Source organism: Macaca mulatta, chromosome 6 (assembly GCF_049350105.2).
Source record: "Macaca mulatta isolate MMU2019108-1 chromosome 6, T2T-MMU8v2.0, whole genome shotgun sequence".
Taxonomy (NCBI): Eukaryota; Metazoa; Chordata; class Mammalia; order Primates; family Cercopithecidae; genus Macaca; species Macaca mulatta.
In genome coordinates this window covers 106,111,977-106,256,155 of record NC_133411.1, presented here as the reverse complement: position 1 = coordinate 106,256,155, position 144,179 = coordinate 106,111,977, and the positions used below count along the sequence as shown (strand labels likewise).

General features: G+C 36.6%; 1 pseudogene; it reads right to left on the bottom strand.

Annotated features, from left to right (window-relative positions):
• Nucleotides 1-60,013: 60,013 nt before the first annotated feature.
• On the bottom strand, nt 60,014-137,456 carry LOC100428341 (YTH domain-containing family protein 1 pseudogene; annotated as a pseudogene).
• Between the last annotated feature and the right edge of the window lie 6,723 nt (nt 137,457-144,179).

Sequence of the window (144,179 nt, the reverse complement as noted above, 5' to 3'; positions counted from 1 at the left end):
GAACATGCGGTGTTTGGTTTTCTGTTCTTGCGATAGTTTGCTGAGAATGATGGTTTCCAGCTGCATCCATGTCCCTGCAAAGGACACAAACTCATCCTTTTTTATGGCTGCATAGTATTCCATGGTGTCATGTGCCACATTTTCTTAATCCAGTCTGTCACAGATGGACATTTGGGTTGATTCCAAGTCTTTGCTATGGTGAATAGTGCCGCAATTAACATATGTGTGCATGTGTCTTTATAACAGCATGATTTATAATCCTATGGGTATATACCCAGTAATGGGATGGCTGGGTCATATGGTACTTCTAGTTCTAGATCCTTGAGGAATTGCCATACTGTTTTCCATAATGGTTGAACTAGTTTACAATCCCACCAACAGTGTAAAAGTGCTCCTATTTATCCACATCCTCTTCAGCATCTGTTGTTTCCTGACTTTTTAATGATCGCCATTCTAACTGGTGTGAGATGGTATCTCATTGTGGTTTTGATTTGCATTTCTCTGATGGCCAGTGATGATGAGTATTTTTTCATGTGTCTGTTGGCTGTATGCATGTCTTCTTTTGAGAAATGTCTGTTCATATCCTTTGCCCAATTTTTGATGGGGTTGTTTGTTTTTTTCTTGTAAATTTGTTTGAGTTATTTGTAGGTTCTGGATATTAGCCCTTTGTCAGATGAGTAGATTGCAAAACTTTTCTACCATTCTGTAGGTTGCCTGTTCACTCTGATGGTAGTTTATTTTGCTGTGCAGAAGCTCTTTAGTTTAATGAGATCCCATTTGTCAATTTTGGCTTTTGTTGCTGTTGCTTTTGGTGTTTTAGACATGAAGTCCTTGCCCATGCCTATGTCCTGAATGGTATTACCTAGGTTTTCTTCTAGGGTTTTTATGATATTAGGTCTAACATTTAAGTCTCTAATCAATGTTGAATTAATTTTCATATAAGCAGTAAGGAAAGGATCCAGTTTCAGCTTTCTACTTATGGCTAGCCAATTTTCCCAGCACCATTTATTAAATAGGGAATCATTTCCCCATTTCTTGTTTTTCTCAGGTTTGTCAAAGATCAGATGGCTGTAGATGTGTGGTATTATTTCTGAGGACTCTGTTCTGTTCCATTGGTCTATATGTCTGTTTTGGTACCAGTACCATGCTGTTTTGGTTACTGTAGCCTTGTAGTAGAGTTTGAAGTCAGGTAGCGTGATGCCTCCAGCTTTGTTCTTTTGACTTAGGATTGTCTTGGAGATGCGGGCTCTTTTTTGGTTCCATATGAACTTTAAAGCAGTTTTTTCCAATTCTGTGAAGAAACTCATTGGTAGCTTGATGCGGATGGCACTGAATCTATAAATTACTTTGGGCAGTATGGCCATTCTCACGATATTGATTCTTCCTATCCATGAGCATGGTATGTTCTTCCATTTGTTTATGTCCTCTTTTATTTCACTGAGCAGTGGTTTATAGTTCTCCTTGAAGAGGTCCTTTACATCCCTTGTCAGTTGGATTCCTAGGTATTTTATTCTCTTTGAAGCAATTGTGAATGGAAGTTCATTCCTGATTTGGCTCATTGTTTGTCTGTTACTGGTGTATAAGAATGCTTGTGATTTTTGCACATTAATTTTGTATCCTGAGGCTTTGCTGAAGTTGCTTATCAGCTTAAGGAGATTTTGGGCTGAGATGATGGGGTTTTCTAAATATACAGTCATGTCATCTGCAAACAGGGACAATTGGACTTCTTCTTTTCCTAACTGAATACCCTTGATTTCTTTCTCTTGCCTGATTGCCCTAGCCAGAACGTCCAACACTATGTTGAATAGGAGTGGTGAGAGAAGGCATCCCTGTCTTGTGCCAGTTTTCAAAGGGAATGCTTCCAGTTTTTGTCCATTCAGTATGATACTGGCTGTGGGTTTGTCATACATAGCTCTTATTATTTTGAGATACGTTCCATTAAAACCGAATTTATTGAGAGTTTTTAGCATGAAGGGCTGTCGAATTTTTGTCAAAGGCCTTTTCTGCATCTATTGAGATAATCATGTGGTTTTTGTCTTTGGTTCTGTTTATATACTGGATTACGTTTATTGATTTCTGTATGTTGAACCAGTCTTGCATCCCAGGGATGAAGCCCACTTGATCATGGTGGATAAGCTTTTTGATGTGCTGCTGGATTTGGTTTGCTAGTATTTTATTGAGGATTTTTGCATTGATGTTCATCAGGGATATTGGTCTAAAATTCTCTTTTTTTGCTGTGTCTCTGGCAGGCTTTGGTATCAGGATGATGTTGGCCTCATAAAATGAGTTAGGGAGGATTCTCTCTTTTTCTATTGATTGGAAGAGTTTCAGAAGGAATGGTACCAACTCCTCCTTGTGCCTCTGGTAGAATTCAGCTGTGAATCCATGTGGTCCTGGACTTTTTTTGGTTGGTAGGCTATTAATTATTGTCTCAATTTCAGAGCCTGCTATTGGTCTATTCAGGGATTCAACTTCTTCCTGGTTTAGTCTTGGGAGAATGTAAGTTTCCAGGAAATTATCCATTTCTTCTAGATTTTCTAGTTTATTTGCGTAGAGGTGTTTATAGTATTCTCTGATGGTAGTTTGTATTTGTGTGGGGTCGGTGGTGATATTCCCTTTATCATTTTTTATTACATCTATTTGAATTCTTCTCTCTTTTCTTCTTTACTAGTCTTGCTAGCGGTCTATCAATTTTGTTGATCTTTTCAAAAAACTAACTCCTGGATTCATTGATTTTTTAGAGTGTTTTTTGTGTCTCTGTCTCCTTCAGTTCTGCTCTGATCTTAGTTATTTCTTGCCTTCTGCTAGTTTTTGAATGTGTTTGCTCTTGCTTCTCTAGTTCTTTTAATTGTGATGTTAGAGTGTCAATTTTAGATCTTTCCAGCTTGACTCTTTATCCAGTTTGCCAGACTGTGTCTTTTAATTGGACCATTTAGTCCATTTACATTTAAGGTTAATATTGTTATGTGTGAACTTGATCCTGTCATTATGACATTAGCTGGTTATTTTGCTCGTTAGTTGATGCAGTTTCTTCCTAGCATCGATGGTCTTTACATTTTGGCATGTTTTTGCAATGGCTGGTACCGGTTGTTCCTTTACATGTTTAGTGCTTCCTGCAGGATCTCTTGTAGGGCAGGCCTGGTGGTGACAAAATCTCTAAGCGTTTGCTTATCTGTAAAGGATTTTATTTCTCCTTCACTTATGAAACTTAGTTTGGCTGGATATGAAATTCTGGGTTGAAATTCTTTTCTTTAAGAATGTTGAATATTGGCCCCCACTCTCTTCTGGCTTGTAGAGTTTCTGCAGACAGATCTGCTGTTAGTCTGTTGAGCTTCCCTTTGTGGGTAACTCGACCTTTCTCTCTGGCTGCCCTTAAGATTTTTTCCTTCATTTCAACTTTGGTGAGTCTGACAATTATGTGTCTTGGAGTTGCTCTTCTCGAGGAGTATCTTTGTGGCGTTCTCTGTATTTCCTGAATTTGAATATTGGCCTGCCTTACTATGTTGGGGAAGTTCTCCTGGATGATATCCTGAAGAGTGTTTTCCAACTTGTTTCCATTTTCCCCCTCACTTTCAGGCACCCCAATCAGATGTAGATTTGGTCTTTTCACATAATCCCATACTTCTTGAAGGCTTTGTTCATTTCTTTTTCCTCTTTTTTCTTTAGACTTCTCTTCTCACTTCATTTCATTCATTTGATCCTCAATCACTGATACTCTTTCTTCCAGTTGATCGAGTCGGTTACTGAAGCTTGTGCATTTGTCATGCATTTCTCGTGTCATAGTTTTTATCTCTATCAATTCGTTTATGGCCTTCTCTGCATTGATTATTCTAGTTATCCATTCTTCCATTCTTTTTTTTTTAGATTTTTAGTTTCTTTGCGCTGGGTACATAATTCCTCCTGTAGCTCTGAGAAGTTTGATGTACTGAAGTCTTCTTCTCTCAACTCGTCAAAGTCATTCTCCGTCCAGCTTTGATCCATTGCTGGTGATGAGCTGCGTTCCTTTGGAGGGGGTGATGTGCTCTTATTTTTTGAATTTCCAGCTTTTCTGCCCTGCTTTTTCCCCATCTTTATGGTTTTATCTGCCTTTGGTCTTTGACGATGGTGACGTACTGATGTGGTTTTGGTGTGGGTGGCCTTCTTGTTTGTTAGTTTCCCTTCTAACAGTCAGAACCCTCAGCTGTAGGTCTGCTGGAGATTGCTTGAGGTCTGCTCCAGACCCTGTTTGCCTGAGTATCAGCAGCAGAGGCTGCAGATGATAGAATATTGCTGAACAGCAAGTGTACCTGTCTGATTCTTGCTTTGGAAGCTTCATCTCAGGGGTCTACCCTGACATGTGAGGCATGGAGTGTCGGTCTGCCCCTAGTGGGCATGTCTCCCAGTTAGGCTACTCAGGGGTCAGAGACCCACTTGAGCAGGCAGGCTGTCCATTCTCAGATCTCAGCCTCCATGTTGGGAGATCCACTGCTCTCTTCAAAGCTGTCAGACAGGGTTGTTTGCATCTGCAGAGGTTTCTGTTGCTTTTTTCTTTGTTTGTTTAGCTGTGCCCTCTCCCCAGAGGTGGAGTCCACAGAGACAGGCAGGACTTTTTGAGCTGCTGTGGGCTCCACCCAGTTCGAGCTTCCCAGGGGCTTTGTTTACCTACTTAAGCCTCAGCAATGGTGGGCGCCCCTCCCCCAGCCTCGCTGTCGCCCTGCAGCTAGATTGCAAACTGTTGTGCTAGCAATGAGGGAGGCTCTGTGGGCATGGGACCCTCCCAGCCAGGTGTGGGATATAATCTCCTAGAGTGCTGTTTGCTAAGACCCTTGGTAAAGCATAGTATTGGGGTGGGAGTTATCCGATTTTCCAGGTGTTGTGTGTCTCAGTTCCCCTGGCTAGGAAAAGGGATTCCCTTCCCCCTTGCGCTTCCCAGGTGAGGCAATGCCTCGCCCTGCTTCAGCTCTCGCTGGTCGGGCAGCAGCAGCTGACCAGCACCGATTGTCCTGCACTCCCTAGTGAAATGAACCCGATACCTCAGTTGAAAATGCAGAAATCACCCGTCTTCTGTGTCACTCGTGCTGGGAGCTGGAGACTGGAGCTGTTCCTATTCGACCATCTTGCTCCGTCCCTAAAGTTTGAGTTTCTTAAACATTTAGATATATACTGACCATATAACTCAGCAGTTATATTCTAGTATTTGGTCCAGAGAAATGAAAACATATGTCCATGAAAAGTGAAAATGAATGTTCACAGCAGCGTTATTCAAAATATACAAAAGCTGGGAAAAACCCAAATGTCCATCAACTAGTGAATGGATATACAAGCTGTAGTAGATCTGTGCAATGTAACACTACTCAATAATAAAAAGGAAACAACTGTTGAAAAAAGACAACATTATGCTAAGTAAAAGAAACCTTTTACTTAGCAAATAATAATAATCATACTGTATGATTTCACTTAAATAAAATTCTAGAACAGGCAAAACTAACCTATCATGATGAAAGTTAGATCAATAGTTTGCCTGGAGGTAGGGAGTTAGGGAGATTAACTATAAGTGAACACAAGAAAAATTATATATAAATTTCAAAAGTCCTTGACCCATATACTTAAAGTGTATGAGTTTTATTGTTTTTAAATTATAATTTAATATGTTGATTTTTAATGGATTGCATTGAATTTACTGATATGAGTACACTTTCTGGAAATTCTGAACTTATTTTTTTTAGTTCAAGCAACTGAGAAGTGGCTCTAATCATTTTCTGGTTTAGTTGACTAAAAAATTATCATGACTTACAGTTAATTAAGTCAAGAAGACAGAACTCTCTAGCATCATTGGAAGAATCCAAAAAACTAAGAAATGGATTTATCACATTCAGACTACACACCCATCCCCGTACCTTAAAGCTTAGAAGGCTTTCCCTCACTGTGATGTCAAGAAATAAATCAGAAAAGGGAGCAGCAGCATCCTTAAAGAGTTCTGTGGTGGAGGTTGCCCTCTGCAGGCTGGGGATGATAGTGGGAGACATCACTGTTGAGACTGGCTCCTGACAAAAGCTGTGATGATGAGACCCCAAGGTGAAAGGGCTACTTAGCAGCACTGACCCACTGGAGAAAAAATGAGTAAAATCACTACAATGAACAGCAGGAAAAAGTAGTAATTAGAGTGACCTAGTCTGCAAAGATCTTTGCTATGGTTAACCGGCCATGATGCCCTCGCAAATAAAATAGGTTTCCTGCTAAAATATTATTTATATAATATTTCAGCATACATAACACAAAATAGCTTAAGAATGGATGGGTGAAAAGCTAAATAAAGGTGAGAAAACTGACTTACCCAGTTCTCAGACCTAAGCCACACACAGAGCTCCTTGGTCAAAGAGAAGACATGGTCCTCTTGAGAATGGACCTTGCAACATAAACAAAAAAAAATGTGCTGAATTTTTTTTCAAACCTTCTTCCAAAAGAAGTGTACACTAGGGGATAAGCAACACTTAGACATTTCAAAGTTGACTGATTCTAATTCCCAAAGACCCAATGTAATAATCTGACTTCAATTGTTAATGTTTGCTGACAGTTTAAGCCTCATCTCTCTATTTTCCTCTTCTTCCTTGCATCTATGCAAACTGATACAAGGTGTTCATGCTCTTCTTTGGTACCAGCAGAAAGTTCAAACTACATGCAGGAGCCCTCACTCTTACCCCACCCTCTGATGACCATAAAAACTCCAAGCTAGTACGGCCATTATGGAAAAGAGTATGGAGGTTCCTCAAAAAAATAAAAATAGAACTATCGTATGATTCAGCAATCCCACTGCTAAGAATATAGCTGTAGGAAATGAAATTAGTATGTTGAAGATAGATCTGCACTCCCAGGTTCATAGCAGCAATATTAACAATAGCCAAGATATGGAAGCAATCTAAGACTCCATCAAGAGAATGGGTAAAGAAAATGTGAGATATATTAACCATTGTGGAGGACAGTGTGGCAACTCCTCAAGGACCTAGAACTAGAAATACCATTTGACCTAGCCATCCCATTACTGGGTATATACCCAAAGGATTATAAATCATGCTGCTATAAAGACACATGGACACGTATGTTTATTGCAGCACTATTCACAATAGCAAAGACTTGGAACCAACTCAAATATCCATCAATGATAGACTGGATTAAGAAAATGTGGCACATATACACCATGGAATACTATGCAGCCATAAAAAGGATGAGTTCATGTCCTTTGTAGCAACATGGATGAAGCTGGAAGCCATCATTCTAAGCAAACTATCACAAGAATAGAAAACCAAATACCACATGCTCTCACTCATAGGTGGGAGGTGAATAACGAGAACACATGGACACAGGGCAGGAAACATCACACACCGGGGCCTGTCGGGGGGTGGGAGGCTGGGAGAGGGATAGCATTAAGAGAAATACCTAATGTAAATCATGAGTTGATGGGTGCAGCAAACCAACATGGCACATGTATACCTATGTAACAAACCTGCACGTTGTGCACATGAACCCTAGAACTTAAAGTATAATTTTTAAAAATAAATTAAAACAAAAAGAAAAAAAGAAAATGTGAAATATATATATCACAATGGAATACTATTCGGCTTTAAATAATAAGGAAATTCTGCCATTTGTGACAACATGGAGGCCATTATGCTAAGTGAAATAAGCCAAGTACAGAAAGAAAAATACTACACAATCTCACTTACATGTGGAACCTAAACATGTTTAACTCATAGAAGCAGAGAGTAAAAAGGTGGTTGCCAGGGGCTGCTTGTGTTGGGGGATAGGGAGATGTTGGTCAAAAGACATAAATTTCAGTTAGATAGGAGGAGCAAGTTCAAGAGATCCATTGTACAATATGGTGGCTATAGTTAATAAAGATATGTTATATACTAGAAAATTGCTAAGAGAGTAGATTTTAAGTTTTCTCACCACAAATAAAAGCTAACTGTGTTGGTGGAGGGAGCCAGTCTCTTTATCTTGTTCTCTTGAGCCATTTTCAGCCCAGGTTGGGAGGCCTACATTGTTTTCCCCAGAAAACTTCATTATGTGAGTAATAAACCTTTCCATACTCTCTTGATATGTGTGCGGTGCCATCAGTCTCAATATAAAACAACAAATTTTTAGTGGGAGCTCTATTCTGTTTCTGAGGGATAACCTGAAATACCCCAAATGTCATTGTATTCACCAGCGCAGGAACTCACGGTAATTGTAATAGATGGAGCTTTGCTTATATATCTTCTCAGATAGATTCATTAGTAATTTCCTCAGTTTCTGGATATATAATTGAAATAAACGTGCTCATCAATTGGCTTAAATCACTACATTCACAGATACTAGAATGAGATATGTTGTGGTAGAAAGAGCCAAGCGGAAGCTCCTGGAACATCTTCTCCCCATTTGGGTAGAAAACCAAATACAATGCTCTATCTGCAAGGAAGCTAAACACATTAATGCCACTATCAAAGTCTTGAAAATGCAATTTAGTGGGTTTTATTACATCCTCATTTAACTTACCTATTTGGCCTATGCAGATGCTAGATGACCTTGGAGAGCAAAACTTAACCAGGTAATGACTGCAGTTGCCACTGTTTCTCCTCTTGGAGTATCTTATTGGAGCAAACCAAGGCAACTCCTGGCACCTTAAACAGAGCTATTGATTTGACGAATGCTTTCTTGCTTTATACCAATTTGAAAGTTTAATTAGATAGTTCATTCTCACCTAGAATGGGCAAAACTATACCTGCACTGTCACCTCAGTGAGTTATGTCAACTCTTCTGCTCTCTAACCCAATTTAGTCTGCAGAGATCATAATCATCTTGGCATCCCACAGAATATCTGGTCTATTTCATTGATGACATCATGCTGGTCGAACCAGACAAACAAAAAGTGACTGGTATTGTTGTAAGACACGTGAATGCCATAAGATAGCACATAATCCCATGAAAATTCAATCTTGTTACTATGAAGTTTCTGAGGGTCCCATGGTCTAGGGTATACCTGAAAAATATTTGAAAAGTAACAGACCAATTGTTGCACCTTGAACTAATTGTTGCTACAAAAGAGTCATTGGGATCTAAAGTTTTTATTTGATTTTAGAAATAACATATAATATATTAGAATGTCCTACTCCAATCCATATACCAAGTAACACATAAGACGGCTCTATTTCAGTGAGGGCTTAGGGAAAAGGAAGGCTCTGCAGAAAGGCTGGGCTGCCTCTGTAAGCTGCTCTGCCACTTGGGCCATAGGAACCTACAGATTTAATGGTAATTGTGGTAAATAAAGATGCTGTATAGAGAGTCTGACAAGTGTGAACAAAAGAATTGTAGTACAGACACTGAGATATTTACAGCAAAGACATATCTTCTTCTATGCATGATTCCTTCTCTTTTGAGACTGTTATCCAGAGATGGAAAATGTGACCATTAGGAATCTGTAGCTCCCCTTTTTGAAGAGAAGATAAAAGAGTCTTGCCCTCTCTTACTCTGCTCTAAGATACTTTGGGTATGACATTGCAATCAACATCCTCAACTCCTTTGCCAGCAAACTTCCCATTAGGTTATCTCAATAGAGGATATAGAAGGAAATTGTTAGTCAGAAATTCATACATTTACATGATCTCATTCAGCATACAAAAACACACCTTTAATTTGAAGTGTGGGTTCACAAACTTCACTCTTGTCATTGGCCCCAAGAATATACACTGGAAGATAATTTATAATATTTTATAGTGAGAAGATATTGAATTAAAATTAAACTGAAAATTAAATATGTCAAATCTAGATATATTGTGCTGTTGTACTGAGCATGCATGTGCTCAAGAAATAACCAATATTGTTGGATCTGCATACTTTATATGTAAATATTATTTGTCTTCCCAATATAAAACTTCAAAAAATTTATAATATTAATAATTCAGTTCAGCCCACTTTCCACTGAGGAGTTACAATCTCCCATAGACTACTAAAATAAGACACACAGAAATACGTACAAAGGCTGGGTGCAGTGGCTCACACCTATAACCTCAATGCTTTAGGAGGCTGAGCAGGAAGATCGCTTGAGGCCAAGAGTTTCAGAACAGCCTGGGCAACATACTGAAACCTCATCTCTACAAAATAGGAAAAAAGAAAAACTAGCCAGCTATGGTGGTGCACATGTAACCCCAGCTACTTGAGAGGCTGAGGCAGGAGGATCATTTGAGCCCAAGAGTTTAAGGCTGCACTAAGCTATGATCACACCACTGCACTCCAGCCCGAGCAACAGAGCAACATGCTGTTTCCAAAATTGAAATAAAATTAAATTAAAATTTAAAAAGAAACATATGTACATCGTGTTTCATAACCAAATTTAAAATATATTCTTGCATTTTTAAGTCACCCAAGGTACTAATGTTTCTGTGAGTGTCAAAATTAGCAAATCACTGCAGCATTCCTCAGGAGACCAATTACATATCCTCATATGATTTATCGCCCTAGCATGAAGGGTGTTTGGGGAATCTGCAGCGTAGGCTTATAGGGTCTTTATCCTGGGGCTTGAATGAAGTTTGGTGTTTGCCTTGTGGCATGCAGGTGCCTGTACATCTTACTCAATTTGGTCCCAAGGGCACTCCTGTGAGAAACAAAGGTTAGGAAAAGATATGGTAAACAGTGGAAAAGCAAAGGAAGTTAATTATGCCAGGTGAAAGGCCACAGAATTCTCTTTTAGCACCTGCAAAAGTATGCCAATATTTATACAACAATCTCCTGGGATTCGTGGGAGATGTCAATTTTTAAGACACTTTACCTTTCCTTTATTTTTTTTACTTTCAGCCATCTGTGAGTAATATGTGTAGAGAAAGGATGATCTGACAAAGTATGAAACACAACAAGCTGTAAGACTTTGAGCCTTGTATAACAAAATATGAAAACAAAGATCAAAACCACAAGGCATACTGGGTGATTGTTTGGTTTTTTAAAAGAACAGCCCAAAGCAAGGAAAAAAATTTCCCAACTTCTAAACAACCAGAGTATCAGCAAAACATAAACAAGAGCATGTTTATCTTATACCTACCACTGAATCTCCTTGAGTCCCTTTCCTGTTTAAGCCGTTAGCCAGCTGGACACAAAGTCAGCGGGGCAGCCTGCTTTAATTTACTCAGAATGAGAGATTATTTTGAAGTTCCAGTTTTACTTTTTATGAAGTCAAATCCAAGAAAATTAACTCACATGTATAAATATGTAAATCTATAAAAACTAGATATACAATATGATGAAAATGAATTCCATAAAACATACACAAAAAATTCTAAGCAATTTAGATCCTAATGCTGATAAAAGACTTTCAGTCTTTGAAGAGAGAAATTTCATTCTTTGTAAAGACACTTTTATAACGTTGCTGGGCTTATTCTTCTATAAATTAAATGTGCACCAGAGGTGACATACATAACTTTTTCTGAGTAGGAAAGTAGTATCTTCGCTTCGCCAGACATGAAAATGTCTCATTTTCCAGTTTTTCTATATTATCCTCTAATGATAAAAAGGTAACATTTTTAAACTATATTGTTAGCTAAAATTTATACATCTGGCTCAATAAAACATTTTTCCATCAGTTCTATAATAGAGGCTTTTAAAGTATATCCACAGAAATAAGTCCAAAGTGAGTAACAGAGTATCTGTATCACATTAACCATAATGCTCAATACAGTTTCATATTGATTAATTCAAAGAAAACTGAAATAGAAAACATCCAACATGTGACTTAAAGACAGAAATGTCAATCAAATTTAATATATCGTTTTTAAACTCTATAATTGTTTTTTGTTGCTAGCCATGAACAAAAGATACTTTTGAAGCTCAATTTCATCTTTAACTCCAAGTGCACTTTTAGCAATATCTTTCAGTTTCTCTTCCTTTTCATCTCAACTGCTATCTCACCTAGGTTTATATATCATCACACAAATCTGCTTATTTCACTAGATCTGTTCCTAATATTTGTGGGATCTGAACCAAGAGTACAAAGACATCCATTTACTATTTGTCTAAATATTCAAAAGTCATTAAATCAAGCTAACAAACTACTAAATAAAACTTATGCTGTCTTTCTACTTTGAAATAGATGATTCATAATAATCAGACACGCCAAGTTTGAATTCAGAGTTTTTTGATTCCTCAAAGTTCTGTAGATACTACAGGAACTAGAGGAACTCTATACTACAGGAAGAGCTTGTTCCTAAGCATCATCCTATGGCCTACCCTCTTTCTCCTCCCAACATCAACTCCAACACACACCAAAGTGTCCTGCATGGGCGCTTCAGCCTGCATGTCCAAGTTCAGCCCTTTCATTCCCACAGCAGATGGCTATCCACTGGCTCCTCTTAGGGCACAGGTATGTGTAACAGGCTAACATGGTCCACCCTTGGGAGGAAAGACCTTAGTTAAAGGCCTATACATACCCTGAAAATGTGCTTGGAGTCATCTCAGCAGAGAATTCTGGGGTCCTAAATACCCAAGGGCCAGAGTGTAGGCCCTAGATGGACACAACCTCTTGCCCCTTAGAGGACTCACAGCTGGAGGACAACCCAAAGGCAGCCCTCATAAGCACAGGTCCTAGGACAAGCGCCTTCTTTATTCTGATCCATTGTTGATATTGAATTTTCCTGCCTGCTCTACCATCTTAAATTCATTCTACATGTAAATGTTATGTCCAAAATTACATTAATTATCAGTTTGTAATTACATATTCACCTTCTCCTGAATTTCCTAACATGGTAATAAAAGCATTACAATTCAAATATTTGTTTAACCTAGAAATGCTAGAGTCTTAGAACTTTAGAGTCCTAGACTCTTCCCCCACTATTTATCTCCAATTTCTTGATTTTTTTAGCTGAAGCATCAGTAAACTCTTTTCCATTCAAATTGCCATTATACTAACTAAAGCCTTCATTATTTTTCTAGGCTATAGCAATAGGCTTTTAAATGGTTTTCTGACACATGTCATGTTCTAGCTAAATTCATTCCCTGCTCTTTTAAAAGGACGTTTGTAATCAAGTCACTATTATCTTTAAAAAGCTTTCATGCTTGCCCACCACCAAAGAACGAAACTAGCATGCGTTCAGCATAGACAGCCTTTTTCAATGTGGCCTCAGCCAATGAGCAGCCATTTCTCCCTGAACCCATCCTGCCTTTTCCTTTGGCCACACTAGTCTACTCATCATTCTCAGAATATTTTATGCCTTTTCACTTCCTATTCTTTGCTCATGCAGTTTCAACTGAATTGAATGCCTTTCTCCACTTCTGATGCATGTGAACTCTTTCTCATCCTCCAAAGTCAGCTCAAATATCCCCACCTCCCAACAGGCCGATTTGAGCCCTAGACAAATTTAATAATTACTTCTTCCCTCATCTGTGTCCTGATTGAATTTTATGCCTAACTTTCTTACACTATGTATAAAATTCATTGTCCCTAACTTTCTTACAGCATGTATCAATAGCATAATTCATATTAATCTTAGCTGAATGACAGAAGTGACTGTTGAATTTACATTAATTTTCTCTTAGTTTGGAATTCCCCAGAAGGATACCCAGACGCAAGGATTTGTGTGCAAATAATTCATACACCAAGACGGCACAAGTGTACATATGTAACAAACCTGCACATTGTGCACATGTACCCTAGAACTTAAAGTATAATAATAAAAATAAATAAATAAATAAATAAATTGAAGGGCTTGAAAAAAAAAAAAAAAGAAGTAGTGCAGGAATCACTGCTATACAGCAGGGAAGTGAGACAAGGAAAGGAAGCCAGCCAGTAAGGTTTACATCATCAATCCAAATAATACTGAGAGCAACTAGAGCTTAGGACACACACCCTCCCAAAGGACAAGGTGGCTGAGGTTCGCTAACTCCAGCAGTACTCCTGTACTTCTCCCTAGCTTTACACAGAGAGTGGCCTTCCCCCTTTTAAAGAAAAACTCTTGAGCATAGAAATGCAAATAGTTGAAAGTTACAGGGAGCACTGTATTGAGGTCCTTATCAGGTGCTCAGAAGCCCAAATCTAGAATCCTAATGATTCTATGGCATGGTAAGCAAAAAGCAGGGACCGACAATTTATGGTTCCTCTATTAACTACCAATTTGTTCCTTAATCTCTAGCTGCATTAACTGATGAAAGAGCAAGGATTCATCAACCACTGTGAAAGTTCTACTTTATTTAATCCTCATAGCACTCAGAAGTAGCTATTATTACCATCACTTTATGGAAGAAAATGATGTTCAGAGAATTTAATTCATGGAATTTAAGTCAAAGAATTTAGACCACAGAGTTAAGAAGACTCAGGAAAAGCATTTGAACCCAGGTACTCTAAAAAAATTCAAATACTTAACAAAAAGATTTTAGAAGAACTAATCTGGCTATTTTAGAGTCAAAATGTTAATTAAACTGGACATGTCTTGTCATTTCTGTGCCTAATTTTTAAAAAGCTTCATATTTAATCCATTTTAAAATGTTTAGTTACTTGAAATTATAAGCTATAATAAGAATCTGTAAAAAAAAAAAACAATGCTTTGCTTATTGTTTTCAAAAATCAAAGATTAAAAAATCATAGTGCCAAACTAGTAGGGACATACACTAAATTTTATTATAAAATACTATACTAGAAACATGTTATAAACGTGTAATATATGTTATTATTAAGATTAGAAATATTAATAGATCTTTAACTGTAAAAGTAGTACCTCAATTTGTGCTTAGTGTTGCTAAAGAAAACATTATAAACATAAATAAATAGCTATTAATATATGTGGAGTCTGTGAAAGCTGTTTGAAATTTGAAATAGATTGTTTTTTACTTGTCATAAAAATCCTAGTCACTATATATTTAAGTGATATTTTTTATTTCTCCAAATTTTATAATTTACTTTCAACCTTTTTGGAAGCATGTGTAGTATAAAACATTAAAACAAGGATTTTAAGATCTACAATACAAGTACAGCTAGTACCTCCATATCATACCACCATAAGTAATCACTGGGCCAGCCTAGCTGTTCAATCCCCCAAAATACGGAATAAATTCTTCAAAGTATTTGGATATGATTTGTCCCAACAAACAAATTATTCTATAAATATTATCAAGACCCTAATATGTGTTAAGTGGGAAACCATCCAATGATATTTTAAAAATTAACTATTTTGCTAAAAAGCTCAGTAGAAAATAGTGTTGATTCCATTTGGATTTAAAATAAAGTAAAGAAGTGAATATTTTGGTTATTGATGATTCCTGGGCAAAAGGTTAACTTAAATAAGTCTTGTTCAGCCTGACCAACATGGTGAAACCCCATCTCTACTAAAAATACAAAAAAAAATTAGCCAGGTGTGGTGGCGGGCACCTGTAATCCCAGCTATTCTGGAGGCTGAGGCACTTGAACCCAGGAGGTGGAGGTTGCAGTGAGCTGAGGTGGTGCCACTGCACTCCAGCCTGGGCAACAGAGACTCTGTCTCAAAAACAAAAAAAACAAAAAAAAAAGTTTTTTTAATTTTTTAAAGAAAAACTTAAGATGTAATCAGCAATTATCTTAGTTCAACATTTACTCATAAGGGTGTGTGTGTGTGTGTGTGTGTGTGTGTGTGTGTGTGTATAAAATTCATATTGAGTCATTCTTTCCTCAACAAATTTAATAAAAAATCTTAAGGTTTTTTTTTTTTTCCCTTAAAAAAAGGAAGAAACAAACCAAACCAAACCAAACCTGACCTGCTGACCAAGGAAAGATCACCGACACAGAATATTAAAGTAAAAGTTCTAGGTGTTTAGAAATACCTAGAAAAGGTCAATTTGTGCTATCTTTCAATAAAAGAAAAAAAATAATTATTTATGATGTATTCCAAGCATGGGATTTATCAACCAGAGTTCTGACATAGTTAATAATTTATCTTGATAAGAATAAGAAGAGAGAGAGAGAGAAACAAGGAAGGAAGGGAGGAAGTGCGGGGGGAGGGAAGGAGAAAGAAGGAGGGGGAGGGAGAGAGGGAGGAAAAAGAAAAGAGTTAATGATAAATGTGTCACTAAATTGTATTTTAAAGACATTCCCATTTTTACAGCCATATACGCTGTGGCAAATTCTAAAACATCCATAAAATTCTTTCTATCTCATTTGTATTCTACATTTGTAAATTCTGTCTCAAGTAAAATAAGCAATTCGGTGCAACATTTGCAAACTTTTATAAATACTGTTATAATTACTCTACACTCCTAAATCCTTCTGTTTGGATTCAAGACAGTGATGTTAAACATTTATGAGAGTGTTTATTGCTTTGGAGTGGGATGCGACACTTATATGGCACATTTGTGTATTTTAGAAGACTGCTTTATATAACTCAATCACGTATACACAGGATTACAGGTAATTTTACTTTTATATCAGATTAACACAAAATGATTATCAGCTTCAGTGAGTCTAATATTTTACAAAATCTCAGCTTAAATGAAAAATAGTACTTTACAATTCCAAATGACTTCTGAATTCGCTATATTCCCAACTGTGATAACAAATTCAAAAGAAACGTTTCACAATATAATTCAATCTTTTAAGAAGGAGAATTCTTAAAAGTTCATGAATTAACATTAATTGGTTTTAGTCCCAGCTTTGATTTTGTTAATTTATTGTTCATTAACTTATTAACTTGTTCATTTAGTCAATAAATGTTTACTAGTTTTCTTCTATTGGCAGCCTTTAGGCTGAGCACTGATAATACAAGATACAATCCTAAGTAGCACCTGTGTTTAAGAAACTGCCAGCTGGGGAATTTATCCTTTTTTCCTTTAAAGGAGGTGCCCAATCTAATCTGAAAAGACTTAATGTATGGCACAAAGTATTAGATATAAATCCTCTTTTAACTTTAGAATTTTGTCATATTAGACTAAAACTCATGCCAGTTTATAGAACTTTGACCTTATTCCATTTCAGCCATCCACACCCATATTGCCACAACCCAGAACACTTCCACCCTGGAATCATATTTAATTATCTTTTTCTGCCCCAAACATTCCATTATTTCACTACCTTACTTTCATTATAAGTGTCATTCTACATCATTAAAATCTTCCAGTCCCTTAATCTCTTTTTTTTTTTTTTTTTTTTTGACACTATCAATCTGCTTTTTCTCATTTCCTTCACTGAGCAACCGGTAGTTCGTGATCCATCATTTCTCATTGCTAGCTTTCATTTCACATTAACCCTGAATAAATTCAGAGCTTTGTGCTCCTGTTCCTTTAGCCAGTAGGTCTCCTGGATTCTGCAGGACAAACTACACAACCTGTTGATTTGTTTCATTACTAAGACAAGGTCTCCAGAGTCATGTGGGTCATCAACCAGGAATAACAAACTTTTAAATGTCCCTGGGTCAGATACCTCTCTCACTTCCCTGAGATTATTTTAGATATTTATGAATGCATCTAATTTCTGTAATGCAAAGTCCTTACCACTTACCACTTTAATCACTTTAAAAAACTACCCAAAACTGAAGAAACTTAAACCCTAGGAGCCCTTTCTTACTTATCCAAGAGGGTTGCAGGCTTTCTGTGTTTCCATGTCTCCCTACTTAATACTATTCTGTAATTGTTTTTACTTCTTTTTATCTCTCTTGCTAATTAGTTACTTAAGACCCAGATCCTATCTTTTTGTCTGTGAAGACACAACAACTGGCACAACACTTCACAGATAATAGGCATTTAATTTTAGTTCAGTAAATTTATTTCAAAATATTTAATATTTCTTCTCATTTATTTCACCCACTTCTATAAAAGATTTTCTTATTGTAATATGAAATACCACCAAAATAGCTTTTTCTTTGTCCTCCTTTAAACAACCCCTTAGAAAATGAAAGTCTATTTGTTTTTGATCATAGATTAAAATCTAGCTTTTAGTTTAACTAATTTAAATTTTTTGATAAGCTGAATTTCAAAAGAATATTTCCAAAAATACTATATTTTAGTAAAAAAATTATGAGTATGTAAACACATATATCACATATAAAGATAAAAAAGGAAGCATAGTTACTCACCTAATTGGTAATAGTGATGATTTCTAGGGAGTAGTATTGGAAGAAGTTTATTTCTTACATTACAAATATTTACACTATTTGTATTTTCTACAAGGAACATGAATTACTTTTATTTTAAATCTTGTGAGTACTTCTTATAATTTTTTAAAAGAAATCTTAATAAAAAGCAGAACTTCTGTTTGTAAAGAACAAAAGTATTGCAAAGTGGAATTTCACCATAACATTATGAATCTAACGAGATTCTCCTCCTAAATAAGCAATTAAACTTTCTTGAAGAGGGTCCAAGATGAACCTACTATATGTAAAATTCTAAGAAAATGCCATAGGTTTCAAATGTATTTATTAAATTTCTGAAGGAGTTGCTTCTTTTCACCTGCTGCTCACACACACCAACACTCAAACAATAACTTCGAACTAATTTATTATAATTCATTTTATCCGGAGTCATTTAAAAATTGTCAGTGAAAGACTTCTTGAAAGAGTTTTCTTCATAGCAATTTCCAAAGCACTTATTTTTAAAATCCAAACAGTGGTTTAGGATTCCAAATCAGCAACAATATGTGTTTAGACTGAAAAATTAAAATACATTTCAAACCAAGTATTTCAAAATCAATTTCTTTCATGTTTACTCATCAATTCTTTGGTTCTGGGCTTTATGTTTTCCCTGAAACAGTTGACAGTTTTGCTTTTGGTATGAAATAACATAGGATTAGTTTGCCTGAGGGACCATCTGTTGTTCTATGCCCTATCATGACAATTCTGAGGGCTTCAGAACTGCACTCTGTGGTTTCTCATTAAGGGGAGAATAAGAGTACTCTCTATCATGAACCTAAGCCTCAGAAATGCTGTCCATTACATATGCATCAGAATATATTTGTGACATGTGTCAAGCAAGACAGAATGTTCTTGTTTCATTTTATGTGAATATTACCTGATGCTCTAGCAGATGGGAAGGTAAGTTTTGTTCGCTTGTTTAAATTTTTTATTTCATTAAGTTGTGCCTTACAATATGGATGTGTTATTTTAACACTTAAACTGTTTTCTCAATGTATGAATTGCTGCTGATATTCCTGATCAAACCATAAGTAAAAACAAAGTATAAGTAAAAACAAAAATATATATGTATTATGTTTTAACAAGTTTAGGCAATCAGTACTCCCGTTCTTTCAAAGTTCAAAGAGAAGATGTCTGTCTTCTACCACAACTTCACATATCCTTTGAGTCTTAGAAAGTTCAAAATAATATGAATCAAGTACACATACAATGACGGTGTTACAAATAAGGGTAAACAAATTTGTGTTGATTCAGTAAGGAAAGATTAAGGATACTTTTCCAACAGTCGTGTGTTTTGTACTAAATTACAAAAGGACTCAGCGGCACATATTGGCAGAAAGGAATGTGCTAAAAGTTATTCCTGGGTCTACCCTAGAATTATTTTGCCTTTAAGAAAAATCACATTACATTGACTTAAATACCAGTGCATATTTTGTTTTTATATTTATTATTTATATATATAATTATTTCATTGTTTCATAGTATAAACTAAATAGTAGATTTTATTTATCAGACTCTCAGGTATCTATGGTGCATAATGCAAAACTCATGGGCCATGGGCCATGGGGGTGTGAAAAGATAAGAGTGGTCTAAAAGCCTCCCATAGGGTATACCCAAGAGTTAAGGGTTACCCTCAAAAATTAAAAAAAACAAAAACAAAAACCTAATATGAAATAGATGAACACAGTCATCTCCAGAAGTAGCAACCTTTAAAGATTCCATGTAAACATGTTTACAGATAAGACCACAAAAACCCCAGATTTCCAGTGAAAAGCCCACAGTGTCTCTGGCGTTTAGCCATGATAACAAATATAAATATGCCTTTCAACTCCAATTTAAGTCAATTGACAAATTAAAAGGGAGAATTCAGCAGCTAACAATTTTACTATAATATGTCTGAGACAATTATTGTCTTGTTAAAACAGATGAGCTCCAAATCTAGAGAGAGACACAGGCAAAAGGAAGAGTTGTATGTTCTGTATTTCCAAATGATACAGACTTTGCTTCCAGCAGAAAAACTGTTCAAATGCCAGATATTTGATATGATGATAAATCACTTCTTCAAGCTTTTCCCTAGACTGAGTGAAATATTTCCCAAAACCACTGCAAACTCTTTGCTCCTATTTCATAGAGGATCCTTCAGGTTAAATTTTGTTTTCCAATTTCCTCCACATCTTGAAGGTAATACCCTATACATAGGACATAAGGATATCCCCATAAAAGATAAGTTAGCCCTGCAACTTATAAAACCTTCTCTGATAGGTTCAGGTAATATGCATTGAATGATCCAACAATGACCATGGGGAAACAAACTACAGTTTCCTGAACTTAAAATCTTATCTTATGAAAGGTAGCTCTAAAAGTGCCGCCTCCACCCCAGGAGCTGTGTATACATATCATCTCTTAACACCGCCATGAAATCTAAAGCCATCAAGACAGAGGTCAGCTCCAGGGAGCTCGAAGCCTAGAAGAAGAGTTAAATGTGTATCATTAACTGTGTTATAAGATAGAATGATTGGGCTATCATGATATTCAAGCAACTTGCAAACACTGACAAGAAGGGGGTTACATTTTACTAAAGTAAGAGAAGCTTAATAAAGAAACCAGTTAGTCATCCAAAAAATATTTTTCAAGCACTGTGGCACTGAACTGGGATTTGAGTTGTAACAGAGTGGAAGATAAGAAAATACCAAGCTAAAATAAAAAGAATGCCATCAGTCAAGTGCCACAAATACTTAAATAATTCAGGGATTCTTATTTGACTGATTTTACAATATATAACAGAGAAGAGTCTTTCAAGGTGAGTTGGTTTGAATCCCAGTCCAGACCTGGTTTTCTTAATATACCAACCTAAGGAGCATGGACTTGATTTTATAAGCACCAGGAGAAGGATTACTTTTGCACAGGGGTACTACATGCTGGGTCTTGTCTGTGTTCCCAGATCACTCTGGCAGTTGGTAATGACAGATTTTGAATGGAAGAGGTGGTGAAGTCAGTGGAGAAGCTATTGTGGTGGTTGAGGTGAGAGTCAATAAGGACATGGACAAGCAAGGTACCAGTAGGAATAAAAAGAAGTCAAGACACAGGCCATTATTAAATTTCTACAGCAACACAATTGTTTTATTGATATGCCTCATTTAAATGTTTAGTGTGTATTCAAATCTTGATATTAAATTACAACTTCCAGTTACAATGAACTGGAAGATAAGAGCAATCAAAAAAAGTAATTTGATAATATATGTTTATGATCCATTTATTGTGAGCCTCAGAAATAAAATAAAAACCTGCCATTGTGGATACAATTATGTAATAGATCAGTAATCTTACCTGTTTTTAAAACATATGACTTTAATAAAATTGACTTCTCTCTCTTAACTGAGAAAGTTACTGACAATTAAAATACCTAGTCATTCAGAACAGAGGACTAGGAAGAGCTAAATGTGATTAATATAGAGACAGTAGAAAGGAAAATAAAGCTACTAAGATAGGAAGGAGTTGTAAATGTGAGGGCTTTTACATATGGCATAGTATAGGATTAGAACCTCATTAAAGGAGGAGTTAATAAAGGGCTTTAAATGAGGGGTGATAAAATATTAGCAGCTCTGCATTAAAAAAAAGAATCAAAATTTACACTCCCCAAATTCAGCTCAACTTCAGTAATATATGTATCATACCAAAATTTCCAAAGGGAATCTCCACATTCCAAAAATTTTCAAGTTTTATTAAAGAACAATAAAATATCCTCATATTTAAATAGTAGGACTTTATGCTTCTTATGCTAATACTGTAAGTTGATTTCTCTAAGAATTTAAAATAGGTATGTAGCTAAGAAATATTACCTTTTTAATGTAATAGTAAGAAATTTATCTAGTTATATGACATATCTAAATTTATTGCTTAATTAAAATTTGACAAAAGTCATCATTATTAAAACATTGCATACTTAAGGAATAAAGATGAAAACATCATCCTTTTCTACAGTGTATTGGTAGTTTGGTTACTTGCTTTAACCCAGTAAAAGAAAAAGCCACCATACAGAGTGCCAACTACTCCTTTGCTCTTTCCCCTTGATCCCAAAAATTTATCATCAGTCATTTTCTGCATGGTTATTTGGGAGAAAAGATACTCGTTTTTGTTTTTAGAACTCTCTAGACTTTCTTTTCTTAGTAGTAAATTGCTTCAAACATATTGGTTGATATTTAACGCTACATTAAATAAAGTCCAAATGTGTGTGTTTAAGTGATTCATCATATTCAGTGGAAAAGGTTTAATTTCTGTCTCCAGAGAATATTGCTGAAGAGTTTGTCTTCCTTACTATTGTATCTAAATGGTTTTTCTTTTTTTAATTGTATTTTTAATTGACAAGTAATAATTGTACATATTCTTGGGGTGCATAGTGATGTTTTGATACAATAATATATAGGAATCAGATTAGGCTAATTATCATATCTATCATTTCAAACATTTATCATTTATTTGTATTGGGAGTATTCAATATCTTCTGTCTAGCTATTTGAAGCTATATATTAATAGTATTGTCTCCTATAGTCATCTTACAATAGTATAGAACACTAGAACTTATTCCTTCAATCTAGCTGTAATTTTGCATCATTTAACAAATGCAAAGAAGTATTTGAGAATGCTAATATGGAAATTTTTGTAATCAAAATTGCAGTGTTGAAATATTTCTAGAGATCATGTAGCATAACATCCCATTTTTTTGCAGCTGAAGGTAAATTGAGGCTCAGAGTATTTAAATGGCCTACAAGTTTATGCATTCAGTTTTTTCATGAACTAGGAATCAAACTCAGGTCTCAAAGTATAGTGGTTTCTTTTTTTAGTTTTGCAATTTGCTAATGGGTTCTACTTTACAGTATCACACAACTGTTTGACCAAAATTTGGCATGGCTCAGCAATTGTCTATTCCTCCTTCTGTAGCTCTCATCTTGAATGAAACTATTGTCTACATTGCCAGCACTTTTTTATTTCACAAAACTAACTGGCTACTATGCTCTGTTAATTCTGTTTTCAAATAAAATTTTGAAGCTGCTACTTCCTCATTACCCTAAATGATGCTGATATAATTTAGGCAGCTACCATATCCTACTTTGATTACTATTATTGATGATGGCCGCAGCCCCTCTGGAGAGGCCGCTGTGAGAACACCAGCTGCAGCGGGGGAGGCACAGCTGGGGCTGCATGCTCCGTGGAGCCAGTGGGGGCAGGAACAGGTGACCCCAGCAGGAGCCCCGTGCCTTACCAAGTTAGTGGGGTGGCAGCCGAAGCTCCCGGGTGCAACTGCAGCCACCCACCCGTGGCTCTGGACCTGGGCATCTTTGTGCTCTTGGGGGTCCGAGAAGCCCCCTACTCCCCACGCTTAGAAGTGCCTGGTCCACTCCCTGGCCTCTCCCTGTTCCCAGCGCCCACTTCAGTGTGGAGCAAAGTTGTGGCTGAACCTGGGTACTATCGCGACCCGGCCAGACGTGTGTGCGCTTGGGGTGGTGCTGACACACCAACACCCTGCCACTTCAGCCCCCTGGGGACTCTGAACACCGACAAGTGCAGGAGGGAGGCCAGCGTGGCTGAGGGTGGCTTGGTGCGGGTCTGCGGGCGCCCCTCAGAAGGGACAGTGTAGGTGCTGTGAATGACACGTTAATGGCAGGCGAATGCAGACAAGTTCCCAGGTGGAAAGGGGAGGGTCCTTGGTGAAACGCCACTTTCGAGCCAGGGATTACCTGACGCCTGGGTGCCAGGCTGCCCGTTAGGGTGGAGTCCACAACCGGGAGTGAGAACTTCCTTGATGCCTTTTGGCCAATCAAGTGGTTTTTCTAGGCCCACCCATGGGTGCCCATGGACCAATCAGCACACACTTTCTCCTGCACAGAGACTAATAAGCATGTACTTCTCCCACTCTGAGCCCATAGAAACCCAGGACTCAGCCAGACTCAGATACTCTTAGGATGACCTGCTTGTGAATAGGAGCTAGCCATTTCAGGTCTCCTCTCCACTGAGAGCTATTCTGTTGCTCAATAAAGCTCGTCTCTGCCTTGTTTACCCTCCAGTTGTCCACATAACTTCATTTTTCCTGGATGCAGGAAAACAAGAACTCAGGACCTGCCGATTGGTGGGAGCTAAAGGGGCTGTAACATGTTCGTGGCTGGCTCACCAAGCTGTGGGCAGTGACACGCTCCTGGACTGTGAGAGTGGAGTGGTGATCCTTCTAGGGTCCCAGACCTTAGGATTCCCCAAGCAGAGCTGCTGTAACCCTATAGCCTTCCTACCCTCTGCCGGAGCCCAGCAGCAGTCCCACACAACAGGAAACAATTCTGGGGCTGGGCCAACCCAGGAGCCATGGGCTGAAGCAGGGCAGCGGGACCGAAAGAGCTGTAAAACAAATGGGCTAGACCACGCACGCACGAAACACATCCCCCCAGGCCGCCCCGCTGCAGGCAACAAGAAGGAGAGAAGAGTTGCGGCCCTTCTGGGAGCCCAGACCTAGGGCCAGGGCTGTGACATGCTGTAACACCTGTTTGGGGGCTCTGCAGTTCCTGGCATCTCTGAGCTTTCAAGCACCACCACTTTCCCCTTGTCCAGACGCTGTTGCCCACAGCAGAAGCCGTTTTTGGTACGTCTGTTCCAGCTGCAGCCTCCCACAGAGCTGGCGCCTATGGGAGCACCCGGAGCTGCTTGTCCCACTGCAGCAAATGGTGTGCCTGATTGCGCACAGTGGCCAGACCCTGGGCTTTCTTGCTCACACACCCCTCACTGCTCCGCACCTGGCTCCTCTTTGGCAGGTGTGTTATCTGGGTCAAACGCAAGCCAAGTACAGCCTGCCAGTCTAAGTGGGCGAAATGAGCCCAGTGGGTGTGAGCAAAGCCCAAGCAGAGGTGCTGCTGGCCACAGAGGTTTCTGGCTGGCCAAGCGACACCCAAATGATCTTGTGACATTTCAATATCCTTATACACAGTTTTCCTCCTCCTTCAACCTAATCCCACACTTGTTCTAGAATGAGCTTTTAAGACTATAATTCTGATCACTATCTGCCATTTTAAAGTCATACAATGGCTGACCGTTGCCTTAAGGATAAGTCCAAGAGTACCAGATATGACACAATCTGGCCCTGATCATATCCCCCATCATCACCTCCTTGTCCCATGAGTACAATTTCCTGAACGTGATATGCTATCTCTTACCTCCTTTGTTAGCTCTCCTTAGAATACATTCCTCCTTATCACATAGCTAACTCATTCTCAAACTTCAAGATACCCTCAAGTGAAACTTTCTCTGGAGAGTCTGTACTGGCATTCCTCCAACATTTGAAGGTGTTAGATGCTTCACTTCTAAGTTCCCAAAGCACCTTGGGCACTAATCAATCATGGCACTTACTCAACTGTAATATAACTGTAAATTTACATGTCTATCTCTTCCATTGATCTTGAGCTTCTAAAAAGTAGGGACCTACTTTCATCTCCACATTACTGGAACCTAGCACAATAATTAAAATTTATTTGCTAAATAGATGAAGAAATAATTTAAGATGACTAAATGAAGAAAGAATAAAAGAATCTATAAAGCAAATAAAACAGAAACCTATATATACAAATACAATTGTTAAGTAGACTGCCATCAGATAAGTTAATTTGTTACACAGTCTCCATAGGTAAAAGAAATATGTAAAGTTTGAGTTTATGTTATACCCACTAAAAATAGAAATATATTATAAACAAAAATTATTTTTGTGGGAATATGTTTTGTAGTAAACTTCACCTGCATTTAAAGTGTTTTGATCTTTAAACTAAAAAGCCTTTTAAGAGTGCTGAAGTCCTCAACATTAAATGCTCACTTTTTAAACTCCTGACCATGAGATTCTACTTCTACCCTTTTGATCAACTAATAAGATATCCATTAGAACCAGATATCTCATGAATAGAAAATGTTGTATCCTACCTTCTGGGACTGTTGCTGTAGGCTATCATCAGTGCAAGTGCTATAAAACTTTGGTGTAGAAGGTATGAATTAATCCTAAGTAATACTAAGAGAACACAAATGCAATAGAGAAGAGCATCAATCAGAAGAAAAGGATGTGTCTCGCTTTCTATCTCTGGCTAAATGCCACAGCAAGTCTTCTCTGATCTTTTCTATGACCTTTTCAAGTACTAATTATTTTTTAAATGTTCTATGAATACAAATACATGTTTGTCATTGCCCTTCCTATGATGCATTATAAGACATTAACAAAGCAAAATAAATTTGATATTGAAGGTTTAACTGCACAGCTTTTGCATACACTTTAATAGGCAATGTAAAACCTTCTCAGCAGGTGCACTATGAGATGAAGTGATTTTTCATGAATAATTCATTTTTATTTTTTTTAAAAAAGGTACTTCTGCTAAGATACAAAGTGCAATAATGTTTTTCAAGAGAAATCGGTGACAATTCGAAGCTGTCATTGCCAATTTGTTTTAGTTCAGATTCAAAAGGTCACCCACTTGACACAATGAAAATGAAAAATGCCCGTTTCTTTTTTTGAAATCAACATGCTATGCTCCATATTTTCCATCTAAAATATTTTTGAAGCCTAAAGAGAAAAGAATTTTATGAGATCTAATAAAAATGTATACTACCACAGAAAAAAATTTATAGAACTTCCTTCAAAAATCAGTTTCAATAGAATAATAAAAAAATGTGGAAATCATCTCAGGGTCTTTTGCTGTAAAACGTCTAGAATTTACATTAAAATGCCATCTTACACTATCATGGACCAGGAAGTTCCATGATTCAAATCATAGCCTGTATAGACTATCATTAAGGATGTTTCCCTTTTTTTTTTTTTGGAAAGATTATAACTTCCCATAAAAGCTTTTACATATATTATACCTTTTCATATCCAAGATTACTGTATAAGGCAGAGCAGGTAATAATGTCATTTTTTAAGATGAGGAAATTGACAACATCAAAAATCCTGAGACAACACACTCAGAGTCACAAAACTAAGTGGTAAGGTCAAGAACCATGAATACAAAACTCTTATCAAGTGCTATGATTGCCCAGGACACCAGAATTACTATTCCTATGAGATTTTCATTTAATACAGAGCACTTTTGAATTGTAGGTAATAGAGTCCATGCTATAGGCCAAATGCAATAAGGATATATTATTTCCAAATTTTAGTTTTAAGAGAGAAAATAAATGAAAATGTAAGACATTCTGAATACATGTATTCTGAATTGTTTACTCCTAAAATATAAAATTTGGATAGATTATATTCTTTATTTAATAATATTAGACTATATTCCTCATGTAAGAGAAATTTTCTCCAAAAACACTTTTGTATCAATACTTTTTATCTCAGCTATTACTTAATAATAACACAAAAAGTAATCTGTGCCCTAATGGTTTTCTGCGAAGCATATCTGCATAGGTCAGAGACCAAAAAAGTTAAGGAATCCTTTCCAAGATATCAAAAAGAGGAAAAACTGACCTTTGTTTTCATCAGAAGAAAAAAAAATGGAATATCAAGTAATATGGCAAAACAGGTTCATATCATAATGTTCATTATAACCTTACTTAATTGGCTTTATGAAAACAAGGGTATATGAAATCCTGATGACTTGGAAATGTTTTTAGAAGCTCTGTTCTTCTAGGGATTGGGAGGCTGTGGTGGCTACTGATGCTGACACAAGTGGAAGCAGCAGGAATTGAACTCAGTTCCATTAATTCTCCGTTCCAAATTAGTTTTCCGTTATCAGCAACTTCAAATGATAGTAGCCATCTTTCTGCTCCAGAAAGCATTTTCTCCTTTCCTTCAACTGCAGGTCCTCCATTGAATTACTTTTCTTCATCATTCACATTTCCTACAGCCTCAGAAAGAGAGGATACTTTTCTAACAGTAACCCCCAGTTTCCCTCTTCCACTTGTAGGTCACCATCAGAAGTACCATAAACAAGCTTGAAACACACATGCATCACAACATGGCAGAGATCAAAGAGGAAGCAGTCACATGTGAAGAGGAGCAAATTTGAGAGGTACCCTGGCTTAATAACGATGCGCTTTTGGGAACTTATCCATTCCCGTGAAAACTAATACAGTCAAGAAAGCGAAAACTCATTCATTACTGTGAGAGTAGCACCAAGCCATTCATGAGAGATTTGACCCCGTAACCCAAATACCTTTCACTAGGGCTTACATCTCAATATTCAACATGAGCCTCAATGGGAACAGATATACCACATGCAAGCCATAACACTGCCTAACCATATGCCACCATTATCAGCTGACTCTGGTAGTACTTTCTTGTCAATATTTCTGAAACTTAGTGTCAATAGTCTGAAAAGCTATTCTAAGGGCACAATCTGAGTTCTAGACTAGAGTGCTAAGAAGGCACTAAGGCCATAATTTTGAACTCCTTAAAGGAGATCCACAAAGTACCAAAATCTCAATTAGTATTATAAATAAATGTACCAAGAACAAGAAAGACTAAGCAAGAGGGTACAGATATGAAGTATTGTTAACCTTCACTGGACAAACACTATATGCCAGAAACTGTGCCAAGCAATGGTGACAGAATGATGAATAGGACAGAAAATGGGAATAACCCCTTCCTTACATAAAGCTTAGAGTCTAGCTGAAAATATAGACTATTAATAAAATGATTAAAACAATGTGTAATGAGTGCCTTGACAAAGAAATTAAGGGTGGAACATTTACCAAGATAGGCTATATTGTAGATCATAAAACACACCTTAACAAATCTCAAAGAATACAAATTATACAACTATATTCTCAGACCACAGTGGAATTAAACTGGAAATATAACCAAAAGATAGCCAGAAAGTTCCTGAATATTACAAATTAAATGAAACACTTCTAGACAACACATGTGTCAAAGATGAAGTCTTAGCGAAATTTTTAAATATTTGGAACAAAATGAAAATTAAAATACAATTTATAAAAATGTGTGGGAAGAAGTAAAAGCAGTGCTTATAGGGAAATTTATATTGTTGAATGCAGCATATATTAGAAAAGAAGAAATATCTATGACCAGTAACCTAAGCCTCCACCTCAGAAAACTAAAGAAGAGCAATTTATGTCTGAAGCAAGCAGAAGAAAAGAAATAATAAAAATTAGAACAGAAATCTATTAAATGAAAAAGAAGAAAATGAGAAAAAATTAACAAAAACAAAAGCTGATTTTTGAAAAGATTAATAAAATTGATATAAACCTTTAGCCAGAGTAACTTGGGGGAAAAAAGGCACAAAATACAAATACCAGTAAGGAAAGACAGTTCATTCCTACTCATGTCATGGACATTAAAATAATAAAGAAATAATACATACAATTTTATGTCTACAAATTTGGTAATGCGGGGAAGTTTAAATTTTCTTTCTGAAGTTTTGATAACTGAGTCTGCTAAGATATGCTAACAAAAGGCAAATTAACAGAGGAAATGGCAAATAAATTTATTAATGTGCAAGTACATGGGAGTCACACAAAAGATGAAACTCAAGGAAGATCTAGATAGTTGAAGCTTAAAAATCCTTTTCTTAGTGGGGAAGAAAGTGTGGAATGCAGGCAATTTTAAAGGAAGAGTAAATGATTTTTAGGAGAGAGGAACGGTCCTGCAGCACAGACAACAGCCTGGGACAAAGTTCCTCCAGACTGTGTGGGAGGTGGTGACAGTTATGAGAAAGTGAGGGGTAGAACTGCACTACAAACAAAGATTGCCAAATTATGCAGATAAAGTCTCTCAGGTAACAGCCTTCAGAAGAAAAGATAAAACATCTGCTTAGGTGGACATGACAATAACCTTTAGTTTCACCTTTTGTGATTCATCTTCCCTGGTTAATGAGATTTCACACAGGGGATTGATTGCCATTGTGTTTGTTTTGAAAGAACTTTCCTTAGTCAAATAAAGGGAATTTCAGACAGAGGCCCTGTCTGCACTTGGGGAAAGAAACAAGGGAAGGTCAGAGAGACATTGATTGTGAGGCAGCTTCAACTGTCTTCCAATTTCTTTTCATTCAAGCTGCTCAGCATGTCAAAGCACCAAACTATGGTACTCCTAATAATAACACAAATAAAACGAACAAACTCCTTGAAAGACACAAAATACCAAAACTTATACCAGGAGAAGAGAAAATCTTAGTAGGCCTATATTTATTTTAAAACTTGATTCCATCAGCCCCAAATGATTTCATAAATGACTTCTACCAAACATTGAAGGAAGGCAATTTCACAATCCCTTCCACAAATAGAAACAAAGAGAACGAACGCATTCTAATTTATTTTTAAGACCAGTGTTACCGCCTACCAAAATTAGATAACATAAGAAACAAGAACTATACACCAATATCTCTCATAAACATAGATGCAAAAATCCTCAACAAAATATTAGGATATTGAATCCAACAATATAAAAAAAGAATGTACACATTTCAGGTAGAGCTGGTTTAACATAACAAAGATTAATCAGTGTAATCCACCACATCAATACACTAAAGAAGAAAACTTGTGTTATCATATTAATTAATGCAAAAAAAGCATTTGATAAAATTCAACACCCGTTCACAATAAACTTAAAAATAAAACTCTCAGCAAATTAGGAATATAAAAAAACTTCCTAAACTTAATAAAGAACGTCAACAAAAAGCCTATTGTAATTGTCCAACAGGTTCTTCCTGGCTGCTGCACAAACAAAATCAATTTACTGAGACTACGGCATTGGAATAAAGGATTTCATAGACATGAGGCTGGCCCACCTAGGAAAACTAGAGTTATCACTCAAATCAGTCTCCCTAAAGGCTCAGAAGTTAGGGGGTTTTAGGGACAATTTGGTGGGTAGGAAATGGATGTTGCAGATTGATTTGGGATGAAATCATAGGGGTGTGGAAAATGGTCCTCATGCACTAAGTCTCCTCTGTATGGGGCCACAGGATCAGCTGAGTCATGAGCCACAAGTCTGGGTGGAGTCAGTCTGAAAACATCTCAATAAACCCAATCAGGTTCTATAATAGTGATGTTATCTATAGGAGCATTTGAGGAAAGTCACAGATCTTGTGTCCTCTGGCCACACGACTCCTGAGTAGTAATGAGTTAGAGAAACTATGCAGAGTTCAAGACCTTCTCATAATCCTAACCTTGTGATTTTTCATTAGTTTTACAAAGGTGTTTAATTTTGGGAAGAGTTAGTATCATCTTTGTTTTAAAGTCAAACTATAAATTCTTCCCAAAGCTAGCTTTGTCTACACCTAGGAATGACCAAGGGCAGCTTGGAGGTCAGAAGCAAGATGGAGTCTACTATGTCAGATTCACTTATTGTCAGAATTTTGTAAAGGCAGTTTCACTATAACTAACATTATACTTAATAATGATAAAATAGACCCTTTACCCATATTGTCAAAAATAAAGCAAGGATTTCTGCCTTCATCATTCTGATCTAACATTATACTATAAGTACTAGTTAGTACAATAAGAAAGGGAAGTAAAACAACAAGAAAGGGAAGTAAAAGAAAAACAGGTTGGAAATGAAGAAATAAAATTGTCTTAATTCCTATATGAAATGATTGATTATGAAGAAAATTCCAAAGAATCAACCAAAAAATTCCTGGATCTATTAAATGAGTATAACAAAGTATCAGAATAGAAGGTTAATGTACAAAAGTCTATTGCTATTCTATATACCAGCAATGAACAATGGGAATTTTAATTTAAAAAAAATACCATTTATAATGGCACCCAATAACAGGTAAAATAATCAGGTATATCTAATGGAAATGTACAGAATATATGTGCTGGAAAGAAAATCTGATGAAAGAAATCAAAGGAAGCTCTAATGGACAACTATTCCATGTTCATGGATTGAAAGACTCAATATTGTTAAAATGTTAGTTCTTCCCAATTTGATCTATAGATTAAATGCAATCCCAAGTATAATCTCAATAAGCTATTTTGTAGTTGTAGATACACTTACTCTAAACTTTAAATGAAGAGGGAAAAGACCCAGAATACAATGCAATGCTGAAGAAAAACCAAGTTGGAAGACTCACACTACCCATTTCAAGACCTACTCTAAAGCCACAGTAAGAAAGACAGCATGGCGCTGGAGGGAGAGTACACTGAATGGAATAGAATAGAAAGCCCAAGAATAGACCTATGCAGGTACAATCAACTGATCTTTGACAAAAGAACAAGGGTAATTCAAGGAAGAAAGGAGAGTCTATTCAACAAATGGTGCTGACAACAATGAGACATTTATATGCAAACAAAAAGGAGAAAGAATCCAGACACAGACTTTAGACCTTTCACAAAAATAAACTCCAAGTGAATAATGGATCTAAATGTAAAATGCAAACTACAAAATGTCAAGAAGAAAACATAGGATATATAGAAATCTAGGTGACGCTGGGCTTGATGAAGAGACTTTATATACTACACCAAAAGCATGATCCATTAAAAAAATTAACAAGTTGGTCTTTGTCAAAATTTAAAACATCTACTCTATGATAAAAACTATTATAAGAATGAAAAGAAGAAACACAGACTGGTAGGAAATATTTTCAAAACATATATCTGTTAAAGGATTTCTATCTAAAATATACAAACAACTCTAAAACTGAATGAGAAAACAAAGAAAAAACAGAGGAAGAATCTGACTAGACACTGTATCAAAGAGGATGTTGTTGGAGTTCATAAAAGATACTCCAAAGTATGGCATTTTTAAATGCTGAGCACTTTGAATTAAAGAGAATTAAAAGGCCTTAAAAGCATCCTCAGAGCCAAGGACTTTTTGACCTTCTCCTGATATTCACCCCCAAGCAAGCAGTAGAACTGTCTCCAAAGTCCACTTATCTGAGGCTCCTCCAGAAGGAAGAGAATTGTCTTTGATCCCCTCCCTAAACTCTTACTAACCAGGGAAGATTAAACTCATGTTGCAGGAAGGATGACTGAGGAACGTCACTATACCTAAGCAGACTTTGTCACAAGCTATTGTCTGTTCTCCAGTACCATTCAATTTCTAAAGAGAATCATTTATAAACTATTGTCTGCTCTTTGAGTCTATTAAACTCTCCTAAAAATCATTTAATACCCCTCAAAATTGCCTACATTCCCCCATGTCACTCTCCTCTATGAAGAAGGTTCTATTTAAGCCTCAGCCATTTGGTCCTTCTTGGTGTCTCATATTTTGGTGGCCTTGTGCATATTAATAAATTTGTGTGCCCTTCCTCATGTTAATCTATCCTTGTCCATTTATTTCATCAAATTCTAATCTTCAGAGAGAGAGGAAAACTCTCTTTGCCCCTACAATATATAGATGGCAAACAAGCATATGAGAAGATTCTCAACACTATTTGTCATTAGGGAATTGCAAATTAAAACAACATGTGATAGAGTTCAGAACATATTACTCCAAAATATGACTGTAGGTAACCAGAATATGTCCCTTTGGCATACTGATTATTTTGGACTGGTTATGTTGAGAAACTGCAGACATGGGAGTAGTTATGAAAAATTGCTCTTTTGTAAGAGAAACTTATCTCTAGAAAGAAAATCTCCATTTATAAAGGTGTCTTCCTCTCTGCAGCAGGAAGAGAATAATAAGTAAATCACTAGAGACTTAACCAGTAGAGACGGCATACGCTTACATCTGTACAATAAATCTTACCTTTGTTTTATGGTGCTTTTCCTGGCAATCTCCTCTTAACTGAGCCTTTCCTCACAAACTTTTTTGTTTCACAGGAAGTGATATTAAAGCCTAAAGTTTAAATGTACTTTTGAGTTTACTCTGGAAATTTACTCATCTCTCTGGGTTTTCTCCCCTGTGTATACAGGCAGTATATATGTTAATAAAATGCTGTTTTTATCCTGTTAATCTCTGTTTTGCTACAATGAGTTCCAGTTAAGAACTATCAAGTGTGGAGAGCAAATTATTTTTCACACAAATGAAATACCGCTACATAATTTTTAGAAGTTAAATCCAAAAATTGACAATACCAATTACTGTCAAGGATGCAGAGCAACAGGAGCTTTCATTCATTGCTGGTGGGAATGCAAAATGATATACTTTGGAAGATAGTTTTGATTCAGGGCAGGAGATGCCCAAAATTGGGGTTAAGCCCAGGAAGGTTTCTGACTTCACTCAGGAAAGAATTCAAGGGTGCTTAGGTAGTAAAAGAAAACAGCTTTTTATTGAGGTAGCAGTGTTACTGCTCTGTGACTGCTCTTGCAGAGAAGGGCTACCCCATAAACAGTATGTTGAGATTAGCAGTTCAGGTGCATTTATACCCACTTATAATTACATGTAAATTAAGGGCCAGATCATTCAGAAATTTCTAGAAAAGGGGCAGTAACTTCCAGGTGTTGCCATGAAAAAGGGTGTTAAGGTCTGGGTGTTGCCATGGCAATGGTAAACTGTCATGGTGCTGGTAGGTGTGTCTTATAGATTCCCGTTGGCCAAGGTACTTAGAACCTAAAGATTTATAGCCAATTAAACATTCTAGGTCAATGGAGGTGAGGAGGCACTCATTATCTCTTAAAATATTTTTGAGAGTCAAAAACTAAAAGACAAAAATAAGATTATATATCAGTAAAAAACAAGATTACAGAATCAAGCTATATTGGGGAAAAACATTGCTCCCAAAGACCTCTGAGACAAAACACTTTAGCATCAAGCCACAATTTTAGTCAGAATCAGAAGAGAAAAACTCACTGGAGATGATGAAAAAGGAGACAGCCATTATTCCAGGCCTTCTTAAAGGGAGATAAACTTGGAAGTAAAACAATAGTTGAATATGTTAGATATTAATCTGAGAAGTTTTAAAAGAAATTGGTTATAGTACCAAGAACAAAAGTTCCTCTAATTTAGGAAATCAATACCTTAAGAAAGCCTGGTTCTAATATGGAGACCATTTTCTAAAAAGTCTACCACAAATAGTATTTCTTTAATCATAGCAAGCTTAATCCTAAACAAAATTACTTTTATAAATTCCCCTTCACAAGCCTTATCCTCACTTATGCAGACTAGCTACATTATGCTTGGACTTTCTGACTTGTCCTACCTTTTCTACCTTTTTCTTAAATAACCAACCATTTTACCTAGGAAAAGGATTTATTATTCAAAATCCTTTCTCATATAAAATTACCCTTTCTTTACATTCTTCCTAGCCAAAAAAAAAAAAAAATGCACTTTCTATCCATAACATTCTTCACCTCTCTTTTCTACTAATTGGTTTTCTCATATTTTGAAACTCTCTTTTAATAATTTGCAAGCTGACATATATATAATATATACATAAAATACATATTTTATATATATATATTTCTTTTCCCAATAAAGAGTACAATTTTTGGTATATTTTCTATGTTTTCTATGAACCTAGAAAGCAAGAAATCCTGACTTGCCCACCAGACATTGACATTTTATAGATGAGAATCATTTTACAATTTAAGATTTTAACTACACAAAGCTCACTATTTAAAGTCATTTTAACCATTCTAAAGCCTATGGACGTCAGTTTATTGTAAAGTTACAGTTTAGAAGCCACAACATTATTTTCAAACTAAAACATTTAAACTGGCCTTATTTGTTTAATTTATGAGTGAGTTTATAAACCAATTTGTCAAATTTGGTTTATAAACCAATTTGATAGCATCCTAGACATAACACCCATCACAATACCTGTATGTACACATATACAAGCATATCAAACAAAGCGACCTATACAATACAACTAGATCCAAGTTATTTCAAAATTGGGACCTGTCTACCTGGCCAAATTTAGTTTGCCTCAATAGGTATAGAAAACAGGAAGAGTCAGGGAAGGGGATCCCATAGCATTAAGTAAGGAAGGGAGGGGGGAAAGTGTATTACTCAAAGGGAGATCCTGGAGTCCCTCAACCACTGGAGGGCTTGCCAGGCAGTGGAAACACTGAAGAAAAACGTTTGAGTGGCCACCTGTCTGCCACTGCACAAAGCCATTCATAGAGTCAAGTGTCTAAGACCCCTAGTAAACTTACTTGAGCAAGGTAGCTTGCTGGGGCTAGTGGAAGAAGGTTGGCTCTAGTATTGATGGGGAGTTTTTTTCTCTCTCACAGGGTGTGGTTAAGACATTCTCATTGTCAATGGCCCTTTGGCTTATAGTATACACCCTGATTCTAGCCCAGGGGCCGGCGAGTCAGGAACTCTTCTTTGGGCATTTCAGATGCCAATCTTGTGACACTTTCTTGGGACAGGTAACCCTGAGTGGGTAGGGAGCTTAATGAAACTGTTAATAATAGCATTTTTTGGCTATTTTCTTTCTTTTTTTTAACCTCTTTTGCCCTATCCCTATTGTAAACTTTAGAGGTGATGATTAAGAGTTGACTAATAGAGGTTTGGGGTTCCATTGCTGCTTTCTAAAGCTTCCTTCTAATACTGGGGTAGAGTGAATAATAAACTACATACTAAGGAGAGTTTTCCCTTAGGGGTAGTCTGGGTCTGTATTAGTATATTTCCTGAGTGCCTCAACCAAATGACCCTAAAACAGAGCAGGATTTTTGTTTTATCCCTGACTGATTTCTCCAACCTTGGCATAATTAACTGGCTTAACTTTTTTTCCCACAACACAGTAAGCACATGACAATACTTGCAAGTCTTGACAAATTAAAGAACATGGTCACCTTAACAAATATCTCTATGAACTTTTTTCGATCCTCTGAAAATTGCTCATATTTTGACTGGAAAAAGCCAAATCACACTTAGAAAATTGGACATATACTCCAAGTGTTACTTTATTTCCACCAGCTACATCCTGCAATTGACACAGGTTCGACTTTAGAGACTGATGTGGGACCCCACTCCTGGTGGTACTGTTTGAGCTTAATTTCTCAGGCAGTAAGAGCTATAAGCTAGGGCTAGTGGATAAGGGGAAGGGGTACCTGATGGCCTTGGGGTGGAATCCTTCATTAGAGAATGAGTAGGATTCCCCCTGACCAGAATTGAGGGACTGAGGAAGATCCAGGGAGCATTAGGGCTTCTAGGGAGAGAAGCTTGGAGATCCCTTAAGGATAGCTTAGGGGTAGCTTCCTGGTGGTGGAAGTAACATAAACCAGTAAAGGACCATAAAAGCCTGTACATAAGGTATCTCCTCACATTGTCCTTATTTACAGCATGAATCTATTTGTAAAATAACATTACAACATAAAGAACCATGCCTAGGCCAGATGTGTTGGTTTTCTACTGTGTAATGGACCCAAAAAGTGTTGGAATCGAAAATGAGTTTCTTTTCCTTTAAGTCAAATTTGAATTTGCTCTAGTAGCCTAAAAGACACCCTAGTGGAGAGTCCTCTGGGATGCTCATCATTGTCCCCACGTCTAACAAGGATTTCTACACGACACAGAAGACTTTCTAAATCTAGTAAGAGAGAAAGCAACTAGGCCCTTGCTATTTTTCCCCTTTTAGTTTTTCACTTCCTGCAAAGAAGGTATAAGTATAGTTAGCAAGTTATGAGAGTGGATTATAAGTGTTTTCCAGTGAACAAAATACGACAAAGGAAGTATTTTTTTAACTAAGTGTAGAAGGAAAAGTGTAAATAAAGTGACAAGAAAAAAAAAAATGTCGTTTTGAAAAATGATAACTTTAGAGCCCAAAACAAGAGAAGGCAAGACCAAGATTCCCCCAGGGTGGGCCTCTAACCTACAATCCTAAAAGAAATGTCAGTGCCAAAAACCCTCGAGAATCCAGGAAGCTACTAAAAACACCAAATGTCTAAAACCCGCAGTACTTGAATATTGGCCAGTGAGGGTCTCTACAACTAATGCCAGAAGACCCAGAGTATCTGGGAGACAACCAATGCTGAAAACCCCAGAGCATCCTGGGAGCAGCCAACAGAACCCCAAAGGCCTGGTTGGGGTCACAGAACAATGTGACTCTGGCATTTCAGAGTCCTGCAAACAAAACATTAATTTTAGGACTGAAAATAAAATGACTGGTGGGGCAATAAAACGGAGCCAAAAGAAAAAGGACCGGGGAAGGGGTAACGAGGGTGTGTTTCAGGGCATTCAAAGGACAGGGGACTTTAAACTGACCATTTAGCCAGAGGCTTTTATTCCCTAGCTCACCCAATACTATGGGAAGTGGGGAAGTGAGGACACTCATCAATCCACAGGAGCCAAAATGGCGCTGATGAATCTCCCACGTGGGACCCAGTGAGCTTTCTTCAGGTTCCCCAGGTTGGGTGGGCTCAGCTGTTACAGTGGGAGTGGCCAGTACAGGGACCAGTAACCCGCTAGCCTGCTGGTTACTGGTCAGAGTGGCAGGTATTGTACAAGACAGCAGTACTATGATCGCTTGCCTGTCCACTCACCTCCACCGCCTGTCTGGAAAAATGAGGGCTCTGAAAAGAGCCTTTGCTTCGTGCTGTAACTCTTGCAGGGTCAGCAGCTCTTCAGTGTTACAGCCTCAGTGTTACAACTCTTGCAACCTCAGTCACTGACCCCTTTATCATCTCTCTTCTTCTCTTTGCTCATCATCTCACTGGTGGCTGTCTCTTGCCACAACCTTGCCAACTACTAACCACTGCTTCTCTCATCGTCATCTTCTCTCTTCAGCCCCACTTCGGGTACCACTTGATGTAGGGTGAGCAAGCCCTAAAATTGGGGCTTAGCCTTGGAAGTTTCTTGGCTTTGCTCAGTGAAGAATTCAAGACCAAGCTGGTAGTAGAAGAAAACAGCTATATTGAGGCAGCAGAGTTACAGCTCTGTGACTTCTCCTGCAAAGCAGCACTACTCCATAGGCAGTGTGTTGAGAGCAGCAACTCAGGGGCAGTTCTACAGTCATATTTATACCCACTTTTAATTACATGCAAATTAAGGGAAGAGTTATTCAGAAATTTCTAGAAAAGGGGTAGTAACTTCCTTGGAAAGGAAGGAAGGGGCAGTAAGTTTTGGGTATTGCCATAGCAATGGTAAACTGTCATGGTGCCAGTAGGTGTGTCTTATGGAAAAGTGCTTTCAGTGCCTCTTCCTGTTTCAACCAGTCTTCAATCTGGTCCAGAGTTGAGTCCCACCTCCTACCTCAGTTTGGCAGTTTCTTACAAAGCTAAACATTATGTAACATTACTAGAAAATCCAGCAACTGCACTCCTAGATATTTACGAAGCTAATTTGAAAACAAGTCCCAAGAAAATATGCATATAAATGTTTATAACAGTTTAATTCATAGCTATCAAAAACTAGAAACAACCAAGATGTTTTCTATATCTGAATTCATAAATACACTCTAGTATATGTTAATACACACAGTGCAATGTCACTGAGTGATAAAAAGAAATGAGTTATTAAGCCACAAAATGGCATAAATAAATCTTAAGTGTATATTCTATGTGAAAGAAGCCAATTCGAAAAGGCCATGTAATATGTGGCTTCATTTACATGACATCATGGAAAAGACAACATGATAGGGATAATAAACATATCAGTGGTTGCTAGCAGGTCAGGTGGGTGAGGAGAGTTGAATAGGTGAAATTATGCTATATGACATTGTCATGTTGAATATAAGACATTAAGCAGTTGTGCGGTAGCTCACGCCTGTAATCCCAGCACTTTGGGAGGCCAAGGCAGGCGGATCATGGGGTCAGGGTTTCGAGACCAGCCCAGCCAACATGGTGAAACCCCATCTCTACTAAGAATACAAAAAATTAGCGGGGCATGGTGGCAGGCACCTGTAATCCCAGCTACTCAGGAGGCTAAGGAAGGAGAATCGCTTGAACTGGGAGGCAAAGGTTGCAGTGAGCAGAGATCACATCATTGCACTCCATGTGAGTGCAATGGGTGACAGGGCGAGACTCCATCTCAAAAAAAAAAAAAAAAAGTGGGGAAAAATGGACAAATTGCCCATGCAGAAGAATTCCAAATAATTTATGTTGCTATTCTGTCCCCAAGGAGGTAAAGCATAGCTCCCCACTCTCTTAAGTGTAGGCTGTACATAGTGACCTTCCAAAGAGTATAGTATGTAAGGGAAGCATGGAAAGAGTAACTATACAGTGGAGAAACCTGACAAGCTGATGATATTTAGGTAAAGATGAAGAAACCCAGCCAGCAGATGAAAGTCCACATCAACAGTGATAAGTCACATTGAAAGCATGCACCCTGAATATGATAGAATGAAAATGGAGCATTGCCTCTATGGTTCTCCTCCCAAAAACATTTAACCCAAGTCTAATCATAAGAAATACATCCTACAAATTCCAATTTAGGGACATTCCAGAAAATGCCTGAGCAGTGCCTTTCAAAACTGCCAAGGTTATCCAAAACAAGGAAAGTATTAGAAACTGTCACGGCCAAGAGGAACCTAAACAAACATGACACTAAATGTAGTATGGTATCCATTAAATGTAATGATACCATGAATAGAAAAAAAAGGACATAAGAAAATATGAATGAAGTGTGAATTTTATTTACTAATAATGTATCAATATTGATTCATTAATTATAAAAATCATACTATATTAATGTAAAATAATAATGAGGGAAATGGTGTGCAGTATATGGGGAATCTATGTAATATCTCCATAGGCCTTTTCTGAATCTAAACCCATTCTAACATTAAAAGTTAATTTTAAGAAAACAATTTGCCAACTTCTGGGGATGATAAAGAAACAATTCGTCTTCTTGAAAACTAGTAAATTAAGGAAAATAATCATGCATTTATCCTGTCATTCCTAAATAAATTGGACCCTGAGTAATTTTGGTAGCTTTGTAATATGGCAATGTGGCTGAGATGAATTATGTACTTGAGAATTCCCTTTCCTGTGTGTTTTCAGTTAGGCTGGGTGAAAAAGATAATCGAAGGCGCATGCAGTATGAGACCTGTAGTGGCTGCCAGCACAGTGGACAGGAGAGACCAGTCTTCCTAGAGTCAAGCTGCTTGAGAATGTAGCCCAAAGCGAGTGGTAAACTTCATCTTTGGCTAAATATCAGCAAGATACTGATATTCAATAAACTAGTACAATAAGGGAAAGTTGAAAATAATTTTGAAAGGAGAGAGTGAGCAAGACAGAAAACAGTCTTTTATAACCTAGTTTAGAAAGTGACATCCCATCACTTTTGCCATATTCTATTCCTTATAAGAGAGTCATTGGTCCTAGTTTACACTCAAGAGGAGGGGATTACGTCTAGCATGAATACCAGGAGGCAGGGATCACTGAGAGCCATTTAGAATCTGCCTACCACAGTTTGCCTTGTGACTCCGCACTGACTCACATCCTTCCACATACAAATCACACTTATCCCCTCCCAGAGTCCCCACAATTCTCATCCCATCACACCATCAGCTCAAAGGCTAGAATATGACACCCTCCAAATCAGATTGTATACAGACGGGGCTCCTCGGGTATAGTAACTATTTATTTTCCTTCTTAAAAATTAAAGATGCTTAATTTCCAAATCTAAAATTTAAAAATATTATTAACTTCAAGGTAAATGCATCCTTCTTGTCATTAGCAAATTGTACACGATCCATCATAGATATTCCAAAGCAAATATTTAAGTGCTAAAGAGGAGATATTTTAGGAGAGCTTAATTAACAATTGCCAGGTATATTGATTAATCTTGACAAACGACTTTATTAAATGTTAATGAGAATCTAGAAGACTGACAACAATTTCTGAAGTTAGGTGGCAGATCAAGACTCAGATACTTGATTAATCCTAATTCTTCCCTGTCCTATTTTAGTGTGTCAAAATGACATTTGTGACATTTGTCAACTGATATCAAAGAAGTAAAAAAGAGAAAATGTATTATGCTCCCTAAAATAGTTGAAACTTTCATTCACAAATGACAGAAGCACACTTTAAACTAGTATAAGCAAAAATGGAATAAGGAATTTACTTGTTCATGAAACTGAGAAATGTAAGGCAGAGCTGGAGTCAGACGCAAATGAGACCTCAAACGATATTGTCAAGCGTTTCTGCTTCCCTTTCTCTCCAGCTCTCAGAACCACTTTTATGAGAGTGTCAGAAAATTCTCCTCTTTAGGCACATATCAAATGACCACAGAACACACAGGAAGATCTCCTTTTTTGAGTTAGTATATAAAAATTTCAGAGAAGGCCTCTGATTGGTCCAGCCTGGATCACATGTTCGTTGGGCTGATTTTTTAATTAAGAAGAAGGGTACTGTCATCACAAACACACCAGAACTGGAGTAGAAGAGGGCCAGTCCCCTAAGGAAAGGCAAGGAATAGGGTAGAGCAGGTGGGGAGGGGATCTTACCAGAGGAGGAAAGAAAAAGCTGGACAGGTTAAAACAGTTTTGTTATGCTGTCTTAATAGTAAATCGAAATCAATTATTATGTGAGTTATCCAGCTACATCTAAAATGTACGAAGATACCAACATTTCAGTTCAAGCAAGTTTACCTCGGCCAAGATTTCTCTGCTTTCAAAAACTAATAATCTTCAAAGTCATTCGTATCTATTATGTATTTAAACTTTCAATTTGTTGGTATTTAATGCTACACACCATCACTAGAAGAAGAATTATATGCATTTGCTTTTTAATCTGAGTAAAGATTTACCTTATCTTAGTCTGAGTTCACTGCTGTTGTAGTAGATGTTTAAATAGTTTTTAGATATGACTCAACTGTAAAAGTTCTCTAATATAACTCTTCCAATAAAAAGCATGGTATATGCAAACACAACACATTTATAAAAGTAATCTAGCTCCTGTAAGAAGGTAATACTACTGAAGTGTTGTTGATACATTGTTTTAAATTGTTTTCAACTATTTTCTTTGAAAATAAAATGATAAAAAAACTGAAAAATGAATAACTTGATGAGTTACTTTAAGATGAACTCTAACTACCACGCAGATCATAAAGTAGAATTTTGCAAGCTACCCAGAAACTCCTCCATGTAACTCATCACAGTAATAAGTCCCTTATTCTCCTAAATTTAATCACTGTTCTGACATTTGTAACATTCACTTCCTTCTGTTTCATTATCATATTATCACCTAAGTATGCATCCTTAGACACTATAATTTAATCTTGCACCCTCTTTAAGAATCTGATGTGTCTTTTAAGTCTCTTTTAATTTATAGGTTCCTCCCTCACCCCTTTCTTCTTATAATATATCTTTTAAATAACTCAGTGCATTTGAACTATAGAATATCCCAGCAGGTTCCTGTAGCAGTTTAATTATTTCAAGTCTGTTCCTTCAGTTCTCTTAATTATTGTGTAAATTGCTAATAATCTTGAATAAATCCTTTTCTGTTTAAACTAGTCAGAGTGGTTACAAATGCCCATAGCTAAAAAATACATGTATAGTAGAATATAAGATGAGGATGAAAGTTATCTGTAAGAAAATTTTTATTGAAATTTTATTTAGAAATAAATATGGCTGGGTGCGGTGGCTCATGCCTATAATCCCAGCACTTTGGGAGGCCAAGGTGGGTGGATCATGAGGTCACGAGTTTGAGACCATCCTGGCTAACACAGTGAAACCCCATCTGTACTAAAAATACAAAAAATTAGCCAGGCGTGGTGGTGGGCGCCTGTAATCCTGGCTACTCGGGAGGCTGAGGCAGGAGAATAGTGTGAACCCAGGAGGCGGAGGTTGCAGTGAGCCAAGATTGCGCCACTGCCCTCCAGCCTGGGCAACAGAGTGAGACTCCATCTCAAAAAATAAATAAATAAAAATAAATAAATCCACATTATTAGAAGTAATGTTGCAGCTTAGTTTATTCATGTCATGTAGACACTAAGACAACTTTTTCTAAAAGTGTTTATCTTGAATTAGAGATCCATATGCAGATCTCTATCAATGAGATTATAGTAGGTAAGAATATGTGATGATATAGGTGAAAATCTCTATGCAGAGATGAAAAAAAATGTGGCAAAATTTAGGTTTGTAATATTTCCAGTAAAACCCAAATTAGCTTTAGAATTTGAAAAGCAAATATGATTTCACCTTTAATGAGCATAAACAATGTACATGATACCACCAAGAAATAATGGTAATCACCTGTCCTTTTACTTCACTGAAATGATCATATAACTTAAGGAAAAAGACGAAAGATTCAAACATAGACAATACCCTTAGCAAAAGGCAAAGTCTGCAAGTGTGAAGTGACTTTAAGTGTAATTACTACTAGATTTAATGTAGTAAAGATTAATGAAGATGCATAAGTATTCCTTAAAGCTAGCTAGAAAATAGCAAGTAAGGCATTGACAAATGGAATGTCATCATTCTAATGCAATACTTTTATTGACTACCCTTATTCAGTAGGTACAAAAGGAAATACAGAGGAAATGGCTAGATAATAATATAATAAACTTACCACATATTGTATGTTTTCCATTTAACCAGGCAATGGTCCAAAAATAAAATTAATGTTATAGCCAATGTATTCTTGGCATTACCCAGAGTTGTTGAAAGTTCTTCAATAACAGAAACAATAAGAAAAGAGTGTTGAGATACATAACATAGGATAGGAATGTGTAAATCATGTCATAACAGAGATACTAATTGAAATAATGCTAAAATATCTGCACATTCACACATTATAAAGTAATATAAAGAAGGATCTATTCCAAAATCTCCAGGTTGGAATGATTCACTCTTTGTAGTCTAGGCATTTGGTTGGTCAGTTATGTCTTAATACCAAAATTCACTTATACATTAACATATGTCTACACAATACTGAAAGACAGCAGCCTACAGTAGAAATGACAGATGTGTGGCAGACACTGTGTTATTTGCACCAAATATGTCAGATTCTCTTAACTAATGATAGAACTCTTTCCTGAGGACATGGGCAAAGATTCAGAATCTCAACTCAGGGATCCAGGCAGCTACTACTAATGGAACAAACACGGATGATCCTTGAGACTGTGTCTATTTGCCCTCCCTGGCCTGCAGTAAATAGGTAGAAGGATAACCTTGAATTATTTGAAAATAGATAAGCTAAAAATACCTGGTAATAAGCAGTTGAAACAAGTATCATTAAAATTTCCAACGAATGATGCTTCATAATGGAAAAATTATTAACTTGAGTTTGAAAAATCATGTTTCCTTGACTGGTATGATAAGTAGTCAATGATTTAAATCCCTTGTTTTTCAAATCATAGTCAACCTAATCTTTTATACTCCATAGAGTGCTTATGTTAATTCTCATAAAAATAATATTTTATAAAAAGTAAGGTACTGCTATGAGCATGTTTTTGAAGGAAGCAATGCATGTTTGTGAAGGAAACACAAATGTAACATAGACTAACCATAATGCACCAAAATTTAATATATAAAAGCATGTTTCTTTGAAAATGCAAATTCAATTTTCACCTATTTTGAACTTCTACTATAGGTGATGCACCTTTGGAGATTACACTCCTATGCAGTAGTCCAAAATATGAGCTCTGGAATCCTAGTGCCAGGGGTCAAATCATGGCCCTCTCACTCCCTAACTGACCTTGGTGACTTCTCTAAGCCTGAGTTTTCCCATCTATAATATGAAGTAAAAATATTAGCTGTGTCATTGTGAAGTTGTATAAACTCATGATATATTATAATGCAACAGTACTACACCGTCTTCAACTAGTGAACACTCAACAAGATTTAGAAGCTATTGTTTTTATTATTGTTATTGTTGTCATTGTAATACAAAGATCAATATGACTAATTTAATATTCTCAAATCCTCTTTCAAGAGTCTGGGAGCATAGGGTGGGAGGGGAGGTGGAGAATGGGGAAGTGGGAGAAAAAACAGAATACATCTAACAGAATAATATGAGAGATAGAATAATATTGGTATATTGATAAAAAAACTGTTGTATCAATTCAACTGGTATCAGAATTCAAGTTCAGGTGAAAGGGCTAAGAAGGTCTTCATCGAGAAGATGAAATTTTGAGAAAGGCATGAGATGGTGCCTATGATTTCAACAGACAGAAGGGTCAACATGAGCAAGCTGGGAAAGAAAGCAGAGGACATGTTTGGAGACTAATGAGTCAGAAATTAAGAATAAGTAAGGAAAAATGTGAAAATATAATTTGAAAGTTAGGCTGAACCATATGCTAATGGGTCAAGATGCTGTGCTGAAAGTTTGAAATTGAATAAAATGAAGTTAGAAACTCAGCATGTAATACAGAGCTGGAAGTCTGTTTATAGTAATAAATCATAACAGGATATTTTTATGGGACAATGACGACTCCCCACACCCAAAGTCAAAGGCCAGTCAAGTGGGCTTTTTTATTCTTTTACTTTGAATTATAGTAAATATTATTTTTGTTAATATTTCTAAATTAAAGTTTTGCAAAATTTAGTTAATCTCAGAATTTGCACAATGTTTACTCTAAACTGTTCGTTACCCTCTCAAATGATAATCAATGAAAATATACCATATAAAAGAAGTACACATAACTGCTGTTTTAAAACATATATATAATACCCAGATAATAATCCACATTAAAAGTGACATGTTCAAAATCGAAAGATAATCTTCAGATATTCTTTTCTTATTACAAGGAATTATGAACCTCTGAAATTTGTATTTATCTAAGTAGCACTGGACTTGGCTTTATAAAGACTTGAAAACAGGCATATAAGCTTCTCTTCAATCAAGGTTATCTACATAAAGAATCCAGATACATCATTTTTTAAAATAATAAAATAAAATAACATGTTAAATGGCAACAATAAAGTAAAAAATAAAGGGAGCTAACCTTTTTTGAAAGTTATGTAGTTTACATCCCACGTCTCACTGAATCTGCCCAGCAGCTCCATTTTTACAGATCAGAGAGGTTATCAAGACGTCATCTTCCCAACAGGTGAGGCTAAGCCCGGACTCGGGAGCTAGAAGTTCAAATGCTAGTGCTGCCTCTAAAGGCTTTGTGATCTTAGGCAAATGCTTAAGCCTCTTTAAGTCTCAATTGCTTCATCTGTTAAACTGGGAATATAACAGTATTTGATAAACCCAGATGTTGTGAAGGCAAACTAAAGAGTATGTATGAAATAATTACACCCTATGCTAGCATTTACTCGAAGTATGTTCTGAGGAATTCAAGTCCTAGAAGATTGTTGTGACCACAAATGAATCTATAGTTTTACAGATTGGCTCTTGGGAATGACTATATATAATTTTTACCCTTTGGAGATTTATAGTGTTAAGACTCTGATAAATCTTGTAGTCAAATATTTTAAAATGTAGCTTTAACTTCATTTAACCCATAATTTTTCAAATTTATTTTTACATAGAATATTATTTTACTCTTTTCCCTTTCATTGCTTTTACTGTCTTTTATTCCTTTTTCTTCCTTTCTTTCTTTGTTCATTTTTATGCAGTATTTAAGCCCCTATAGCCAAAGAAAATTATTCCACATAATATTTTTTCTAGGAAGCACTTTATAACACAGTTAGCTGGCATTCATAGCAGGCATGAGAGAGTTAAACAATCAGTAATATAAAAGTTCAAATGTGGAAGAGATACATGAGAAACGGCATGACCTAAGAGGCCTTACAAAAGAAACTTGACGCAGAGATAAAAACTTAGACAAACAGAAAGAAAGGCAGACTTACATGGGCAGAGTAAACACAGTTTAAATGGAGAGTTCGTAAAGATAATAATATTGACGGTGATGCCAGATATGATGGCTATTACATACCAAACACATAGTATTCATCAGGCATTATCTCCTTTAGCAGGTGAGAAGTCTGGTGAAGTAGACTAGCACCAAAGTTGAGAAACTCTGAGTACTATCTTAGATAGCTATCTTGTTGATAAAATCCCTGGAAAATTTAAGTGTTCAATCAATTCAAAAAGCATTCATTGAAAACTGATCTTCTAAGCAATATGCTAGATACTTTGTGTAAGAGAAGTAAAGAATTGGTATCCTGAAAGCAAATTAAAAGGCAGTAAGTTGGAGGAAAGAGAATATAGGTAGGGAGACCAGATAGCAAGATACCATGTGAATCGAGGTATAAAATGATGAGGGCCTGGAGACAGTCAGGATTAAGGTAGAAAACAAAGAAAAGATTAGATGAGAAATCAGTTCTGGGTGTCACATGATTAAAAGAGTGATAATTGAGACTAAGAATGGGTTAGCCCTCTAAAGAAGGATCTTTAAACTGCAGATTTTGGTACATTAGGGTTTGTCAAATGGGTTTAATGGATCACAACCAATATCTTACTGCATTCGAAGAAAAAGAAAATAAAACACCTGAGTGTACCTACTCCCTAAGTATTGTTTCATGAAACTTTTATTTCAGAAATACATACTATAGATGTGTGCATTGGGTCACATGTAGTTAAAAACTTCTATGCAAATAAAGAATGAAATAAAGCAGTGAAATCAGAAAAATGAGAGAATTTTAAGGAGAAGATATCACATACCAATTACAAAAGAACTAAACACAACGATTACTTAGAGAAAATTCTGGGACTTACATGAAGTAGGGTCAATCAGAAAAGAGCAGACACTAGACTAAGAAATATCATATGTTTATTATTTTTTATTCATAGGCTATTAACTTAATAAACTAATATAGCTCAATCATGTGTAAAGATGACCAAATATTTTGAATTACTTTCCTGTCTTTGATAGGCTTTTCTTTTCTTAATTAGTTTCAGTTAATAATAATTCAAATATTTAAGACCTGTAAACTATTGAGAAAATCTATAATTTATGAAAATATGACCCCTAACAAACAAAAAATAAATCACTAGTCATATAGACATGCAGAAAGTGTCCTTAAAAGGATTAAGATCCAGTTCCATTCATACCAAAAGCCTTTGACAAGGCAAAAGTTATGCTATTCTTCCAAAAACTGTACCTTGATTTATTGATGTTTATTATCCTTTCCGTTCAAATACTGCATCAAGCACAAGCTATTTTAAAACATTGAAAATACTGCTCTAGGTTAAGAAGAGATAAGGGACTTAGCTGTTACTGTCAGTTGTTTGTGCATTACTTTGACATTTTACAAGACAAGGCATTCGGCCATCTCTGGTTGTCTAGATCTGCAGTGGATGTATTTCAATGAATACTAAATTTGAAGAAAATTTACTGAATTTCTAGTATGCAGACATTTCAACAATATTGTAGTTTCTCACATGTAAGAAATTAACAATCCTGTAGGAGTTCTAATTATATAATGAACCACAATTAAGGCAGAATATGCTATGTGCCATTCTAGAGATAAAATCCAGGGTCAAAAGGGTTTCAGAGAATAAAGATACCTTTTATTTTTTACTATGATGATTGGTGAAGACTTCATAAGAAGCGTGACTCTTTAACTGGTTCTTGAAAAACAATAAAACTCTGACAGGTCAAAATTAGAAGTAGAGATTCATGACCTAAGAAGATAAATAAGATGAGGAAAGGAGAGATGAAGATTCACAGTCAACCAGTTTGAATACATCATAAGGTATATGTGCAGAAGGGCGGATGATGCTGTAATGAGCTACCCGGATCGCCCTCAGGAATGAAGGACCTACATTCCAGCCTCTGGAAATTCTACCAACTTACAGTCCTTAGATGTCAGCCCTCTCCAGAAATATACTATGCCTAAAAAAAGCCATTACTAAGTATATACCCAAAGGATTATAAATCATGCTGCTATAAAGACACATGCACACGTATGTTCATTGTGGCACTATTCACCATAGCAAAGACTTGGAATCAACCCAAAAGTCCATCTGTGACAGACTGGATTAAGAAAATGTGGCACATGACACCATGGAATACTATGCAGCCATAAAAAAGAATGAGTTTGTGTCCTTTGTAGGGACATGGATGCAGCTGGAAACCATCATTCTCAGCAAACTATCGCAAGAACAGAAAACCAAACACCACATGTTCTCACTCATAGGTGGGAACTGAATAAGAACAATGAGATCACTTGGACTCGGGAAGGGGAACATCACACACTGGGTCCTATTATGGGGAGGGGGGAAGGGGGAGGGATTGCATTGGGAGTTATACCTGATGTAAATGATGAGTTGATGGGTGCTGACGAGTTGATGGGTGCAGCACACCAACATGGCACAAGTATACATATGTAACAAACGTTGTGCACATGTACCCTAGAACTTAAAGTATAATAAAAAAAAAATAAAAAAAATTAAAAAGCCAGCTGAATCAAGGTCACTCTCCCATCATGGGCCGGCCCACATTTAACTATTGACTGATGCAGAAGTACAAAGGCACTCACTGCAATGCAGAGCAACTCTGACAGCCATCCCAGCTTCAGAGCTCCCAGTTCAGCTGAAGCCTTCGTTGAGACTACGTCACATCCCAACTTCTACTGCCAAACTCTCTTTCATTTACTTCCTTGACCTCCACAGGAGTTGATCCCAACACTGCTTCCTAATAAGCTTTCTGCACACTAATATCCATCTCAGAGTCCTTTTTTGGGAAGCCAACCTATGACAAGAAGCATTGATAGAGATTTCTGATTTTTAAGATGAAGAACAGAAAGCATTCTACTCTTTTGATTGATTTTGTCCTCTAAGATACTTCCCAGAACTCACAAGTAGATAAAGAAATAGAAATTCCATATTCATTAAAACCAAGAGATATATTCGAACTCAAAGTATAATATAGAAAGAAGGAAAATAAAAACCAATGCATTTAGCAAAATATTGGCTGATTAGACTTCAAAGCACTCGGGAGAGAATAACAAAATCCATTTGCCCCACATATCCATGAAGATTGTTTGAGGACTGAACTTTGTCCCCATAAATCCACATGTTGAAGTCTTAAATGCCCACCCCTCAACCCAGTGCCACAGAATGTAACTGTATTTGGAGATAGATCTTTATAGAGATAGGTAATTAAGCTCAAATGAAGTCCTAGGTGGGCCTTATATGACTGGTGTGCTTAAAAGAGGAAATAAGGACACAAACATACAAAGACACAGAAAAAGATAGTGATTTCCAAGCCAAGAGGCAAAGCCTTCAGAAGAAACCAACTCTGCCCACAATTTGATCTTGAACTTGACTCAAGAACTATCAGAAAATAAATTCTGCTGTTCAAGTCACACTGCCTACTGTGTTTTGTCATGAAGGCCCAAGAAGACTATGGCTCTTATCTCATATCTCATACCTAAAGATCTTAAGCTATTTGAGAAAACTCAAAAGAACAATTAAAGCAAGAGATTCAAAGGAAACACAACCAGCATAGAATATAACAGCAAGCTTCAAAGTAATCATCTTCAATTTTCTAAGAGAGATAAGAGAACAAGTTATATCAGGAAACAAGATATAGACCGCTATGAAGATAACAAAAAAACCCAAACAAGTTCTTTTAAATTAAAAATGTAACAGATAGAATTAGAAAAAGTTAATAGCATATTCAAAAAATAAATTTAGAAATTAGAAAATTTCCCAAAAAAATGAATAAAAAGAAAAGAGTTAAGAGAGTAGGAGAGAAAAGAAAATTAAAAGACCAGTTGAGGAAGGCCAATATTCAGCTAAAAGGGAGACCATGTGACATTGCTCTAGCTAATAAGATGTAAATGTAAGTCATTATTGGGTAGAGCTTCTAGGAAAATATTTTAAAAGAGAAAAGACTCAGAGGGCTCAAGTTTTCTGCCTGTTTTCTTTCTTTCTTCCTGTCTGAAATATAGATGAATGCTGAAAATAAAGCATTAATCTTGCAACCTAGAAGTGACGTGCATGATATAAATAGTCACATGAGAAGAACTGGAAAGTCAGAATCGAACTTGGCATAGTGAAGCCTATTCATCATCACTGAGCTGCCTATCTCTGGACTTCTAACTATGTGGGCAGCATTGAACTCCTTTATTTATAAGGCACAGTGTAGCCAAGTCTTCTATAATTAGCCAATGCAGTACTATTTCATTATTATAGTATACTATTTGACTCAGAAGATATTTAAAACATCATAAATAAAAACTCTAAATATTAACCAAAAACTATATTACCAAAAATAGTATGTATTGGAAATGTGGGGATGTATTTGAGTTCTCCAGAGAAACAAAACCAATAGGAGATAGATATAATAGATGATAGATAGATAGATAGATACATAGATAGATAGATAGATACACACATACATACATACATGCATAGTAGATTGATGCGGAGAGAGAGATTGTGAGAAATTGGTTCACATGATTTTGGAGGATAAGAAGTCCCATGATCTACCATCTACACGTAAGTAAGTATATTCCAGGCCAAGGCAGGAGAAGATGCAATGAGAAGTTCCAACTCATACAGTGAGGCAGGGAAAAAAAAAAGAAAAAAAAGGGCAAATTCCTCCTTCCTTTACCTTTTGTTCTATTCAGGCCATCAACCCTGAACAGATTAAATGATGCCCACTCACATGCAAAAGAGCATCTACTTTACTCAGTCCACTGATTCAAATACTAATCTCATCCAGAAACCCCCAGAGATACACTCAAAATGTTTAACCTGGAAACCCCTTGGTCCAGTCAATGTGACACATAACATTAATCATCACAGGGGAGGTGCAAGACAGCATAAATCCTGATCTATGATATTCAAGCTTAAATAAATGCCTTAAACTAATGAATTGAGAGAGAGCAGTGTAAGTACATAACTTAAAAATATAAAGTAACTATTACAAAAGAGTGAAAGTGGCTGCCAAAGGAAGCTGTGGTTTGAAAATAAAAAGACATGAAGCAGGAGAATGAATTTTTAATTGTAATCCTTTTAACACTATTAGACTTTATTAAATGTTCCGCATGTATTTTTTTAATTTAGAAAGTATTTGAAGATAAGGAATGGATTCCAGTAGTCCTTTACTATGCCCTTATCCATTAGCTTTCAGACTTAAAAAATTTAATAAAGGGCACTCTCATTTTGTTAAGTGGCCAATGAACATTTTAAGTCAGCACTCCAAGTGACTTCACATATAAAATCAGAAAAGTACAAACTATTTTAAATTTCACAGTACTCTTTTAGGATGGTTGGTATTCAAACATCTACATGTTCCACATTTTAACTACCCAGTGTCCCAGCGATGGATTTCCAGTTTTACTTTCCCATTGTCCCAGTGATGGATTTCCAGGCTTACTTTCCCACTGTCCCAGTGATGGGAATCTAGGATTACCTACGTATAGGCCCAGCTTATCCATCTCTGTCCAGGTGGCAGACATCCAGGCTGCCTTCAACTCTTGCCTTGATAAACATTTCTGCAAAGAAAATCCTAAATCCTCACGTGTCTCCTCAAGCTCCCTGAGCTATGTACTCAGAAGTAGAAAGGTAGGGTTGTAGGATACACTTATACTTAATCTGAATAAATCATGTCAGATCCACTACCACTACCACTACCACTAGAAGTGCAATAGAGTTCTTAGGCCTTCATATCTCAGTTGCTATTACCTAAATTTCAAATGCTTGCCAGTCTATAATCATTTACAGTTACAGCTGAATGATACTTGAACTTGAATTTCTTAAATTACTCACCATTCTGACCATCTTATCACACGCCTCTTAGTTTTCTAAATTTACTCTTCTGTAATTTCATGTTCATCTATTTTTGTCTGTTCCCTGAGGTGCCTGTTTCTAGTTGATTTTTAGGAGGTACTTGTGTAGTTTATCTATTAAACACTAGTTGCTGTTAGATTTTGAAAATGTTTTCCCACTTATTATCAGTTAATTTTATTCAATGAGTTCTTTATTAAACAGAATGTTTATTTTTATGTAATGTTATCAATTTGCAATTTTATTTTTTTAAAATTTTTCAACTTTTAAATTCAGGGAGTATATGTGCAGGTTTGTTACCTGGGTATATTGCATGATGCTGAGGCTTGGGTATAAATGATCCCATCACCCGGGTACTGGGCATAGTGCCAACAGTTTTTCCACATCTGCTCCCCTCCCTCCCTGTCCACTCTAATAGTCCCGAGTGTCTATTGTTGCCATCTATATGTTCATAAGTACCCAATGGTTAACTTTCACTTATAAATGAGAACACGCAGAATTTGGTTTTCTGTTTCTACATTAATTTGCTTAGGATAATGGCCTCCAGCTGTATCTATATTGCTGCAAACACATGATTTCATTCTTTTGTATGGCTTCCTAGTATTCCACGGTGTAGATGAGCCACATTTTCTTTATGCAGTCCACTGTTGATGGGCGCCTAGTTGATTCTGTGTCTTTGTTATTGTGAATAGTGCTGCACTAAACATGAGAATGCATGTGCTTTCAGTAGAACAATTTGTTCTCTTTTGGGCATATACCCAGTAATGGAATGCTGGGTCAAATGGTAGTTCTGTTTTTTAAGTTCTTTGAGAAACCTCCAATCTGCTTTCTACAGTGGCTGAAATAATTTATATTTCTACTAAAAGTGTAGAAGTGTTCCCATTTCTCTGCAGCCTCACCAATATCTGTTGTTTCTTGACTTTTCAGTAATAGCTATTGTGACTGGTGTGAGATGCCATCTCATCTCATTGTGGTGTTTTGCTTGTTGTTGCTGTTGTTTTTTGAGATGGAGTCTCACTCTGTGGCCCAGGCTGATCTCAGCTCAATGCAACCTCCACCACCCTTCCCCGAGCTCAAGCTATTCACTTGCCTCAAGCTCTCGAGTAGCTGAAATCGCAGGCACATGCCACTAGGCCCTGCTAATTTTTGTAATTTTAGTAGAGATGGGGTTTCACCATGTTGGCCAGACTGGTCTCAAAGTCGTGACCTCTAGTGTTCCGCCTGCCTAGGCCTCCCGAAATGCTGGAGTTACATTATTGTGTTTTTGATTTGCATTTATCTAATAATTAGTGATATGCAGAAATTTTTTAATTTTTAAGTTCTGGGGTACATGTGCAGGATGTACAGGTTGGTTACATAGGTAAATATGTGCCATGATGGTTTGCTGCACCTATCAAACCACCACCTAGGTATTAAGCCCAGCATGCATTAGCTATTTTTGGTAATACTCTCCTTCCCTCTACCCCACTCCCTGTATTCTTGATTTAGCTCTCAGCTTGAACAGTATTGGTATATAGAAATACAGCTGGTTTTTGTACACTGATTTTGTATCCTAAAGATTTGCTGAAGTTGTTTATTGATTCCTGGAGCCTTTTGATGGAGTCTTCAGGGTATTCAAGGAATAGAATTATATCATCAGCAAGAAGAGATAGTTTGACTTATTTTCCTATTTGGATGCCTTTCTCTGGCCTGATTGCTCTGACTAGTATTTCCAATGCTATGTTGAATAGGAGGGGGAAGAGTAGGCATTTTTGTCTTATTCCAGTTATCTAGGAGAATGCTTCCAGTTTTTGCCTGTTCAGTATGTTGTTGGCTGTGGGTTTGTCATAAGTGGCTTTCATCATTTTGAGGTAGGTTGCCTAGTTTCTTGAGGGTTTTTACCATGAAAGAATGTTGGATTTTATCTAAAGCTCTTTTTGCATCTATTGAGATGATCATATAGTTTTTGTAACATAATTCTGTTTATATGATGAATCACATTTACTGATTTGCATATGTTGAACCAACCTTGCATCCTGGGAATGAAGCCTACTTGATTATGGTCAATTAACTTATTGATGTGCTGCTGAATTCAGTTTGTTAGTATTTCGTTGAGGTTTTTTGTATCTATGTTCATCAGGAATATTGGCCAGTAGTTTTCTTTAGTGGTTGTGTCTTTGTCAGGGTGTTGCTAGCTTCAAAAATGAGTTAAGAGGGAGATCCTCCTCCTCAAATTTTTGAAATAGTTTCAGTAGAACAAGTACCAGGTCTTCTTTGTACATCTGATAGGATTTCGCTGTGAATCCTTCTGGTCCAGGACTTTTTTGATTGATAGGTTTTTTTATTACTGATTCAATTTCAGAACTCAATATTGGTCTGTTCGGGGTTTCAATTTCTTCATGAAAGAATGTATCCATTTCCTCTAGATTTCCCAGTTTGTTTGCATAGAGATGTTCATAATAGTCCCGGAGCATTTTTTTTTATTTCTGTGGGATCAGTTGTAATGTCACTTTTGTCATTTCTGACAGTGCTTATTTCGATCTTTTCTCTTTGTAAATCTGGCTAATGGTCTATCAGTCTTGTATATTCTTTCAAACATCAACTGTTGGTTTCATAAATTCCTTATATGAATTTTTGGGTGTCAATTTCATTCAGTTCCACTCTAATTTTAGTTATTTCTTTTATTTTGCTAGCTTTAGGGTTAGTTCATCCTTGTTTTTCTAGTTCCTTGAGGTGCAACATTAGATCATTAATTTGAGATCTTCCTAACTTTTTGAAGTAGGCATTTAGCACTATAAACTTTCCTCTTAACACTGCTTTTGCTAAATCTCATAGATTAGGGTAGTCTGTGTCTTTTTTTATTTAGTTGAAATTTTTTTTTATTTCTGGCTTGATTTCATCATATACCCCAAAGTCATTCAGGAGGACATTGTTTAATTTCCATGAAATTGTATGGTTTGGGGAGATTTTCTTGCTATTTATTTTTATTTCACTGTGGTCTGAGAGTACAGTTGGTAGGATTTTGATTTTTTTTAATGTATTGAGACTTGCTTTATGGGGGATTATGTGGTCACTCTTGGACTATGTTACATGTGCAGACAAAAAATGTATATTCTGTGGTTGATAGGTGGGGTATTCTGTAGATGTCTACTAGGTCCAATTTGTCAAGTGTCAAGTTTAAGCCCAGAATTTTTTTGTTAGTTTTCTGACTTGATGATCTGTCTGAAGCAGTCATTGTTGTGTTGAAGTTCCCCACTATTGTGTGAATGTCTAAATCTTATAACAAGTCTAGAAGTACTTGTCTTATGAATCTGGATACTCCAGTATTGGGAGCTTAAATATTTAGGATAGTTAAGTCTTCTTGAATTGAACACTTTATCATTATGTATTGCCCTTCTTTGTTCTTTTTTCCTGTTGTTGGTTTAAAGTCTGTTTTGTTCTGATATAAGAATAGTAATTCCTTCTCTTTTTTCTTTTCCATTTGCATGGCAGATCTTTCTCTGTCCCTTTATTTTGAGCCTATGAGTGTCATTATGTGTGAGATTGGTCTCGAAGACAGCAGATTAATGAGTCTTTTTTTTTATCCAATTTGCCATTCCGTGCTTTTAAGTGGGGTATTTAGATCATTTATGTTCAAAGTTAATATTGATATGTGAGGTTTCAAACCTATTGTAAAATTGTTAGCTGTTTGCTTTGTAATTCTATTATGTTTTTGCTTTAGAGGGTCTACAGGCCACGTACTTAAGTATGTTTGTGTAGTAGCAGGTATCACTCTTTTGTTTTCATGTTTAGACTTTCCTTAGGTCTCTTGTAAGGTTGGTCTAGTGGTAGCAAATTCCTTTAGCACTTGCTTGTCTAAAAAAGACTGTATTTCTCCTTCACTTACGAAGCTTAGTTTGACAGAATTCAAAATTCTTGTTTGGAATTTCTTTCTTTTTCTTTTTCTTTTTTTTTTTTTTTTTTTTTTTTTTTTTTTTTTTTTTTTGAGAATGCTGAAAATAGGTCCTCAGGCCAGGCGTGGTGGCTCATACATGTAATCTCAGCACTTTGGGAGGCCAAGGCAGGTAGATTACTTGAGGTCAGGAGTTCAAGACCAGCCTGAGCAACATGGTGAAACCCCGTCTCTACTAAAAGTATGAAAATTAGTTGGGCATGGTGGCACATGCCTGTAATCCCAGATACTTGGAAGACTGAGGCAGGAGAATTGCTTGAACCTGGGAAGCAGAGGTTGCAGTGAGTCAAGATCATGCCACTGCACTCCAACCTGGATGACAGCAAGACTCTGTCTCAAAAAAAAAAAAAAAAAAAAGGTCCTCGTTCTCTCCTGGTTTGTAAGGTTTATGCCAAGAAGTCTGCTGTTAACCTGACATGGTTCCCTCTGAAAGTGATTTACCCTTTTTCTCTAGCTGCCTTTCAGATTTTTGTTTTTTAATTTAGCATTGACCTTGAACATTCTGGTGACTATATGCCTTGGTGATGTTTGTTTTGTATAGTATCTTGCAAGTGTTCTCCAGATTTCTTGTATCTGGATATCTACCTCTCTAGTAATATTAGGGAATTTTTCTTGAATTACTCCCTCAATATACTTTCCAGGTTGTTTACTTTTTCTACTCTCTTAGAATGCCAATAATTCATAGGTTTGGTCACTTTACATAATCTCATATTTCTCAAAGACTTTGCTCATTTTATAAAATTCTTTTTTCTTTATTTTTGTCAGCCTAGATTAGTTCAAAAGACCAGTCTTCAAGCTCTGAAATTCAATCCCCTGCTTCATCCAGTGCAGTGACAAGGTTTTCGATTATATTTTGAAATTCCTTAAGATTTTTAATTCCAGAAACTCTGATTTATTTTTAAGATGTTTATCTCTTCCTTCATTTCCTAGATTGTTTAAAAGTTTCTTTGTGTTAATTTTCAACCTTGTCTTGGATTTCATTGAGCTTCCTTGCAATTCCTACTTTGAATTCTTTATCTGTCATTTGTGAATTTCCATTTCAGTTAAGGAACCATTCCTGGAGTGCTAGTAGAATCTTTGGTGGAGTCACTATGTTCATCTTCAACTAAAATTCCAGGTGGTGGTGAGTCCAATTATTTCATGAGTCCCTTATTTCACAAAACATGAAAGCTAACTCTTTTTAAATCTTTTTTTTTTTCTTGAGATGGAATTTTTGCTCTTATTGCCCAGGCTGGAGCGCAATGGCACGATCTCGGCTCTCTGTAATCTCCGCCTCCTGGGTTCAAGCGATTCTCCTGCCTCAGCCTCCGGAGTAGCTGGGATTACAGGTATGTGCCACCATGCCTGGCTAATTTTGTATTTTCAGTAGAGACAGGGTTCTCCATGTTGGTGAGTCTGGTCTCGAACTCCCGACCTCAGGTGATCCGCCTGCCTTGGCCTCCCAAAATGCTGGGATTACAGGCGTAAGCCACCATCCCTGGCCTACGTCATGTTTTAAAAGGGTTTATTTTTTGTTTTTACCCATTCAACAGAAAAAAAAAAATTAGACATGGTGAAATTTACAGTCGGTGACACCATCCTTCACTCTGTCTATACCATGAGATTCTACACTTAAAGCTCAGCATTATTGGTATAAAACTTAAAGACACCATGAGGATTCTCCAGTGAAGGAAAAGGAGGAAATTAAAAATGATCTGCAAACAACTAAGAATAACTAAACATTATATCAGACCTAAAACATCTTCTAATTCCTCTGCACATTGCATCCCATTACTATCCAGCCAGATCAGACAACAGGGCAGTGAGGAAGAGAGAAGCCACTTGGTAGATATTTTCAGGGGATTTTAACAGAATACTTTTAAATGAGAAAAAAAAACTCATGGTTTGTTATCTTTGCTATAAAGCAATAAAGGGGTGAGAAATATGAAATCTCAAATGGAGATATTAAAAGACTGTGAATTTAAGAAAAAGACCATAATTTCTGACAAAATAGAAAAAATTAATTTGGATGTACTAGATTTGTTTGTTTTGCTTTGTTTGTTTTAAAGGATACTTATATTTCACATTGGTCTCATTGATAAGGTGATCCAAAAAAACATTTTTTTTTTTTTTTTGAGACAGAGTCTCACTCTGTTGCCCAGGCTAGAATGCAGTGATGCCATCTCGGCTCACTGCAACCTCCATCTCCTGGGCTCAAGCAATTCTCCTGCCTCAGCCTCCCAAGTAGCTGGGATTACAGGCACTCACCACCATGCCTGGCTAATTTTTGTATTTTTAGTAGAGACGGGGTTTCACCATCTTGGCTAGGCTGGTCTCGAACTCCTAACCTCATGATCCACCCACCTCCCAATGTGGTGGGATTACAGGCATGAGAATGAGTTCTTCAGTATCATTTTAAAAAGTACAAGTGAATGTGGATCCATCTGTGGGGGGGGGAAACTACAAAAAGACAAAGATGGAATACTCAACCCCTGCACAAGACAACACACTGGAGCTGACCAAGCACATGCTTTATAAATGCTTTTTCAAAATCAATTGTTAGAACACACAAGAAACTGGTTTGTTCTTATTGTTTATTTTGATTGTGTCATTCCTTGCACATCACCTCCTCCTCGTCCTGGCATTTCGCATAGTGAGAAAAGTCATCAAAGATGGATGCTGTGTGCTTGTAGGAAGCTGATAATTTTCAGCACTTGTTTTTCTTTTTCTAAAGGCACCTCCTGTGTTTTATGGTTTATGACTGGCTTGCTGTCATGATTCTCCAGTCTGATGTGCCTGAGCTGGTTATTGGGCACATCACTGACAAAAATTCACTCGATATCAAAATTTCCCTTCCATTTGTCTTGAGACCAGACTCCAGCACTGGTGCTGCTGTCCACAGAGCACTTCATCTCGGCCACCCCACAGAAATACCCACTCCCATTGATGCTGAAGAGCAGGTAGGCAGGCCCTTTGCTGCTTATGGAGCTGAATGCACTGTTCAAGTACATAGTGCATGTTCTGTACTACACAAAATGGACTACTTAATGGAGTAGTGAATGTCATCCTCAGAATAGCTCTTTATAATGCACACATGTCCAGTTTTGAGATTCCAGTCAAATTCATTAGGATTATAATTATGGGCAGCTTTCAGTTTTTTTTACACTTGGGGCAGAATTAGTCTTGGTATTTCCAGGAGAGTTACTATCACTGTTGGCCCCTCTTCTCTGCCCAAATGCCATATTTCCATGTGAGGAATGATCCAGTAGGTCTGGAGTGACTGATGAGGGTTCTGATACTGTGGTTGAGCCAAAGCAGGAAGCTTCATTGGGAGAAGATGAGGCACCTTCTGGAGTTGTGAGGATAGTGTCTCCTAGGGGTCTGGGGTCTTCGGCACAGGCCCCTTGTTTTCCCTGGTGTCAATATCCATGTTATGCTTTATAGATGGAGTAGGCAGTGCACCCCCTATGACAGGCCCACTCCTTGTTTCCATTTTAGGCCATGGTTTTGCAGGCTTGCTGGCAATGGCAGCCCATGAGGTCAGCTTTGAAACTGCCATGTTCACATATGTCCCATCATTGCCAGAAAGGATGCCAATCAGTGCCACACTGCTGACGACAGAGCCTACTGCCCTTGACTGCAGAGGAGCTGACATCCCAATCTTCAGGCTGACCATGTCCTGCTACAGGCTGTTCACCCCAGAAGCCTTGCTAAAGGTGTCACTGTGAAAGCCCATCTGCCCATCAACCACTATGCAGCCCAGGGAGCTTGGGGGTAGGTGTAGCTGCTCCCATATGTAGAGCTCTGAATCTGCTACCCTTGAGACCCACTTGTCCTCCCTGCCAAGAATACAGGGTTTGGGGGTAAAAATTAAACCTGTGCTGATAGATTTTGCTCTCCAGACTCCAAGGCTACCCCAAAACAGAATTGTGCATAAAATTATGATCTCTGTTACTGAGCTGTTCATAGGTGGTGAGGTATAGAATCAAAGGGTCCTTGCAGTGGACCACAGAGCCTCATTGAGGGATTAAGGAACTGCAGTGGATGGTGGGTAATAGCTGTAGTGAGACTAAGGGCTCACTACATTGTCCAGGCTGGTCTCAAACTCCTGGGCTCAAGCAATCCTCCTGCCTCAGCCTCCCAAGTAGCTGGGATTATAAGCATGTGCCACCAGGCCTGGCTATCTTGCCATTTCTTTCCCAGTATCTACCTACTGAACAAAATTGTGAAGACAAAAGGGCAAGAACTGTGGTGATCTTGTTTACTAATGCTTATCCCAGAGCCTTCCATGGGGTAGACAGGTGCTCAATGAAGTCTGCAGAATCAGTAAATAAATGGAAAGAATGGGTATTTCATACATAACTGGAAATTTATATAATAAATAAAAGCCTATGAGAAAAACTAGATTTAGTTTTAACTAGTTTTACCTTATAAAATAAGTGAAAGAAAGGGCTAATGGTGATGAAAGGATAAATAAAATATAAAACCATAGAGAAAATCAACAAGGTCAAAGTCATTTTTAAAAATTTTTTATAAAATTGATAAACTCCTAGCAAGATGGCATAAGTAAATTACTGACATCAAATATGAGATAGGGGACATTATTATAGATACTATAGAAATTAATGAGATAATAGAAGATGTTCTAAAAATTTTATGTTAATAAATTTGTCAACTTAAATGAAATGGACAAATTTAGAAATAGGTAAACAAATTTTGATATGTTGATACAATGAAATACTGCATAGCAATATAAATAAATGAACTATTACTAGATACAATATGGATCTCAAAAACATTTTGTAAAGTGACAGAAGTCATCCCCAACATAAAACACACTGTATATTTCTATCTGTATGAAGTCAAAGAACAGACAAAAAATCATCAATGGATACAAACAAAAGAATAGTGATTTTCATTTGGGGGATCTTTGGGAGTGGTATGAATGGAAAAGGAAATGAGGGAACTTTCTAAAACAGCCGTTCTCAATTAGATGCTGTGAGAGAATTAGGCCTCACAGAAAATAATTTGAGACACTATTTTCTTAATTAGTCTAATAATGATACATAGTATTCTTGATGCACAAGAGGTAAACTGATTAATTAGAAACAGTGCGTGCCTTTGGGCATGACGATTTAACTCCCTTCTAGATCCCCAGTTGAGAGGTACTGTCTGAGGCTGCACTGTTCCATATTGTAGCCACTAGCCACATATGGCCATATGAATTTAAATTTAAATTATTTAAAATTAAATAAAATTTAAAATGTAGTTCCTCAGTCAGACCAGCCACACTTTAAATGCTCAAAAACCATATATTGCAAGAGCTACTATATTAGATAATACATATGTGTCAATTTCATCTCAAATTTTAAAAATAAGAAGTTAGCACAAATAAGTTTATATTATGTATAAGGTTTTGAAGTTTGATGACAGTAAGGCATTATGTCTCATGAAACACAAAAAACAAAACAAAACAAAAAACTCTTACTTTTGTCAATTTTCATAATATAACACATCTACCAAACTACAACATTTCATATTACTACCAGTCCTGAATAATCACTTCCCATGAAAATCACAATTTAGAAATGTGTATCTGGGCTTGAGTTCGTTTCAAAATATAACTAATACCCCCAGGACTGGTCAGATTTGTTTCACTCAATTTGTCTTTAAAGGATTATAGAACCAGGGTATTTTGCAGCAATACATGGAACAAATGCTTAATATTCAAGATGGGCCTTAACACAGCACACTTGGTGAAAAACACCACCATTACTACAAACAACAGAACACTTTCTATATTAGCCAAGTTAAACATATCAGCATTTTTCATGAAGTCATGCAATCAAATAGACTTCATTTTACAAGTCACTGTTCATTGGACTATAAAATGAGTTTGCTAAATTAATATTTCAATGAATTACATTTAAAGAGAATATATAGATTTTCAAGTATCATTGGTTTACACCAAAATGTCTTAGAACCAAAAATCAAAGTTATCAATAGTTGTCAGCAGTCTGTAAGTACTCAACTTAAAGAAATATGTGTAAATTATGAATTAATTCCAAACATCCAAACAAGAAAATAAAATGGAAAAAAAGACTCTGATTCCTAGAATAGCCTATAGCCAATTTTCTCCCAAAAGAATGCTTATTTTAAATAAAGTCTTAGCCCTACAAAATGTAACAGCTGAATTATGGTCTAAGGTCGACACATATATAGACATATAAAGTCTAGTGTGTATGTAACAAACTAGCCTGCCCTAAGGCTCAGGAGGCCCCAACAATGTCCAGTTGATACTGGAAAGATGAGTTCTAAGCCACAGAGCTCAGTCACAGTGTGCTCCAAGCAGCTTGCCCTGTCTTTCAACAGCCTATTGTACTCATATCTTCCCAATTCCACTTTCAGGGACATCATGTCAGTAGCTTGAATTAGGCCACAGTGGAAATTTCCAGATGGTTCTTATTTAAACACTGAAATAACGTAAGTAATAACACACTGGAAAATAACAATAATATGAAATACGTCCTACACTAGAAATATGTTTTATAGTTTATCGTTGTGTTGCCCCGACGGCTCCTCTCACCCACTCCACAATCTTATTTAATAACATCTCCAATCTCTGGATGCTCAGGCAAAATACTTTGCAATCATGCTTCTCTTTATCTCATGCCCCTTTTGTCACCTATCAGAAAAATTTGGCTGCTGTTACTTTCAAAATATATCCAGAATTCAACTGTTTCCCACACTTCTCACTGCTACCACCCTGGACCAGGCCACCAACAGCTCTTTCCCTGTCTTCATCTGCTCTTAACTGCTGCCATTCTACCCCCTACCACCTAATCTCAGAATATCAGCCCCAGGGACACTCAAAACCCTGCTGGCTCCCCATTCATAGTAAAAAATCTGAAGTCCTTACAGCAGTCTGTTGATCTGACCCCTGTTCCCACTCTGAACATAGTTTTAGCTACTTTCCTCTCACTCACTTCACTCTAGCCACATAGGCCTTTTTGCTCTTCCTTCAACACACCAGGAAAATTCCCACTTCTATGCCTTTGCATGAATTGTCCTAGTATTAGAATGCTCTTGCCTAATACCTGCATGACTACCTCTGTCACTCCCTTCAAGTCTTGACTCAAATGTCACCTTCTTAATAAGTCTGATCACACGCTCCAATTGCAATGCCCTCTTCAGCAATTGCCACTCCCCTTTGTCCTGCTCCACTTTCCCTTTCCTCCCATAGCACTTATTAACTTCTAACATACTATACAATTTACTTATTTTATGCAAATAAAGGCAAGTAAAGTTAATACTTTATGAAATCAGAATCTTTCATCAATTTTATTTGTAGCTGTATCCCATGCCTCTGGAATAGTGCTTGGCACATCATAGTTGCTCAAGAAATGTTTGTTAACGAAAAAATGAGTGGCTATCCCAAACTCTAAAGAATGTCAGATAGTTTTGTTTTCTCCTTTGATCTGAAGATGTTTGGGAACATGATGCCTGGATCTGAAAGGCATCCATATGTGTTGTGAAAACGTTCAGAATTGTTTAATCACATCTGTGATTCTATTCTGTGAACCAAAATCTGTCAGAAATCTAATGCCAAAATTGTTATTGGAATTTTCTTGCTCACTGCATCACTTCTAAGAACAGTTTGAATCATTTCCTGAGACCCTAAAGGCTACAAATATACAATCTGCTTCTTAACTGGTGAAGAGACTCTAGACTGTGTAAAGGTTTTAAACATATTTTGGGAGACATATGTGGTTTGAACACTAAAATTAACCTATGATTTACAGGAGCAAAAAACAAATGATTTTAGCATCCAGTAAAATTTTATGCTTGAGTGCTCTGTTATTTTATATCAGTACATGAAACTACTTTTCATTTTCTTTACTGAATACTACCAAGGTGCAAATAACAACTCAAAATCTAGAAGTGTAAAATTCTTATAACATCAAAGAACCAGCAGAACTAATGTACTTTGTATTGTTCAATAATGTAGGTGAAGGTACGAGAATGTATTATTGCATTTGAATACTCCAATTCCAAAATTTTATAAAATGTCTTTAAATTATACGAAAATGATCAATATATTTTGAAGCAAATTTCTCAAATGGCCTTCAGACACAATCTTCATAGCCATAGAGATGTAAAGCAACAAATAACCTACATTTGTTTTAAAAATGTGTTGCAATGCTCTATCCACCTAACATCTGCTTTAGAAGTTTAAATTCATTGCTATAGCAGTAAACATGACTGACAGCTTTAGAATAAGTTAAATAAATGAAAAAGAATTTTTAACACTATTTTGAGTGCCTGGATGGGAAGAAGTAAAAAGAGAACAAACACAGGGAATTCTAACTTCTCCATACTTCTGGAGGATAAGAGAGTTGTTATTCATTTGTTTGTTGCTCTCTTTTAGAAACAAAGTGATGGTACATGAGCTACATTTTCACCTATCAATTTTCGGCAGAAGCATCTAAACAAGTGGTGCATAAAGGAACTATGGCTCCTGCTGTCATGGCTGAGACAACCATAGCCATCAGCATTGAATGGTGATGTAAGAAATGTAATCATTGTAGCAATCAAAGAGCGCAAGCACTACCTGGTCCATTCATATGTAACTCAATGAGCATTGTTCTCCTTGGGCAAAATAAGCAGCCCCAAAGTGCAGGTGAACAGAAGATATGGTGAGATTACTGGCTAAATTTGGCGTGAATCCTAGCTAGTTTCAAAGTTCATATTGGAAGCAAAACCACTAAAGAGGAAGTATTACTAAGCAGTAATGCATATTAAGAGCACAGTATTATTGTTGATTAAATTCTCAAGTATTTATTAATTTTTAATGCACTGTATGCCTTCCTAAGAAAAGCTTAGACCTCACTTGCCTAGAGAATCCTTGTTTCAGTGTGTACTAAATATTTAGGAATGACATATGAAAATTTTCCAGTTTTTCTATACCTTTCACTTAAATAACAAGTATCTAGTAATTGCCTACCATTCACCAGAAACATATTGGGAGTGCAACAATAAACAAGGCAAGTGATGCTAGTAATTTTTGTACATTGATTTTGTATCCTGAAACTTTGCTGCAGTTGTTCATCAGCTTAAGGGGCTTTTGGGTTGAAACTATGGAGTTATCTAGATACAGTATCTTGTCATCTACAAACAGAAATAGTTTGGCTTCTTCTCTTCCTATTTAGATGCCCTTTATTTCCTTCTCTTGCCTGATTTCTCTGGCTAAGATTTCAGTACTATGTTGAATAGAAGTGGTCAGAGAGGGCATCCCTGTCTTGTGGCACTTTTCAAGAGGAATATTTCCAGCTTTCGTCCATTCAGTATAATGTTGGCTGTGAGTTTGTCACAGATGATCCTTATCATTTTGAGGTATGTTCCTTTAATACCTAGTTTATTGACAGTTTTTAACAGGAAGGACAGTTGTCACTTTAAATTAAAAGCTAGAGATGATTATGCTTATTGAGAGAAGCCAAAAGCTAGGCCTCTTTTGCAAAATAGCCAAGTTTTGAATGAAAAGGAAAAGCTCTTGAAGAAAATTAAAAGTGCTACTCCAGTGAACACATGAATAAGAAAGCAAAACAGCCTTATTACTGATATTTTAAAAGTTTGAATAGCCTGTATAGAAGATCAAAGCAGCTATAATATTCCCTTAACCCAAAGTCTAATCCACAGTGAGGCCCTAACTCTCTTCAGTTCTAAGAAGGCTGAGAGAGGTGAGAAAGCTGCAGAAGAAGAGTTTGAAGCTAGTAGAGGTTTATTCACGAGGTTTAAGGAAAGGAACTGTCTCCATAATACAAAAGTACAGGCTAGGCATGGTGGCTCATGCCTGTAATCCCAGCACTTTGGGAGGCCGAGGCAGGTGGATCACGAGGTCAAGAGATTGAGACCATCCTGGCCAACATAGTGAAACTCCGTCTCTACTAAAATTCCAAAATGTAGCTGGACGTGATGGTGTGTGTCTGTAATCCCAGCTACTCAGGAGGTTGAGGCAGGAGAATTGCTTGAACCCAGGAGGCGGAGGTTGCAGGGAGCCAAGATCACGCCACTGCACTCCAGCCTGGCAGCAGAGCAAGACTCCATCTCAAAACAACAACAAAATAGTGCAGGGTGAGGCAGCAAGTGCTCACGTAAAAGCTGCAGCAAGCTATCCAGGAGATCTAGCTAAGATAATTGATAAAGGTGACTACATTAAACAACAGATGATTAATATGGATGAAACAGCTTTATATTGGAAGAAGATGCCATCTAGGACTTTTATAGCTGGAGAAGTCAGCCTGGCTCCAAAGATTCAAAGAACAGTCTGACTTTCTTGTTAGGGGCTAATGTAGCTAGTGACCTGAAGTTGAATCCCACGATCATTTACCATTTCAAAAATCCTAGGGCCCCTAAGAATTATGCTAAATCTACTCTGCCTGCTCTATAAATGAAACAAGAAAGCCTGGGAGACAGTATGTCTATTTACATAATTATTTACTGAATATTTTAAGCCCACTTTTAAGACCTATTGCTCAGACCAAAAAAAAAAAAAAAAAACTCTTCAAAATGTTACTGTTTATTGACAAAGCATGCATGATCACACAAGAGCTGGTAGAGATGTAGAAGGAGATTAATATTTTTTGTATTTTTTTCAATTTTTTTTATTATTAAACTTTAAGTTCTGTGGTACATGTGCACAACATTCAGGTTTGTTACATAGGTATACATGTGCCATGTTTGTTTGCTGCACCCATCAGCTCATCATTTACACTGGGTATTTCTCCTAATGCTATTCCTCCCCCAACCCCTCTCCCCTCAACAGGCCCCAGTGTGTAATGTTCCCCTCCCTGTGTCTATGTGTTCTCATTGTTCAGCTCCCACCTATGAGTGAGAACATGCAGTGTTTGGTTTTCTCTTCTTGTGTCACTTTGCTCAGAACGATTTCGTTTCCAGTTTCCAGTTTCATCCACATCCCTGCATACGACATGAACTCATCCATTTTTATGGCTGCATAATATTCCATGGTATATATGTGCCACATCTTCTTTATCTATCCTATCATTGATGGGCATTAGGGTTGGTTCCAAGACTTCGCTATTGTAAACAGTGCTGCAGTAAACATATGTGTGCATGTGTTTTTATAGTAGCATGATTTATAATCCTTTGGGTCTATACCCAGTAATGGGATCGCTGGGTCAAATGGTATTTCTAGTTCTAGATCCTTGAGGAGTCACCACACTGTCTTCCACAATGGTTGAACTAACTTACACTCCCACCAATAGTGTAAAAGCATTCCTATTTCTCCACATCCTCTCCAGCATCTGTTGTTTCCTGACTTTTTAATGATTGGCATTCTAACTGCCATGAGATGGTATCTCATTTTGGTTTTGATTTTCATCTCTCTAATGACCAGTAGTGATGAGCATTTTTTCATAAGCTTGTTGGCTGCATAAATGTGTTCTTTTGAGAAGTATCTGTTCATATCCTTTGCCCACTTTTTGATGGGCTTTTTCTTGTACATTTGTTTAAATTCTTTGTAGATTCTGGATATTAGCCCTTTGTCAGATGGGTAGATTGCAAAAATTTTCTCCCATTCTGTAGGTTGTGAGATTAATGTTTTAATGTCCACTAACACAACCTCCACTTTGTAGCCCATGGATCAAGAAGTGATTTTGACTTTCACATCTTATTATTTAAGAAATACGTCTTGCAAGGCTATGGGTGCCATACACAGTGAGTCCTCTGATGGATCTTGGCAATGTAACTTGAAAACCTTCTGGAAAGGATTCACCATTCTAGAAAACAATAATAAATTTGTGATTCCTGAGAGGAGGTCAAATATCAACATTAACAGAAGTTTGGAAGAAGTTGATTCTAATGTTCATGGATGACTTTGAGGAGTTTAAGGTTTCAGTGGAAAGAGTAATTGTAGAGGTGGTGGAGATAGAATGAGAAGTAGAATTTAAAATGGAGCCCGAAGATGTGACTGGATTGCTGCAAGCTTAAGATAACACTAATCTATGAAGAGTTACTTCTTACAGATGAGCAAGAAAAGTAGTTTCTTGAGATGGAAACTTCTTCTGGTGAAGATGCTCTAAACATTATAGAAATTAAAACAAAGGATTTAGAATACTATGTAAACTTAGCTGATAAAAGAGTGGCAGGGTTTGAGAGGACTGACTCCAATCTTGAAAGAAGTTCTACTGTGGGTAAAATGCTATCAAACAACATAGTAAGCTACAGAGAAATCTGTCATGAAAGCAAGACTCAAGTGATACAGCAAACTTTATTGTTATCTTAAGAAATTGCCACAGGCACCCCAACCCAGCCAACAGCCAACAATATTGAGGCAAGACCCTCCACAAGCAACAAGACCATAACTTACTGAATGTTCAGATGATTGTCAGTGTTTTTATTAGCAATACAATGTGCTTTAATTAAGGTATATATATCGTTTTCTTAGATATAATGCTATTGCACAGTTAATATACTACAGTATGGTTAAACATAACTTTTAAATACACTGGAAAACAAAACAATTTCTGTGACTTTCTTTATTGCAACATTCATTTAATTGTGGTGGTCTGAAACCAAACTTGAACTATCTTCAAAGCCAGTATAAATGAAGCCTAAAAGGATACCATCTAAGCAGTTAATAGTGGTAGACAACAGATTCAAATTTGTACACTTGGTGCGCAATCTGAACCACTTAAATAAGCATATTTCACTTCTCTAATAAAAAACAATTTTTCATTGGGTACATCTGTACAATATGTTGCTACCCATCTAATTATTAATAAATGCTTTGTGATGTAATTATCTGGGAGGCAGAGTAAGATGGCAGGATAGACAACTCCACTGATCATATCCCCCGCAAGTACATCAACCTAACCACTATCTAAAAAGAAAAAAAATTTAAAAACCTTCATAAGAGCTAAAAACCAGATGAGCCCTCATAGTACCTGGTTTTAACTACATGTCACTGAAAGAGGTACTGAAGAGATAGAAAAAAGGCTTGATTTGCCAGTGCCACCCCACCCCCATCACCCCAGCACTGCCAGCATATTGAAGAGAGCATCTCTGGGTGCTGGGGGAGGGAGAACACAGCAATTCTGAGCCACTGAACTCAGTGCTGTCCTGGTAGAGCAGAAAGCAAAACCAGGCCAACTTCAGCTGATGCCCAACTACAGAGGGAGCATTTAAACCAGCCCTAGCCAGAGGGGAATTACCAATTCCAAAGGTCCAAACTTGAATTCCCACAAACCTCACCACCAAGGGCCAAAGTGCTCTGAGTCTCTAAGTAAACATGAAAGGCAATCTAGGACATAAGGACTGCAACTCTTAGGCAAGTCCTAGTGCTGAACCAGGCTAAGAGACAGTGGAGCACACAACCTACTGAGACATCTGGGGCAGCTAAGGAAATACTGGCGCCACCTTTCCCCTAACCACAGGCTGTATAGCACCTGGCTCCAAAGAGACCCCTTCCTTACGCTTGAAGAAAGAAGAGGAAAGACAGGGGAGGACCTTGTCTTGCATCTTGAATACCAGCTCTGCCACAGTAGAATAGGGCACTGCTCAGTCATGAGGACCCCCTTCCTAGGCCCTAGCTCCCAGACAACTTTTCTAGACGCAACCTGGCCCAGAATGGAAACTATTACCTTGAAAAGAATAAACTATTCTTGGCACCATTTATCACCTGCTAACTGAAGAGCCCTTGGGCCCTGAACAACCAGCAGCAATACCCAGAAACTACATCGAGGGCCTTGAGTGAGCTTCTGAGATTCACTGGCTTCAGGTGAGATCCAGCATGTTACTGGCTGTGGTGGCTACAGAGAAATCTCTCATGAAAGGAAGGGTCAAGTGATACAGCAAACTTTATTGTTGTCTTAAGAAATTGCCGCAGGCACCCCAACCTCCTTCCACTTGAGAAAAGCAGAAGAAAAAATACAGGGGAATTTGCCTTGCACTTTTATGTACCAGCATGGCCACAGGAGGATAGAGAATACCAAGTGGGCTCTTGGAGTCCCTGATTCCAGGTCTTCGCTCTTTTCAAGTATCTCAGGACTTGCCCTGGCCCAGCGGGGAGCCTACTGCCCTAAAAGCTGAGCCCCAGGTCAGGCAGCATTCATCACATGCTTATTTAAGAATCATTGGGCCTTATGGGAACGTCAGCAGTAGTCAGGCAGAATTCCTCATGGCCTGTGGTGGCTGTGACTATGAGGTGAAGCTTCTCTGACTTCAGAAAGGGGAGAAAAGAGTGGAAAGGACTGTATCTTGTGGTTGAGTGTCAGCTCAGCCACAGTACAAGAGTACACCATGTAGATTTCTAAAGTTTGTGACTCTAGTCCCTGACTCCCAGACAGAAACTGTGGATTCACTGGGGCCTGAGAGAACTTGCCACCCTGAAGGGAAGGACACAGGCTTGGCTGGCTTTGCCACCTGCTGATTGTAGAGCCCCAGGGCCTTGAGCAAACATAGGCAGTAACCAGGGAGTGGTTGCAGCAGGCCTTAGATGAAACCCAGTGCTGTAATGGCTTCAGGACTGATCCGGGGCAGTCACAGTGGTACTTGTGTCACTCCACCCCTAGCTGTAGGTGGCTCAGAACAGAGAGAGACTCTGTTTGTTTACTAGAAAGTAAGGGAAGAGTACAAGAGTCTGCAAGGGGTAATGAGAGAATTCTCCCAGATCTTGCCCAAGACCATCAAGGTGGTACATCAGTGTGTCTACAATAACCACAGCATTATTGGGCTTGGGGTGCTCCCTGAAGCAAATGCAGTTTAGATCACAAAACCCAAATCTTTGAAAATATCTAGAAAGCATTCCCAAGAAGAACAGGTATAGACAAGCCCAGATAGTGAAGACTACAATAAATACCAAACTCTTCGATGTTAAGACACTGAAGAAAATGTGCTAGCATTAACACCATCCAGGGGAACATGACCTGACCAGATGAACGAAATAAGGCACCAGGAACCAATCCTGGAAAAAGAGATGTGTGGACTTTCAGACAGACAATTCAAAATGACTGTCTTAAGGCAAAGGAATTCAAGACTAAACAGAGAAGGAATTCCAAATTCTATCAGATAAATTTAACAGAGATGAAAATAATCAAAAAGAATCAAGCAGAAACTCTGAAGCAGAAAAATGCAATTGTCACACTGCAGAATGCACCAGAGTCTTTTATTAGTAGAATTGATCAAGGAGAAGAAATAATTAGTGAGCTTCAAGGCAAGCTATTTGAAAATACACAGAAGAGACAAAAGAAAAAAGAATAAAAAAAAGAAGAAGAAGAAGCACGCCTAAAAGATACAGAAAATAGCCTCTATAAAAATAGCCTCAAAGGGGCAAATTTGAGTTACTGACCTTAAAGAAGAAAGAGAGAAAAAGAAGTAGAAAGTTTATTCAAAGGAATACAAACAGAAAACTTCCCAATCCTACTGAAAGATGGCAGTATCCGAATATAAGAAGGTTATATGAACACCAAGCAGACTTAATCCAAGGAAGATGACCTCAAGGCATTTAATAAACAAACTCCCAAAAATCAAAGAAAGGATTCTAAAAGCAGCAAGAGAGAAGAAACAACATACAATGGAGCTCCAATATGTCTGACACCAGACTTTTCAATGGAAAGTCAGAAGAGAGTGGCAAGACATATTTAAAGTGCTGAGGGGGAAAAAAAGCAAAACTTTACCCTAGAATAAATATCTGGTGAAAATATCCTACAAACGTGAAGTAGACAAACAAAAGTTGAGGAATTTCATCAACACCAGATCTGTCCTACAAGAAATGGTAAAAGGAGTAATTCAATCAGAGAAAAATAAGAATGTTAATCAGTAATAAGTAATCACCTGAATGTACAAAACTCGCTGGTAGAAGTAAGTACACAGAAAAACACAGCATAGTGTAACACTTGAACTGTGATGTGTAAACTACTCTTAGATAGAAAGACTAAAAGATGAACCAATCAAAAATAATAACTACAACAACTTTTCAAGACATAGAAAGTATAATAAGATGCAGATAAAATCAACACAAAGTTTAAAAGTTGGGGGGATGGAGGGCGAAGTAAAGGTGTAGAGTTTTTATTTTACATACACTGACTCCAGGCTTCCCAGTGAAAGTGACAGCAACTCCAGCAAGGTAGGAGGTTGGACCTCCGTACATACCCCTTTGAAGGGGTCTGAATCCAGGGAGCCAAACAGTGACTGTCCCTGGGCCCCACTTCCACAGCACCACATAGGATAAGACCCACTGGCCTGGAATTCCAGCCAGCCACCAGAAATAGCAATGCATCTACCTGGGACAGAGTTCCTATTGGGAAGAATGAGCCGCCATCTTTTCTGTTTGGGAAACTCAGCTGTTCCAGTCTCAGGGCTTTGGAGAGTCCAAACTGGCCAAGGGCAGAAGGGAGGATCCCACAGCATACCACAGCTACTCTACCAAAACATGGCCAGACTGCTTCTTCACGTGGGTCTTCAATCTGTACCTCCTCACTGGGTGGGACTTTCCAACCAAGGCCCCAAGACACCCTCACCAGTGTTCTCAGGCCATAGAGATTTGAATACACCCTGAGAGGAAGTTCCCAAAGGGAAGGGTAAGCCACTATCTTTGCTGGTTGGGCGACTGAGATGTTTGAGTCTGTGGGCTTTGGAAATCTCAAGCTGACTGGGGCAGAAGCGGTACCCCAGCACAGCAGAGCTGCTCTATGAAAGGCATGGCCAGACTGCTTCTTTAAGTGCCTTCCCAATTCTGTATCTCCTCACTGGGCAGAATCTCCCAACCAGGTCCTCCAGCCACCCCTGCTGGTGTTCTCTGTCTGACAGATATTTGAATTCTCCCAGGGATGGAGTTCTCAGGAATAGGGGTAGGATGACAGCTTTGCTGTTTGTGTGACTGAGCCATTTCAGTCTGTGGGCTTTGGAGAGTACAAACCAACCAGGGTCAGAGGAGATCCCCCAGCACAGCACAGCTGCTCTACCAAAATGTGGCCAGACTACTTCTTTGAATGGGTCCCCAATCCTGTTTCTCCTGACTAGATAAGACTTCCCAGCAGGGGTCTCCAGCCACTTCATACAGGTGCTTTCAGCCAGCAGCACCTCCATACCTCTCTGGGCTGGAGGTCCCAGAGGAAGGAGCAGGCTGCCATCTTTCCTGTTTTGCAGGCTTCACTGGTGATACCTCCAGGTGGTGAAAAAATACAAGGCAACTAGGGACTGGAGCAGACCCCCAGCAAACCATAGCAGCCCTATGGAAAAGTAGCCAGACTATTAAAAGAAAAAGAAAAAAAAAATTGAAAGGTCAGCAGCCTCAGAGATTTAAAGTAGATAAGCCCAAAAAGATGAGAAAGAATCAGTGCAAAAACACTGAAAACTCAAACAGAGTTCCCTCTTTCCTCCAAATTACTGCATCATCTCTCCAGCAAGGATTCAAAACTGGGCTGAGGGTGAGATGGCTGAAATGACAGAAGTAGAACTCAGAAAATGGATAAAAACAAACTTCACTGACCTTAAGAAGCACCTTGTAACCCAATGCAATGAAGCTAAAAATCATGATAAGACATTATATGAGCTGACAAACAAAATACAGTATAGAGAAGAATGTAACTGAGCTGGTAGGGCTAAAAAAAATACAATAAAAGAATTTAATAATGCAATCACAAGTATTAATAGCAGAATAGACCAAGTGGAGGAAAGAATCTTAGAGCCTGAAGACTGTCTTTCTGAAGAAGACAGGCAGACAAGAATAGAGAAAAATGAATGAACAGAAATGGTCAAAACATCTGAGAAATATGGGATTATGTAAAGAGACTGAATCTATGACTGATTAGTGTACCTTAAAGAGATTGGGAGAATGAAAGGTGGAAAATATATTTCAGGATATCATCCATGAGAAATTCCCCAACTTAGCCAGGCAGGCCAACATTCAAATTCAGGAAATGCACAGAACCCCAGTTAAGTTACTCCACAAGAAGATCGTTTCCAAGACACATCATCATCAGAAACTCCAGTGTCAAAATGAAAAACAAAAAAAAAAAGTTAAGGGCAGTTAGAGTGAGAGGCCAGAACACCTACAAAGGGAGGCCCATCAGACTGCCAACAGTCCTCTCAGTGGAAACCCTACAAGCCAGAAGAGACTGGGGACCAATATTCAAATTTCTTAAAGAAAAGAAATTCCAATCCAGAATTTCATATCTGGCCAAACCAAGCTTCATAAACAAAAAAGATATGAGAGCTTTTTCAAACAAGCAAATGCTGAGGGAAGTCGTTACCACCAGACCTGCCTTACAAGAGTTCCTAAAGGAAGAACTAAATATGGAAAGTAAAGATCATTATCAGCCACTACAAAACCATGCTGAAGTACACAGACCAGTGACACTATAAAGCAACCACATAAACAAGTCTGAAAAATAACAAGCTAACATCATGCCAGGATCAAATCTATGCATATCAATACTAACCTTAAATGTAAATAGGCTAAATGCCCCAATTAAAAGACATGGAGTGGCAAGCTAGTTAAAGAACCAAGACCCATTGGTATGCTGTCTTCAAGAGACTCATCTCACATGCAGTAACACATGTAGGCTCAAAATAAAGGGACGGAAGAAAATCTACCAAGAAAATTGAAAACCAAAAAATGCAGGGGTTGCAATCCTAGTTTCTGACAAAACAGATGTTAAACCACAAAGATCAAAAGAGACAAAGAAGGGCATTCATTACATAATGGCAATTCAACAAAAAGACCTAACCAGGAGTACCCAGATTCATAAAGCAATTTCTTAGACAACTTCAAAGAGACTTAGATTCCCATACAATAATAGTGGGAGACTTTAACACTTCAATGACAATATTAGACAGATTATCGAGACAGAAAAGTAACAAAGATATTCAGAACCTGAATTCAGTTCTGGGTCAAATGGACATGATAGATACCTATGAACTCTCTACCCCAAAACAACATTCTTCTCCTCAGCACTTGGTACTGCTCTAAAATCAATCACATAATCAGAAGTAAAACACTCCTCAGCAAATGCAAAACAACTGAAATCATAACAGTTCCTCGGACCACAGTATGATCAAATTAGAACTCAAGACTACGAAATTCACTCAAAACCATACAATTGCATGGAACTTGAATAATCTGCTCCTGAATGACTTTTGGGTAAATAATAAAATTGAGACAAAAATTAAGAAGTTCTTTGGAACCAATGAGAACAAAAATGCAACATACAAGAAATTCTGTGACACAGCTAAAGCAGTGTTAAGAGGAAAATTTATAGCACTAAGTGCCCACATCAAAAAGTTGGAAAGATCTCAAGTTAATAACCTAAAATCACAACTAAAAGAACTAGAGAACCAAGAGAAAACAAATTCAAAAACTAACAGAAGACAAGAAGTGACCAAAATCAGGTTGAAATGAAGGAGATAGACACACACACACACACACACACACACACACACACAAATTCAAAAAATGAGCAAGTCCAGGGGCTGGAGTAAAAAAAAAAAAAAAAAAAAAAAACTAAAAAATTGACAGACTGCTAACTAGACTAATAAAGAAGAAAGAAGAGAATATTCAAATACAAAAAAAATCAGAAATTAGAAGACAGATATTACCATTGACCACACAAAAATACAAATAAACATTGGAGAATATTATAAACACCACTATGCAAATAAACTAGAAAATCTAGAAGAGATGAATAAATTCCTGGACACATTCACCATCCAAAGACTGAACCAGGAATAAATTAAAACCCTGAGTGGACCAATAATGAGTTGTGAAATTGAAGCAGTGTAAATAGCTTACCAAAAATAACAACAAAAATTTTTTAAAAGCCCAGAACAAGATGGATTTACAGGTGGATTCTATCAGATGTGCAAAAAAGAGCTGGTACCATTTCTGCTGAAACTGTTCCAAAAAACTGAAAAGGAGGGACTCTTCTCTATCTCACTCTATGAGGCCTGCATCAACCTTGTACCAAAACCTGGCAGAGATACAACAAAAACAGAAAACTTTAGGCAAATATTCTTGATGAACATTGATGCAAAAATCCTCAAAAAGTACTGGCAAACAGAATCCAGCAACACATCAAAAGCATATCCACACAATCAAGTAGGCTTCATCCCCGCGATGCACAGTTGCTTCAACCTACACAAATCAATAAATGTGATTCATCACATAAGCAGAACTAAAGAAAAAAGATGCATGATTACCTCAATAGATGCAGAAAAGGCCTTCGATAAAATTCAACATCACTTCAGGTTAAAAACTCTCAATAAAGTAGATATTGAAGGAAGAAACATAACTCAAAGTGATAAGAGCCATCTATGACAAACCCACAGCCTCCATTATACTGACTGGGCAAAAGCTGGAAGCATTCGCCTTGAAAATCAACACAAGACAAGAATGCCCTCTCTCACCACTCCTTTTCAACATAATATTTGAAGTTCTGGCCAGAACAATTAGGCAAGAGAAAGGAATAAAGGGCATCAAATAGGAAGACAGGAAGTCAAACTATCCCTGTTTCAGATGACATAATCCTATATCTAGAAAACCCCATTATCTCAGCCCAAAAGCTTCTTAAGCTGATAAGCAATTCCAGTGAAGTTTCAGAATACAGAATCGATGTGCAAAAGTTGCTAGCATTCCTAAGCGCCAACAGCAGTGAAGCCAAGAGTCAAATCATGAATGAACTCCCATTCATAATTGCCACAAAAATAATAAAATACGTAGGAGTATAGCTATCTAGGGAAATGAAAGCTATCTACAAGAAGTGCAAACCACTGCTCAAAGAAATCAGAGATGACATATACAAATGAAAAATGATTTCATGCTCATAGATAGGAAGATAAATATTGTGAAAATGACCATACTGTCCAAAGCAATTCACAGATTCAATGCTATCCCCATTAAACTACCACTGACATTCTTCACAGAATTAGAAAAAAAAAAAAAAAAAAACTATTTTAAAATTCATATGGAACCACAAAGAGTCTGAATAAACAAGGCAATCCTAAGCAAAAAGAACAAAGCCAGAGGCATCCCACTACCCAACTTCAAACCATACTACAGGGCTACAGTAAGAAAAAGAGTGTTATACTGGTACAAGAGACACATAGACCAATGGAAGAAAATAGAAAACCCAGAAGTAAGACTGCACATCCTACAAATATCTGATCTTCAACAAACCTGACAAAAACAAACAATTGGCAAAGGGCTCCCTATTCAATAAATGGTGCTGGAATAACTGGATAGCTATATGCAGAAGATTGAAACTAGACCCCTTCCTTACAACATATACAAAAATTAACTCAAGATGAATTAAAGACTTAAGTGTAAAGCCCAAAACTATAAAAACCCTGCAAGACAACATAGGCAATACCATCAACTATATATGATTTTGTTGATCATCTGCCTTACATTACTGGAATCTAAGCTCCATGCAGGCAGGTATTTTTATGTCATTTGTTCATCAAAGCACCTAGAACAGTGCATGACACATAAGAGGCACTCTATAATTATTTGGTGAATGAATGCATTCATTAATAAATTATCCCCTTGCTCTCCCACAAGATCAGGTTGCTTTTTTTTTTTTTTTTTTTTTTTTTAACTTTAAGTTCTAGGGTGCATGTGCACAATATGCAGGTTTGTTACATAGGTATACAAGTGCCATGTTAGTTTGCTGCACCCATTAACTCATCATTTACATTGAGTATTTCTCCTAATGCTATCCCCACCCCATGACAGGCCCCCGTGTGTGATGTTCCCCTCCCTGTGTCCAAGTGTTCTCATTGTGCAATTCCCACCTATGAGTGAGAAAATGTGGTGTTTGGTTTTCTTGTGATAGTTTGCTGAGAATGATGGTTTCCAGCTTCATCCATGTCCCTGCAAAGGACACGAACTCATCCTTTCTAAAGGCTGCATAGTATTCCATGGTATATATGTACCACATTTTCTTAAACCAGTCTCTCATTGATGTACATTTGGGTTGATTCCAAGTCTTTGCTATTGTGAATAGTGTTGCAATAAACATATGTATACATGTGTCTTTACAGTAGCCTGATTTACAATCCTTTGGGTATATATCCAGTAATGGGATAGCTAGGTCAAACAGTATTTCTAGTTCTAGATCTTGGAGGAATGACCACACTGTCTTCCGCAATGGTTGAACTAATTTACACTCCCACCAACAGTGTAAAAGTGTTCCTATTTCTCCACATCCTCTCCAGCATCTGTAGTTTCCTGACTTTTTAATGATCGCCATTCTAACTGGTGTTAGATGGTATCTCATTGTGGTTTTGATTTGCATTTCTCTGGTGACCAGTGATGATGAACATTTTTTCATTGTCTGTTGGCTGCATAAATGTGTTCTTTTGAGAACTGTCTGTTCATACCCTTTGCCCACTTTTTGATGGGGTTGTTTGCTTTTTTTCTTGCAAATTTGTTTAGGTTCTTTGTGGATTCTGGATATTAGCCTTTTGTCAGATGGGTAGATTGCAAAAATGTTTTCCCATTTTGTAGGTTACCTGTTCACTGATGGTAGTTTCTTTTGCTGTGCAGAAGCTCTTTAGTTTAGTTAGATCCCATTTGTCAATTTTGGCTTTTTTTGCCATTGCTTTTGATGTTTTAGTCATGAAGTCCTTGCCCATGCCTATGTCCTGAATGGTATTGCCTAGGTTTACTTCTAGGAATTTTATGGTTCCAGGTCTAACACTTAAGTCTTTAATCCATCTTGAATTAATTTTTGTATAAGGTGTAAGGAAGGGATCCAGTTTCAGCTTTCTACATATGGCTAGCCAGTTTTCCCAACACCATTTGTTAAATAGGGAATCCTTTCCCCATTTCTTGTTTTTGTCAGGTTTGTCAAAGATGAGATGGTTGTAGATGTGTGATGTTACTTCTGAGGCCTCTGTTCTGTTCCATTGGTCTATGTATCTGTTTTGGTACCAGTACTATGCTGTTTTGATTACTGTAGCCTTGTAGTATAGTTTGAAGTCAGGTAGCGTGATGCCTGCAACTTTGTTCTTTTGGCTTAGGATTGTCTTGACAATGTAAGCTCTTTTTTTGTTCCATATGAACTTTAGAGTATTTTTTTCCAATTATGTAAAGAAAGTCATTGGTAGCTTGATGGGGATAGCATTGAATCTATAAATTACCTTGGGCAGTATGGTCATTTTCATGATATTGATACTTCCTATCCATGAGCATGGAATATTCTTCCATTTGTTTGTGTCCTCTTTTATTTCACTGAGCAGTGGTTTGTAGTTCTCCTTGAAGAGGTCCTTCACATCCCTTGTAAGTTGGATTCCTAGGTATTTTATTCCCTTAGTAGCAATTGTGAATGGGAGTTCACTCATGATTTGGCTCTCTGTTTTTCTGTTATTGGTGTTTAGAAATGCTTGTGATTTTTGCACATTGATTTTGTATCTTGAGACTTTGCTGAAGTTGCTTATCAGCTTAAGCAGATTTGGGGCTGAGATAATGGGGTTTTCTAAATATACAATCATGTCATCTGCAAACAGGGACAATTTGACTTTCTCTTTTCCTAATTGAATATCCTTTATTTATTTCTCTTGCGCGATTGCTCTGGACAGAGATTCCAACACTATGTTGAATAGGAGTGGTGAGAGAGGGCATCCCTGTCTTGTGCCGATTTTCAAAGGGAATGCTTCCAGTTTTGGCCCAGTCAGTAAGATATTGGCTGTGGGTTTGTCATAGATAGTTCTTATTATTTTGAGATACATTCCATCAATACCTAGTTTATTAAGATTTTTTAGCATGAAGGGCTTTTAAATTTTGTCAAAGGCCTTTTCTGCATCTATTAAGATAATCATGTGGGTTTTGTCATTGGCTCTGTTTATGTGATGGATTACATTTATTGATTTGCATATGTTGAACAAGCCTTGCATCCCAGGGATGAAGCCAACTTGATCGTGGTGGATTAGCTTTTTGATGTGCTGCTGGATTCGGTTTGCCAGTATTTTATTGAGGATTTTCGCGTCAATGTTCATGAGGGATATTGGTCTAAAAGCAGACCTAATAGACATCTACAGAACTCTCCACCCCAAATCAACAGAATATACTTTCTTCTCAGCACCACATAGCACTTATTCCAAAATTGACCACATAGTTGGAAGGAAAGCACTCCTCAGCAAATGTAAAAGAACAGAAACCACAACAAACTGTCTCTCAGACCACAGTGCTATCAAACTAGAACTCAGGATTAAGAAACTCACTCAAAACCACACAACTACATGGAAACTGAAAAACCTGCTCCTGAATGACTACTGGGTACATAAAAAAATTAAAGCAGTAATAAAGATGTTCTTTGAAACCAATGAGAACAAAGACACAATGTTCCAGAATCTCTGGAATACATTTAAGGTAGTGTGTAGTGGGAAATTTATAACACCAAATGCCCACAGGAGAAAGCAGGAAAGATCTAAAATCAACATGCTAACATCACAATTAAAAGAACTAGAAAAGCAACAGCAAACAAATTCAAAAGCTAACAGAAGGCAAGAAATAACTATGATGAGAGCAGCACTGAAGGAGATAGAGACACAAAAAACCCTTCAAAAAATCAATGAATCGGGAGCTAGTGTTTTGAGAAGATCAACAAAATTGACAGACCACTAGCAAGACTAATAAAGAAGAAAAGAGATAAGAATCAAATAGATTCAATAAAAAATGATAAAGGGGATATCACCACTGATCCCACAGAAATACAAACTACCATCAGAGAATACTATAAACACCTCTGAGCAAACAAACTAGAAAATCTAGAAGAAATGAATGAATTCCTGGACACATACACCCTCCCAACACTAAACCAGGAAGAAGTTGAATCTCTGAATAGACTAGTAACAGGCTCTGAAATTGACACAATAATTAATAGCCTACCATCCAAAAAAAGTCCAGGACCAGACGGATTCACAGCCGAATTCTACTAGAGGTAGAAAGAGGAGTTGGTAGCATTCCTTCTGAAAGTTTTCCAATCAATGGAAAAACAGAGAATCCTTCCTAACTCATTTTATGAGGCCAGCATCATCCTGATACCAAAGCCTGGCAGAGACACAACAACAACAACAACAAAAAATCAGGTTTTTTTATTAACTGCATTATTCCCATCTACAAACTAAAAGGACAAGGAGGTTGAGTTTTTATTCTATATGTGATGGGAAATCATTGAAGGAAGTAATGGCAATGACATGAGCTGATCCAAATTTTAAAAACACTGCTCTCATTTATTTATAGAGATAAAATTTCTAAGAAGCCTGAAACAGGAGCAGGAAGATGAAGCCCAGAAACCACTATTAAATCAGCATCAGAATTACATACATAAAACTAAAAAACCATTTGGAGAATATATTGTCAACAGACATAGCACAACAAATGTGACAAGTTGCTTTTATTGGTATTTCGTATTATGCCAAATTGTGAACCATGTTTAACAATAATTATAATAGTACAACATTAATACTTATATTAGGTCATTGCTCATGGTTAATGAACATGTGAATACACCCTCTTCTGTATATTTCTCTCCAGAAAGCAAACAAACTATAGACCAATACCATTAAAAATGGGGTACATGTTACTCTCTGAAACACAAAATATTTTCTTATATTCATATTGGAGGTATATTGCATGTTTATATGTCACTCACCTTAAAGCTATTTTAGAAGTCAGTCATAAACACCAAAAAACATAAATTCTAATATGGAAAAACTAGTCTTTAAATACAAAAACAAAATATTAAAAAGTCAATTAATGCTTTTTTTAGTTCCTTCTTTTTTTACTCAGATTGCAGGTTTGAACATGTATTTTAACATTTTAAATTATTCTAACACAGTGATCAATATCATTTTTTCATAGTTGCTAATTATAAAATAGAAGTAGGAAATACTATGTACAGAAGGAATTCTTTTATGATTCAGTATCAAAAGATTTCTGGAGAGAAGGAAGGAGGAGAAGGGCTTCACATGCTATTCTGTATTTTTCCTCATTCACTTCACTGACCTTTACTCAAAACCAACAGCAAGAGGAAACAAAGAGGAAACAAAGGTAGAAACAACCCCAGGGACACAGGCAGCTGGAAAATAAAACCCCTGCATGATCTTTAGATATGCAAGTAACTTTCAAGCTGCAAACACAAGGAGAATAATAAAACATTCCCTGTGCAGCTATATTATTTAGCTGTCAGATACACATATGCCTAATTTACCTGAGCAGAACAGGCAAACCACCTGAAAGGAATGGCTGATGAGAGCCTGCAACAAAACAAGCATGACAGAAGAGGCTCAATTTCAATAGAGACAATTTAAGATGAGTTCCGAATATTGTCATGTGATTAAGATTAGTCTTTTATGAAAAAATAATGATCATTATATAAATCTTACATACTAGAAAAGTATTTTCTGCTACAATTTACACAAATATAGGTGCTTATATCATTTTAAAAATTAAGCCAGTTTTATGCTAAATGAAAGCAACCAAGTTATTCTTTTGTATTTTTTAAATTCATGCACTTAGAATTTCTTCATACAATAAGGGGGTCCTATTTAAATTTACAGAACTTAGAAGGGAGGTGATCTAAAATCTTATGAACAACTTAGCACTTTCTCTTGTGCTGATTTTTGTAGTTTTGTTTTTTTGTGTGTGTTTGTTTTCAGACACATTTTACAACATTTTTTCTGGCAAAAGTAATATACACTTTCAAAAGATGGGAAACTTTAGGAAGCACATTTCCACATCAGAGATTATAGCTCCTTAACTTCGACCCCTTATCCTCCCAAATTCATATTTCTCATTGTTTTTCTAAAACAATTCACTAATATTAATCAAGATCTTGCTCAGGATAACTCAGGTAATGTGATTCTTCCAGTTTTGTTATTTTTGCTCAGGATAACTTATTAAAACTTAGTTCGCATTGATTCCACATTCATTGAACTTCTTTCTGAATGACTTTCAAATTGGAATGCCTGAAGATGAGGGGAAATGAGAATCACATCATCATGGCCATAAGACTAGCAGAAAATTAACTCACACACTGCTCAGGTTTTGCATGCACCAAAAACCTCAGCAATCACCACTAAAGAACTAATCCATGTAACCAAAAACCACCTGATCCCAAAAAATTATTGAAATAAAAAAAATAAGAAGCCCTAAAAGATCTTAATATATATATATATGTTTCAAAAATGCAAACTTTTAAATTAGTATTTTCTAGGCCATCAATTGCTATTAATATGCATCCCACAAAATATATAATCTGTACCCCAGAAACAAAGCATCAATAACAAGCATTCCCAGATTAATAAATCCTTACTAGGTTTGTCTCCAACTAAAAGACTGAGTCATCTGAGATCTATAATGAGATTTTTCTAAAGAAATATATTTTATCTGAAAATAGCCTAAAAATCTCTATTAATATCAATATAGCTTAATAGAATTGCCACTGCATAAACATGTAATTGTATCCATTGTTATTATTTCAAAATATTATATTTTCTATTTGACTGGTATCTCATTGTAGTTTTGACTAACATTTCTCTTATGAGAATGATATTAAGGAGTTTTTCATATGTCTGGCATTTATACATCCTCTTTTGAGAAATGTCTATTAAAATCTTTTGCCTATTTTTAAAACAGATTATTACATTTTTTTCCTATAGAGTTGTTTGAGCACTTTATATCTTCTGGTTATTAATCCTCTGTCAGATGGGCAGTTTGCAAATATTTTCTTCCATTGTGTGAGTTGTCTTTTCACTTCATTGTTTTCTTTGCTGTGCAGATGCTTTTTAACTTGATGTGGTCCCATTTGTTCATTTTTGGTTTGGTTGTCTGTGCCTGTGGATTATTACTCAAGAAGTTTTTGCCCAGAGCAATGACCTGGAGATTTTCTCCAACGTTTTCTTGTAGAAGCTTCATAGTTTGAATTTCTTTGATTTAAGTCTGCAATCCATTTTGATTTGATTTTTGCATATGACAAAAGGTAGGGGTCTAGTTTCATTCTTCTGCATATGGATATTCGGTTTTCCCAGCACCATTTATTGAAGAGACTATCTCTTCCCCAGCTTATGTTCTTGGAACCTGTGTCAAAAATGAGTCCACTGTAAGTGTATCAATTTGTTTCTGGGTTCTCTCTTATGTTCTATTGGTCCATGTGTCTGTTTTTTGCCAGTACCATGCTGTTTTGGTTACCATTGCTCAGCAGTGTAATTTGAACTCAGGTAATGTGATTCTTCTAGTTTTGTTATTTTTGCTCAGGATAACTTAGACGATTCTGGGTATTTTGTGGTTCCATGTAAATTTTAGAATTATTTTTTAAATTTCTGTGAAGAATGTTCTTGATATTTTGATAGGGATTACATTGAATCTGTAGTTTGCTTTGGGTAATATGAGCATTTTAACAATATTGATTTTTCCAACCCATGGACTTGGAATATTTTTCCATTTGTTCATGCCTTACAATTTCTTCCATCAGTGTTTTATGGTTTTCATTGTAGAGATCTTTCATTTCTTTGGTTAATTCCTAGGTATCTAATTTTATTTGTAGCTATTGTTAAAATTATTTTCTTGATTTCTTTTTAAGATTGTAGTTGTCATACACAAAAACTATTGATGTTTGTATGTTTATTTGTATTCTGCAACATTACTAAATGTTTATCAGTTCTAAGTGTTTTTTGGTGGAGTCTTAGGTTTTTCCCAATATAAAATCTTATTGTCTTCAAACAAGGATAATATGACTTCTTCCATTCCAATTTGGATGCCCTTTATTTTTTTTCTCTCGTCTAATTGTTCTAGCTAGGAATTCCAGTACTGTGTTGAATACCAGTGGTAAAAGTGAGTATCCTTGATGTGTTCTAGATCTTGGAGGAAAGGCTTTCAGTTTTTCCCCATTCAGTGCAATATTAACTATGAGTCTGTCATATATGGCTTTTATCACTTTGAGGTATGTTCCTTCTATACCCAGTGTTTTGATGATTTCTATCATTAAGCTATGCTGAATGCTGTCAAATGCTTTTTCAGCATCAAATAAAATGATCATATGGGTTTTATCCTCTATTCTGTAGATGTATTCCAATTGATTGATTTGTATATGCTAAACCATCTTTGCATTCCTGGATAAATCCCACTTAGTCATGCTGAATGTCTTTAGTGTGTTCTTGTATTAGTGTAGTTTTCTTTTTGATTTGTCTTTGTCTAGTTTTGGTATCAGAGTAATATTGGCCTCATAAAATGAGACTGGAAGTATTCCCTCCTCCTGTAATTTTTGAAATAGTTTAAGTAGAATTGGTATTAGTTCTTTAAACATTTGGTAGAATTCAGCAGTGAAGCAATTGGGTCCTGGGCTTTTCCTTGCAAGATGGCTTTTTACTATAGCTTAAATCACATTAATTGTCATTAGTGTGATCAGTTTTTGGATTTCTTCATTGTTCATTCTTGGTAGGTTGTATGTGTCTAGGTATTCATCCATTTCCTCTAAATTTTCCAATTTATTGGCATGTAGTTGCTAGTAGTATCTACTAATGATCCTTTGAATTTCTCCTTTTCCACCTCTAATTTTATTCATTTGGGTCCACTATTTTTTCTTGGTCTGGCTAAAAGTTTGTCTGTTTTGTTTAACTTTTCAAAAAACAAACTTTTTGTTTCATTGATCTTTTGTCTTGTTTTCTTCATTTTAATTTCATTTATGTCTTCTCTGATCTATAATATTTCTTTTATTCTACTAATTTGGGGGCTTGTTTTGTTCTTGCTTTTGTAATTCTTTAATATGCATCAATTAGGTTGCTCATGTGAAGTTTTTCTCTTTTTTCCTTTTTCCAATGTAGCCACTTATAGCCATAAATTTTCCTCTTACTACTGTTTTACTGTATCCCATAGGTTTTGATGTGTTCTGTTCCCATTATCACTTGTTTCAAGAAATTTTTCCATTGTTTTCATAATTTCTTTATTGGCCCACTAGTCATTCAGGAGCATATTGTTTTTAATTTTGATGTGTTTGTATGTTTCCAAAATTCCTCTTATTATTAATTAGTAGTTTCATTCCATTGTGGTCAAAGAAGATGCTTAACATAATTGCAAGAATTCCCTGGATTACCAGGCAGAGACTCTTGTCCTCTCCTCTTGCTTTCTCCCTAACAAATGGAGTCCCTCTCTCAGTGCTGAGCCAACCAGAGCTGTGGATGGAGTGACACAAGCACTCCTGTGGCCACCATCACTGGGACTGCACTGGGTCAGACCTGAAGCCAGCACAGCACAGGGTCTTTCCCAAGCCCACTGTTACTACTACCTGGCTACCACCTATTTGTGCTAAAGGCCCCAGTGCTCTATAATCAACAGTTGGTGAAGTTAATCAGGCTTATGTCCTTCTCTTCAGGGCAGTGAGTTCTCCTGGGCCCTGGGTGGATCAAGAGATGCCATCTTGGGGCCAGGGACTAGAGTCAAAAACCTTAGACATCTACCTGGTATCCTATTCTACTGCAGCTGAGCTGGAACTCAAACCATGAGATGTAGCCCCTTCCACTATTTCCTTCCCTTTCCACAGGCAGAGGAGTTTCACCCTGTAACCACCACCACCACAGGCTCATGATGAGTACTGAAGACTACTGTTAATGTTCATTTAAGGCCCAAGGTCTCTTAATTTAGCTTGTGGTGAATGCCAGGCCTAAAAATCACACTTCAGGGAAGTGGGCTCCCTTCTGGTTCAGAGCGCATCCAGAAATGCCATCCAAGAGCCAAATGCCTTGAAATGAGGACCCCAAGAGTCCACTTAGTGCTCTATACCCCTGTGGCCAAGCTGGTACCTGAGATGCAAGACAAAACCCTTTTACTTTTCCCTGTGCTTTTCTCAAGCAGATGGAGTCTCTTACCACAACCACCACAGTTAGGAATGTGCTGGGTCTCATCTAAAGCCAGAAAGTCTCAGCTTTTCCCCCAAGGCCCATAATTATTTCTGCTAGTTATTCAAGGCCCAAGGGATCTTTAGTCAGCAGGTGTTGGGTCCCGCCAGGACTAGGCCCTTCCCTTCAAGACAGCAAGTTCCTTTCTGGCCCAGTGTTTGCCTAGAAATATTGTCCGGGAACTAGGACCTGGAAGGGAGATCTCACATTGCTGTCTACAGTGGCTGAGCTGATATCCAAAATGTAAGACAAAGTCCTCTTTACTCTTCCCTCTCCTCTCTTCAAGCAAAAGGAAGAAAACTCTTTTGCAGCCATAAGTGTTGCAGCCTGGGGTTGACGGAAGAGTGGTGCAAGTACTCGTTTAGCCACCAAGGCTATTGTCTCAGTAGGTCGTGTACCTTCCAAGTCCACTGGTTCTAAGTCCAGCTCACCACTCTGACTCACCTAGGAGTTGCAGTCTTTGTGGCCTAGAAGGTCTTTCAAGTTTATTTAGGGCCCCAAGTACTTTAGTCCACAATGGCAAGGTTTGCTAGAACTCAAGCTCCAACCACTGGGATGGGTAACTCACCTTCTGCTAAGGCTACTTTATATGTTCCCTCTGTAGGCAGGCATCAGCTGAGTTCAGCCCAGTTTTGTTTTCTGCTGTGACAGGGCAGCACTGAGTTCAATGTAATATCTCAAAACTGCTCTCCTCTCTCCCTCTCCCAAAGGCATAGATTTTCTCTCAGCACCATGCAGCTGCTGCCAAGGGACGGGGGAGGGATGCTGTTGGCAATTCAGCACTGTCTTTCCGAACCTATTCAGTGCCCCTTTCAGTAATATGAAGTTACAACCAGATACTGTGTATGCTCACCTGATTTTTGGTTCTTATGAAACTGTTTTCTATATGTAGATAGTTGTTAAATGTGGTGTTCCTGTAGAAGAGATAATCAGTGAAGCCTTCTATTTGGCCATCTTGCTCTGCCCCTCTCCTAATTACTTGAATACTAATTTTCATTCAAGAAAATAGACTAGATCACCAATTTCATTTTATCCATGCTTCTAAATGAAATAAAATAATTTAATGAGTATTTTTCCTGCCTTCTAGATCACAAAGTTAGTTCAAATAAAATGTTGTAAAAAATATAAAATGTTCATGTGGTATAACAGAAAATTTCAATTTGTTACTCTTAGAATTAATTTTTGTAATGATATTGTAGCATTATATATATTTTAACAATCAAGCTAAGTAGAAACTATTCCACCCAAAAAGCAAAGCACTGTTTTAAAATGAGCTAGTTCTCACTAAGTAATATCGATTCCAATAATTACTCCCACCCACCAAATGCAAAGGTAGTGTGATTCTTGTTTTGCTTTCACGTATCTTTTCCATCAACTCTTAAAGCACCTACATTTAATACTTCTCAATGGAAATATTGTAATAACCACTCAACTCCCTTCATGATATTTCTTTCCTTTTTTTTTTCATTTTATTAGAATTTCTATTTTTTTCTTTCCTTTTTAATAAATTTGACCACTGAGTTTTAATTAAAGTTCTAGAATGCCCTGCATTGAACATGTCAACACTGTGTTCAAACCAACTTCTATGTTCCTCAGTGCCTTTACAATAAAAATCTAAATTTCAGACCAAGGCATGGAAATCTGTTGCAAATTCATTCACACTTGACTTCCAGCCATACTGTCATTAAATCTCTGAACTCTAATCAGGCCAAATGTATCATTTCCCAAATGTAAGCATGCCTATTTTTATCTCCCAATCGTTGTGCAAGTGGCTTCATTTATATAATTTGCTGGTTGATTTAACCTGTAATGTCATACATCTCAGCATATTTAAGCCTTTAGAGAATCTATCCATCTTTCACAGCCAAACTCAATGCTCACCTTTCTGAAGCTCAATCTGTATTAGTCTTTCCTTCTTCTAAATTACCAAACCATTTTTTTAACTTATATTTATTTATATATTTATATATAATATATGTTTTATATATTTGTTTATATATTTATATATCATATAATTTATATAAAAATTTATGTATAATATATAATTTTCATATATTATATATAAATATATATAATTTTATGTATATAATATATAATTATATTAAATATATTTTTACATATATTAAATATATTTTATATATTTATTTATAATTATATATATAAATTTATAATTTATATATACTATTATATATAAATTATATATAAATTTATATATACTATTATATATAAATATATTAAATATATAAATATATTTAATATATATACTATATAATATTACTATATATAATAATATATATAAATTATATACTATTATATATTATATAATATATATTTATTATATATAATATATTTATTTAATATATTTAATATATTTATATATAATAGTATATATAAATTATATTATAAATATATAATAGTATATAATAGTATGTATAAATTATATTATAAATATATATAATAGTATATAATTATATATAAATTATATTATAAATATATATTATAATATATATAAAATATATTATAAATATATTAAATATATTTTTATATAATAGTATATATAAATTATATATATGTTTTATATAATTTATATATTTTATATGCCTATAAAATATATATAATTATATATCATATGTAATACAATTATATATTAATAATATAATTATAAATATATTATATACTATATAATAATAAATATATATTATTATATATAATATATATGATTATATTATTATATGTTATATATAATATATATTATATATGTATAATTTGATTTGTGATAAAAGTAACTAATAGCGTTTTTCATAAAATAGACTCTCAATAAAGGCGTGTGGTTTAATGAATTAATTATGTGGACTAAAAATGGTTCATGGGCTGTAAAAGAAATTGTGTCCAACCAGAACTTTGATAAGAGAAAGCCTGGTGATTCTAATGAAAATGCAACTCTCATGTCTCCTTTTTTAAAATTTCGTAGTCAAGAGCTAGAAACTTATTTGATTATATTTCAACTTTAACTTTAAAATGAGATTAATTATCTATGAAAATGTAAATGTATGTAATCAAACCTACATATCAAACAAACACAACAGGTAAAATCAAAATGCAGCCTTTTTGTTCCTATTACTGTTTTACCTTCTAAAAATATTTTCTTAAAAATTTAAAACACAGAAAGAAGGGGCCAGCCTTCAAGCAACAGCCACCTGAGACGGCAGCCATCACGCGCTCAGGAGTAAAAGTCCCTCGCAATTTCCAACTGTTGGAAGAACTCAAAGAAGGGTAGAAAGGAGTAGCAGATGGCACAGTTAGCTGGGATCTAGAAGACATGACACTTAACAAGATGGACAGGGATGATAATTGGGCCTACAAGAACAATTTATGAAAACTGGGGTGAGCGGCTGGCAAGATGGCTGAATAGGAACAGGTCCGGTCTGCGGCTCCCAGCCACACCAATGCAGAAGGCGGGTGATTTCTGTATTTCCAACTGACGTACCCAGCTCACCACATTGTGACTGGTTAGACACTGGGTGCAGCCCATGGAGGGTAAGAGGAAGAAGGGTGGGGCATCACCTCACCTGGGAAACACAAGGGGTTGAGAAACTCCCCCCTCTACCCAAGCGGAGCTGTGAGAGACTGTGCCTTGAGGAACAGTGCACTCTAGCCCAGATACTATGCTTTTCCCACAGTCTTCACAACTCACAGGCCAGGAGATTCCTTCGGGTGCCTATGCCATCAGGGCACTGGGTTCCAAGCCCAAAACTGGGCAGCCGTTTGGGCAGATACTGAGCTAGCTGAAGTTTTTCTTTCATACCCAAGTGGCACCTGGAACACCAGTGAGACAAAAACATTCACTCCCCTGGAAAGGGGGCTGATGCCAGGGAGCTAAGTGGTCTAACTCAGCAGATCCCACCCCCACAGAGCCCAGCAAGCTAAGGTCCACTGGCTTGAAGTTCTCACTGCCAGCCCAGCAGTCTGAAGTTGACCTAGGATGCTTGAGCTTGGTGAGGGGAAAGGCGTTTGCCATTACTGAGGCTTGAGTAGGTGGTTTTCCCCTCACAGTGTAAACAAAGCTACCTGGAAGTTAGAACTGGGCAGAGCCCACTGCAGCTCAACAAAGCAGCTAGAGCCAGACTGCCTCTTTAGATTCCTCTTCTTTGGGCAGGGTATCTCTAAAAAAAGTCAGCAGCCCCAGTCAGGGGCTTATAGATAAAACCCCCATCTCCCTGGGACAGAGCACCTGAGGAAAGGGGAGGCTGTGGCGCAGCTTCAGCAGACTTAAACATCCCTGCCTGCTGGCTTTGAAGAGAGCAGCCCCGCACGATGTTTGAGCTCTGCTGAGGGACAGATTGCCTCCTCAAGTGGGTCCCTGACCCCCGTGCCTTCTGACTGGGAGACACCTCCCAGCAGGGGTTGACAGACACCACATACAGGAGTGCTCCTGCTGGTATCTGGTGGGTGCCCCTCTGGGACAAAACTTCCAGAGGAAGGAATATACAGCAATCTTTGCTGTTCTGCAGCCAACGCTGGTGATACCCAGTCAAACAGGGTCTGGAGTGAACTTCCAGCAAACTCCAGCAGACCTGAAGCAGAGAGGCCTGACTGTAAAATGAAAACTAACAAACAGGAAGGAATAGCATTAACATCAACAAAAAGGACATCCACTCAGAAACCCCATCCAAAGGTAGATAAATCAAAGACCAAAGGTAGATGAATCCATGAAGATGAGGAATAAACAGCGCAAAAAGGCCGAAAATTCCAAAAACCAGAATGCCTCTTCTCCTCCAAAGGATTACAACTCCTCACCAGCAGGGAGCAAAACGGGATGGAGAATGAGTTTGACAAATTGACAGAAATAGGCGTCAGAAGGTGGGTAATAAACTCCTCCAAGCTGAAGGAGTATGTTCTAACCCAATGCAAGGAAGCTAAGAACCTTGAAAAAAAAGGCTAGAGGAATTGCTAACTAGAATAACCAGTTTAGAGAAGAATATAAATGACCCAATGAAGCTGGAAAACAGTACAAGAACTTCGTGAAGTATACACAAATATCAATACCTGAATCAACCAAGCCAAAGAAAGGTTATCAGAGACTGAAGATCAACTTAATGAAATAAAGCATGAAGGCAAGATTAGAGAAAAAAGAATGAAAATGAATGAATAAATCCTCCAAGAAATATGGGACTATGTGAAAAGACCACACCTACGTTTGACTGGTGTACATGAAAGTGACGGGGAGAATGGAACCAAGTTGGAAAACACTCTTCAGGATATCATCCAGGAGAACTTCCCCAACCTAGCAAGAGAGGCCAACATTCAATTTCAAAAAATACAAAGAACACCATAAAGATAATGCTTGAGAAGTGCAACCCCAAGACACATAGTTGTTACATTCACCAAGGTTGAAATGAAGGAAAAAATGTTAAGAGCAGCCAGAGAGAAAGGTCGGGTTACCCACAAAGGGAAGCCCATCAGACTAACAGCAGATCTCTCTTCAGAAACCCTACAAAACAGAAGAGAGTGGGGGCCAACATTCAACATTCTTAAAGAGAAGAATTTTCAACCCAGAATTTCATATCCAGCCAAACTAAGCTTCATAAGTGAAGGAAAAATAAAACCCTTTACACACAAGCAAATGCTGAGCGCTTTTGTCACTACCAGGCCTGTGTTACAAGAGCTCCTGAAGAGAGCATTAATATGGAAAGGAAAAGATGGTACCAGCTACAGCAAAAGCATACCAAAGTGTAAAGACCATCAACACTGTGAAGAAACTGCATCAATTAATGGGCAAAATAACCAGCTAGCATCATAATGACAGGATCAAATTCACATATAACAATATAAACCTTAAATGTAAATAGGCTAAATGTTCCAATTAAAAGACAAGAGACTGGCAAATTGGATAAAGAGTCAAGACCCATCAGTGTGCTATATTCAGGAGACGCATCTTATGTGCAAAGACACACATAGGCTCAAAATAAAAGGATGGAGGAATTTTTTTTTGAGATGGAATCTCGCTGTGTTTCCCAGGCTGGAGTACAGTGGTGCGATCTCAGCTCACTGAAAGCTCCGCCTGGGATGGAGGAATATTTGCCAATCAAATGGAAAGCAAAAAAAGCAGAGGTTGAAATCCTAGTCTCTGATAAAACAGACTTTCAACCAACAAAGATCAAAAGAGACAAAGAAGGGCATTACATAATGGTAAAGGGATAAATGCAACAAGAAGAGCTAACTATCCTAAATATATATGCACCCAATAAAAGAAAGCAAGTTCTTAGAGACCTACAAAGAGACCTTGACTCTCACACAATAATAGTGGGAGACTTTGACACCTCACTGTCAATATTAGAGAGATCAGTGAGACAGAAAATTAACAAGGATATTCAGGACTTAAAACTCAGCTCTAGACCAAGTGGACCTAATAGACATCTACAGAACTCTACACTCCAAATCAACAGAGTATACATTCTTCTCAGCACCACATAGCACTTATTCTAAAATTGATCACATAATTGGAAGTAAAACACTCCTCAACAAATGCAAAAGAATGAAAATCATAACAAACTGTCACTCAGACCACAGTGTAATCGAATTAGAACCAAGAATTAAGAAACTCACTAAAAACCACACAACTACATGGAAACTGAACAACCTGCTCCTGAATGACTACTGTGTAAATAATGAAATTAAGGCAGAAATAAATAAGTTCTTTGAAACCAATGAGAACAAAGACAAAATGTACCAGAATCTCTGGGACACATTTAAATCAGTGTTTAGAGGAAATTTATGGCATTAAATGCCCACAAAAGAAAGCAGGAAAGATTTAAAATCGACACTGTAGCATCACAATTAAAAGAACTAGAGAAGCAAGAGCAAACGTATTCAAAAACTAGCAGAAGACAAGAAATAACTAAAATCAGAGCAGAACTGAAGGATATAGAGACAAGAAAAACCCTTCAAAAAAATCAGTGAATCCAGGAGCTGGTATTTTGAAAACATCAACAAAATAGATAGACTGCTAGCCAGACTAATGAGAGAGAAGAATCAAACAGACACAATAACAAATGATACAGTGGATATCACCATAGGTCCCACAGAAATATAAACTACCATCAGAGAATATTATAAACACCTCTACCCAAATAAACTAGAAAATCTAGAAGTCAAAACCGGGAAGAAGTCGAATCCCCAAATAGACCAAAAAAAAGTTCTGAAATTGAGGCAGTAATTAATAGCTTACCAACCGAGAAAAGTCTAGGACCAGATGGATTCACAGTAGAATTCTACCAGAAGTACAAAGAGGAGCTGGTACCATTCTGTCTGAACCATTCCAAACAATAGAAAAAGAGGGAATGCTCCCTAACACATCTTATAAGGCCAGCATCATCCTGATACGAAAACCACACAGACACAACAAAAAAAAAGAAAATTTCAGGCCAATATCCCTGATGAACATCAAAGTGAAAATCCTAAATGAAATCCTGGCAAACTGAATCCAGCAGCACATCGAAAAGCTAATCCACCACATTCAAGTTGGCTTAATCCCTGAGATAGAAGGCTGGTACACATTACACAAATCAATAAATGTAATCCATCACACAAATAGAACCCATGACAAAAACCACATCATCTCAATAGATGTATAAAAGACCTTTGACAAAATTCAACAGCCCTTCATGCTAAAAATTCTTAATAAACTAGGTATTGATGAAATATATGTCAAATTAATAAGAGCTATTAAGGACAAACCCACAGCCAATTTGAATAGGCAAAAACTGGAAGCATTCCCTGTGAAAACTGCCACAAGACAAGGATGCCCTCTCTCACCACTCCTATTCAACATAGTATTGGAAGTTCTGGCCGGGGCAATCAGGCAAGAGAAAGAAATAAAGGGTATTCATTAGGAAAAGAGGAAGTCAAGTTATCTCCTTTTGCAGATGGCATGACTATATATTTAGAAAACCCCATCATCTCAGCCCAAAATCTCCTTAAGCTGGTAAGCAACTTCAGCAAAGTCTCAAGATACAAAATCAATGTGCAAAAATCACAAGCATTCCTACACACCAATAATAGACAAACAGAGAGTCAAATCGTGAGTGAACTCCCATTCACAATTGCTACTAAGAGAATAAGATACCAAGGAATCCACCTTACAAGGGATGTGAAGGACCTCTTCAAGGAGAACTACAAACCACTGCTCAAGGAAATAAGAGAGGACACAAACAAATGGAAGAACATTCCACGCTCATGGGTAGGAAGAATCAATATCATGAAAATGGCCATACTGCTCATGGTAATTTATAGATTCAATGCTATCCCCATCAAGCTACCAATGACTTTCTTCACAGAATTAGAAAAAAACTACTGTAAAGTTCATATGGAACCAAAAAAGAGCCCGCATTGCCAAGACAATCCTAAACAAAAAGAACAAAGCTGGAGGCCACATGCTACCTGACTTCAGAGTATACTACAAGGCTACAGTAACCAAAATAGCATGGTACTGGTACCAAAACAGATACATAGACCAAGGGAAGAGAACAGAGGCCTCAGACGTAACACCACACATCTACAACCATCTGATCTTTGACAAACCTGACAAAAACAAGCAATGGGGAAAGGATCCCCTATTTAATAAATGATGCTGGGAAAACTGGCTAGCCATGTGCAGAAAACTGAAACTGGATCCCTTCCTTAAACTTTATACAAAAATTAACTCAAGATGGATTAAAGACTTCAATGTAAAACCTAAACCCATAAAAACCCTAGAAAAAAACCTAGGCAGTATCATTCAGGACACAGGAATGGACAAAGACTTCATAACTAAAACACCAAAAGCAATGGCAACAAAAGCCAAAATAGACAAATGGAATCTAATTAAACTAAAGGGCTTCTGCACAGCAAAAGAAACTATCATCAGAGTGAACAGGCAACCAAAGAATGGGAGAAAATTTTTGCAATCTACCCATCTGACAAAGGGCTAATATTCAGACTCTACAAAGGACTTGAACAAATTTACAAGAAAAAGCCCATCAAAAAGTGGGCAAAGGATATGAACAGATACTTCTCAAAAGAACACATTTATGTGGCCAACAAGCTTATGAAAAAATGCTCATCACCACTGGTCATTACAGAGATGAAAATCAAAACCAAAATGAGATACCATCTCATGGTAGTTAGAATGCCAATCATTAAAAAGTCAGGAAACAACAGATGCTGGAGAGGATGTGGAGAAATAGGAACGCTTTTACACTATTGGTGGGAGTGTAAGTTAGTTCAACCATTGTGGAAGACAGTGTGGTGACTCCTCAAGGATCTAGAACTAGAAATACCATTTGACCCAGAGATCCCATTACTGGGTATATATCCAAAGGATTATAAATCATACTACTATAAAGACACACGCACACATATGTTTACTGCAGCACTGTTCACAATAGCAAAGTCTCGGAACCAACCCAAATGCCCATCAATGATAGGATGGATAAAGAAAATGTGGCACATATATACCATGGAATACTATGCAGCCATAAAAATGGATGAGTTCATGTAGTTTGCAGGGATGGGGATGAAACTGGAAACCATCGTTCTGAGCAAAGTATCACAAGAAGAGAAAACCAAACACCGCATGTTCTCACACATAGGTGGGAGGTGAATAATGAGAACACATGGACACAGGGAGGGGAACATCACACACTGGGGCCTGTCAGAGGGTGAGGGGCTAGGGGAGGGATAAGATTAGGCAAATACCTAATGTAGATGACGGGTTGATGGGTGCAGCAAACCACCATGCCATGTGTATATCTATGTAACAAAAATGCACGTTCTGCACATGTATCCCAGAACTTCAAGTATAATTAAAAAAAAAAAAAAAATCTTTACCAATTCTTTCTTCTCTACACACTCACAGGTGATTTTCATTGAAGTAGTTCAAGAATCATGAGACATTTTAATATTACATATGGTTTCATCTCACTGTCTAATTTCACATCTACTATATCTGGATACCTAATTGAAACTCATTTTAATATCCTTCAATTTAAATATCTTCTCTCGCTTGCGCTCTCTCTCTCTCTCTCTCTCTCTCTCTCTCTCTGACACACACACACGCACACACACACACACAGAAAAATAACTATGAATGAAACTATCTTTTGTTTATATCATCCAGAGATGACTACAATTCGTTTGAGTTAAGAGAAATTATTGGAAAATGTTGACTTTTTATACAACCTTGGTACTGAAAGTTCCCTGATGTAAAAATAAATAAATAAGTGAAAGAAATAAATTGAAGAAAGAAGACAAATCTTCTTAAAGGATATAGAATTAAATGATAATCCAAAATGGATTCAATTCATATTTAATTGTTAATACTGTTCTTGGATAATCTATTATGTCTATTTAAGAATATTTAATAATAACATTTACACTGGCTGAGCACTATCAGCATATTAGTTTGTATAGTAAACTTATAGAAGACCAAGTCCTACTCTCATGTCTATTTAATAAATATTGACTTCTTGTTTAGGTATCAGACAAGATTTATTGACATGACAATTCCATATTTTCTGAGAAGGATTAAAATTTTTATTAGGTCCCAAAACTAGAAGGCAATATCCATACTAGTCTTGTCACACTCATTTATCATAAAATTCATTCAAACCGCACATTGAGGTTTCCATAAAACAATTAGTCCTGTTTCTCGTTCCACGCAAACAGGACAGACAGAAGCTATTCAAACATCTTTCTCAAACCAGATGTGAACAAAGAACTCTTGAGTCTAGATGCAATGTTGAATTTAGTAACAGTGCTCCTAAAACCAGCCAGATCTCTTAAAAGGCAAAGTGAGAAGCGGAAGAGGCACAGCAGTGCCGTCACTGTGCTGCCAGGTGAGGACCGGGATCATCACGGTCTGGCCTACATTGTCAAAGTGGAAAACACTAAATTAATTTGCATGCATGAAGATTCTCTCTTAATTTGCATGCAATTGTCATCTAAGAGATAATAAAGGACAATATGAAGGGATTTTATTTTATTTTATGTATCTATTAGTTTGCTTTTTAATTTCCCACTTAACATAGAGCAAAAGGAAAAAAAATCTAAGGAGGCCCTGAAATGTAATCTGAAACAATAACCAGTAATTGGATTGCTAAGAGAAAATAAGGATCCATAGATGAGCATACCTGAAAAGAAGGAAGCCACCTTAGGCTTTAGTTGATTTGCTTATTTCCTTTAAATAATATATGCAAAGTTTCTACATAATGTGAGTGTATATTAAGTATTTAATAAATGAGCACTGTTGTTACTATGATTAATGTTATTATAATGAGTTTCTAGCAAAGGAATATTTGTAAAGCAAATACTCTTGATAAAGACACCACAAGCATGTTGAAAGAATAAATAATAGTTTGCTACTTATTGAAACGTTATTTTTATTGTGTTCTCCTGTTAACAAGGAAGGAGAAGGTGGGGACAGGTAGGAATAATAGAACAAAATATGTACATATCATCAGGTAAGACTAAGCTAGAACTAATCAATTTTTACTATTTAATAATTATAGGCTTTCACCAAAGCCAGAAACCAGATATTAAGTGCATATATATGCAATATATATATATACACACACACACACACACACACACACACACACACACACACACATTTGGTTTGATATGCTCCAGATAGGCTCCCATATTATTCAACCCAGAAACTAAAAATCAAAATAATTATTATGCATTCAAAAATTGTCATTGCTTTAACCTCAGAATAGTAAAGTTTTACAGACATCCCCAAATCAGTAACTTGATTATCCTAAGTTATCAACACAACAGGTACTTTCATGTTATCCTAACAAAACAATTATTTACCTACAGCACTGCCTCGTACAGAGTAAGTGCTCAGTAAATATTTGTTAAATTAATGAATGAACCAGAGAAATAATGTAATGGCATTTTGCAAATGATCAATAAATGTATTATTTTTTTAATGGAATAACTCTGCTTAAACATGAGAGTTATAAAATCAGTCAAGCAACGAGTCTTAACATACACTCTTCAAAATACTGAATAATCTTAGAGAGTCCAATAGTATTTAACTCTGATATGTTTTGTGATATAAGCAGAAGCATCAAAACAGCTTTACAAAATTCTATATGAGAACACCTTGGCTCACTTCCCTCTCTCACCAAATCAAGTCATTTAATATCACATTTTTTGTATTGTGGAAACTTGTCCTTATCTGATGATGTATACATATACATTAAATTCTTACAGGAAATGTGATATGGTTTAATAATTAGTCTTGAAAATTGCTTCTCAAACAAGACATCACTCTGAAAAATAAAATAAAATAAAAAGACTAATGAAAAAGATTGCTTTCATTCACTATCTCTATGTTATCCATGGAAAATACAGACAGATTTTAGGTATCTGGGGAGAATGCTATTTGCTTAGAAAGATGTTTTCCAGGAAAAAAGGTAGATGTTAAAATGTAATGTTTTACTTCAAACTCTGTCATTTATCCATTTGGAAAATTAACTTGAAATATAGGTTGCCATTTTCTACATATGTGATAGGTTAACATTTGCTTCTATCAAGGTGGCATCAAGGTTTAGCAATCTCAGAATATGACAATGTAAGTATACATAATATAACTACAAGAATACATTATCAAGTAATTGAATTCAATTTAAAAGGTAAATGGTGATTTTATTTAGGTGTAGATAAATGAAAAGAATCAAGTTTATTTGTTTTTTCAAAAGTATCTAATTGCTTTAGGTCAAATCCATTCCACATAGATAATCTATAGTTCAAATCAGAGGGTGATAATTTTGGTCCCAAAAATAGCAATTTTGAATTTGAAAAGCATATCTCTTTTTTGGAATCACTGCCGCCGTGTCCACATTTTACCTTTGCAAGAGAAAGATAAATATACAAAGATCATATAATAATTTGAATGTCATTATAAACACACATAGAAAATTATTCTCTGTTACTAAGAAGAGTTAAAATTAAATCACAAAAATTAGAATTCTTTATACTTAAATGTAATCTATAGAAAATACATCAAATTCTCCAGAAGAAGAAAAAGAAGGGATATTTTGAAACTAGTTTCCAAGTAATGCTGATAACTTTCCCTGACTGGAATAATCTCATAATGCTATATAGCCACAGTACAGTATTGATAATACTGTTTTCCTATTTTATTTGGGTACCAGGTATTTCCATCTCAGGGTCCTGTCATAGGCTCCAAATCTTACCATATCCATAGCTAAACTTGTTATCTTCCTTCCCCAACTTGAATCTATTTTCTCTCAGATAATCTCTATCACAATTAATAGCATATCCAATATCATTCTCCTAAACTATAAATTTCAGTCTTTCTCAGAGACTCCTTTCTTCTCAACCCTCTATGAATCAGCATGATCTTTCAGTGCTCTCTCTAAAATTTCTCTCAAATCTGACTGAGCTTCTTGCCTCCTTGTTACTAAAATTGCTTTATCATCTTGCAACAAGACTAATGCAACAGTCTCCTAACTGCTGTCCCCACTTGCTTTCAATTTAGTCCACTCTCTAAAGTGCTCCCAGAATTACATTTATTAAAAAGTACTTATTATATAATAATATCTCTTCTCTTATTAAAGGCTTCTTTCAGCTCACTATGGTCTTTAAAAGAAAGTTTCAAAATCTTTTTTTTTTTTTTTTTTTTTTTTGCTTTGAGACAAGGTCTCGCTCTGTTGCCCAGACTGGAGCACAGTGGCACAATCTCATCTCACTGCAGCCTCAACCTCCCAGGCTCAACCTCAGCCTCCTGGGTAGCTGGGGCTACAGGCACATGCAATCATGCCAAGCTAATTTTGTTTCTTTTTTGTAGAGAAGAGGTCTCATTATGTTGCCTCGACTGGTCTCCAACTCCTGCACTCAAGAGATCCTCCCACCTCAGCCTCCTGCCTCACTCAGGCCCAAGAGCCACTGCACACACCCAAGTGTAAAAATCTTTAACATGTCATGTATTGCTCTTCAAAATTTGACTACACTTTACAGCATCAACTTCGACTTCCCCAAACCTCCAAACCTAATAACCTATGGATTTCTCACTTATTAGTTTAATGCTCATGAGTGGTTATACACGCTATTTTTTCTGCATGGATTACTCTTTTCTAGAAAATTCCTATACATTCTCCAATCCCAACTTAATTTTCATTTCCTCTATGAACTCTTCCCCAGTTCCTCCAGAGTAGTACACTGTTTCCTTTACAGAACTTTCATTGAAACAAGGAAGTTCACCATGAAAAAGGAAAATGGAGGATTCTGAAAACAGAAAATTTAAAATCCAGAGGAGGAAAAGGGAATTCCCAGGAACATGCTGAAAGGAATTTCCTGGAAGACAACTATGCAGTAAGCCGGGGGAAAACCAACAACCTAAAAAGCAGGAAATGGACATTGGCTGGGAGCAAAAGAAAGAGCATGCTAACAAATTTCCAAGTGTCTCGATCTATTGAGAGGAAATTTCACAGTTTTTTTTCAAAGATTTTGGAATAACATTAGAGATAGACACCTAGAAAATTTCCTCCCCCAAAATAATGAGGCTACTGTTGCATCCAGGATAAATTAAAATTTGCATAAGAAAAAGAATGTAATCAGTTTCTATGTGACTCAACTCTGAACAATAGTTACTAATGAAAGTAATATAATCACTGAATATTAAATAAATAAAAATGTGTTAATCATAACTATATGATCCCTGAATACTAAATAAACTTAAATGTGTGATATAATTAAATCAGGAGGAATTTTATATGACAATTAATTCTTCATCCTCCATAAGAGGACCGGATAATATGTAAGACTGAAAAATCAAGAAACAGAGGTACACTCACATGCTTTAAATGTAGGAGGTGAAGGCCAGAAGAAACTGCAAAAGATCCCTAAGGACCAAGCAGGACCTGTGTTCCACAACTCCAGGGGCATCATTCAGATTGGAGTGGTGTCCCCAGAGTTGTGAAACAGGGGACTTAGGATCAGAAGACCAGAGTGGGGACAGTGAGGTAGGGGAACACTGCTTTTCATTACACCCTTGTAGTAGTATTTGACCTCATAAATTATGGAAGTAAGAAAAATATCTCAATGTAGGATAATAATTGTGGTGGCATTCAAAGTAATACATCTTTGATCTTAAATATCATTTTCAGCTGGGAGCGGTGGCTCACTCCTGTAATCCTAGCACTTTGGGAGACCGAGGTGGGCGGATCACTTGAGGTCAGGAGTTTGAGACCATCCTGGCGAACACGGTGAAATTCCGTTTCCACTAAAAATACAAAAATTAGATGGGCATAGTGGCGCATGCCTGTAATCCTAGCCACTCGGGAGGCTGAGGCAGGAGAATTGTTTGAATCCGGGAGGCGGAGGTGCAGTGAGTCAAGACTGTGCTATTGCACTCCAGCCTGGATGTCAGAGGGAGACTCTGTCGCAAAAAAAAAAGAAAGTCTACCCCAACGGTAAATCCCCGTTATGTACTCCTTTAAAATCTTCAACTTAACTTTCACAAGAGACAATAGTACAGTATAACTATTATCTAAACTTAATCCTAAATTCATATTTAAATAGGATAACATCAAGTAACTCTCAAAAGTAAAGCAGTAACAAACATTTAACACCCATTATTTTAAGAGACAATTCTAACAAAAACAAATAGCTCAAGATTGACAGAGGTAAATATATTTTAAAATTCTAACAAGTTGGATTAAGAAATTTTAGCAAAATTTGAAATAAAAATCCTAATTGTTATATGATATCATCAAGTATAGATACAGCTCTCATATCTGACACAATTAGGATAACAGTTTAATCAGAAAAGTTGGTTAAAATAAAAAACAGGAATCATTAAAAAAAAAAAAATAGTTAAATCCTGTGGCACACAATGTTGATCCTGACCTAAAAGCCACGTGTCACTTCTTCCTCAGCTGACCCATGACAATTTTGTTTGGGTGGCAATGCTTTACCTGAAGCCTCAAGATATAAACCTGGATCCGTCTGCATCATTTTAGCAAACCGGTTGAATATTACCATCATTTAAGGATGGGCAAGTGATGCAATACTGTACCCTGAGACAAGAGGAAATCTGCTAAGGAGTTATATAAGGCCCTTCTCCATGATGATTGGAGAGTAAGATGTGAAGAGAAGCTGTGCCACCTTCCATCTGCCTGGGATGATGCCACCTAAGATGTAAATTTGGTTCCATGAGAGCCACATTGCTACACAGAAAATCTCAGAGAAGCAGTCCAGGAGACACGATCATCCTTTACATGTTAATTCATCAAACCTGAAATGGTCTAAGCATGAAATTCTTATGTGAAGTAATTAAATACATTTATTGCTTGAGCAATTTTTATTAGGAAATTCTATTCCTTGACTATGAAAGCATCCTAACTGATGCAGAAATACTTTAAGTTTCAACTTTTCACTGAAAGTTTGTATTTTTACTTAAGTGGTCATTCAATACAGGGTTTGGACCTTTGAGTACAAGTCTTGAGATTCAAATTCTACTTAGTCTTTCTTTAAAAGGGAGCTAAAACACAATAAATTACAAAATAGTCTGAGAAATGACTCCTAGACTTTTACAGTGTTCTTTTTAGTCATTGATGTTTTTCATACACACCTACCTTAATGATAGTTTTTACTGACTTGCATTAATCATTTTTCCAATGCTTTAATGTATATTTTTTATTTTCCTTAATCAGTAATGTTTTACACATCCAATTATATGAGAGATATATTCAATTTAAAGATGAATGATTTTTAAATGCCTAATATAAGCCATCAAGCACAAAAAAATAGCATTACCAGGAAGTTTGAAGCCTACGACTAGAATTGCTGGCTATGAAGGTATGTGTGAACATCGCCAACTTTACCAGACAGTGTCAAATTGTTTTTCCAGTGCTTTTACCAGTTCATACCCCACCTGCAATGCAGGGGTGGTTCTCTGGCTCCATATTATTGTCAAGACTTAATGTTGCCAAACATTTTCGTTTGTGTCAATCTGGTGGGTGTGAAATGGTATATTGTTACAGTTTTTACCTAATTTTCATGGAAACACATATTTTTACACCTATTCAGTTGTTTTACACAGCATATAATTATAGTAGCAAGCATAAAGAGGTTCAGGAACAGATATTATAGACTCTCTTGGTAAATACACAACTCAGCCAAAGGGAGAAGTTAAGCAGGCACACTGTAGAAAAGCCTAATAGTTATGGGCATTTATCATGCCATGGACATCAAGTTCTCGGAAGGAATGTAGAATCCTGATTAATCTGATTAGTCCATTAAGTTGAGATCAGTTCAGAGAACTTCTGTCATTTCCAAACAGAATCCTACTATAGTTGGGATGTCATTTCTAGGCTGGATGGAACACTGCTCAGATGCAGTGTGTACAACTGCTTCTACTCTTAAGACCATATTTGTCATTTTTGTCTTCTACTCTGGAGAATTCCATTTTTCTTTTTTAAAAATGATGAAATATTTTAAAAATACAGTAAAATACAAACAAGAGTAATCTTAATGTAATGCTATGTTTGCCATGAATCTTTTTTTTTCCGAACATCACAACATTACAGACACAATCAAATCCCTGTGGATCCAGAACCAATCACATATTTCACATTTGCCCCATGATAAACACACTGTGAATTTAATACTTACTATCCTTTTATTAGTCCAGATCATTCAAGAAACAGATAGCACATTAAGAAGAGTTCAATGAAGAAAGTTTAATGAAGAGACAATTTAAAATGATGGAAAGGGTTTAAATTAATAAAAGATGGAAAAGCATCCTAAGTAAGAGTAATAAGAGTAGAAAGCCTTTCCTAATTCTAGGCCTGAAATATAAAGATATAGATTTAGTTCCTGGGATGCAGAGCAAAGTGTATCTGTCAGAGAAGACTTCATGACAGAACCTGTGGCCTGGAGAAATGTGCCATGTCCAGTAAAGGTCTGGCAGAGCAAAAAGTAGGGACTGGACTTCCAGTGGCTAAGTTCGGCTGGAAGCAGTAGGATCAAAGTAAAGTATGTAAAAGCAGATAATGGAGGTACCATAAAGCAAAAGAAAAAATAGATTAGAAGAAACAAAAAAGATGAAAATGGCTAATTTTAAAATTTTGTTCCTATGAGTGGCCAGAAAGTAGGGTAAAAATAACAAGGAAAAGGAATTTTATACTAGGTTTGCTATAAAATCAATTGAAATGTTTATGATACACAAGAGGACAGAGTTAATGTGCTATAATAGATTATCCCTAGCTATGCTCATTTTATTTAGGCATTTCATTTCAATAAGGTTAGAGCTTTAAAGTTAGAAATTAAATTTTTCGTTTAAACAAAAACTTTCATAGCATTTAAGAATTGTTTAAAATACATTATTGTCTCATTCTGAAAGTGAATTTATGTTACATATGAACATTTTAAGTTTCATTATAAGTATATACAGCTATACATTATAGCTATGAGTAACTTCTAAATAAATTTTAATAAATAATATAAAAAATTAAATAAACTTTTCTAAATAATAAAACCACACACACACAGAACATTTGTTAGTATAAGTTACTCCAAAAGCAAAGTCTGAGTCAAGGACTTGGATGCAGTTGATTTATTTGAACAACTAATCCCAAGAAGCAGAAGGCAACAGACAACACGAAATAGGGAAAGAAGAAAACTATAGACAAGACCATAAAAAGCGAAATAACGTTAGGGGTTCACATTCATTTAGCCCATTGATATAGGCACAAATAGCTATAAATCATCTAATTTCATATTTATATCATTGGTAATTTATTTACCAATTTATCCCCAGAATGCAATGTTCAAAATAAGAAATTCAATTACATAATTTGGAATACTAACTGAAATAAAAAAGACATGATCATTTCAACTGATTTTTTTAAATAATAGGTAAGTAAATAGTTGTTTGATAGAAATTTTAAAAAATAATGATAGCAATTTTTCAACATAAAAAACAGAATTAATCAAAAACTTAGTGTTCATAGTATACCTAATAGGCTTTTGGAAGAATTCCCCTTAGAGTGGGAATACATATTAGCACCCATGCATGGAGTTCCTAGCCAATGCAATAATATAAAAAATAGAAATGAATTTCAAGAATTATAAAAACAGAGTTAAGGCTGTTTTTCTTCAGATGTTTTCACTTCCTACATGCACATAAAATTCAAGAGAATTAGCAGATAAAGTGATATAGCTGTAATGCAAGTTAAGTTTGGTACAACAATCATTAGAAAAGCAGAAATAATGATTTTACTGTAAAGCAGAAATAATGCATCAGAAAATGTAATATTAGTTTATTCAACACATTTTGAGAGCCCACTATGCATCAGATCCTATTCTAGGTACAAGGGATATAGCAGTGAACAAACAGACTAAAATGCCTGTCTTCTCTAAGCTTATATTCTAGTTAAAAAAAAAAAAAATTTGCAGTAATATTAGAAAAAAGAAAATATCTAATTCACCATAGAAACAAAAACTATGAAGTACCTAACAATGAACTGAACAAATATAACACCAAAATAATGGATAAATATGGCGTGTTCATAGATTGAAACGGTATCATAAAGATGTTGATTGGTCTATACATTAAATATAAATTAAATACAATTTCAGTCAAAATACAACAACTTGGAAGGGGAGAGGAGACTTTAAAATTCATTGAAAGATTTGAAGTGCTGAGAGTAAACAAAACAATTTTTGAAGAAGAGGAGGGGTTCCAGTTCAAAAAATCAAGACTGATATGGTTTAGATCTGTGTCGTTACCCAAATATCATGCTCCATTTTAATCCTCAATGTTGGAGTGGGACACAGTAGGAGGTGACTGGATCATGAGAGCAGTTTTTCATGACTTAACACAATCCCGTTGGTGTTGTCATCACAATAGTGAGTTCTCGTTTGGTGTTTAAAAGTGTGGCAACTCCCCCATCTTTCCCGTTCACCTTCTACCATGATTGAAAGTTTCTTGAGGCCTCCCCAGAAGCCGAGCAGATGCCAGCATCATGCTTTCTGTACAGCCTGCAGAACTATGAGCCAATTAAACCTCTTTTCCTTATAAATTACCCAGTCTTAGGTATCTCTTTATAGCAATGCAAGAACAGACAAATACAAAGACTTTAATGAAAAAAATATTGTTGCAAAGACAATATTGCTTTGATCAGGGACACAAAACTAAGCCAACTGAAAAAAAATAGAAACTACAGAAATAGACTCGCGTATATTTAATAAATGACTGAAGTTATATAAAAATCAACAGTGGAAGGATTCACTATTCAATAAATAGATCTGGGGGAAATAGACTGATCTACATGGGGAAAAATATCTGAAAGGGTCAAATGTTTATTATCTTGAGGTAGGAAAGAATTTCTTACATAAGATGCTAAACAAGCAGACAACAAAGGGAGATGCTTGATACATTTGACTTCCTTAAAATTACAAACTTGTGCACAACAGACATTACAAAAAGGGAAAAAGACAAGTCCACCTGCCAAGAGAAAACATTTACAGTATACAAAACATTCAAGTCATTGGCATGCAGCATATTTAAAGTACTCCCACAAATCAACATAATAAACAATCCTATGGAAAAATGGGGAAAAGATGTAAACAGGCAATTATCAGAAGAAACATGAATGACCAATAAAAGAAAAGATGCTCATACTCACTAATAGTCAGAGAAATAGGAAATAAAATAACCATCAGATTAGCAACAACAAAAAATTGTTTTAAGTATCTCTCAATATCAAGTGCTGGTAAGGATGCGAAGCAAAAGGAACTTCCAGTCTGCTCCAAGGAGTGTCAATCGTTAAAACCACTTTGGAGAGAAAGTTGGTATTATCTAGAAGTCATAAATACCCACCATCTGCAACCCATAAATGCTAATTCTAGTTATAAAAACTAGGAAAGCTGTTACCGAGGTTCACAAGGAATCATATATAAGAATAATCATTTTAACATTGTACATTCAAATTGTTCATATAGTCTGGGCGCGGTTTATACAGTCACGCCTGTAACCCCAACACCTTGGGAGGCTGAGGTGGGAGGCTCACTTGAGCCTAGGAGTTCAAGACCAGCTCTCCATTTTAAATATTAAACACGTTTTGTAAGATACACATATCTTGTGAGTATGATAATGCCTTTGTTGTCCCCACATACATTCCCACAGCCATTTTCCCACCCCTCAAATTCACATTTTTGTCTTTGTGAGGCTATTTGTATCCATGCCTGTTAACTCAGGAGCAAGGTTTTAAGACATGACATAAAAGTTTTGTTTCAACTAAGAAATAAGCAACAGCTGGACACAAACTACAGTGGATATTGTGATAGTCCACCCTGATCTTTCTTCAGGGTCAGGTCCAGCCATTCCCAGCCCAGCTATGAATGCCCCTCTGCTGATACAGCCCTTGGTCACAGAGAACTGCCTCACCCACTAATCTTAAGATATAAACGCTAAGTCTCTTGCCCTAGTTTACAATAACTCTAAAGAGCCACGCAGTTCAAGGATATCCCAGCCTCAGCTTCATTGGATACAATCAGGTCTCAGTTGCAACCACATTCTCCTGTCCAATTTGACATCCCTCACTTCTTTACAGCTCTCTTTCCCAAGAGCACTCACCAATACATCTTCTACATGCAACCTCTATCTTGGCATCTAATTTCAGATAATCCACTCTAAGACAAAAGTTCTCCAAAATAAATACCCACTTCTTAAAAAAATTACATTAAGAAGAAAATGCTTGAAAAGAAATGTGCTTTATATATATTAACAGGTTCCTTATTGAATGTTACTGTAATTTTTTCAAATGATATCTATGGTTCTTCAGTGACACAATGGTAACATACCAGCATCTAAGCATAAGTCTTCCTAGCCAAAAATCTGGGTTTGGAGAAATTTCTAAATAGTTTGAGAAAACTCTCAAATATTCATTCATATGAAACTCTCCATTTCGAAAGCCTAAAAATTTTACATTTTCTCAATAATTATATATTTTGGAAATAAACAAAGTATTGAATACCCAGCCCAGCTTTATGATATAAACATAATTGTTTAAATTTTCATTAAAATTAATATTTTCTTAATTTTATTATTTTTTAAAATTTAAAATTTGAAATGAAAATACAATTTTAAATCTAATAGTATCGATATAGGAGTTAAGAAGGAATTACTTAGGCTAATAGCAAGGGCATGGGATCCCTCGGTAAGGCTTTTCTTTTTTCTTTTCTTTTTAATGAAAAGCAGCCCTAAATCATTTTCTAACAAAGAGCAGCCTGTAAAATCAGGCTGCAGACATAGACAAGCAAGTTGGCAGCTTGCATGGGTCAATGCCAGCAGGAACTAGGGAGTAGATATGTTCAAAATGGCGGCTTCCTCTTCCCTTTTCTTTGTCAGCCAAGAGGACAGTAAAGAGCAGACAAGATGGCACCAATCAACTGGAAAGTCCGTTTGCATTACAAGATTAGGGTGGGGCCACCAGCCTTCCCTGTGCACTATGTAAACATCATCTCTGATAGAACCAATCTGTGAGCCCTACATACCTCAGACACCAGCTTCTCCAGCCTGCCTATAAAATTTGCTGCAGTCCACTGCTCTCCTCTCTCCTTTCTTGTGTCTATTATTTCCACTCCTTAACCCACCCACATGTGTCCGTGTCCTGAATTCTTTCTCAGCAGGCAACAAAAAACCCCCAGGTATATACCCTATGGTATACCCGGTTGCTTGGTTGCCTGTTTGCTTCAGTATTAAATACCATAGCCAGGCATGGTAGCTCACGCCTGTAATCCCAGCACTTTGGGAGGCCGAGGAGGGCGGATCAGGAGGTCAGGAGTTCGAGACCACCCTGGCCAACATAGTGAAACCCCACTCTACTAAAAATACAAAAATAACCGGAGCGTGGTGGTATGCACCTGTAATCCCAGCTACTTGGGCGGCTGAGGCAGGAGAATTGCTTGAACCCAGGAGGCAGAGGTTGTAGTGAACCGAGATCATGCCAGTGCACTCCAGCGTGGGCGACAGAGCAAGACTCTGTCTAAAAAAATAAAAAATAAAAATAAAAAGCTTATGTATTAGAGAGACAAAAGAGGCACAACAACATGGCCAAATAGAATTTGCTAGTGATCACCCCCCTGCAGAACACCAAATTGAACAACTATCCACATAAGAAAGCACCCTCTTAAGAACCAAAAAAAAAAAAAAAAAAAAAAAAAAAAAAAAAGGTGAGTGATTATTGTACCTGCTTTTAACAAAATATCAAGGAAAGAGGCATTAAGGAGGGTAGGAAAGACAGTCTTGCATTGCCTATCCCACCCTTCCGTCATTTCGTGGCAGCACAGTGCAGAGAATTAGTATGCTTTGGGGACACAGCATGAAGTGAGTGTTGGACTTTGCATTGGAACTCAGTGCTACCTGTCATAGCAAAACACAATGAAAGGCAGACAGTTCTGCTGGTATCCACAGAGGAAACATTTAGACCAGCCCTGGGCCAGAGGGAAACTCTCAGTGCCAGCAGGAGGAACCCAAATCACAGCTGTTTCCAACACTGGCTGACTAAAGTGACCTAGGGCCTGGAATAAAACTGAGTGGCCGTCTGGCCAAAAGGACTACAGTCCTTGGGCAAGGCCTGGTGCTGCACTAGTCTCAGAGGCAATGGGACTAGGGGTGCATGTGACCCAGTGTAACACCAGCCGTGGCAGCTAAGAGATTACTCATGTCACCCCTCCCAGAACTCTCGGCAGTGCAGCTTGGGGGAAGAGTTCTGCTTGGGGAAAAGAGAGGGAAGAATACAGTGGACTTTGTCTTACAAGTTGGGTACCAGCTTAGCCACAGTAAAATAAACACCAAGAAGAGCCCTAAAGCCCCTGACTCTAGGCCCTAGCTCCTGAACAGCATTTCTAGACCCACCCTGGGCCAGAAGAGAACTTGCCTACCTGAAGGGAAAGACAAAAGCCTGGCTAGACTCACCACCTCCTGACCAAAGTGCCCTTGGCCCTTGATAAACATCAGCTTTAGCCAGGCAATAGTCACCACAGACCTTGAGCAAGACCCAGTCCTGTGCTGGTTATAGGTCAGACACAACAGGGTCACAGTCATGATGGCCATAGGTGTGCCAACTCCAGACAGTTCAGCAAAGAGACTCCATTTATTTGGGGGAAACTAAGGGAAGAGAACAAGAGTCTCTGCCTGGTAATCCAGGCAATTCTCTCAGATCTTATCCAAACCACCACCAAAGTGGTACCACTAGGAGTCTCTGTGACTCTTGTAGAGTCACAGCATTACTGGGCTTGGGGTGCCCCCTAATGTAGATATGGCTGCATTGACCAAAATCTTAGATCACAACACTCAATTCCCTTTGAATACTTGAAAAGCCTTCCTAATATGGATGGGTGCAAACAAGTCCAAACTGTAAAGATTGGAATAAATACCTAGCTCTTCAATGCCTAGACATCAATTAATGTCCACAAACATCAAGAGCATCCAAGAAAACATGACCTCACCAAACAGACTAAACAATAAATCAATAGCCAATGTCAGAGTGACAGAGATATATGAATTTTCAGACAGGGACTTCAAAATAGCTGTCTTGAGGAAGCTAAACAAACTCCAAGATAACACAGACAAGGAATTCAGAATTCTACCAGAGAAATTTAACAAAGAGTAATTAATTTTTTAAAATATCAAGCAGAAATTTGGGAGCCTAAAAATTAAATTGACAACTTGAAAAATAAATGCAAAGTCTTTAGCAAGCAGAATTGATCAAGCAGAAGAAAGAATTTGTAAACCTGAAGATAGGCTCTATGAAAATACAGTCAGAGGAGAAGACAGAAAAGAGAATAAAGAAGAAGAAAGCACACCTACAAGATCTAAAAAACAGCCTCAAAGGGTCAAATCTAAGAGTTGTTGGCCTTAAAGAGGAAGGGGAGAGAGAGACAGAGAGAGAGAGAGAAGTTTATTCAAAGAAATAATAACAGGGAACTTTTCAAACACAGAGAAAGATATGAATACCCAGGTACAAGAAGGTCACAGAATATCAATAAGATTCAACCCCAAAAAGATCTCAAGGTATATAATAGTCAGACTCTCAAAGGGCAAGAATAAAATAATCCTAAAAGCCACAAGAGAAAAGAAGCAAATAACATATGAAGGAACTCTGATATGTCTGGCAGCAGACTTCTCAGCAGAAGCCTTACCAGCTAGGACAGTGTGAAATGACATATTCAAAGTGCTGAAGGAAAACAAACTCAACCTAGAATATTTTATCCAGCAAAATTATCCTTCAAACATGAAGGAGAAATAAATACTTTCACAGAAAACAAAAGCTGAGAGATTTTATCAAATACCAGATGTGTCTTACAAGAAATACTAAAGGGAATTCTTCAATCTGAAAGAAAAAGATGTGAATGAACAATAAGAAATCCTCTAAAGGTATAAAACTAAATCACTGATAATAATAAGTACACAGACAAATATGGAATACTTTAAAACTATAATTGCAGTGTGTAAAATACTCAGATCTTTAGTAGGAAGACTAAAAGACAAACCTACCAAAAATTAATAACTACAGCTTTTTAAGAGATTGACAATATAAAAATATATAAATTGAGATGACAAAAAGTCAAAAAGCAGGAGGATGGAGTTAAAGTGTAGAGTTTTTTAGTAGTCTCTTTGCTTATTTGTTTTATTTCACTTCCTTGTATCAAAGTTAACTTGTCATCAGTTTAAAATATTTGGTTATAAGATGTTATTTGCAAACCTCATGGTAAACATAAAAAAACCTGTAATAAATACACAGATATTTTTAAAACAAGAAATTAAAACATACTATCAGAGAAAATTACTTTTACACAAAAAGTGTTTTTCTTTCTTCCTTTCTGTCATCTTTCTGTCAGTGAAGGAATTGAGAAAGAAATTTTTAAAGTTTCTTGAAACAAGTAAAAATGGAAACACACGTACCAAATTCTTGGGATGCAGCAAAACTAATGATAAGAGGGAACTTTAAAGCAACAAACATATACCAAAAAAACAGATAAACTTCAAATAAGCAATATAACAATGCGTCTTAAAGAACTAGAAAAACAAAAGCAATGAAAACTCAAATTAGTAGAAGAAAATAAGTAATAAAGATCAGAGCAAAATAAATAAAATTTAGGCTAAAAACAATAAATGATCAATGAAACAAAAAGATAAACAAAATCTTTTGTGAAAAGATAGACAAAATTGACAAACCCGTAGCCATATTAACTAAGGAAAAAAAAAAAACAGAAAAATACTAAATAAATAAAACCAGAGATGAAAAAGGAGACATTACAACTGATACCACAGAAATCCAAAGGATCATTAAAAACTATGGTGAACAACTATATGCCAATAAATTAGAAAAACTAGTAGAAACAGATAAATCCCTAGGCACATTATAACTTGCAAAGTTTGAACCATGAAGAAATCCAAAACCTGAATAGACCAGTAATAAGTAAAGAGATAGAACAGTAATAAAATGTCTCCCATCAAAGACAAGCCTAGGACCCAATGACTTCACTGCTAAATTCTACCAAACATTTAAAGAAGAAAACATATCAATCATACTCAAACTACATCAAAAATTTGAGGAGGAGGGAATACTTCCAAACTCATTCACAAGGCCAGCATTACACTAATACTGAAACCAGACAAATCTACAATTACAACAACAAAAAAAAAAACCCTACAAGCCAATATTCCTGATGAACACAAATGCAAAAATTCTCAACAAATACTAATAAACCAAATTCAGCAACACATTAAAAAGATCATTTATCATGACCAAGTAGGATTCATCCCAAAAATGTGAGATTGGTTCAACATATGCAAATTTTAAAACGTGATACATCACATCAACAGAATGAAGGACAAAAACCATTTGATCATTTTAGTAGATGCCAAGAAAAATCAACTGATAAACTTCAGCATCAGACCTGGCACAGTAGTAGCTCATGCTTATAATTCCAACATTTTGGGAGGTTGAGGCAGAAGGATCCTTTGAGGCCAGGAGTTTGAGACCAACCTGGGCAACATAGCAAAATCCTATCTCTATAAAAGAAAGGAAGATAAGAGAAACATTTTTCACAAGGCATCCATTTGCATAAGAAAAATTCATATCACTTTATGGTAGACACTTTCAAAAAATTGGGTAGACAGAACATACTTCAACATGATAAAACCCGTATATTACAAACCCACAGCTAGTGTCATACAGAACACGGAAAATCTAAAAGCCTTCTCTAAGTTCTAAAACAAGATAAGAATGCCTACTTCCACCATTTTTATTCAGCATAGTACTAAAGTCCTAGCTAGAGCAATTAAACGAAAGAAAGAAAGAAAGAAAGGGCATACAAATTAGAAAGGAAGAAGTCAACTTATTTTTGTCTGCAGGTAGTAAGATCTTATATTTGGGACAATCTAAAGATTCCACCAAAAAAATAAAAACTATTATAACTGATAAACAAATTCAGTAAAGTTGCAGGATACAAAACCAACATACACAAATCAGTATATTTCTATATGCCAATACTAAACAATCTGAAAAGAAATGAAGAAACTAATATCATTTACAGTAGCTACAATTAAAATAATATACCTAGGAATTAACTTGACCAAATAAATGAAAGATCTCTACAATGAAAATCATAAAGCATTGATGAAAGAAACTGAAGAGGACACACCAAAAAATGAAAAGATATTTTATGCTCATGAACTGGAAGAATCAGTATTATTAAAATGTCTATACTACTCAAAGTAATCTACAGATTCCATTTAATCCGTATCGAAATGAATACATTATTCAAAGAAATAGAAAAACAATTCTAAAATTTATATGGAACCACAAAAGACCCAAAACAGCCAAAGCTATTCTGAGCAAAATGAACAAAGCTGGAAGCATTACATTACCTGACTTTATATTATGCTACAGAACTATAGTAATCAAATCATCATGGTACTGGCATAAAAACAGATGCATAAACTAGTGAAACAGAATAGAGAACCCAAAAATAAATCCTTGCATCTAAATTCAACTCATATTTGATGAATGTACCAAGAACATATATTGGGGAAAAGAAAGTATCTTCAATAAATTGTGCTGGGAAAACTGTATATCCATATGCAGAAGAATGGAACTAGACCCCTATCTCTCAACATATACAAAACTAAAATCCAAATGGATTAAAGACTTAAATTTAAGACCTCAAATTATGAAGCTGCTATAAGAAAACATTGGGGAAACACTCCAAGGCATTGGTCTGGGCAAAGATTTCCTGAGTAACACCTCAAAAGTACAGGCAACCAAACCAAAAATGGACAAATGGGATCACATCAAGTTAAAAAACCTCTGCACAGCAAAGGAAACAATCAACGAAGTGAACAGACAACCCACAGAATGGGAGAAAATATTTGCAAAACACCGATCTGACAGGGGACTAATAACCAGAAAGCTAAGAAGCTCAGTCCACTCACTAGCAAATAATAATAATAATAATGATCTGATTAAAAATGGGCAAAAGGTCTGAGTAGACATTTCTCAAAGGAAGACATACAAATCATCAAAGACATACAAAAAGACATACAAAACATCACTAATCATCAAAGAAATACAAACCAAAACTACAATGAAATATCATTTCATTCCAGTTAAAATGGCTCATATTCAAAAGTCAGACAATAAGAAATGCTGGTGAAGATGTGGAGAAAAGGGAACTCTCACATACTGTTGGCCAGAGTGTACATAGTACAATCACTATGAAGAACACTATGAAGGTTCTTCAAAAACCTAAAAATAGAACTACCATATGATCCAACAATCTCTCTTCTGGGTATATTCAAGAGAAAGAAATTAGCATAACAGAGATCTGCCCTCCCATGTTTATTGCAGCACTACTCACAATAGCCAAGATATGGAATCAACCTAAGTGTCCATCAATAGAGGAATGGATAAAGAAAATATGGTACAAATACACAATGGAATATTATTCAGTCATAAAAAAGAATGAAATCATTTCATTTGCAACAACATAGATGAAAGTGGAAGATATTATCTTATGTCCATTCCAGCTATTCTGTAGCTGAAATAAGCCAGCTACAGAAACACCAATATTGCATGCAAAAGCAACAACAACAACAACAAAAAATGAACTCATGGAAATAGAGAGTAGAATGATGGCTACCAGATATTGGGAAGAGAAGTGCAGGAGGGTAAATAAGGAGTAGTTGGTTAATGCATTCAAAAATACAGTTAGATAGAACGAACAAGATCTAGTGTTCAGTAGTACAATAGGGAAAATATAGTTAAAAATAATGTATTATATATTTTAAATAACTAAAGGAGTGAAACTGGAGTGTTCCTAACACAAAGAAATCATAAATGCCTGAGGTTATGGGTACCCTAACTACCCGGACTCGATTATTGCACACTGTATGCCTGTATCAAAGCATCAAATGTACCCCATAAATTTGTACAGCTATTATGCACCCACAATTTTTTAAAATGTCTAATCATATGTGTTAGGCATTCACTCTACTAGGCCATTTCTATATAAATATTTACTCCAATATCTAGCTATCTATATTTATATGCACATTTATATATTCAACAACCATAAGGTAGATTCTTCTCTTTCTTTAATAAAAGAGAAATTTGAGGTTCTTTCATGAATGTAAAAATTAAGATACTAAGTAACTTTTCCAGGGTCACATACCCGTAGATGTTAAAACTTGGATTTAAAGTTAGGTTTGTGTGGTTGCTAAACCCATGCTTTTCAAAATAACATATCTTTTCTTCAAAATGAAGCATTTCAAAAATGTGTCCATGGATCACAGAGGGAGTATGATCATGTGAAAGATCTGGGGAGGTAACAACAGGGGTCAGGGACTTTAATCGCTAGACTCAACTCTATTACTTAACAACCTGTATGACCTAGACAAATAAAATACACTCTAAATTTTCATCTTCTGCAGTGACATGTCAATAAGCATTAATAGATATGTATAATAGATACCTATTGCTGAGTGCATGCTATGGGTTAGACATGCATAAATACCTACACATATTTTATTAAATCTTCACAAGAATTTTATGAAATAGATATTTTATCCATTTTAGAGATGCGAAAACTGAGTTCAGATATTCTAAGTGAATTGCTGAAAGTTATCAACTTCACAGGCTCCTTTACAGGAATTTAGCATGGTGAGTCATATTAAGATACTAAAGGAATTCTAAAATTCTATAGAAAGGCAAAGAAATTCTACTTTAAAGTTTTTATTTTATTTATTCTTTTACTTTATTTTATCTACAACTTATACACTCCCTATAAGATACAAGTTCTATTGATCCTACAAGAAAAAATGTGCTACCCCATGACAAGGTCTTACTGGTTTGGCTTCCTTTTTTTTTTTTTTTTTTTCTTATTGAAACCTCTATGTCAATTCCTAGTGGAAGAGAGATAAGTAAATTATTGACATGAGAGTTTACAGCAAATAGATACCTAAACTTAGTGTGTTTTGTTTTTCAAAATTATTTATTTTAACAAATCTAGACAGTCATTATCTTTCTCTTACTTTAAAATCAGGCAAATCAAAATTTAGGTTTAAAAAATTAAACAAATTTTTTTATTTCACATTTATTCACTACTGTTAAGCCTTAATCAAAAAGTTAAAACATTTAATGGAACAAATCTCAATGGATAGATTAGAAAATTACACAAAAATACTCTATTTAATCAATTTTACAATGGCTCTTTTTGACATTTTAATAACTTGAAATTAAGACGATTCTTTCAATCTATGGTGTGTGGTGGTTATTGGCAATGTTTTGTCTTACTTTGAGGTATATAAATCAATAGTGAAACACAGAATCAACAGCAAATTAAATTTGATCAAATATAGAAGCTTTAAGCATCATTATATTTCTCTATTCTTTTGAAACAAATTTTTACTTATTTCAAAAATAAAACGTTTCATGCTTGATGGTATCTTATTTATCAATCTGTGATATGTCATTTTTTATTCAAACATTCATAAAACTGTAACTCTAAGATTAACTGTTTTTATATTGTCTACTATGAATTTACATTAAAATTCAAACACAAATTAAAATGAAATATGAGTCTTATATATGATTATCAGAAAAACCTTATATGTTAAAACATGTTCAGATTTTTTGAAGGATCATAACTTATTTTTGTTATCTGGTAGAAGCTTATGAAAAATAGAGCATGCCAAATTATAAATGTGCCAAATAAAGACATACCTGACAATTTCTCTGCAGTTCATTTTGTAGGCTCTGGTATATGTCAACATTTTATTCCTTCAGATCAGGCAAGGTTTATAAGTTGGACTTTTCTAGATGTTATGGCCTAAATGATTCCCAAAATGTATGTGTTGAAACTTAACCCCCATTATGGTGCTGCTAAGCAGTACAGCCTTTTGGAAAGTGACTAAGTCATGAGGGCTTCATTCTCATGAATGAATTAGTGTCGAATAAAAAGGGCCAGAGGGAGCTGACTTTGACCCCTATTGTGCCTTCTGTCATGTGAGGATATAGCAAGAAAGTCTTCAACAAACCAAATGCTGCCATCTTCATCTTGAACTTCCCAGCCTCTAGAACTGTAAGAAATCAATTTCTGTTCTTTACAAATCACCCAGTCTATGGCATTTTGTTATAACCACACAAACAAAGACACTAATCAAGTAAGAATTTCTTTCTGTAAAATCAAGGGATTCCATTAAGAGCATAATATGTACTTTGAGAGTTAAGATGGTAAGTACAAAATAATATATTCCAAGCAATTCAATTAGAAAAAGAATAAATTTTAAGATTATCAAGTAAGCTTTCATTTTTCTTTAGATAAAACCAGACTTTTAAGTTCATCTCTGCATATTGCCAAAAACAACAAAACATTTATGACAAATCTATTAAGTAAAATGTATACTTGATAAAGCTTATATTAAATGAAGTCACTTGAGTTAAAAACCAATAAATGGTGCTGCAAAAACTGGATTGCCAGATGTGAAAGAATAAAACTGTACCGCATCTCTCATCATATACAAAAGTTAACTCAAGATGGATTAAAGGCTTAAATGTACAACCCAAAACTGTTTAAATAAACACTAAGAAAAGATCTAAGGATAACTCTTATAAGCATTGGTTGGGGCAAAGAATTTATCACTAAAACATCAAAAGCATAGGCAATTTAAAAAGTAGGCAAATGGGAATTAATTAAACTAAGAAGTTGCTGCACAGCCCAAGAAATAATCAACAGAGTGAACAGACAACTTGTAAAATGGGAGAAAATATTTACAAACTATTGATTTAGCAGGGGACTAATACCAAAATACACAAAAACTCAAACAACTTAACAAATAATCCCATTAAAAACAGGGCAACAAAATTAGCCAGACATGGTAGTGGGCTCCTGTAGTCCCAGCTACTTGGGAGGCTGAGACAGGAGAATGGCGTGAGCCCGGGAGGGGAGTTTGCAGTGAGCCGAGATCATGCCACTGCACTGCAGCCTGGGCGACAGAGGGAGACTCCATCTCAAAAACAAAAAAAAAGAAAGAGGGCAACAATGGTATGCTGTCTTTAATAGACCCATCTCACATGTAATGACACTCATAGGCTCAAAATAAAGGAATGGAGGCAAACCTATTAAGCAAATGGAAAAGAGAAAAAAGTATGGGCTTCAATTCTAATTTCAGGAAAAAACAGATTTCAAACCAACAAATATCACAAAAGACAGAGAATAGCATTACATAATCATAAAGGGTTCAATTCAACAAAAAGAACTATCCTAAATATATATGCACTCAACATAGGACCACCCAGATTCACACAGAAAGTTCATAGAGAACTAAAAACACACATATACTCCCATACTATTATAGTGGAAGACTTCAACACTACACTGACAGTAATAAATCATCAGTGGAGAAAATTAACCAAGATATTCAGGACCTGAATTCAACATTGGATCAAATCAATCTGATTGACCTTTACAGAACTCTCCACCCCAAAAACAACAGAATATACATTTCACTGATTGCCACATGGCACACACTCTAAAATTGACCACATAATTGGACATAATCCTCAACAAGTGCAAAAGAAACAAAATCATAAAATCATACTTAACACTTTCAGCACAATAAAAATAGAACTCAAGACTATAAAAACCACACAACTACATAAAGATTAAACAAGATGCTCTTGAATAACATTGGGGGAAAAAATAAAATTAAAGCAGATATCAAAAAGTTCTTTGAAAGTAATGAGAACAAAGATACAACATACCAGAATCTCTGGGACACAGGTAAAGCAGTGTTAAGAAGAAAATTTATAGTAATAAATGTCCACATTAAAAAGTTAGAAATATCTCAATTTAACAACCAAACATCACAACTGAAAGAATTAGAGAAGCAAGAACATATATATCAACCCCAAAGTTAGAAGAGTAAAAAAAAAAAAAATCAGAGCTGAACTGAAGGAAATCGAGACACAAAAAAAAAATTCAAAAGATCAACAAATCCAGGAGTTGGTTTTCTGAAAAAAATAATAAGATAGGCTGTTAGCTAGACTAACAAAGGAGAAAAGTGACAAAATCCAAACAAACATAAATAGAAATGATGATGGGAATGCTACTCCTGACTTCATAGAAATAAAAACAACCATCAAAAACTACTATGAACACCTCTATGCACACAAACTACAAAACTTAGAAGAGATAAATAAATTCGTGGACACATACACTGTTACAAAAATGAGCCAGGAAGAAATAGATTCCCTGAACAGGCGAATAACAGGCTCTGAAATAGAATCAGTAATAAAAAGTCTACCAACCAAAGAAAGCCCTGGACCTGATGGATTTACAGTCAAATTCTATCAGACGTACAAAGAAGAGCTGGTACCATTCCTGCTGAAACTATTCCCAAAAAAGGAGAAGGAGGGACTCCTCTGCAACTCATTCTATGAGGCCAGCATCATCTTGATACCAAAACCTGGCAGAGACACAACAAAAAAAGAAAACTTTAGACCAATATCCTTAATAAACATCAATGTAAAAATCCTCAACAAAATATGGCAAACTGAATCCAGCAGCACAACGAAAAATTTATTCATGACAATAAAGTAAGCTTCATCCCCAGAATGCAAAGTTGGTTCAACATAAACAAATCAATAAATGTGACTCATCACATAGCAAAACTGAAGACAAAAGCCACATGATTATCTCAATAGACACAGAAATGATTTTCTATGAAATTCAACACCACTTCATGTTTTAAACTCACAATTAACTAGATATTGAAGGAGCACACCTGTAATAATAAGAGCCATCTATAACAAACCCACAGCCAACATTACATTGAATGGGCAAGAGCTGGAAACATTTACCTTGAAAACCAGTACAAACAAGGATGCCCTCTCTCACCACTTCTATCCAACATAGTATTGGAAGTCCTAGCCAGAGCAATCAGGCAAGCGAAAGAAATAAAAGGCATCCAAATAGGAAAAGAGGAATTCAAACTATCCCTGTTTGCAGATAACATAATTCTATATCTAGGAAATCCCATAGTATCATAACCTCCAAAACTCCTTCAGCTGATAAACAACCTCAGTAAAAATTTCAGGATGCAAAAATCAATGTATAAAATATTCCCTTTACACCACCAACAATCAAACTAGGAGCCAAATCAGAAAGGCAATCCTATTCACAATTGTCATTAAAAATAAGATAAAATACCTAGGCATACAGCTATCCAGGCAGGTGAAAGAACTCTACAATGAGAATTACAAAACACTGCTCAAAGAAATCAGGGAAGACACAAACAAATGGAAAAACACTCCATGCTCATGGATAGGAAGAATCAATATCATTAAAATAGCTATACTGCTCAAATCAATTTACAGATTCAATGCTATTCTTGTCAAACTGCCATTGACATTCTTCATAGAACTAGAAAAAAACTATTTAAAATTCATATGGAACTAAAAAAGAGCCTGAATAGCCAAGGCAATAGTAAGGAAAAAGAACAAAGCTGGGGGCATCACATTACCTGACTTCAAATCATACTACAGGGCTACAGTAATCAAAACAGCATGGTACTGGTACAAAAAAGGCATGTAGGTCAATGGAACAGAATAGAGAGCCCAGAAATAAGGCCAAAGGCCACACATGTATGAACATCTGATCTTCAACAAAGTTGACAAAAAAATGCAATGGGGAAAAGACTTCCTATTCAATAAGTGATGCTGGGATAACTGGCTAGCCATATGCAGAAGATTGAAGCTGGACTCCTTCCTTACATCAAATAAATAAATCAACTCGAGATGGATTAAAGACTTAAATGTAAAATCTAAAACCATAAAAACTCTGGAAGACAACCTAGGCAATTCTATCCTGGACATAGGAAGAGGCAAAGATTTCACGACAAAGAGACCAAAAGCAATAGTAAAATTGAAAAGTGGGAGTTAATTAAACATATGAGCTTCTGCATAACAGAAACTATCAACAGAGTAAACAGACAATCTATAGATTGGGAAAAATATTTCAAACTATGCATCTGACAAAGGTCTAATAACCAGCATATGTAAGAAACTTAAACAAATTTACAAAAACAAATGACACCATTAGAAAGTGGGCAAAGGACATGAACAGACACTATGCAAAAGAAGACATACATGCAGCCAACAAGCATATGAAAAAAGGCTCAATATCACTGACCATTAGAGAAATGCAAATCAAATACACAATAAGATACCATCTCACACCAGTAAGAATGGCTATTAAGAAGTCCAAAAATAGCAGATGCTGGCAAGGTTATGGAGAGAAGGGAACACTTCTACACTGTTTGTTGAAGTGTAAACCAGTTCAATCATTGTAGAAAGCAGTATGGCAATTCCTCAAAGAGCTGATAGCAGAACTATCATTCAACCCAGCAATCCCATTACTGGGTGTATATCCAGAGGAATATAAATTATTCTACCATAAAGACACATGCACATGGATGTTCATTGCAGTGCTATTCACAATAGCAAAGACATGGAATCAACCTAAACACCTATCAGTGAGATTGGATAAAGACAATGTGGTACACATAAACCCTGGAATACTATGCAGTCATAAAAAGAAATGAGATTTTGTCTTTTGCAAGAACACAGATAGAGCTGGAGGCTATTGTCCTTAGCAAACTAATGCAGGAACACAAAACCAAATACCACATGTTCTTACTTATAAGTGGCAGCTAAATGATAAGAACTTATGAACAAAAAGAAGGAAACAACAGACACTAGAGTCTACGTGAGGGTGGAGGGTGGAGGTTGGGAGGAGGAAGAGGAGCAGAATAGATAACTATTGGCTACTGTGCTTAATACCTGTGTGATGAAATAATCTGTACAACAAACCCCCAGGAAAGGAATTTACCTACACAGCAAACCTTCGCATGTACCCCTGAACCTAAAAGTTAGAAGTATATATTTTTAAAAAGTGAACAAAGGACATGAATAGACATTTCTCAAAACAAGACATACAAATGGCTAACAGGTATAAGAAAAAATGCTCAACATCACTAATCATCAGAGAAATGCAAATTAAAACTACAAGATATCATCTTACCCCAGTAAAGATGGCTATTATTAAAAAGAGAAAATAGCAGATGTTGGCAAGGTTGTAGAGAAAAAGGAAGTCTTATACACTGTTGGTGGAAATGTAAATTATTACAACCTCTATGGAAAACAGTATGGACATTTCTCAAAGAACTAAAAGTAGAATCATCGTTTGATCCAGCAATCCCACTGCTTGATATCAATTTATTAAAAAGATGCCTGCACTCATATGTTGTCACAGCATTATTCACAATAGCAAAGTTATAGAATTAACCTAAGTGTCCATCAATGGAAAACTGGGTAAAGAAAATGTAGTATATATACACAATGGAATATTAGTCAGTCATAGAAAAAAATGAAATCGTATTTTTAGCAGCAACATGGATAACACTGAAGGTCATTATCTTAAGCGAAAGAAGTCAGACACAGAAAGTTAAATATCACATATTGTCACTCATAAGTGGGTACTAAAAAACCATGAGCACATAGACATAGAGGGTAGAATGATGGATAATGATAGATAATGGAGAAGACTCAGATGGGCGCGGGGGGTTGGGAGGGGTGAATGATGAGAAATTACTTAATGAGTATAATTAATGAAATTTGGTGAATAGATACCTGAAAGCTCTGACTTGACCACTGCATAATCTATGCATGTAACAACATTGCACTGGCACCCCATAAATTTATACAAATTTTTAAAACTATGTAACCACAATGTAATATGTTTTAGAAATAGGAGCTTAGGGGGACTTGATAAACAATTATCTCCATTAAGTTAGACATATAAAACTTACATTTTTGGCCGGGCGCACTGGCACACTCCTGTAATCCCAGCACTTTGGGAGGCCGGGGTGGGCGGATCGCAAAGTCAGGCATTCAAGACCAACTTGACCAATATGGTGAAATGCCATCTCTACTAAAAATACAAAATACAAAAATCAGTCGGGCATAGTGGGACGCATCTGTAGTCCCAGCTACTCGGAGGCTGAGGCAGGAGAATTGCTTGAACCCAGGAGGTGGAGATTATAGTGAGCCAAGATTGCACCACTGCACTCCAGCCTGGGTGACAGTGTGAGACTCCATCTCAAAAAATTAAAAAAAAAAATGAAAATAAAAATTTAAAAAAAGCCTTACATTTTTAACAAGCATGTATACGAAGCTTCACTGTAAAAAACTATCTTAAAAAAAAAAAAAAAAAAAACTTCTCAGAACTATACATTTCTCAGAAAAATGGGGTCCAGCTGGAGCTGGGCAAATTAGATTGGATTTTACCTCCACTTCAGGTATAATTATCGCTACAATTCTGCACTAAAAAGTGGGATAATTGAAATACTTTAAAAACTAAGATATCATTGATGATAATGTAATCCTAAAGTTAGGAGAAAAGGCTGCCCAAATTCTCATGTTTCTCCTCTCCTCATCTATTTTTTAACATCCTTTTGTTAAAAAAGTTTCCTCATAAACAGTCATAAGGCTTATATGCAGGCTTCTTTCTACAATATTAATAATAAACCCATTTCATTTCACTGCCGAATTTCTTTAGAGTTTAAATAATTTTAGAAACATTGTGTAATAACCAGACAGAGGCATTCTCTTAATTTACAAAATGAGATCACTTTTTCCAAAATTTCTATCTCTTTTTTTAAATAAAGCAATCTCAAACAAGTTACAAAATAGTCATCTATATTATTAAGGACTTTTGTGTGAGATTTTAATTAAGATTTAAGCTAATATTGCAGTTAATCCACTCTGCACACACAGTTAATGCCAGATTCTCCAATGATTTGACGTATATATTTTACTTCCATTAGTGTAGAAATAGCAAACATCTTAAAGGATACAAAAATTGGAGGAAATTAAAGCAATGTGAAGAATAAAAGATCTTAACCTCTTCTAAATTTACCATTTTAATGCAGTCCTAGTTAAAGTCAAAGATGATTTAAGATACAGAATCTATACATATTTTAAAACAAAGAATTTTCAAACATATAAATACCCCTTTTAATAAATAAAAAAATTATAATAACACCAAAGAACAAATTAAACTTTATCTGAAATGTAATAAAAACTAAAGTTTGCAAAAGATAAATGAATTGTGGTCAATATTATGGCAAGAATTTGGTTGTTATGGTAATAAATGAGATATGTAAAAACAACATGAAGCTATTAACAATTAAAGGGAGTACTCTGCATAAAGTAAGGTCATTATTCCAATCAGTCCAGTATTAATTAGAATGCCACTTCTAGTGTTTATTTGGAGAATGATCTGATGCATGAGATAAGGAAGACCAAATGGCTCAAGAACTAAAAACTGAAACCTCAAATGGTTTAAGTTTAGTGAGGAATAAATCTCAGCGATTATATTCAACAAATCTCAGTGATTATCTTCAACAAACACTTTAGATGAATAAGGTGACCAGGACTAAGACTTGTTTAGAAAACTTGCCATGCATGAAGCTACATAAATACAGTGGATGCATTTATGAGAAATAGTGGGAGGATGAAAAAGTTTAGTAATAAATTCCCACTTGTAAAGAGTACAGAAGTTTTCTGTGTCATCCATTTGAAGACTACAACCCATTTACAAGTAAGAACATTTTACAAATTTGTATGACATAAATGGTATAGGTGATAAATAATATCCAATTTTCAAATATTTATTTATGAGAGTGTTACATTCAGTTACAAAATATATCAGACCATTTATCTCACACTAAAATAAATTTCTTTCTTCTCCACATATTTCATAAATTGGATGCAATTTACTCAAATAATTGCACCCATATACATCATAATTTATACTTAACTCATAGGCTGAGTTTGGTCACAAAGAGAGAGAAGAGTTAAAAGGGGAACAAAAAATATATTAGATCAAGTCATTTAATTTTTTTCACTCAGTTTTTTAAGTTTTCTATGGTACAAGCATATTGACTTACGAAATATGTATTTATATTTCTAAATTGCTTAACAAATATATTAATAAATGTTGTAAAAGTAATAAAAGGTCAAGTTTTGGAAATGTATACCTTTTTTGTACCAATCTCAGAAAAAGTTTAGAAGGAGATTCTAGTTGAGGTTAGGTATCATAATACATGCACAATATCTTAAGCAAAGCATCTGCATTCGTATCTAAGTTGTCAATGAGAAGGGGGCTACATAATGTTGGGTAAGTACAGTAGTACCCACTTATCTGCAGGGGATACATTTCAAGCCCCTCAGTGGATGCCTGAAACCACAGATAATACCACACCCTACATATACTATGTTTTTCCCTATACATAAATAACTGTAACTTATAAATTAGGCACAGTAAGAGATTAACAAAAATAATAAAATAGAACAATTTTAACAATATGCTATAATAAGTCATGTGAATATGATCTCTCCCCCTCTCTCTCTTTCAAAATAACCTCACATTTTCAGATCATGTTTGTGATGAAATTAGCGTTGAAAAACAATTGCTCTGATGATGGAATGCAGATGCCATTGGAAAAAGTAAAAAGTTGGAGTTGAAGAAGTCAACTATGCTCTATGCTGTCCTATAGACTAGCCTCTAATCACATATAGCTACTGAGGACTGGAAATGCAGTTATTCTCACTTGAGATGTGCTGTTAAGTGTTAAATACAAACTAGATTTCAAACATTAGAACCAAAAAAAGTAAAATATCTTACTACTTTCATTTTTTAAAGTATTTTTAAATGCTAATACTTTTGATAAATTGGTATAAATAAATTATTAAAATTAAGTTTTCCTTTTTGTTTTTAAATGTCTACTAGACAATTTAAAGTAATATATGTTGTTTACATTACATTTCTAATAAACAGCTAGAAGTTTATTGCAAAGTTGAATGAGTGAAATGAAAAAATTGTGAACTAGCATTGTAACTGTACAAACAAAGCAAAATAGAAAAATATGTTACAAAAGAAGAAACTTAATAGTTCAACATATAAGAAGACAGAAAATAACTTTGAGGATTTTAGATTCTGTGATTAGTTTTACAATTGGCAGAAAGATGTTCATGGGTGGAAAATTGTTGAGAAGAAAATATTAGAATATTTAGTTTCAGACATGCTAAGTATAAGATGGTAGTAGAATAAGCAAAAGGAAAGAAGACAAATACAAAAGACAAAGGCACTGAATATAGCAAAAAGGATGTAATGCATATGCTGAGTAAATAATTTCAGTAAAATTATGAGGACAAAAGGAAGATTGTAATGGGTAAGGAATAAAAAGTAAAAAAAAAAAAAAAAAAAAAAAAAAAAAAAGCAATGGAGTACAGACTACTCTTTTAAAAGACTGTCAGGTAATGAAATATGAGAAACATATGGTACATACCCAGTAATGGGATTGCTGGGTCAAGTGGTATTTCTGCCTCTAGGTCCTTTAGGAACCACCATACTTTCTTCCACAATGGTTGAACTAATTTACAATCCCACCAACAGTGTAGAAATGTTTTTTTTCTTCTCAATCTTGCCAGCATTTGTTGCTTTTTGACATTTTAATAACAGTCATTCTGACTGGTGTCAAATGACATCTATCATAGTTTTGATTTGCGTTTCTCTAATTATCAGTGATGTTGAGCATTTTTTCATATGCTTTTGGCCCCGTGTATGTCTTATTTTGAAAGGTGTCTGTTCATATCCTTTGCCCACTTTTTAATGGGAGTTGTTTGGGTTTTTTTTTTTTTTTCTCGTAAACCTGTTTAAGTTCCTTGTAGACTCTGGATATTAGACCTGTGTCAGATGGCTAGACGGCAAAAATTTTCTCTCATGCTGTTGGTTGTCTGTTCACTCTAGCTTATTTTGCTGTGCTGAAGCTTTTGGGTTTAATCACATCCCATTTGTCAATTTTTGCTTTTGTTGCTATTGCTTTTGGCATTTTCATCATGAAATCTTTGCCCGTGCCTATGCCCTGTATGGTACTGCCTAGAGTTTCTTCAAGGGTTTTTATAGTTTTGGGTTTTACATTTAAGTCTTTACTTCATCTTGAGTTAACTTTTTGTATATGGTGTAAGGAAAAGAGCTTCTATGTGTCAGGCGCCCAAGTCCTTCAAACTCTATAATAGAAGTAGGAACAACCATAGAGAAATAAATGGTCACTTCAGCATTGCTTCAGACAGGTGGAATGAATAAAAACCACAAACAGTCCCCTAGCCTTTTAGGGGAAGTACAGGCAGTTAGGGTGGCTGAAACAAGGAATAAGAGCATAGTGAGAGCTCTAGATTGAGAAGCAGGCAGGAATCAGACCAGAGAGTGACTCAGCCACAGTGAAAACTAGTTTCAACTTCATCCTCAGAATCAAGGGGAGTCATTAAAGAGTTTTAGCCAAAGAACGACATGATCAGACCTGCACTTTTTTAGTGACTTTGCCAACAGACTGCAGGATAGACTGGAGGAGACAGAAAGCAGAAATACTAGCTAAACTGTTGCAATCATCCTCAAGAAAGATAATGAAGAACTTAATTTGCCTTTGAAGGAGTTTCCCTATCAGAGCTTCATCAGCTTGCAGTGGCTGTAGTGGCTCAATTGTGGCCACTCCCTTATTCTCCATGAGTCAAAAGGCTGCAAAAAAAAAAAAAAAAAAAAGGTTTTGAATATGTACAGAAACTGAACCCTGACCCCATGCCATACCAAATTAGCCTCTATGAGCCAGATTCTTAAACTTCTTTGGAGAATCTGATGAAACAAGAAGGCACAGACATAAGTCATTTTGAAAATAGTTTTAGGTAGACCCATAAGCCTACTCATGCCTTCAATTTAATCCAATAACTATATATTAAGTTCTGTATGACTGTAACTTGTAGCATAGGATGGGAAAGGGTTAATGAAAAATGAATGGGAGATTGGACAGATGCTTGTAATGAATGCTAAGGAGTTTGGACTTTGGCCTAAATAAAGTGAGAGGCACTAAAGCATTTTAAGAAGAAGAATAACGTGGTCAGATTTTCATTTTACAATATAGCAAATTGATTGGAACTGGGAAACCTAGAGACAGATAATCAATTAGAATGTTTTTTCCATAACCCAAGAGAGAGATGACAGCTGTCTAGCCTCAGTTCATGGCAATGAAGATAAAGGAATATGTACATTCTAGAAATGTTTAGGAGGTCGAATTAGCAAGGCTTTGTGACTAATGGGAAGTAAAGTCAAAGAAGTGGAAGATGATAGCCAGAAGTCTGATTTGTTGAGAGGAATGAATGCCTTCAGCAAAACAGGAAGTGGAGGTGTGAGCAGGTTGGGAGTTAGGGAAAGAAGGTTGAACTCCATTATGATTATGTTGGGTTTTTAATGCCTAAGAAACATCAAAAGGAAAGATCCCTCAGGCAACCCAGCATTGGAGTCAAATGTTCATGAGAGTTCTGGATCGAAGAAAACTAGAAACTATTTTGAGTAAGCATGGAGATGGTAACTGAGGCCATTGGAGTGAGTGAGGTCACCCAGAAGAGTGTGTAGAGTTGGAAGAGAAAGAAGCCTAAGAAAGAACACTTAAGGATGGGCAGAAGAAATGGAAAAATAATCAAAGAATAAGCAACCAGATAGAAGGAAAACCAACCCAATGTGTTACCAAGAAAATGAAGTATTTTGAAAAGACAGTAGTGCCAGTGTCAAATTCTGCTAAAAGGTAAGTAAATAGAGATTGAAAATGTCCATTGAACTTTAATTACAGATATATTCGATATATGAGTTTTTCCTACAGTTCACTGATTTACTGCTTATTTTTTATTCTCTCTTTTCTCTCTTTCTGTTTTAATCATTTCAATTGCTATGGCTTCAAGTTCACTAACATTTTCTTCTGAAATGCCTAACCTATTGTTAATCTTATCTGTGACAGGTTATTTTATGTGTCAACTTTAGGCTATGCCCAGTTGCTCGGTCAGACAGCATCTTGAATGCTCCTGTGAAGGTACTTTTTATGTGTGTTAACATTTAAACTGGTAGACATTGAGTAAAGGAGATTATATTCCATAACATGGGTGGGCCTCATCCAATCAGCTGAAAGCACTAAGAGAAAAAACTGAAGTCCTCCGTGGAGAAAGGAATTCTATCTATAGGCTGAATTTGTACCCAAGACTGAAACTCTAACTCCTGCTAGAATTTCCAGCCTACTGCTCTGCCCCGCAAATTTCAGACTTGCCAGTCCCCACAGTTGCATGAACAAATTCCTAAAATAAATATCTCCCTCCCCTCTATGTGTTTGTGTATACCTTTCATGTATATGTGTGTATATACACACATGGGGGGAGAGATTTTATTTTATGGAATTGGTATACATACACACACACACATAAATGTACATCACATCTATGCATCCTATATATACACACATATTACATACATGCATTTGTATGTGTATGTGTGTGTATATCTTATTGATGTTGTTTTTCTGAAGAATCCTGACTCATACACTATCCATTATATTTTTCATCTCAGACACTGTTGCTTTCATCTCTGAGAATTTCCATTCAGGTATTTTCTATACCTTTCATCTACATAACTTTTTGAACATATAAAATACAGCTACAATCATGGTTTTAATGTCCTTGTCTGGTAGTTATAACATCTACATCAGTTCTGGATTTGTTCAATTGACCTCCTTTTAGGTCTTTTCTACCTGCTACTTCACATGCCTTATAATCTTTTTTTAAATTGATACATAATATTTGCACATATTTATGGGGTACATGTGATATTTTGTTACATGCATAGAATGTGTAAAAATCAAGTCAGGGTATTTAGGATATCCATCACCTCAAGTACTTATCATTTCTATGTGTTGGAAACATTTCAAGTCCTCTCATCTAACTATTTTGAAATATACAAGGCATTGTTGTTACCTATAGTCACCCTATTCCACTATCGAACATTATAACTTATACCTTCTATGTAAGTATGTTTGTACCCATTAAGCAACCTCTCTTCATTCCCTCTCTCCCACACACACCTTTCTGGTATCTATCATTCTACTCTTTACCTCTACAAGATGGCTTGTAAGCTTTAATGGGATAACAGACTGAATTTTACCCTGTTCAGTAACTAGATATTTTTGTATGCCTATAAATCTTCTTGAGCTATGTTCTGGGATGCATTTAACTTTCTTGGAAAGTTTGGTCAGTGGCAGATAGGCAATGCTGTTAGGAGCCTTCGGCAGGCCCCTGTAGGTGAATGTTGGGGCAGAGGAGGGAAAACTATAAAAGATGATACTAAAGAGCTGAACATAGATGAGTGGGAAATTAAAGTTCCAGAAAGAGATGATAAGAAGGATTTGAGAGCAAGGCCCTGTATCATCTCCAGATAACTACTTTCCTTTTGAGACACAGCTCTCAGCCTTAGTAGAGACTGAACACTTGACCATGGACCACCAAGTTACCATGTGACCTGAGCTGCCCATCATGAATGAGGTATTATCTGACCCACCAACCCATAAAATCAGGCATGCATTGCAACATTCTATCATCATCTGGAAGTAGAATATAGGTGAACAGGCCCTGAGCAGGGTCTGAATACACAAGTAAGTTACATAAAGAAGTGGCCCTAATGCCTGTGGTCCCCACTCCTGCTACACTGCCTTCTCTCTCCAGGCCTGCACCTATGATCTCGTGGTGAGTTTCTTATGATCAGTTGACAGAGGAAGAAAAGACTTAGACCTGGTTTACCAATGATTCTGTCTGTGCGATCTGAAGGAATACCAAAAAGTGAACACTTAAGGCACTTTAGTCCTCCTCCAGGACATCACCAAAGGACAGTGGTGAAAGGAAATCCTTCCACTGGGCAGAACTCTGGGCAATGCACTTGGTTGTACACTTTGCTTAGAAGAAACAGCTAGATGTCACCCACTGAAAACTGGTGACAAAGAAATTTGGAGAAGAGAGGTATGTGAAAAGACTTCTCTGAATGGGTGAACAATGTGAAGTTATTTGTGCCCCATGAAAATGTTCAACAAAAGCTGACCTCAACTGAGAAGAGTTTTAATAATCAAGTGGATAGAACGATTCATTCTGTAGATATTAGTCAGCCTCTTTGTGAAGCCATCATTGTCATTCCACAATGGATTTGTGAACAAAGTGGCCACGGTGGCAGGAATGGAGATTGTGCATGGCTCAGCAATATGGACTTCCATTCAGCAAGGCTGACTTGGCTAAAACCACCATTGAATGCCCAGGCTGCCAGCAGCAGAGACCAACTTTGAGTACCCACTATGGCACCTTTCCCCAGAGTGATCAACTACCTGGTGGTAGGATGATTATATTGGACTGCTTCCATCATAGAAGAAGCAGTGTTGTAGCCTTAATGGAATAGACATTTACTCTGGATATAAATTTGCCTTCCCTGAAAACAATGCTTCTGCCAAATCCACCATTAGTGGATTTACAGAAAGCCTTATCCACCAACATGGTATTCAATATAGCATTGTGTCTGATCAAAGAACTCAACTCACAGCAAAAGAAGTAAAGAAATGGGCCCATGCTCATGGAATTTATTGGTCTTACCATGTTTCTGAAGCAGTTGGCTTCATAGAATGATGAAATGGCCCTTTGAAGACACAGTTACAGTACCAGCTAGGTAGCAATACCTTGCAGGGCTGGGTCAAAGTCCTCCCCAGGAAGGCTGTATGTACTCTGAATCAGTGTTCAATATATGGTACTCTTTCTCCAATAGCCAAGATTTATGAGTCAATTAATCCAGGAGTAAAAATTGGAGTGTCACCACTCACCATTATCCCCAGTGACCCATTAGCAAAATTTTTGCTTCCTGATCTTGCAACCTTATGCTCTGCTGGCCAACAACTCTTAGTTTCAGAAGGAGGAATGCTTCCACTAACGAAACGACAATGATTTCATTGAACTGAAAATTAAGACTGTCACCCAGCCATTTTCGGCTCCTCATGACTTAGTTAACAGGCCAAAAAGGAAGTTGTGAGGTCAGCTGGGGTGGACTACTATTCCCAATAGAGGTAAGGAAGAGTATATCTGGAATACAAGAGATCCCTTAGGGCATCTCTTAGTATTACCATACCTTGTGGTTAAGGTCAATGGAAAAGTATAACAACCCAATCCAGGCAAGACAACAAATGGCTCACACCTTCAAGAATAATGGTTTGGGTCACCCTACCAGCTAAAATTGTCAATTGAAGGCAAAGGTAGAACACAATGAGTAATAGGAAAAGATGGTTATAAATACCAGTTATGACCATGTGACCAGTCACCGAAACGAAGACTGTAAATGTCGTTAGTATTTTCTCTTTATTTGGTTATAAATAAGTTTGCATATATATATATATATATACACACACACACACACACGCACACACACACACACACACATATTAAACAAATATATTTGCTTTCTTTCCTCTTTTTTCCTTTTCATTTAACATAAGATGTATTGACTTTCTAACAATATTTTTTAAGTGTTGTGCATTTCACATCACAGTGTTTTAGTTGTGGGATATCAGAAAAAAGTAAACATCACTCAAAGACTGAACCACTTTTTTATATTTATTTATTTACTTATTGAAACAGAGTCTCACTTCCTCACCCAGGCTGGAGTGCAGTGGCATGATCTTGGCTCACTGCAACTTCTGCCTCCAGGGTTCAAGTGATTCTCATGCCTCAGCCTCCTGAGTAGCTGGGACTATAGGTGTGCACCAGCATGGCCGGCTAATTTTTGTATTTTGGTAGATACAGGGTTTTACCATGTTGGCCAGGCTGGTCCTGAACTCCTGACCTTAAGTAATCCACCTGCCTCAGCATTCCAAAGTGCTGGGATTACAGGCGTGAGCCACTGTGCCTGGCCAACTTCACCTCTTCTTTTAGGGAAGGAATTAGTCCATTTCTGGTTGTACCCAAATATCATCTAGCCTATAATTATCATATTAGACAGAATTATGACCTTGTTTTAATCCAATTTGAAGATTAAGTATGGCTTAAAAAGATATGGATGGGTCCCAAGTTGACAAGTGATGGACTTAAAATGATTAATTTCAAATGTCAACTTGACTTGGCTAAGAGATGCCTAGATAGCTGGTAAAACATTACTTCCAGGTGTGTCAGTGATGTTTCTGGAAGAGATTAACATATGACTTGGTAGAGCAAGAAAGAATATCACCCTCATAAGATGTATTGACTTTATAATAATATTTTTTTAAGTGTGAGTAGACATCATCCAATTCATAGAGGGCTCCCAAGAGAACCAAAAGGCAAAGGAAAAAGGTGAATTCGCTCTCTGTTCTTGAACTGAGACATCCATTTTCTCTTGTTCATGGTCTGATTCAACACTTCTGTATCTCTGGTCTTCAGACACAAACAAAAACTTACATTATCTCCCCTTGGGCCTTCAGGCTTGGACTTAAACTATACAACAAGCTTTTCTGGTTCTCCAGCTTGCAGAGAGAAGATTATAGGATTTCTCAGCCTTCACATTATTATAAGCCAATCCCTGATAATAAATCTTTTCCTATATTGCTATAAACATCTTATCATTTCTGTTTCTCTGGGGAACCTTGACCAATATATACACAAATGTAGGAAAAAATAAAGCAAGCTAGAATTTTGCTTTTAAATCTTTATAGTTTTGGTTGGAGCTCAATAATGGTAGCAGTTTTGGAGTAGCCATTATGAGCTATCTTCCCCAACTTTGCCACAGTTAGCCTTTCTTAAAAAGTAATCTGAAACTCTCCTAAGCACAATAATATATTGAAGTGTTACACTGCCCTAGAAGTTCTAATTCGTAACTTTTCCTGAAATTTCTAGAAAGGAAGAAGAGAAGGAGGGAAATGTGGAGGCAAGATGACTGACTAGATGTAGCCAGGTGGAACAGCTGCCACCAAGAGACCAAGACAACTAACACACTCCTCACAGACCTCCAGAGGGAAGTGACCAAGAGTGGATGGAGGGAAGACACAAAAGTGGAGCTGAAGGAGGAGAAAGCTGGGAAACCTACACACCTAGACTTGTTCCTGGACCTCAAGGCTCCGGGATAATGGGTGAGTTGAACTGGCAAGGAGTAACCCACTCTTGCCACACACCTCTGAAACCAAGGCAGGAGGAGACCCTACACCCATCATGGACATGAGTTGGCAAGACGAGTTGCTTAGAGTAGTAGTAGGGGCAGAAAGCCAGCTATGTAGAGCAAAGAGAGTTTGGTGCAGGAACATCTGTAGCAGACCACAGCCAGGGATGGCTACCACCCCAGGCTCAACTTCCTCCCATAGGAGACTTTAACCCTAGAAGAACTGTCAGTTGTGAACTCTGTAGGGCAGTCTTGCCCATCAGATAGGGATGGTCTGACTTGAGCACTCCTTGGTCTGGCCTCTCCCAGGTCCCCAGCCTAACCATGCCTGCTTGCAGGGCATCCTCGGATGCCTTGGGAGCCTGCATCATACCTTCTGCACTGGTGGGCCGTGCCTGACCAGCGGAGAGCTCCAGTGGAGGCCATGCCCCTGGCCATCCACTAGCCCGCATGCTCCTTCCCCATACTGAAGCTTCCCCCAGGCCCACAGCAATTCCCTTAATTGCTTTGCTGGCACATGTCTGCATGGGTGGGTTTTGCTTTCCTTGCCTCACCAGCACATGAGTCTGCATGCACTGCACCCTGCCACTCCTGCGGTGGGAGTGCAGGCCACCTCCTCCCGCTGCCAACTACGACCACAAATGGAGCCTTGGAGGGCACAAAGCCAGCCAGCCTCACCCCCATCAATTCCCCACGGTTGCACTAGCACTATGCCAGGAGTGAAACTAGGGTCAAAGAACAGCAGATCCTCCCAGACCCTGAGCAAGCACTCCTGCTTGCAGTGCACAGAGAAGGCAAACAGACCCGTACCCAGCAACACCCAGCACCTGAGCCAACACCACCACCAGTGCAACCACATCCACAGTTGCCACATGTCACCCCAAGCTGTGTTGCCTCCACCACTGTGGTGAACATATGCAGAGAGGAAGATACTCCAGCACCCAAGAGCACTCTGCTGCAGCCAATGAGTGTGCACCCCATTGCACTGCCACTACTGATGCTGCTGGTACGTACAAACAAGGATGGATCCCACTGTCACTGCATTACAAAACACTTTGGCTAACACCACCCATCAGAGTATAGTGGCCAGCAATCCAGGAGTACCTCAGCCCCCACTACCCAACAGAGTGAATTCCTAACCTCGAGGAGCAGGAGAACAAAGAGCCAATACAAGTCTCCCACATTTAGTCTTGGGACCTGAGTGTTGGCCCCCTAAAATCTTCTAGAAATGAAGCTACATGGCTGAAACCACCTTATACCACAATCAAACCATCACAGTCATCAAATAGAATAAAAGGAAAAAAAACCCACCCAAAGGTCAGCAGCCTCAAAGATTGAAGGAACATAAGCTCACAAAGAAAGAACCAGCACAACAAGACTGACAAATCAAAAAGCCAGAATGCCCTCTTTCCTCCAAACGACCACATCACCTCTCCAGCAAGAGTTCTGAACCAGGCTGAGATGGTGGAAATGAAAAAAATAGAATTCCAGAATATGTATAGGAACAAAGATCATTGAGCTACAGGTATATGTTGAAACCTAATCCAAGGAAGCTAAGAATCATGACAAAACAATGCAGGAGCTGACATACAAAAAAATAGCCAGGCTAGAAAAGAATGTAATTGACCTGATAGAGATGAAAAACACACTACGAGAATACTTGTGATTACATTATACTTATGATTATACTCCATAATATAATCACATTTCATAATATAATCACAAGTATTAATAGCAGAAAAGACCAAATGGAGGAAAAGACCAAGAATAGACCAAATGGAGGAAAGAATCTCAGAGCTCAAAGATTGGCTTTTTGAAATAAGACAGTCAGACAAAAATAGAGAAAAAAAAAAATGAAAAGGAATCAACAAAACCTCTGAGAAATACAGGATTATGTAAAGAGACCAAATTTATGACTCACTGGTCTCCCTGAAAGAGATGGGGAGAATGGATCCAACTTAGAAAACACATTTCATGATGTCATCCATGAAAACTTCCCCAACCTAGCTAGAGAGTTCAGCATTCAAATTCAGGAAATACAAAAAATCTTAGTAAGATACTTCACAAGAAGATCATCCCCAAGACACATAATCACCAGATTCTCTAAGGTCAAAATGAAATAAAAAATATTAAAGGCAGCTAGAAAGAAATGTTAAAGGCAGCCAGATTCACAAAGCAAGTCAAATCTCTGACCTTTCTCTCTAGCTGCATTTAACATTTTTCTTTTTTAAAGGGAAGCCTATCAGACTAACAACAAGACCTCTCAGCAGAAATCCTATAAGCCATAAGAGATTGGGGTCAATATTCAACATTCCTAAAGAAAGGAAATTTCAACCCAGAATTTTATATCCAGTCAAACTAAGCTTCGTAAGCAAAAGAGAAATAACATTCTTTTTAGACTAGCAAATGCTGAGGGAATTCATTACCAAAGAACTTCCCTATAAGAGCTCCTGAAGGAAGCTCTAAATATGAAAAGGAAAGACTATCCACTACAAAACACACTGAAGTACACACAGCAGTGACATTATAAAGCAACCACATAAACAAATCTGCAAAATAACCATCTAACATCATGATAACAGGATCAAATCCACACATATCCGTACTAACATTGAATGTTAATAAACTAAATGACCCAATTAAAAGAAACAGAGTGGCAAGCTGGATAAAGAACCAAGACTCATTGGTATGCTGTCTTCCAGAGACCCATCTCACATGCCATGACACACATGGGGATGGAGGAAAATCTACCAAGAAAATGGAAAACAGAGAAAAGCAGGGGTTGCAATCCCAGTTTCAAACAAAACAGATGTTAAATAAATAAAGACCAAAAAAGACAAAAAGGGGCATTACATAATGATAAAGGGTTAAATTCAACAAGAAGACCTAATTATCCTAAATATATATGCACCCAACACAGGAGCACCCAGATTCATAATCAAGTTCTTAGCTTCAAAGAGACTTAGACTCCCATACAATAATAGTGGGAGACTTCAACACCTCACTGACAGTATTACACAAATCATTGAGACAGATAAGTAACAAAGATATTCAGGACCTGAACTTAGCCCTGAATCAAATGGACCTGCTAGACACCTACCAGAACTCTCCACCCAAAAGCAACAGAATATACATTCTTCTTACTGCCACATGGCACACACTCTAAAACCAATCACATAATCAAATGCAAAACATTCCTCAGCAAATGCAAAAGAACTGAAATCATAACAGCAACTCTCTCAGACGACAACACAATAAAATTAGAAATCAAGACTAAGAAATTCACTCAAAACCATACAGTTATATTAAAATTTAATAACCAGCTCCTGGATTACTTTGGGTAAGTAATAAAATTAAGACAGAAATCAAGAAGTTATTTGAAATGAATGAGAACAAAGATACAACACACCAAAATCTCTAGACACAGCTAAGGCAGTGTTAAGAGGGAAATTTATAGTACTAAATGCCCACATCAAAATGTTAGAAATATCTCAATTTAACAACCTAGTATCACAACTAAAAGAACCAGGAAGCCAAGAGAAAACAAATTCAAAAGATAGCAGAAGACAACAAATAACAAAAGAGCTGAACTCAAGGAGATTGAGATACAAACATTCATTCAAAAGATCAATGAATCCAGGAGCTGGGTTTTTAAAAAATATATTAATAAAATAGACCACCAGCTAGACTAATAAAGAAAAAACAAGATAAGATTCAAATAAACTGTTCTGTTCCATTGGTCTATATGTCTGTTTTGGTACCAGTACCATGCTGTTTTGGTTACTGTAGCCTTGTAGTATAGTTTGAAGTCAGGTAGCGTGATGCCTCCAGCTTTGTTCTTTTGACTTAGGATTGTCTTGGAGATGCGGGCTCTTTTTTGGTTCCATATGAACTTTAAAGCAGTGTTTTCCAATTCTGTGAAGAAACTCATTGGTAGCTTGATGGGGATGGCATTGAATCTATAAATAACCTTGGGCAGTATGGCCATTTTCATGATATTGATTCTTCCTATCCATGAGCATGGTATGTTCTTCCATTTGTTTATGTTCTCTTTTATTTCACTGAGCAGTGGTTTGTAGTTCTCCTTGAAGAGGTCCTTTACATCCCTTGTAAGTTGGATTCCTAGGTATTTTATTCTCTTTGAAGCAATTGTGAATGGAAGTTCATTCATGATTTGGCTGTCTGTTTGTCTGTTACTGGTGTATACGAATGCTTGTGATTTTTGCACATTAATTTTGTATCCTGAGACTTTGCTGAAGTTGCTTATCAGCTTAAGGAGATTTTGGGCTGAGACAATGGGGTTTTCTAAATATACAATCATGTCATCTGCAAACAGGGACAATTTGACTTCTTCTTTTCCTAACTGAATACCCTTGATTTCTTTCTCTTGTCTGATTGCCCTAGCCAGAACTTCCAACACTATGTTGAAAAGGAGTGGTGAGAGAGGGCATCCCTGTCTTGTGCCAGTTTTCAAAGGGAATTTTTCCAGTTTTTGCCCATTCAGTATGATATTGGCTGTGGGTTTGTCATAAATAGCTCTTATTATTTTGAGGTACATTCCATCAATACCGAATTTATTGAGCGTTTTTAACATGAAGGGCTGTTGAATTTTGTCAAAAGCCTTTTCTGCATCTATTGAGATAATCATGTGGTTCTTGTCTTTGGTTCTGTTTATATGCTGGATTATGTTTATTGATTTGCGAATGTTGAACCAGCCTTGCATCCCAGGGATGAAGCCCACTTGATCATGGTGGATAAGCTTTTTGATGTGCTGCTGAATATGGATTGCCAGTATTTTATTGAGGATTTTTGCATCCATGTTCATCAGGGATATTGGTCTAAAATTGTCTTTTTTTGTTGTGTCTCTGCCAGGTTTTGGTATCAGGATGATGTTGGCCTCATAAAATGAGTTAGGAAGGATTCCCTCTTTTTCTATTGATTGGAGCCATCTGATCTTTGACAAACCTGAGAGAAACAAGAAATGGGGAAAGGATTCCCTATTTAATAAATGGTGCTGGGAAAATTAGCTAGCCATAAGTAGAAAGCTGAAACTGGATCCTTTCCTTACTCCTTATACGAAAATTAATTCAGGATGGATTAGAGACTTAAATGTTAGACCTAATACCATAAAAACCCTAGAGGAAAACCTAGGTAGTACCATTCAGGACATAGGCATGGGCAAAGACTTCATGTCTAAAACACCAAAAGCAACGGCAGCAAAAGCCAAAATTGACAAATGGGATCTCATTAAACTAAAGAGCTTCTGCACAGCAAAAGAAACTACCATCAGAGTGAACAGGCAACCTACAGAATGGGAGAAAATTTTTGCAATCTACTCATCTGACAAAGGGCTAATATCCAGAACCTACAAAGAACTCAAACAAATTTACAAGAAAAAAACAAACAACCCCATCAAAAAGTGGGCAAAGGATATGAACAGACATTTCTCAAAAGAAGACATGCATACAGCCAACAGACACATGAAAAAATGCTCATCATCACTGGCCATCAGAGAAATTCAAATCAAAACCACAATGAGATACCATCTCACACCAGTTAGAATGGCAATCATTAAAAAGTCAGGAAACAACAGGTGCTGGAGAGGATGTGGAGAAATAGGAACACTTTTACACTGTTGGTGGGATTGTAAACTAGTTCAACCATTATGGAAAACAGTATGGCGATTCCTCAAGGATCTAGAACTAGATGTACCATATGACCCAGCCATCCCATTACTGGGTATATACCCAAAGGATTATAAATCATGCTGCTATAAAGACACATGCACACGTATGTTTATTGCGGCACTATTCACAATAGCAAAGACTTGGAATCAACCCAAATGTCCATCAGTGACAGACTGGATTAAGAAAATGTGGCACATATACACCATGGAATACTATGCAGCCATAAAAAAGGATGAGTTTGTGTCCTTTGTAGGGACATGGATGCAGCTGGAAACCATCATTCTTAGCAAACTATCACAAGAACAGAAAACCAAACACTGCATGTTCTCACTCATAGGTGGGAACTGAACAATGAGATCACTTGGACTCGGGAAGGGGAACATCACACACCGGGGCCTATCATGGGGAGGGGGGAGGGGGGAGGGATTGCATTGGGAGTTATACCTGATGTAAATGACGAGTTGATGGGTGCTGACGAGTTGATGGGTGCAGCACAGCAACATGGCACAAGTATACATATGTAACAAACCTGCACGTTATGCACATGTACCCTAGAACTTAAAGTATAATAATAAAAAATAATTAAAAAAAAAAGATTCAAATAAACACAATTAGACAAAGGGGATATTGCCACCAACCCCACAGAAATACAAATAATCATCAGAGAATATTATGAACACCTCTATGCATATGAAATAGAAAATTAAGAAGAAATTCATAAATTACTGCACACATACCCCTTCCCAAGACTGAACCAGTAAGAAATTGAATCCCTGAACAAACCAATAACCAGCTCTAAAGTTGAGTCAGTAATAAATAACCTATCAACCAAAAAAACCCAAGACCACACAGATTCACAGCTGAATTCTCCCAGATGTACAAAGAAGAGGTGGTACCATTCCTGCTGAAACCATTCCAAAAGATTAAAGAAAAGGGATTCCTCCCTAACTCATTCTATGAGGCCAGCATCATCCTAATACCAAAACTTGACAGAAACACGGCAAAAGAAGAAAACTTCAGGCCAATATTCTTGATGAATACTGATGCAAAAATCCTCAAGATAAAACTGGCTATTTAAATCCTGCAGCACAACAAAAGGTTTATCCACCCCGATCAAATAGGCTATATCCCTGGGATGCAAGATTGGTTCAATATATGCAAATCAATAAATGTGATGCATCACATAAACAGAACTAAAGACAAAAACCACATGATTATCTCAATAGATGCAGAAAAGGCTTTAAAAAATTCAACATTGCTTCATGTTAAAAACTCTCAATGAACTAGGTATTGAATGAACATACCTCAAAATAATAAGAGCCATCTATGACAAACTCACAGCCAACATTTTACTGAATGGGCAAAAACTGAAAGTATTCCTCTTGAAAACTGGCACAAGACAAGGATGCTCTCTCTCACAGCTCCTATTCAACATAGTATTGGAAGTCCTAACCAGAAAAATCAGGCAAAAGAAAGGCCATCCAAACA